This window comes from Corapipo altera, unplaced genomic scaffold (assembly GCF_003945725.1).
Source record: "Corapipo altera isolate COAL_440 unplaced genomic scaffold, ASM394572v1 0, whole genome shotgun sequence".
NCBI lineage: Eukaryota > Metazoa > Chordata > Aves > Passeriformes > Pipridae > Corapipo > Corapipo altera.
Genome location: NW_020884872.1, coordinates 73,982,705 through 74,106,756, shown reverse-complemented (window position 1 = coordinate 74,106,756; position 124,052 = coordinate 73,982,705). Strand labels below are relative to the sequence as shown.

At 38.2% G+C, this 124,052-nt stretch overlaps 1 protein-coding gene across 13 annotated transcripts; it reads left to right on the top strand.

Moving 5' to 3' along the window:
* The first annotated feature begins 26,930 nt into the window (after positions 1-26,930).
* ZMYM2 (zinc finger MYM-type containing 2) lies at positions 26,931-114,423 on the top strand. 13 transcript variants are annotated; one of them, XM_027652884.1, is made up of 26 exons: positions 28,133-28,612; positions 29,628-29,685; positions 48,009-48,124; positions 49,346-49,844; positions 50,109-50,202; positions 54,535-54,820; positions 58,066-58,231; positions 59,063-59,275; positions 71,341-71,491; positions 72,225-72,340; positions 77,639-77,755; positions 78,314-78,464; positions 89,259-89,431; positions 95,384-95,549; positions 96,387-96,421; positions 98,217-98,346; positions 98,519-98,634; positions 99,495-99,666; positions 101,098-101,208; positions 103,109-103,203; positions 104,337-104,505; positions 105,410-105,561; positions 108,907-109,021; positions 110,127-110,378; positions 110,720-110,840; positions 113,428-114,423. In XM_027652884.1, the coding sequence occupies exons 4-26, from the start codon at positions 49,353-49,355 to the stop codon at positions 113,618-113,620; spliced, it is 3,786 nt and encodes a 1,261-aa protein (XP_027508685.1). In that variant the 5' UTR covers positions 28,133-28,612; positions 29,628-29,685; positions 48,009-48,124; positions 49,346-49,352; the 3' UTR covers positions 113,621-114,423. The 13 variants fall into 13 exon arrangements, with proteins under 13 accessions (XP_027508613.1, XP_027508649.1, XP_027508638.1 ...); XM_027652874.1 differs by having other exon boundaries at positions 49,343-49,844; XM_027652812.1 differs by lacking the exon at positions 28,133-28,612 and adding an exon at positions 26,931-27,341 and having other exon boundaries at positions 49,343-50,202.
* Positions 114,424-124,052: the final 9,629 nt, after the last annotated feature.

Sequence of the window (124,052 nt, the reverse complement as noted above, 5' to 3'; positions counted from 1 at the left end):
TACTGGTCTCCACTACTGAGCTTTTCTTGCAAGGTTCAGTTGGCTAAGAATATTAAAAATAGTAGCTGTCATAGCTGTGCCAGTGAGCCTGATGGTATAAACATAGCAGTGTGGAGGAACATTGCTTAATGCAATCTGAAATAGTGATGCATACTTTGTAATCATCTGGAGATGACCTCATTATGTTACTAATCCAGTATTAAGAGTGGTTACGAGTGTCGTGTCAGTGCCATCTGGTGACAAATACTGGAATTATCGCTGGAACTTTAATGGAATAATCCAAGCGAAAATAAAGATGAAAAACCTACAATAATATTATCTTATTGGTCCCAGATGGACAGCACAGTTTGGATTTTCTATTTTTAAACTTGATGAGAAACCCTCCTTTCTCTGTCCTCATTTCTTAATAGTATAATTCAACCACATAGATTTATTGCTTTTACGTGGATTGAAGTGTATATGAATCACGTTTATAAAATCTATAAATCCTAACTTAATATGGTTAGTAGCCACCTAAATGCGTGCCATATTAATAGATTTTTTAATGTGAATTAAGACCAGTATTTCAGAATTAACCGTGTATGTGTAATCAGTATTATTCTTTAAAACAACATTGGTCTCAAGGAAACAAAGACTGAAAATACATGAAAACAGATTTGTCTGTGAAGGCGTACTTGCCAGATGGGCTTTTAAGCTCGACAAAAGTTACCTGACTTTTCCAAAGCTACTTTCTCCACTAATATAACCAAAGCATACAATGCATTCTTTTTTGAATATTTTTCAGCATATTGTCTTTGCCTATTCTGTGCAAGAGTGACAGTTAAATACTAGGGCAAGCAGGAAGTTAAAGCCCTAAAGCATTCCCCAAATATATTCAGCCCTTAATTTATCTCTAAACAATCATTTGATGTGCTGTCAGCACATCAGGCAATAGAGCTTCAACTGAGGATTCAGTAGGATGTGGTAGATGGTCAATGGTTGGGGTTTTTGTTGTCTTTTACTTCAAATCATCTCTCTTACAATCTGTAATGGAATATATTTCTTGCATTTGATTATTTGTATCCTCTCGATTAGCTAAGATATTCTTTAAGTTTTCTTACACGATTCTTCTTTGTGCAGTAATTTCTTCTTTTGATTTTCCTTTCAGGCTGGAACATAAGGCTATTTCTCTGTGAATTGACTCACTCTTCCACAATGCCATTGGGGCTGAAAATGTTCTGAAGAGTGACTATGATCTAGAAAGGTATGAAACATTTTTTGTGGTCTTTATTCTTGCTTTCCAGTTCTAGGATTGGGTTTTGTGTTTGGCAAGGGAAGAAGTTTAAACTGAATTAGGAGTGTGTGAACTCATTTTTCAGTAGTTCATGTAATACTTTAACCTAAACCTCTTTGATCTCACTCATATCTGTCAATGATGCTTACAGCTAGACAAGAAATAGTATTTATAATCTTTGAGCATTTTCTACAGGTCAAAATATTTTACCATCCTGAAAACTCAATAACCTAAAAATTTTACCTAATCAAAAATTATGAAATAATGAACAAGTTTGGTGAATTGAAACATTGTTTTGACACACTTTTTAATATTTAACTTCAATTATTTTTTTTTTTAAAGTTTGTCTGTAGTATAACACACAGGAATTCAGGAACTGGCATAACAGAGAAGCCTCAAGGCCTGTCTCATTCATTGTACTATCTTTGACAGGTAGTGGATACCAAATTTTTTTTGAGAAAAGTGTTGACCTGTCTAGGAAGTAGATGTAAATAGCAGATGTACAGTTTTACTGTTACAAAAAAAAAAAAATCTCAATTATCTCAATGTTGATAAATTAAAATTGATATCAGAAAATTAAGTTTAATCTCATATTATGTAAGATGGCATTAAGTTGTTTTTAACTTGCTATAATTGCTATTTGGTATTTGTTAGTTCAGGTGTATGTCTAAAATTATACCACACATAGATCAGATTTTAACATTTTCTAGCTATTTATTGGCTTTTTAAAACTCTGAGAATCTAGGTTGTACGATGTGGCTATGCCCAGCAGCAGCACTTCCAATGGTCTGTAGAACCTCTGCTCCATTCTTTCCCCTGACATTTCTTATTGTCCCCATTCTATTTCTTACTGCAGGGTTTTTTTAACACGTTACTCTGCTGCTTATACATTGCCACATGTGAACAGAATGGGAGAACTAATCCAGCTAAAAGAATAAAGGGAGAAGGAGAAGAGGAGCAAGTGAAAGGTTATTTAGCAGGCATTGGTAGTTAATAAATGTGGTATTACCATTCCATCCTCATCTCAAACAGCATCTGTTAAAGGCTTCCTTTCACCTGAAGGGAGGGAAGAAACACTCCTTAAAGTACTATCTCCATCCATATTTGGAATTTGGAGATATCCATCTTCATGAGCATGACAAAGAGTCTGTCCCTGTGACACCCTCACTTGAGGAATTTGAGGAGATTTTGCTGAAGTTTAAAATTTTTCTATCTCTATGTCAGCCATCTTTTGTGCAAATCTTGCCAGCTTTCTGGTACATTGCTCATCAAAGTGGACTTGAGCTAAAATAGTAGGCTAAACTCAAGCAAATGAGACAGAAGCACATATTTCTTGCTCCCAGCTCATTTTAGGATTAAGGTAAGATTATCTCATCAAGAAAGGTAGCTCAGCTACCAGGCAGGCAGCTGAGAAATGTAACACACTGAATTATGATAGTAAAATTAACAACAATCTTTTAGCCCAGTGAAAACTTTAATGTAGACCCGCTTTTTTCCCCCAGTGTTGTAGCCTGGTAATAGTCTGGTATAGCCCATTTTATTTCTTTTCAGACCAGAATAAAGAAGTCCACAGGCTCCCCTGTTATTCTCTCAAGCAAGCTTTAATCTCAAAGTAAATGAAAGGGCAGTTTAGCTCATTCAGCAAACAAATACAATAAACTGCTCTACATGCCTGCAAGTCAGGCAGCCTCGCAGTGATAGCACGGTCTCAAAGAAAACCTCTTGCACTTAAAGACAACCCTCCTGTAGCCAGCCAGATTCTATTCCTGTTGGAATCCCATTGAAGCCTAGTAGCAAGGAACTGTTGCCCTGAGTGCTTCCCTGCACCAGTGACTGATTAGTTCCAGGGCAGAATAAGCTGCTCCCACAGGTCCTCGGTGCTACTCACACTGGATGACAGCTACTGCAAGTCACTGGTTAAATCTGTAGTGTAGCAAGGTTGCTTCATTGCACAGCAATGAAGAAATCTGTTAGGAATTGGGCTCTCCCATATAGTAATTTAAGATATAAACAGCACATTTTACTAGCTTCTAGACGAGACAGATGTATAAGCTCCTTTTTGGTTTGGGGTGTGGTTTGTTTTTTTCCCTGGTATGTTTTTTCCTAATATTAAGGACTGTAAAGGGAATTAAACTAGGGTTTCTGGTTGTATGTCAGACCAAACAAAGGCAGATACTTTATGTGAACACATTTGACACATCATCTTGTGTCCCAGGGCCATTTATTTAAGTGACTATTTTCAAAAGCACGTGACAAAAGCTAGAGACTAAAATCAGTGGAAGCCTGAAGTACTTACTACCTGCAAAAATAAGGCCATTTTTTATATAGGTGTCTATAAGGTATACAGACTGCAAAATCTTGATCTTCTTAATATCTCCATTTCCTCACTGGGGAAAATGTTTATTTGCTTCACAAGGGTAATGTAATGTAATATGAATTAACTTTTTAGCACTCTGAATTCTCAAATGAAAGGAACTCTTCAAGTATAAATTCCCAAGATTAGTAGCATATTATCACACACAAAATCCCAGATATCCTATGGCAGGAATGTGAGCAGGACAAATCCCCAAAGCAAGTGATGTTCATTAGGTGTTCCAATTCTGAGAAAAATTGGGACACCGTGGTCATTTCTTTTTATCCAGCAAGGGACCAAATATACTGCTTTGTAAGAACAGGACTGGAAAGAATAAAAAAAAAAATTAAATGTAGATAATACCCCTGCCACAACTCTGCAAATCAGCTCACATGACCACTTGATGCTTCCCAGAAGCATCGTCCACGCAACATATTTTGCCATGTACAATGTACAAAGCAAACTACATGCAAACCTATCAGCCCAGAGTGTTTGCACAGTGGGACACACATGTGCCTGACTCTAGCCAAGGATGTGTGCCTACTGGCTAGGGATGAATGCCTCTATTAGTATATATGGGAAATAGCATGAAATTTGAAAATAACGTGATGATGCAGAAGCACCTGGAACCCAGTGGCATTCCAGGTTCCTAGAATGTCCAAAGTCCTGTGTCCAATTCCTTTGAACATAATTAAACCTGAAACTATTTGGTGGATACTCAGTGGAGAACTGCAACCAGAACCCTTGAGATACTTTTTCTCAAACTAGCCCAATCCTGACACACTGTGCTGAATGTGATGGATGCAGAACACAGTGAGGAGAGTGTCCTCAGATATGTGCACACACTTTCTAAGATGTGTCAGGCATCAATGAAGCCCTAAAATGAAGAGGGAGAATAGACTGGCTGGGGTCCAGCTGTGAAGGGATACTGCTATCCCTGAGCCTGCTATCCCTGGTGAGAGAAGGTTGCTTATAGTAACTCGATAACTTGATGACTTTTACCTGAGCTCTCTGTGTCAAATAATGCATCCTTTCTTGGTATTTCTCATAGATCAAAAGAAATTAGGAAATAATCATCTCCTTGTGTTTATTTTTCCTCTTCCTTTCTCACATGACCAAGTGTAATCTTTATATGATTGGTCCTGGGCTAGGTCACCTAAACCTGGCTGGTGGTCACACTTAGACAAGGTACCATGCATTGTAGCAGAATGTAAATGGTTTTGCACTGGATAGAATTTGAGCACAGGCAAAATTGGTCATAAAGGCAGCTGCAAGACTGAATATCAAATGCTAAGTAGAGACCTGGAGTGCTGTTAGGCAATTTTGAGCCATCAAGGTGCATTCTTTCAGGGACTAAACTGATTAGCTTTGATTAGCTTTGACTTGGTAAGACTGACTAGAGAACAGTTTCCCTATTTTCAGTTAAGAATAGCAGAAGAATCAGGAAGATTATATTTCAATTAAGATAAGGCAAAGGGGACTCTGCTATAATCAGAGAAACAGACCTGATGTTAGGTACACACAACCAAGCATCTGGTGAGTCCAACTGTCACTTTGTTACACTGAAAAATGGCAAAAGGCATCTTTCCAAGCTATACTGTCATATGAGTTACAGGAGAAAGCTACAGATACAGGTCAATAATAGAGATAGAAAGGAAAATAACTGGAGAACAGTGGCATCCAGCCCACCTATCAAGACAGATAAGGCCGAGTCTAGAACACAGATGATAGAGAACCAAATGCAACATAATCTGCCCTTATGTGGAAGGAAGAAGAAAGAAGATGCATGACTGTGAAGTAAGAAAACATCACGGTACCCCCAAAATGCCAGGCAGTGGAAGGATTGTAGAAAAATTTATTTCCAAAGTCAAGAACACTAGACTTAAAGAACATTAATCTTAATGGCATTTCAAACACTGGGCCTGGGGAAAGACATGCCCCCTGTTCTTCTTAGGGCTTTTAACGTCCCTGGCCCCTCCTCTGTGGAGACCTTCAAACATGTCTGCAAAGACTTGTCTTTTTCTCATACCAGGGAGAGTTTTCTCCTGGAATGCAGGAGGAGAAAACACCTAAAACTGTCTCTGGGAAAGTTACCTCTTCCAGGCAGGAAAGTCTTCCTAAGCGAAATAAGCCTTGATCTCCTCATAATAAATCTTATGGAAGGGTCTTCTACTCTTACAGCAACCAGTGTGAGGAACCTGTATGTGTCAACCTGCAGAGCAAGTGCACTGAAAGGATGAAAGTCTTCATTTATCAGCATGGCAATATCACCCTCACTGCTTCCGGTTTCTGCTGCTAATGGGAGATGCCCAAGACAGAGTGCTGGATGATGGGGAGATGGCTGGCCAAAATACCAAAATACATTGAGGGCTGAAGCTATTATCTCTAGCATGGGCTGTAGACGAGTACCCTCTGCTCCAGGAATCAGTGAATGTTCCCATAAAACACCGAAGGATGAACAGTGTTAAAAGAAAAAAATGCTGCAATAAGCACAAAAATTGGCAGTATTGGAGTGGACAGCAGAGTGAGTGGGGAGGAGGAGCTGGGCTACACAAACAGCAAGAGATCTAGCTGCACTTGCAGTAAGTGGCCAGGTTGATTTTGAAGTGGGAATTACTTTCATGCATTTTCATGTGTGTGTTACAAAACATCTGCAATTCTCTCCTTTATTTTACATCTCTATAGCCTTGCATAGCATGGCACATTTTTTATTCTAATCTCATAGCGTTTTTTTTAGAAAATGTGCTACCATGGGTTACCTTTTAAAATACTTATTTAGCACTCATGATCAAACTCCTTGTCTAATTATTACTTTATTTTCCACTATAACTGGAGGTTTATCCACCAGCAGAGGCGGGCACATAAAGTCGCCTGTGAGAAACTCATGAATAATTGATCCCTTCCACAATGCCTTCTCTTCTTCCTGAGATCGCAGGGTGATGTGTTTTGTTCTGCCATTTTCCAGCCCCATGCCATTGTTCCCAATGGATCAAGCTCACAGTCCTGCCACACTGGCAAGCCCAGCCCACCCTCCAGCCACAAAGCCACCACACTCTCCAAATGGAGGTCTGGGAGCGACGGTGGCTTCATTCCCGTTGAAAACTATGAGAACTGGATGCCATTTTTAAAGAGGGCGCTGAACACTGCAGCTTCAACCTCTGCACAGGGTGTGCCTTCGCCTCTGGGAGTATTGGGAAATGGTCATCAACAGAGCACATCCCTGCCTATGATGCTGGAAGGATGCGGTGATAGAGTTCCCAGTGGTTTTCAATAGTGCAGGAGTCTGAACAATCCTCACCTCCATATTAGGGCAAAATTTAGGAATAAGCCTACACATGGCATAGATAACCTTCAATGCAATCAGTTTTAACTTGTAGGCTAAGTAATTGATTTACACAATCCTATAACTGATTTGTACACAAGAAGAGAGCACTGAAATATTAATAAGTATATTCTCTCTCTTATGTGTATAGTAAATAGATGTTCACTCTACACTGATCTATCTGTTTACACCTGGACATGTCAGGACCAAGAGCTGTCTCCCAAGACAGGATCCCCTCTGCCAACAGGACTAAGCATCACTTACCTTGATGGTGACTTGGACGGATTCCCCAATGTGTATTTGCTCTTACAGGACACTTATCCAATGGACAATTCATTTGAAAGATAATAATGTCATTTGTCTGTTTCTTTTTCAATTTATTCCTTTTTATGGACCACACTCACCATATCTTCAGCAGAGGTGTTGCAGTCATCCCTGCCCATCCATTATTGCCTTGTGATACCTGGTATCTCAGTGGCTGGGAGTGTGTTGCTCTGAAAAAATGGTGGTGGACATGTCTGTAAGACTACACATAATATTGGCTATAAATTGATACAATTTAGTAAGGCAGCAGTTGCCAGAATGTCGGCTGAAAAATGCTGGGTTTAATTTAAAACTTTATTGCCAGATTTCACACTTTATACTTAGTAAGAACTGTTTCTTGCCAAGTGAACTTTCAGAAGACCATACTGTGCAAAATGGGTGAAAAAGACACACAAATCTGTGAACATAGATTGCAGTCCATCCAGACAGTGTGATTGTTTAATCTAGAGAAGAGCTGCCTGTGAGAAGCACTGTATTTCCTGTTATAAAACATTATTTGTGGATTTCAAAATCACTCCAGGGAAACCTACCCCAGCATCCTCAGATGCAAATCCTTTTGAGAGTGTGATAAAAGTTTTGGTTAATTAAAGAATTAAAAATACATATTCCATATTCCGGTATGAATCTTTTACTTTTCCTAACAGATACGTTTGAGGATCAGAGGAGCAAACACTACAAAAAGGAAAACTGAGTACATTGGAGAAGTATGGGAAAAGCTCACTTTATACAGAGGAGTGCAGTAAGGCCATCAAAAGGCAACTAATATTCTTTTTCTAAACTTGTGGAAAGACATAGAAATGCAAAACTTGCTCTCCAGGTAACTTAAATTAATAGATAAATGGTACAGAGAGATCAAGCTTGAATGAAGTTTCAGTGAAAAAATACCTTCAGAAATTACAGAGGTCTTATTGATGTGCAAAGTTATTTGATGTAGAATGACAAGAATTACAGTAAAAAGTGGTTTAGAGATCACCACTACATCGTCAGCTAGTTGTGCTACACAGTGAAATAATGGTGAAGGAAGAACATTCATCAACCTGCTTTTTCTTGGAGACTAGAGATGCTGTCAACGTTGACATTTTTATAGGAGCATGTGTTCTGCCTTTCCATTTGTCTCCATTCAGCAGATTTAAAGACCTATATGGAACTGGTCACAAAACTATCCATCTATCTAGAAAGACACTCTGGTGTACATACCTAGTATCCCAAATACCAGTGTTCCAGACAACATGGCTTTCAAAGTTACACATTTCTTCTTAGTTACAATTACCAATCCACTTCTACTCACCTTCCAGATACTGACCGGGAGTAACTGCAAAGTAAAAAGTAACTGTGGTTACTTAATTGACTGTTAAGTGGCAGAATATTACATCTTCATTTACTCAGATGGATCTGGTACATGTCTCCCAGTTTTGTGATTACTTCACTAGAATACATTGTTGCTGACTGTAGATAAATATGCAGTTCAATTGGTTCACTCTTACCTATAGAAACTGTGTACCATTGCAGCTGTAGAACTGTTGCCAGCACAATTAAGCTTTCATCTATATTCTATCTTTAGTCCTGTATTTTTTTTATTAAATTTGTTTGACTTGAAAAGTTGGACAGAGCAGTTTTGAATTCCAGATGATGGAGAAAAAAAAATCCTGCTGCAGCACGGGCATGTGGTTTAAAACTGCTTCAACCTAAAATATTCAAGTTATATAGGACTATAGCCACTACAGTGTGACAGCCAAATACCTTGTAGTACCCAGATCTTAGCATCCGCTACTTCAGAGGGATCTATTTCTATATTACGGGGGTTGGGAGGGGGGTGGGTGTATGAGCTCAGGACTGCATCACCTGACTTCAGCGGTTTTGATCCAATACTGTGGTCCTCAAAGTGGAGAATCACAAGATACCACAAGAATGACAATGGCGTGTTAACGTCAAAGATGAATCACCACCTGTCCAGGGATATGGGGGAGAAGGGGAGAAGGTTGCCCGGAGGTTACCTAGGACTAATTACCATGGTAAAAATTACACACCTGACATGCTAATATCAGATGGCCTCTGTATAATAAACTAGTCACCAACTGGGGCATGTGCAGAAATGCATTGGTCAAGCTGACCAATGAACAAGTTTTGAGCAACTTCCTCTTTGTTGTAACTCATCTGAAAGCCTGCAAACTCTCCAAGAGAGGTGCTACCTTTATGAACTATTGCCTAGCACCTCTTCATGTGCATAATGTCATCAAAGGTCAAAAAGCGGATCTCAGCTCTGTCCGCTCATTGACAATCAAGCAGAGAAAGTGTGTCTTCAGAAACCAACAACTGCATTTAATTTGTATGTTTTGGTTTGGTTTGTAGTGTTGATGAAAGCACCCAAGTAACAATTTCAGTTGCACTGTATAAAGATTATTAACAAGAATGATTCTGAGCTAAAGCACTGTGAAAATTACTTAAATAGGGACAGTTTCAAGTAAAGTTTCTTTCTCACAATAGAATGTGTCACATGGAAAGTCCATTGTTAAATCTCAGGGTGAAGGAGTTTTTTGTGTGTGGTAATTGTACAGTCACATTATAGATCCCCCCAAAATGGTCAGTTTTCTAATGGAAATCTAGAATTACTATATTCTATCCATATTTAAGTTTCTAAATATATAGTTTGATTTGGGGCAACAGTAATTTACAGCTGCCAGTAAGTTCATTAGGAACTGTCAGGCATCACATTTGAAAATCAGTTGCTTATTCAATGTCTATCTTAGTATCTGATTCTTAGCCTAACAAATAACATGACAGAAAATCTACCTGATCTGAATAATGCATTCTAGAGTTTTTCTAGGACATTGAGATTTAACTTTATCTAGGGTAGGATTAAAGCATACATATTATATCCTAGTGCCTGCTGTCTACCTCCTGGAACAATATTGTTTAAAAAAAAAAATCTTGGACTTGTATTTAAAAAGCAAATTTCTGGTCATGTGGTAGTGAATGAAATACTGCAGTCATGAATTATATATGACTGACTGAGGGTGTGTAATCTCCCAGCCTAAATAAGAAAAGTGACCAGAAACTAAAACTTAGTGAAGGAACTCTGAACAGACAAAAGAAGTCACAGATAACTTCTTTCAGACTAAGACACATGCATAGCTTGGCTACAGAGTATTGTCTATGCATACCTGTTCCTGCTCCTCCTGCTTCTCTGAAGGAGATAAGTATTCCTGTAGTCACTTCATTGTTTCTGAGAGGAGTCATCCCCCGAGGGGGATCCCCATTAGGCCTGTCTGGGAGTAGGTAACAGAGTTGGTGCTTAGGCACTTGGTGTGATTCTTGGGGTTGTCCTGTGCAGGGCCAGGAGTTGGACTTCAATGATCCTTGTGGGTTCCTTCCATTTCAGGATATTCCATGATTTTATGATACTGTTCTTGCCAGAGCTGGACTTCAATGATCCTTGTGGGTTCCTTCCATTTCAGGATATTCCATGATTTTATGATACTGTTCTTGCCAGAATAGTGGGGAAGGCAACACCTGCCACCACTACTCCAGCAGAGAACCCACAGCAAAGCTAACTGGAACTCCTTGTCCTGATATACCTTGACTGCTTCAAGGGCCCCAAAAATGTATGGAGAGTGCACTGGGATTTGTCAGACAAGTCTTTTAGGCTGAGAAATTGCTGGTCCCCACTGAAGCATAAGAAGGAGTAAGGAAAATTCTGAGTCTTTGCAGCATAAAAATTTACAGGATGATGAGGATAACTTCAAATAAACAGAATCCCTGAGTGTTCATGGTTAGTACAAGCACTCATGAATCTTCAGTCTTCACCTGATGCTTAGGAGATGAACACCCCCATTCCTCACTTTTCTACTTAAATACTGTTCTAAATGACTGTGTTTAAAGACCTTTAAATCCTAGTACATGATTCAAATTATGATCAAATTGGAGTAACAGATTGTATTGTTTTTCATGGAGCTAGAATACTAACGAGGTAAAACCTGTTGTAAAAGGACACAGATAAGGAAATAAGCAATACTACAGGTAGTGGAGGGACATCTTATGCTGAAGATCTTTGTACAAAGAATAAGGGAAATATGAATGGGTGTCACCACTGTGGGAACTTATTATAGATCAGTAAACCAAATTTGTATCTAATTGTAGACAAATGATCCGGAGAAACTATTTGATAGCAATGTAGATTATTACTTAAGCTTATTATTTGTTGGAAAAAGAACAGAGTGGGACACAGACTGTTCAGTTTGTGAAGACTTTTTGATAAAGCAGGAGAAAGCACCTTGTAGGAAGCTTCTACAAGATACATTTTTAACCAACAGAGGAACTCGTTGAAATGGCAAGTTAGGAGAACACCTAGGAAGAAGAGACTAGAAAACAGGAACTGAGGATCTTTGAGAAAGTAAAAACAAGTATAATTGGACAAACTACCAGTTCCTTAATAACGTACATACAAAAATGTGAACTCTTTTATTGTGTAGGAAAGACAGTAAATGTACAAAGAGACCAATCTGGTTAAACCATGGGTTCTTCTTAAGCAACAAGGAAACACAGAGAAACTGCAAAGCAGGCCAAATTACCAGCGAAGAAATAAAAATATATGGCATAAATATGAAGGCACAAAAATCAGAAAGGCACAAAAAGTATTTAAATACATTAGCAATAGCATGAATATCATGAAAAGAATTAGCCCACTGATCAATACACAAGAAAGTTATCAAGACATCTAATAGTTTAATGCCTTTTTTTCACATCAGCTTCCACCACCCAGGTCAGTTGCAATCAGATGGTAGTAAAAGGCCCATAGTTAAAGGAGTAAGTACTCAGCCAAGAATAAGAAAGTGTAGATAAGAAAAGACTTTGAGTTGTGTGCTCTCAAACTGCCTGAACCTGAGAAACCTCAGTCTAGGATATGGGTAAAGTACTTATTAGCTATCTTTGACAAATCCTAAAAAGTCATTAGAAAAAGGAAAGCATTTAAAATGGGGGAAAGATAAATCTGGGAAATATAAACCAAACAGTCTTTTCCTGTAAAAATGCTGGAACAAACTACTTATAAGAATCAGAAAGAAAAAAGTTACAGCCAACACAAACCAAATCATAGCAAGCTAGTTCAACTGTCTTCTGTGTCTGGTTAATGGGTCTTACAGATGAAGAACTGGTTGATGTTTTGTATACTGACTTAAGTAATGGTTTTGATATTCCTGTATGTAAAAGCCTGATAAATAACCTGGAGATACATGACCAAGATGAAACATCTGTAATGCAAAACTATACTAATAGTGTCGTTATTGACTGTTCTCTGTACAAGTGGGAGAGTAGACAGCATATTAACTGGCGTCCTGCAGGGATAGGGTCCAATATTGTTCATTATTTCAAAAAGTACTTGAGCAGTTAAACAGATAATCCAACCTTGCACAAAAATGGGAGAGATTTTAGCTGTGTTTAGTCAGGATTAGAATTCAAAAAAGTAAATGAGAGAAATCATCTGGAGGAAAAAAAAAGGCTATAACTCAACAGGGAAAAGATGCTACTTTCAGGCAAAAATAATCATATGTAAGATGGAGAACAATGAAGTGCTCAGGTGACTGGTATGCAAAGAACGATGTGAGACTCCTGGTGTATTGCCAAAATACAATGGTGTTACAAAAACCCTAGCTATAGTAGGATGAATAAACAGGAATACAGTCTACAAGACACAGGAAATAAGCACACATTGTATGGCTCTGAAGACTCTTCTGATACAATGCTGTGTTCAATTCATGGCACTGAAAAAAAGTCATGCATCAGCTGGCAAGAGTCCAAAGAAAATCAAAAGAATTACTAGAGCTGCAGAAAGTACAGACTGAAAGAAATTAGGAATATAGTCTGTTTACATTTGTTCTGAAAAAGCAAGAAAAATTCAAATTGGATGTTAGAGAAAACTTTTGAATGTTGAAGGTATTGAAGTGTTGGAATAAAATTCATGAGGTTGTAGAAGTTGTTTAAAAACAAGCTAAAGTTTTAAAGAGCAGTCTGGGAATGTTAAAGATATAATTCATTTTGCATTGGGCTAAAGCAATGGGCTACAAGACTCTTTTAGCCTTATCATTCCATGTCTCCTCCACAGCCTAATTAGTTCTATGAGATTTCAGCCTAGTGAAGCAGAGGATAGGATCAGTCTCTGTCCTAATTACTCCACCTTTCCAAACTGCCTCCAAAATACATTTTTTCCTAATGAAAACTGCTTGCTCTGATGTTTTTAGCTATAACTGTTCAGTCATAATATTTATTTTCAGTATCCTGTACATTAAGGATTAGGACATTCTGGTGAGGTCTTAAGTCCTGCAAACAGTATTGATAGAGTATGCTTCTACAGACAGAAGATTATTATGTGGGTAACTTGAGCTAGCTAGCTTACTACTATGCAGGAATGGGAGCACAGATTGCTTTCTCAAATGGCTGAATGAATCATTTCACTAATCCATTAATGGCAAGAGGGTAAGAGGCTGATGTGTCACTTTGATACCATTTCCTCCAAAAGCAGCTGGAACTCTTCATATGTGAACTGAGCCATTGACACCTATTGTCTGTTCAGGGAATTCTTCTTTGTGGGCCTTATTACTTTCATTATTTACACTTCTTTGCAGAGAATACTGAGGACTATTTCAGACACCTTTTGCACCTAAAACTGCAGTAGTTGAAATGCACAGTAGTTGAAATGGAAGTAATTATTCATCCTCTGATCAGTATCTAAAAAGTCCCAGAATATTTGTCTGATGTTCTAAATAGAGCTGGTATGGCACACTGTCACATGTTGACCCCTTCTGATCACTCAGTGTGCACAGACTGCTGCAGAGTAATTAGCCATTCCCAGAGGTGCAAGACAGTTTCTTTTACATGTATCATGGTCGTGATTCTCCTTGACTTTGTAGTTTCTATTTGCAGAAGACAGATACTAGGCTATGTCTGTAATGATTGTCATTTTTACTACTCACAGTGGTAAATTTCCCGGGAATAACTGTTCTGGTGCTTCCCACTATCTTTGGTATACTCTAAATTATAATTTTAAGCAAATAAAGATGGAGTAAGTTGTTCACTTGAGCAAGTTCTTTTTCTCACTATAATAACATCTGTATTAGCACTAGCACACTTTTGATTTCACATTGCATCTCTTTGTTTCCACAGAATTCCATTTGTGCCATACACAACAGAGGAGCTGCTTCTAGTGAATCTTGATAATCTCACCTGCCATCACCAATGCCAAATGTGTGAGAAGTCCATTATTCTCTTGGTCATTACTTTTCATCTCTGTACCTTTATGACCAAGTGTTTGAAAATATTTGTTTATCTAATTAGACACCTGCCATTCCATATATTCCTTTTTTTTTTTGATTACAGATAAGGGTGAAAGGTCCATGTTGCATTGTTCCTAGCTTCCCTCCCAGTCTCACATTAGCATCCCTGCTGAGGTGGACTCTTTCTGTCATGTGGTGGATAAAAGAGGCCACCTGGATCCAGCTATCACTCAACAAAGGTGCTATCTCCAACCCTGAAAATTAAAATTTGTAGATGTTACCTATAATGTAAGTTGCTTTCCATATCCATACTGGTGTTCCATATCCATACAGGTGATATTTTTCCAGTTCTCAGAACTTCTTGTCAATGCAAACATGGTTGGGTTCTACACAGCTAAGAGCTTTAGATTGGAAAATATAGAAGCCTTCAGTATCATCCTAAGATATTTAAAAATACTGCTTTTCTTGCCTCCAGAGGAAGATGACAAGTGATATTCAAAAATGTACTATGATATTAAATGATCAGTTTAGAGTAAAAAACGTAATGACAACTGGAAACTTCAGCTGAGACCAACTCATTTTTTTTCTCTACTGTATAATGTTTCATTTGAATTTAGCTGTTCTGCTCCTGTGTTAGGTAATGGAGCTGCTTCAATGACTAAAATTCCCAGAAACAAACTTTAACAAATCGTACTATATAGTCAAAATGTCTAAAAACAGCTTTTCATTGATGGAATTAATGTTTTCAGTGGTATTCACAGAATCATAGAACAGGTGCGGTTGGAAGGGACCACGGTGGGTTATCTGGTCCAACCTCCCTGCTCAAGCAGTGTCTTCCTAGAGCACATTGCACAGGGTTGTATCCAGATGGTTCTTGAATATCTCCAGTGTGGGAAACTCCACAACCTCGCTGGACAGCCTGGTCCAGTGCTCAGCCACCTGCATAGTAAAGAAGTTCTTCCTCATATTCAGGTGGAAATATTGCCACATGTCCACAGTAGAACTTCTACTTTGTTTGGTTTTAAACACTTTGCTCTATTCCCTGTAAAACCACACTCAGCTGCATGCAGCTGAGAGCTGCTGTTGTTCACTTGTGCCACTGAGCAATCCAAGTAGCATCAATGTGTTAAAGCTTACATCCTGTTGTCTCCTCCAGTCAGATTGCTCTGAGAGTCACTTTCTGGGCTAATAGCTCTGCAGCTGATCATAGCAAGTCTTGACAAGCAAACAAGTTAGAAGCTGATCATAGAGCTTGCCTCTGTATTTAAAGGAGATCTACCTCATCCATTTCATGAGCACTGGAATTCTTTGCTGTTCTTTGCATTTCAATTGTAATCATGATCCTGATTTTTGCTCTTGAGTTCTTACTGGTATTCTTGAGATCTGCTTTCTGCTCCTGTAGTGTTTCCCCTCCCACTCCAGTAGTGGCGCTTGTTTTAGACCAGATCACCCCAGCTCTCTGCATACACTAGAATTTTCTTTGCTTCCTTTTATCTTTGTCAGTGGACATACACTTGACTGACTACTTAATGTGCTAAATCCTTTTCCAGTTCTGTCCTCCTGAGTTCAACATCTTCTTTGCTTACAGTGAAAACCTGTGGGTTTTGCTGTGGCCTATTTGCATGTTCTATGGCTTGTTGAGAAATAGTAGGTGCAAATATTTTCAGCTATTAATACATATATGGTTTTAAGTGTTTTAATTTCAAATGGTACTTATAACTGCTTTCAGTTTCCATTGGCTTTTGCTAGACTCAGAATAATGCTTCTCAAGGGTATTTTAGGCAAAGAAGGTTGACCTCAAGACAGTATTATTAAACTTGCATATAAATGGAGAACTCTCCAAGCACTTAACTTTTATATTTCTTTCTCTATAATGCAAAATATACCAGATTAGTTCTGCTCCCTAATCAAGCAGTATTGCATTCCTACGTTTAAAAGTCCTGTGCTATGCAGAAAACTTCATAGTGATATTTTTTTCTAAAAAGTTAACTAATTCTCTTTTTCTCTGGAGTATTTTTTAAAATGATGAACATACTTGAATATTTTGCAATCACTTACTATCAAATGGTACATGATTCCTTCATTTTATAGCAAAGAAGAGTAATCATGGTTCCCTGGGCCAATGCCAAACATACAAGAAAACCACTACCTCAGCTGGGACATAACTGGGAATATTCAGTACATCAACTTCTAAGTAATAATTGGAAAGTGAGAACACTAAAACAGGAAAATGCTGCCATTTCTCTACATTTTTCTTTAAATGATCCGTATTTAGTCTGAAATTTAAAAGTCATCAATGCCCAAGAAACACCTGCTTTAGGATTTCTAAAACTGAGGCAATTGGGAGTGGTAGGAATTCTGTGAAGCTTCTGAACCCTCCTCTGAAACAATGAAAGAAAGAAAATTAAAACACTTTTGACTTTTTTACTCCATATACTGAGAAAAGTTTATTACAGAAGTGCATCTCTTACAATATACAAGTGAAAGGTTTGATGTTAATTTAATTTGTACCATCCAAATTCCTGTTTACCTCTCTGCTTCTACCTCTAGTAAAATAGTTTCATTTTAATTCTGAAAGCATCACATTGTATTTATACATCTATTGTGATTATGATATTCCCATCAGTGACAGACAATACAGAACTGCAACAAATTCTGAATGCACTCATTAATCCACACAAAAAATATCTGAATCAGTCCAGTAAAACTATTGTAAAATAGTTATTGTAAAATATCTATCTGAGTTTGCATCTAGATTAATGTGAAGAAAATTAAGCTGCTTGCTGTTTGTTGCTGGAGGAAAATCAAGGTAAGAAATGCAACTTGATTCAGGAGAAATAACTGGTCAACTACTATTAACTGTTCTTCGTAAATAAAACACAAGTTTTTCCTGCTATGCTTATAATAGGATTTAATCACGCTTGAAAAGCTCTCTGAAATATGTAATTGCTACAAACAACAAAACCAACAACACAAAGCTGCTTAGTGGAAAATACAATACCTCTGTTTAGTCAGTGGGTTTCCCAACAACTCTGGATGTTGATTTGTTTCCTCCAGAAGAAAAATTGATAATAAAGTCAGTTATTTCTTGACACAATCCCACCTTTTTCCAAAGAAATAAAAAGATACATATTCTGATGAATATAGAACAATTTAACTTTTCTTTTATAGCAGAAGAACAAGAAAGGGATGATAACTGTTCTCTAGCAGTTCTACATTCTGAATTTCTTTCTCACTGGTTTCTTGATGTGCCATCTACTTATGTATAATCACATCTAAATAAACAGTAACATGAAAATCATCTGTCTTCCTCTGCCAAACTGATTAGACTACATTTACTTTAAGTGTCACAGGATATTTTTCCATTTATCTTCTTAATTCTTGATTCTAGTTAAACTACCTGGGCCCTATTATTGAAATAAGGGTATCCAGGATGGTTTCACTGACAGAAAGCCAGAAAGTGCTATTGTGTCTCCTCTACTGAAAGAATCTAGAATAGACCTTCAGGTGCCTAATCAACACAGAATGACAGACTTCCTCAGAATTAATTCCCATGCAAGTTATATTATAACTTTAAGGGGAAAAAAAAGTGATTAAAACATTTGTAGTCATGAAGAATTCATACCAAAGCTTGATAGGTAGTTCCAATGCAGCCTGTGTCTTTCTTTTGTTCTGTTATGTCTGACCTCCACATTTAGGAGCTCTAGTACTACCAAGCATAAATTTCCCATGGGAGAGATGTTAAATAAAGTTAGGATTTGTACAAAACTAAAGTCATATGAGCTTCTCAGTACAATGGTGTCTCTCACTACAGATTGGCTTTGCTTTCTTCAGACATCCAAAAGCTGGAGATTTAGAATAAGTAAGCACAGAGACTATTGTAAACAGTCAATGGTCACTGCAGTACTGGTCCATAACTTCACCAAGTACAATCATATAACTTTCCTAGTACCTTTTAACATTTTGTTCTAAGGACTATAATGGTTCTCTCGCCTACAAAAACAGTGCTGAAGAATCATATTTCACTGTGATCCAGATAGCACTGGCCAGGATAGAGCACCTGAAAGATGGTAACAAAACTAGAGTCAAATATTCAATTTTTTAAACCAGTAACATGTATCTGTTGACAATTTTCCATTAAATTAAAGATCTACAAACTGCATAGAGTTAGAATTTATGGCATTTGGCATTGTTGTAAAGGTATTTACCATAAACAATACTTCAAGTTCAGATGAAACTTTCTCCTCTAGGTTATCTGGTTGTAAGCTTCCTGTCTCGTGCTACATTAAAGTTCTACCTCTTCCTGAGACTAAGGGGAGACCTCCTCACAGTGCTGATCTCTTCTCTCTGGTGACCAGCCATAGAACTGAAGGAAACAGCATGAAGCTGTGTCAGGGGAGATTTGGGTTGGATATCAGGAAAAGGTTCTTCACCCAGTGGGGAAAAGCTGCTGGAGTACACAAATGTGAGAAGATATACTTGAGGGGACTGAATGATTACAGAGATAAGGAAAGGATGGGAGCTAGAACAAGGTTTCAAAGAGACAGGGGACTAGGATATAAGCCTCAAATGTGCCAGGATGTGCATTCTCAAACTGGAAGTTAGGACATATACAAATTTACTTCAACAAGACAGAATTTCTGATGGTTGTTTTTCTGGATTGCCTTTTAGAAAGTTACCTCCTAAAAGTAATTTGGAAAGTTTTAAGAATACAGAGACTAAAACATGCAAAAATTAGAGAGCACTCAAACTCAGGCTGCTTGTGAAAACTTAATTTAAACTCCTGGAATATATGTATTATGATAGTCGTTTATCTGTGAGATCCCATACTATTTGTACCACAGGCCATTCCTTACTCCATTACACAGGATACCTAGTGTTCAGTGTAAAAAGAAGACACAGAAGACATGCAGTAGCCTGTTGATTGTATGCCCTTTCCTCACTTAGTACAAAAGCTACACAGTGCAGTGACTCAGGCAGATGATTTCAAGAAGAAAAAGTTAGTTATGTTTTTTGGACAGAAGAATGTCTCCTGAGCAACTGGATTCTCTCTTTGTATTATTTCAAGGGATCCTGTGTGAGGCTGAAACTCATTTAATGCAGTTTTGGGAGACGCAATGAGAAATAGGTATTTTTCACTTTCCGGATACCCAGCCTCATGCTCTGGAGACTTCTCAACTGCAAGCAAAGTTGATGTCACACGTGATTACCAAAAGAAGCACTAAATTAAACGCCATAAACTTGACAAACATAGCCACCCAAAACAGGCAGCCAAAACAACACATATTTTTGACATTAATATAATCGTATGTTCTCTTTGTTTAAAATGGGGATAAATGGAGTAAGGTTTGTGAGGCTGTCACATGCTAGTGATAACTGTCAAAAGAACCATAGAATAGTAGAATATGCTGAGTTGGAAGGGACTCAGGAAGATTATCAAGTCCAACTCCTGACTCCACATAGGACAACCTAAAAGTTAAACCATGTATATAAGGGTATTGTCCAAACCCTTCTTGAACACCTACATGTTTGGGACCATGAGCACTTCCCTGGGGAGCTTGTTACAGTGCTTGACCACCCTTTCAGGGAAAAACTTTTTAATATCCGATCTGAACTTATCCCAACACAGCTTTAAGCCATTCCCTTCTGTCCTCTCACCAGACACCAGAGAGATCAGCACCTCCCTCCCTGCTCCCACTCATGTGGACAGCAATGAGGTCAGTACCCCTCACTCCCCTCTGTGCTGAACAAACCCTTCACTGCTCCTCGTAAGTCAAACCCTCTAGTCCCCTTACCATCTTTGTTGCCCTCCTTTGAACACACTGCAATATTTTTATATCATTCTTGTGTTATGGAGTGCAATACTGCAGACAGTACTCAGGGTGAAGCCACACCAGTACAGAGTAGAGTGGGATAATCACTTCCTTTGACCTGTTAGATATCTCATTAAAAAGCCAACTGTTGCATGGCATGTAGGAAATGTTGCATTTCCTAACCTCTAAGCATTTGACTTTGTAAACTTTCTATTGCTTTGATTATTTTTCATGTATAACTTATTTATTTATGATGAGCAAGAATGGTTTAGAACAAAATGAAGAAAAGTTTATAAAAGAAAATTACAGTTTGAGAGTAAGAGCAAGAGATTGAAGGGAAGGTGCCTTAAGGAATGCTAGAAGGTTAAAAGGAAATGACGGACCTTTGAAGGACCACTGAAATAAAGAGAAGACCACAACAGATTCATCATTGGAGGTGGTGGTGCACCAGTGAGGAGACTGAAACTAAGGATCAAGGACTGGTTAATGCAACAAAGAAAGAAGAAAAATTTTGGGTATGTGAAAAAGAGACTGCAGTATGATCACAGATGTTTGAAGAACAAGAATTTTAGTTTTCTGGTCACAAATCAAGGTTCCATTTTGTAGTCTTTCTAAAGGAAGAAATGGTAAGGTCAGTAAGGAGTCTCATCACACAATCTTGTCTTTGTGGAAAGTCGGGTTCGATCCTTCCCATTTGCAAGGCTCTTGTGGCACATATTTTGAGTCAGGGACAGCAACGAAGGGACAGTGCTGTTTAGGATACTCTCCCATTTACTTTATACTCTAACAGAGCCCTGATGGAAAGATCCTCTAGTAAATGTCCTGACTGTGTCCTGCCCTAACTCATTTTTCCAAATGGCCTTTTAGCAAATAAAAGGCAGTGCAATAATCCAATATGAAGGTAGTGGTGATTATGGCACAGTCCTCATCCAACAGGAAAAGACAAGTTGCCTAAAAAAGCATTTTTGTTCATTGCTAGAACAGCCTCAGACACTAAATGAAACTGAAGAAAAATGGCTTTGCTTCAAAAATGAAAAGGTTCACAAAAAAAGACTCTTTTTTCTAATTTTTGCCTGTGAAGTATTTGTCAAAATATTGTCAAAACTATCATCACAGTGATTTGCAGTAAGAGAATCTTATTATGATCTTAAATAATTTGAATTTTAAATTAAATTTGCTACAAGAAATTTATTAAAAATGTTTTTAAAACTGACCAAATTTAAGTGTTATGAAATAAAATTCACTTCACAATTTCATGTTTTTCAAGTTTGGTTTTTTCTCTCAGACAGCTCTAAACAATTCTAGTAACTAAGTAAAAACTACATTGTGGATCTTACTGAGATAAGGTAGAAGCCAGATCACCAGTCAAAACCTACTCATTCCTTTTCATATATGTAGCATCACTTTGATTTATGCAGGCTATCAGTGATGTTTCAAAAATGGGATATACATTATTCCCCTGTACTTCCCACTGCACCCCCTTATCTGGCACTATCACTCATCTGATTGCACATACAGTGAGATCAATGTATTGGTCCAAATGAAAATTGGCCAATTTTTAGCTGCATGAATGCTCATGTCGGCACAGAAAGCTGACACAAATTTATAGCCAGTCAATGAGGAGAGGACAGGACTACTGCAGCTCTATCATGCAGCAACTTGCCTGTGATAAAACCATACACTAAGCCTGTCTTATTCAAGTTCCTCAGTATAAGAAATACCAGGATAATAAAGGAATACCACATGCCAGATTTATTGGAAAGAAACAAAGGTGAAGGTATACTGAAGCTTGCTCTTTCAACACTGCTCTTACAAACGCCATAGGAGATCTTCAACCACTTAAATAGAAAGTTTTTGTTTAAGAAACTAGAAAAGGTTTGATTCAACAAATCCAGTACTTGATTAAGATTTCTTATCAAACAGTTTTTGAGATCTTCTAATGAAAATCTACAAAGAAATTTGATTTAGAAAGAATAGGGAATTTTCTTTATATATACAAATACATACACAGATGCCACTCCAAAGATAGGTTATGGTAAGATGAGAAGCTAGGTTCGTGCAATAACTCCCTCCTGCTGAAATGGAGTCATTCTCTCCTCCTTCAGGCTGCATGCTCTTCTGTGCTGTCTTTGTGGGGGCTTTGGTACCTGGCTGACACATAAGTCACTTCAACTCACTAAGGTGGCAAAAAGCTATTCGCCTTTTCTTTTTACTTAGTTGGTTTAGTAGGTTGGAGAACAAATATTATTAATGGTGGCAGGGCCCCAAATATAGCTGAATGTCGTAGCTGACAGCTTTTCTCAGCAAAATGTCACTAAACCAACATGAAATGATGCTATTTTAGACTGGGAGTTACAGTTTGAGGAGAGTATAGAAAAACTGGTTGTAGAAAATGATCCTAAAGTTAATTTGGGGTAAATTGTATGGAAAGAAAAAAAAAAAAGCTGGTTTATATCTCAACCTCTTGATTTCATAAGGCAAATTTTGGTAAATTAAGACACCTAGTTAACCAAGACAACAGAACTGAAGAGGTCAGAAGTTTGAAATGAAAATCACTTGCTCTTTCTTTGAGGGGCAGGTGCTAACAGAGTTCATAAAATGGATAATTAAGTAGAGAGCTTTCAGGGAAAGAGGGACTGACTAGCAGAAAAACTTTGCTACACATTGCTAAGCACATAGACAAGATGATATTTTCCAGAGCAGAATGAGGGAAATGGTAGCAAGTAGTACCAAACAGGAGAGTGTCAAATTGAATAGTGTCTACTAGTAGATTTCTTTGGGAGTTATTTTTGGGATTGATCTTACTCTTTGGCAAAGAAGAGAAAATAAGCTTATTGGTTCAGCTGGTTTAACAAAACTAGGCAGCATCATCAACACAGCTGCAGTGGGATGTCATATGGAAAAACAACGAATGACCTTGGTGATTGAACTAGTGGAAACAAAACAAACTGCTACAACACAAAATGCAAGGTCAAGCACTTGGAGGCTAAATTTTGCAGTTAATGGAGAACTTCCCCAGTAAATGAGTAGTGTAGAAAAGAACATAGGTACTACTAGAAGAGATGGTGGTTATCTAATGTACTTGTGCAAAAAGGCAGCTGCACACCCAAGACTGCAATATTTCATGGAGATATGGAAATATTGATGTACAGTACAAAGTAGTAATCAGCCTAAAATGGGATGTTATGGGAATTTGAATCCACATTCAGACAGATGTGTTCAGACTGGGGCAGCTAGTAGAACGACCAGTGGAATGAAGGTCTGTTGAGGAAGAAGAGACTAAAAAATCAGTGTTTAGTCAAGCAAAAGGAAGGCTGAGAGGGAATATGATTACCGTCTATAAATATATCAGGGTTAAACACCAGGGAGGGAGAAGAGCTATTTAAGCCAAAGCATGAATATTGGCACAAAACCCAAATGGATTCTTGAATAAATTTAGTCTGGAAATTAGAAGAAGGTTTCTAACCACCAAAACAATGAAGTTCTGGAACAGATTTGCAACAAAAGTAGGGGTTAAACATATCAAACTACCATTAAGATGGAGCTTGAAAAGTTTCTGGAAGGGATTAGATGACACAGTTTCCTGTAATAGCAAGAAAGTGGACTCGGTGACCTAGGCAATCTCTTCTACTTTTAAGATCCTATACTTTGTTTTGCAGTGTCATTTCGTCTCTGTAAAGACAAGAGATTTATCCAACTAAAACCCTCAAATGTTTAAAAATTAATAAAAATTATTTTGCATGTAGATTATGTTGTTTATTTAACCCCCCTGAAAATTATTTCAGAGGAATAATTTTTGGGGTATTACATTATTAGTTTTTACAGTCTTGCAATGTCTTCTGTGGGAAATTGCCCAGTTTAGAACATAAGTTATTATTTACTTTTACCAAACTGAAATATTGGATGTGGCATTTGAAGACATATTATATTATGAAATTAATAGTAATCTTATAGGATAGTGTACATTGTCTCATTATTTGATCTTTTGAAAGATCACTTTTGGTTAAATAAGCTGCAAATTAAACAGCTGAATGCAATCTGCTTATAGATACATATTGATTTGTTTATAAATATCGTGAAATGTATATGTAGTTCAACAACCATAATGAAGACCACAGATAATATTTTGCACAAACCATTTTTTAGTTTTTTAAAATAGTATGGGTTCTGTTATGTACAGTACAAACACACATAAATATATGGTATCATAGAATCATAGAGTGGATTGTGTCGGAAGGGACCTTGAGGACCATCTAGTTCCAACCCCCCTGCCATGGGCAGGGACACATTCAACTAGACCAGCTTGCTTAAAGTTCCATCCGACCTGGCCTTGAACACCACCAGGGATGAGGCATCCACAACGTCCCTGGGCAACCTGTTCCGGTGCCTCACTACCCCCATATAAAGAAATTTTTCCTTAGTATCTTTTCATTAAGAGCTTTAGTCTATAAAGAATAGCTGCTATGCCTAATTAAACCCACAAACTGGAACACTGATAGAGGGGAATATTACACAATAAAACCAAAATGATCAAGGTGTTACCAATCACAGTTGTTTTAAGATTCTACTTTTTTTGGTTGGTTGGTTGGTTGGTTTTGTCTTTTAATCTCTTTTCTATCCACTACTATTTCTTGAAGTTGTGTTGAGCAACCAACTAGTAGACCAGAATTCCATTAAGCCATGACTATGAGAACACATGTTCCATCAACGAATACAGTTTGTGCACATCTTTCTTCTTCGTGATGGCCAAGTAGGATTGAGGCTAAATAGACAAAGAAGTGAGATTAAGGACAAAAAAGAAAGGAAACATTGGCAGAAATTTTAGGGGAAGAGAGTTGAGAAAAGAATAAAATAAAGAGGATAAATCAAACTGTGTAAAGCAGAGATTACAAACTGTGTGGGACAGTATAGAAGCCAACAATGACATGTTTTTTGGGGTCACATACTTTACAAAAGATTGCACTTCATTTTCACTTTCACAGGTGGTGAAAACACACACATTTCTATAAACATAAGCTTTACCTACACTTCAAACACAATTTTTCCCTAGCCAATTTTCAAATCAGTTATAATAAACTGTGTACTGAAGGTTTTCGTGAGCTTCCGCTTTCCAAGTGTTACATGTATGAAGTAGTGATAGACATCTTGTTCAAGTATTTCCTCTTCATTCCTTAGACTCTGTTCTAGACACCTGAACAATTAGGTTGATGCAGTCCAAAACAGTGTTTAGGCAGAAGAAGTCCTTCAGTCAAAGGAAGATGTTTCCTTCTAACTCTGGAACAAATGCCACTATTCTCTATCACAGAGAAATACTGCTGATAGCAGCAGGTAGCCTTAAACTGTGTTCATCCTGTTCTTAGAACATACTATGCATCACTTGAAGGTTGGCTTGGTAATGTTCTTAAGATTTCTGCTCAAACATAGACTCTTCAAAATATATTCAATTACTCCTTCTCAGTTCAAATACCGTTGACCACTTTTTGAGGCAATTTTACTCCATGACAGATAGAAGGATGTCACTCTTTGCTGAACAAATGGTTGGTTCAGCTTTGTTGAATTTATCTACCAGCAGTCAATACATTTGACATTTTTTAGTGAAGTTGCTGACATCAGGCCTGTCCAAGAAAGCAGTGGTATGGAGTCTAAAAATACATAAGTTTGAGGTCTCTGGTGTTCATGAAGAGATTTTGCTGTTTAGTATTTGAGCTAACGCTAACTCTTTCAAACCATAAAAAGAATTGCTCTATATGGATTATTCTTAAAAATAATCAGAATTATACATGGTTTTATAGGTGAAGAGGAATTTACACAGGTGCCTGAACGTTTTTGTTCTTTTTCCTGATGTCAATTGAAAAAACAAAGGAAAAATTTTTTCATTATTTTTGGCTATATTTGAACATACAAATTTAAAAATAGGGTTAGATGTCTACAGGGGTACAAGGGTTCTCTGGACTTATGAAACATTTATATATAAATACATTTCAATACAGTTCCAAAATTGTAAGAAAAAACATTAAAATTTTTTTGAGCTGTATAATCTAAGACATTAATGAAAATCTTCTGTTGCTACATACTAGTCCTAGATAACACCCTTAGGTAATGTCTCTTGCTAGGGCAATGGTAATCCTTTGGTTACTTTTTTAAAATGAGAAAGGTGTCTTTTAATGTGTTATGAATTAGAAAACCACTTGTTTGCCACCATCCATCTCTGATGCGTAAGCCCTCTTGAATTTCTTTCCGAATTTCATCAGAATTTTAACTTAACATGAATGGGATTCAATGTTGAAATTTCAACAGCTGTCTGCTACACACATAGCTAGACAATGTGATGCTGTAGAACAAAATATCAATTTATAGGGCAACTTGGAGGAGACCTTCAAAATGGGTGGTGATACATCTCCATGGTACTTTCTGCCTTGGCAGGGATTGTTAGAGGTGTTTTGCCATCAGCTCACATTCTTTTTAGAAGGCATGAGCAAGGTGCTGCCAGCCCTGAGGTAACTCTCCCCCCTCACACCAAGTAGCCCTTCCCAGCTTCACCTGATGAGTAGTATGTCGTGAAAAAAACCCAACAAAACCCAACCAACCCTGAACAACAAAACCAAATCCACAGTGATTCCCATCAACAATATGTAGTAAGAAAGTAGATGATTTTGGCTTGAGTTGTTGACTGGAGCCTGTGTCTCTGGGTCAGATCATTAGGAAGAAATTAGAGATACTGTTGTGACAATGGAAGACAAAAAAATTTCTGGTCTCTCCTACACATGAAAATTATCAGCCAAACACATCAAGGATGGTGGAGAAAGGAGACAGCCCTTGAGTGACTCCTGCGCAACTCGAGAGGAAGGCTGTCCCGCGGGAGGCTCCGGGTTGGAAATGGCGCCAGCGGCTGAAACCCGGCTCCTCGCGCACACAACAGGCTCTATGTCTCCGGGGGACTCTGCTCCGCGTGGTTGACAAAGATTGATCCCGGCTAGAGGAGTCAGGGCGGGTATCGCGCTCTCTCTCTCCCTCTTCTGGGCACAGGAGGATGGGTAAATGGGCAGAGCGGGACGAGCGCGCCAGACGGGCGGCTGCGCTCTCCCGGTCCTCGAAGGAGCGGGCGCGAGTGCGATGGCCAGCGCGGGGGAAGGAGCCGCGCAGGGAAAGTGCGCATCCTCCATTTTGGCGGAGGGCAGGCGGAGAGTTGGCTCCCCTCGCCTGGCAGGACCGCTCGTCCCCACCCCGTAGCACTGCCTGGGGCACCTGGCTCCTCTTCCCGCGGAGAAGGCGGGCAGAGGCGCTTCAAATGGACGCCCCGCTGCGCCTCGGTTCGAATTGGTCCCAAGCTCCCCGCAGCGGCTTCCGACAAAATGGAGGACGCCACCACTGCCACTGCCACCACCACCACCACCACCAGCAGCTCCTCTAGGACCCATGTCGGCGGCTAACATGGCGCCCTCCCCCGCGGAGAGCGGGGACAGCAGGGCGTTCTCGGGCGAGGAGGCGCTGCTCGGTGGGGCAGGCTGCGGGGCGCGGGCCAGGCGCCCTCCCTGAGAGTCGTGAACTCTCCCTTTTCCCTCTGGGAGCGGTTCCATTACCCATGCTCTGTCCATCATGGATATGGCCCCAGGCTCAACGCCTACTGAGGGAAGGGAAGGAGCGGAGGGGAACCTCTCGTAGGACCATTGCCAGCCCTATGGCTTGGCGGCAGGGCACGGAGCGGGAGAGGCGAACCCGCGCCCCACGGGCGGAACGGTGGTGCCCGCAGGGACCGAGTGCACGGCCGGGACGGGCAGCGCACTATCTCCGCCGGCCGATAGGGCCAGGCGGCTCGGCGACACCCACAACTTCGGCAAGTTGCCGCTGCCCTAGAGCGGCGCGGGGAACGCCAGCGCAGCCCCCTGGCGCGGGTAACGAGCCGGTCTGTGGGCAACGATCCGGGTTCCTCAAACCTGATGGATCAAAGTGGGAAGAACCTCAAGCGTGGCCAGGAGGAAGATTGGCAGTTTATAGGGTCAACCGGCTGCGGGCGGCTCTGATGGATGGGCGGTGCACCCACTCCGCTAGCCCAGCGCCAGAGCCCGCCCTCTGGGAAAGCCAATGCCGGGGCAGGAAGGCGGATCTCGCCGAGCTCGCTTGGCCCGGTTCCTCCGCCCCTTCGCCAGCAGCTGCGCTTCGCCTGGGACTGGACCGAGTTAGAGTTGAGGCGCTGGAGGAGTAGCGCAGAGTGCGTGCGTCCCCGGCGGGGGGGGTCTGTGCCCGCAGGCGGTGGGGAGCCGGGTAAGGCGGGGGCGCGGGGCGCTGCGCCTCACCAGGGCGGGCTGGCGGGGGGCTGGCGGCGCTCAGCTGCCCCCAGGGCGGGGATGGGAGGGCAGCCGCCGTGCCTACCAGCTACCCGGGCGAAGTACCCCGTGTTGCCGCCGCGCCGCCACCTCTGGCGGAGGGGGCGCGAGCGGCACCGGGGGCAACTCCGCCGGTACCCGTCGCGGCACGGAGCGGGGCGGCGGGGGTAAATGGGGAGCGCCCGGGGGCAGCCCCGAGGGGGGGGCCAGGGGCATTTGGGGGAAGGGCCGGGTCTGCTCTAGCGCCTCCTATTTTAACTCTCTCCCTCCCTTCCCCGCCGGGCCCTCGGCTGTTGTTCTGCCCCGGTGCGTCCTCCACCCACCGCCCTCGCCGCCCCCCTGCGGGTGCCTCCCTCCTTCCACTCTCCTGCCCGGCGCGGCGCTCCGCGTCTCCTGCCGCCGCCGCTGCTCCCCTCCCGTATTGTTCGGTTGGGTCCCTCTAATGGCGGACAGGAGGCGGCAGTGCTGCTGGCCGACTGCAGGGGGGCAAACCCGAGACCGGGGGTAACTGCTGCGGGAGCGGGCGGGGGGCGCGGGCGCTCGCCCAGCGCTGGGGCGCTGCCGCTGAGGGCCCCGCGGCCTCCGGGGCGCCGGTTCGGGGCTGCTCCGGCAAGTTCGCAGGTAATTCTCGCTGCTGCCCGCCGTGGGTGCCGCCGCTGCCTCTGCCCCCAGCACTCGCGCGGAGAAGGCCCCGGTGCGGTGGCGCCCGGGGAGGGGGCTCCGTGTCCGCCTTTCCTTGAGCGGGGGCAGGCGGCGTGGGTGTGCCGTGAGGAGTACCCCACCGCCCCCAGGGAGGGCAACGAATTTATTTATTTATTTATTTTAAGGGTTGGGATTAAAGGGAAGTGGTGAGTGATGCAGGCGGTACCTGCCCTGGCCAGGCGAAGGAAACGCTGCTTGGGGGCGCTGCCTGATCTTCCCTGCCCTGTGTTAACCCCGTGTCTTTCCCTTAGGCTCCAGCCCAGTTTGGTGCAGCCTTGGCAGAGACCAACAAGGAGAGGGAGCTCCATTGTGAGTGCTATTTGTGTATCTATTTCTGCCTTTGCTAGCCCTGCTTAGGGAGGGCTTGATCCACATCCCCCTTATTCCCCCGGGGGCAGGGGTGGAAGGAGGTGCCTCCAGGGTTGGATGGGGAAATTCTTGGGTCCAGCAGCTGCTGCCCTGGGGCGAAGCCCCAGTAATGGCTGTGAGGCGGCGCCTCCACGGGGTTGGCGCTGCTGCTGCAGACATCGCTCCTGCAATACCAACTCCGGCAAGCAGACGACGGGCTGCTGCCGCCGCTCACGTTACCCGGCTCAGGAGGGAGGAGGACGAGGGCATATTTCGAGTGCCCTCTAGAGTTCTAGAGCGTTCATGAAAATCCTGACAAGACACCTTCAGCCATCTTGAATTTTTTCCCCCCTGTTTCTCCAATCCCATTCCTGCATAACATCTTGAAGCTAAGAGGCATGAGAGGTATAAAATCACCCCACAATTTGTGAAGTGCACTCCATCGTGTCTCTTTTTTGCATTCAGACTTGTTCTCTACACCCCCAGATTTGCCTGGCTGGTTTTGTTGGGTGCCAGTCACAGTTTGTTCTCTTTGGCAGGGCTTCTGAGCTGTCTGCTTTGCCTCTTCCCCAAAAAGCTGGAGAACGCTGGGGAAACCCACAGTTTCTCAATAAGCGAGCATTTTTGGTGTTTTGTGTGTGTGGGATTTTCAGAGCAGGTTGTGATCTCTGTTGGGTTGGCTAAGGAGAGCCTGGTTGCCAGTCCCTATCAGTAGGACTGGGATGTAATTTGACTCTAGTTTCTGCCCTTTTTAATAATGGGGTTATTTTTTTGCTGCACGGGGGATTCTGAAATTGCAGAGTAGCACAGTGAAGGAGCAAGTAAGGTGGAGGGCGCACCCGAACGGGGACGCGGTGCGCGGGCTGTGCCACTAGAGGCGGCTGTGGGTGGTGCAGCGGCCCTGCAGCTCCGGTGGGGACCTCGCAGCCCGAGAACAAAACAAAAAGGCAGTGCCTGTCTTTCACTCCGACTCCCTTGCTTGGGTACAGCACAGATTCAGGTATTGCAGTCTTTCCCACCATTTGTATCTTGAATTATTTTTTTTCTTTATTTCTTCGCCATTGTATGTGGTAGATTTCCCAGATTTGCAAAGCTTGCAACTTTCTTTGTCACTTTTTGGTGGCTTACACATACAAAGAATGAGTGGTTCGATGCAAAACCTCATTGCTTAGGAGGAAGGTATTAGATCTGGATTTATTCTAAGCATCTAAAATTACCAACCGCATGAAAGACTCCCAAAGAATTTGCATGGCCTGTTATCATTAATAAAGTGGTGTATTCTAAACCTTGACTTCCTACTGTAATATAAAAATTTTAGTGGTAATGTTTTAACTCTTACTATATCCTGGATGTAAGGCTACCATTTAATTTTACTTCTGATTCATTATGCATTCCACTCTAACAGCTATTCTGCTTTTTCTGATGCTTCTTCATGTCAAAAAAAGTTACTTCTGAGAGTGATCAAGGCTAATAATGCTTTGGAAGTAGGGAGGCTGTTGTGTTGGGAGTGAAAAAGGCTTTTGTGTACTGGAGCTAGTTTGAAAATTATTGAAGCTTTGTGTGGCTGCCTATGAAAAGATGAGAATACTGCCAAGAACAGCTGTACAGCTAAGATTCAACAAACCTTACTAAGACTCAATAAACTTCTTGCGCGAAAGTGTCCTAGTAGATGGCACATTGTCCTTCTCCAACTGCGATGATGGTGGTACAGCCTTCTTATGCCATGTGATAGGACCAGACTGTTGTGTGTTGGAACACATTTGGTGCTTAGTGTTGCAAATTCAGCTGTAGGAACCGAACTCCTCAGCCACATGATTAGGTGGTTAAACTAAATAACTTGTTTTAATAAAAGACTGTCTTAATTAGAGCAATAAATTTGCTTTATTATCTACTACATGTGCTTTATATTATTGTTATTAATCCTCTTTGACCCCAAATATATGATTGCATTCTACTGTTGCTTATCCTGGAATAACATGCAAAGAGGAATTTGCATCAGCAGGAATGTAAAAATGCCAGTGAAAAAGGGAAAGCAAGTTTCTTTGTCTTTTGTAGAGCTTGTTCAAATATGCAGAGGTATGTGGGACCAAAACTGGTACAAACTCCTTCAGATTTTTGCTGAGGTTGTTTGGTTGGTTTTGGTTTTTTTTTTTTGGTCCAGAATCATCATGAACAGTCTTGTGTTGTTACAGAAGTTTTCCTTTTGGTTTTGAGGACTAAATACAGAATTACTGAAGTTCAGTCACATTGTTTGAGTTTGCAACCAATTAATACACCCTGCAACAAAAGCAGAAAGAGGAGTTCTGTGAAGAATTTATATCAAGAATTGTTACCAATGGAAAAAATCACTTTTTGTGGAGAACTGTTTCTCTTTTCCATTACAAATAACAATGAATTCAATTTTCCATTACAAATAACAATGAATTCAACCTATCTGTGGAAAAGGATTGAAATGTGAAGTTTAGAAGAGTTCAAAAGACTAGTAAGGTGTTCCCTATGAGAAGTTGGAGGTAATAGTTGCCTCATGAGGCTCTTAAATCCCGGTATGCTGCAGGAGTTCTGTGTCTGCTGACATTGCTACATTTAACTCCATAGTTGAAAGCACTTTCTTTGCAACTTCTTTTTAACTTTGTTTCAGTGATTTAATCTTACTAGGTAACTGTTCTATGTGAATAACTGGGTTTCTGAGAGATTATAGTTCAGAAGAAATTTAGCTTTTCTTCCAGACATGTGGCCTACCCTGTGTGCTGCTGGCAGATATGGCTGGCAATAGATGCTAACTTGATATATGAACAATCTGCTCTATTTGAATGCTAGTATTAACATAGTATTTTGTGCTTCTCAGAGAAATTTTAGGTAGAAGGGAGCAGTGTGAGACTTCTGGAATGCGGTTGAATGGTATGGCTTCTTCAGTTAGCACTTTGACTATATTGATTTTGTGTCATAGTTTTCCAGCTGCACAGTGGCTTCCAGCTCCTCCTGTTTGTTACCAATGCTGTATGTTTTGGTGTAGATGCACTTGAGTTGCGCTATTCATCCTGCCACCTCTTTTGGGAGAGGCCTTAATTTCTGTGGGACCGTTCTTGGGTGTTTCTGTGGTATGTAATGCATCAACAAGCTTTGTGTCTTTGCTCTCATGTGGATCTCCATCCACATGAGCTCACTGAGATGGCTAAGGAGCATTCTTTGCCACTCTGGTAGGCTTGACTGAACATGAGCCAACAGTGTGGCCAGGAAGGCCAGGGGAAGTGTAGATTGGATATTAGGAAAAATTTCTTCATGTAAAGAGTTGTCAAGCATTAGAACAGACAACCCAGGGAAATGGTGGAGTCAGCATCACTGGAGGTAATTAAAAGATGTGTAGATGTGGCACTCGGGGACATGGTTTAGTGGTGAATATGATGGTGCCAGGTTAATGGTTGGATGCAATGATCTTAAATGTCTTTTCCAAGCTAAATGATTCTATGATTTCAATGCCACTTTTTTATACTTAAATTGTTTTGACAATTTGAGTTTTTGTCTTCTGTGAACTTCCAGAATTTTCCAATTTTAAGACAATAACCATATTTATTCTGTGAAACTCAATGCCACTAGAGTTCAATAGGGCACACAGACACACAACAAATTTGATTATATATGCATGGATGAGAACATCAACAATTGCCATAGATGAGATCAGTGACTGTCCTTTAGGTTAGATCATAGGTGTCCACTGAGGTATGTCGTGGATTGGGCATGTCAATGATGAAAGTTGATTTCTTACTCCATTTTACTGTCAGAACAGAATTATTTCAGTCAATGATTGTAATACAGGTGGCAAATTCAGATTTTGCTTGTCCAACATAATCTACAGAGACTAATAATTTTTGTGGTCAGCTGAGAGTTTTCAGTGACATGATTGCCACCAAAGTGTTTTTCAAATTGCTCTGTGTTCAGAGGGCATTTGCACTTTGTAAGTTTGTCCTAATGCTTAAGTGCTTTGTTTTTGTCCATGTTTCTTAAACTTTTTTGGAGCTAGCTTCACCTTAACTTCCTTCTGCCCCTTCCACCATCAGCTATTGGAGAATAACCTGATGGGGGTGGCAGGGATTCATCACAGAGGCAGGATCTCAGAAGCAAGTGTTCAGTGCTCTGAACAGAGTAGCTGCAGTACTGGTTTGAAGCGTACTCGGGCATTACCATTGCTCTAACCGACCATACTGAGTGTCAGTAGTACAAGAGGATTGTGATGGGTTTTTTGTTTGCTTTAAGTTTGTCTGAGATGAGACTACTTAATGATGTTTGCTGTTGTGCAGAAGTGGTGGGTTTAGGTCTCTAAAAAAACAGAGCACATAATATGTTACTTCTTTACCTAAAATAAATGAATTGGGCACTTGTACTTTGAGGGTTTATTAACCTTAATGTACAGTTTCCTTGACCCTTACGAGACTATCAGAATCCTTCGGTTAGCGTCACTGTAACTTCCAAAGCTGTACTACCTAAATTTAGGTACCTAATGCTGTACAGAAGTCTATTGAGGCATGGTCTGTACTCATCAGTTTCAAGACTAACACATGCTAAGCAGGGTGTCCTCTCAGTTCCACCTTTCTCCCTATGTAACATGGTACAAAGTGGTGATTGGGCACACACTGATAGGACAACAGCTGCTTGGATACTTGCACCATAGCTCACTGATGTAACTTCTGGGGGACCAGGAAAGAAAGCAGATCATTGGGAAAAGCGGAAGAGTTTGTATTAGTTTCTACATGCAGTTTCCTCTAATCTTTTGTTGTGAAAGATGGCATTGGAAGAAGATAGCATTCAGTGGATTATGCCGGATTTTAGTATGTGCATGATTTTCTAACTGAGGGCTGTTACGGCTCATAGTCAATCCTAGAAACATGGACCTGTTTGTTTTCCTCCTGCAGACTTCTGTTGGAACTGTATTGGCATCTTGTATTCCTTTAGGCTCTTCTGTGCAATATAACCATACAGAACTTTAAACAAGAGACCACTTGTGATGCAACTGTGCCTTTCTTTCTTTTGCATTTTGTTTTCTTCTCTCCTTGAAAGTTTAACCTTGATGAAAACCTTGCTTCTTTCCAGAGTTCCTTTTCTTTAGATCTGTGTAAGATCCCTCCAGTTTGGTGTTTACCCCTAGTACTACATCAAATTTCTCTAGAAGTTATTTTGTTCATCTCATTCATAAACTCAGCTGTCATCCCTCTATGGATGACCTTCAAGTCTCTCTCTCTTCCAAACTTGTTGCCTTCTATACTAGCTAGATCTCTGTGTGTGCTTTTGACTTCTCTTTGTGGATGTCTGACCTTTAGCTAAGGCTGTTTTTGCAAAGGCAATCCTTCCTTCCCAAAAGGAAAACTCTCTGTTCTCTGTCACTTGTAGACAGCATTGTCATGACGTTTTTGGTTTAAGATCATAATCCAGCCCTTGTTTTAAACTTAGCACACACTACTCTTCTAACAGAATGCAGGTTTTTTCCCATATAGTAAGTGGTCTCTTAACTGTTAATAGACAGTTGTTTGTTAGTTGTGTTAATAAATCACGTGACATACCATGCTTTTGATTTCTTTATTGTGTGGTAACAATTTTTCTTAACAGTTGTGGTAAAAATAATGATCCTGCTCTGTTGATACAGATTCAAAATCCTAAACCAGAATGCTTTCCCAATCCCCTTTTTTGACTGTCTAGTCTTTTTGCATCTTGTATTTTATGGCTGTAAAACTAACAGCTTGGAATTACCTGTGAAGGATACTATCTATCTTTTGTTGTCATTGTTAATGAGATTATAAGTACACTTTAGGAAGTGACATCATGAGCAGTTAAACAATTTCATTCCTTCTCCTGTGGTGCTCCTCATGCTTGGAAAGGTTCTATATGTGCACCCTTACAAACAGTTGCAACGTGTTAATGCAAAAGAAGCTGACTTGAAAACAAAACCAGACCACTACCTTTCCTGTCACCCTGGGACTTAAACATACCATCCTTAGAACAAGAATTAATTCTAACCATTGTTTATGGTGGTGTTTCCTTGTATTCTCATTTTTGTCTCTCTCCATCTGTTGCCCCTTATGTTTAGGTTGTTTGCTCTTTGAACAGTCTTACTCTGTGTTTGCACAGTGGCTAACATAATGTAGTCTATAGCTTTAGCTTCTGAGAGTCTGTGATAAGAGTTGCAATCTATGGGTGTGGTATCAGTGTTTTGTGGGGGTTTTTTTTATATGTTTGGGTTTGTGGATAGGGGAAGAAGACCTACTGTTCTCTTACACCTGAAATAATTTCATCATTCTGTTTGAGCAACAATTGGTCATTAATATACCAATCTGAATATGTTTAAGAATTCTTATTAAGCTGGAAGAATTTCCAGATGTCTTTTGAATTTATAACTAGTATTTCTGTGTGCATGGTTGGGTTTTTGTTTAGTAGTAGTAGTAGTTGTAATTTTGCTTGTGATGGTAGTTACGTTATTTTTGAAAAAAATGTTCATTCAGAAATCAACATGATGTTCTGGTCAGTGGTGCCTCATTAAAGAAGTCAAGTAGTATCTAGAGAGGCCAGGTAAGAAGATCTTTGTAATACATATAATGGAAGAATAATTGCAGTTTAGAAGTGATGGAAAATAGAGAGCACAGCAAAGGTAGGTTGTTTTTTACCAGGTGCAAATGTTGGATATATGTTAATGTTATTGCCATTGTCACTGTGTTTGACCATTATTACGTATATACTTCTATCCAAAGAATTAACAAATAGAAATACTGAGATGGTCTGACTAATATTGTGTATAGTACAGTAGATATGATGTGAACTAAGTCCAACATTTTCTAATAATTGAGAAGAACCATAAATTTTGGAGAGAACCTACAAGAATGACTGAAGAAGGAGTGGAAACCATGATTTCTGTTAATAGACTTCAGAAACTCAGTCTATTCCTCAATTAAAAGATAATTGATTAGGCTGTGACTTAATCCTGGTCTAGGAGAGACTATGCACCCAATAACATATAGGGTGAGCTTTTCCCACCCCCCAGTGTTAAAGGCTTACTTTCTGAGCATCGTTTATTGCCTAAACAGTACAAAATCAGACAGGGAACAGTGTGGTAACCTCTCAGCGGGTACAATAACGAGTAGTTGGAGTAACTTGTCAGGCATCACTTTCTTCTTTTTAGGTGAAAGTTTAAAGAGGATTTGAAAAGCTCCCCTCTAGAAAAGTTTATAATAGATTATTTTTTTTAAAGGCTCAGAATACACTTCTGATTTCTGATTTGGACTCAAAAGACAAAATATTGGCTTAGAAGAAATACTGTATAGTATATTTTTCATGAGTTTAAATTTAAAGTATATATCTTTGGTTGCATGACCATTTAAACCAACCTAACTTAGGTTTGGTGTTGGTCATTGTCGTCTCCTCTTTGTACCAACACTGACCCTTTCTGGCTTTTTAAACAAATTTTTTTTTTTTTTAAACTTTGGAAGTGAATTTAGCTCCATGAATCATTACAATGAAATTTAGAGGTGAAGAACTATGTAGGTGTAGGCCATTTACTCTCTGTTTTTTGTGTTTCAGCCTTCCACCGTGTTAGCTCCCGTGATGGACTTGCTGTTATGACCCATAAACAGCTATGGAGAAAGGCAGAAAGAGTTATGTTGGAGAAAGTGGGAGATAGGAGTGGGAATTCAAAACCAGAGTAGTCCTGTCCTAGACTGGATGTGATTTGCAGCCTTAGCAAGTACAATATGCATCTTACTTAAAAATAAAACTGCCTTTTTACATTTTAAAAATAGTTTGATAACCTGGAGTCTTGATTGCCTAATGTAACTTGCAGCCAGCCAGTGCAGCTGTGAAAACCTATCATACTTGCCTTGCTGATCATATCTATTCTTGCCTTGGATCCCACTTCCCATTAACCTTATACCTCAGCATAGAACTTGAACTGTTTTGTGACTGTTTTTATTTTCTTCCCCTTCCTTTTTTAGTTTGTGGTGATAAGTTTTTCTTTCCTTTGTTGCACTGTAGCTTCATTGACTGTTTACTTGTCCGTAGTCTGCTTGGGTTTCCCTTTTACATATAGCATAATATTCACCTACTCTTTCAAATTCAGTTTTCTGAATCACTAGATGCGTTCAGTAGTAATCACTGCAGGTAAATTGTATTAATGTCCATATCAGGCCCAAAATACTAGGTTGTTAACCAATATTTGATTATTTCTCAGGGCTGAAAAATATTGTTGAGACTATTAGTCGATGTTAGTTATTGTTAAAGGCAAGAAAAATGGTCTACCTACAAACTTCTTCATTTATGAACTCTGTGGCATGACAGTTTTTCCTCTTTCTAAGCACAGGCAAAAGTAAAAAGAAAGTATTTTAGAAGCATTAGTAAAAAAGATTTGTGCCACAGGCACTGAGAAGTGAAGTGCCTCTGGGCATGGCAGTTATCCTGCAAACCTGCTTGTTTCATGGGCTGTACATATATAAATATAGACTGAATACTAGTTTAAAATAAAAATTAAAAAAACCCAACCAAATAAGAAGCAGCACTAATGAATAGCATTAAAAGTCCACATTGACAATTAGAAAAGTGTCCTCATTTCCAAAATGTTTGGAAATGAGATAGAAGGCAGCTTTGACTAGTCTTGTTGGACAGCAAGTTGAACATGAACATTCACTCTTGCAGGGTGAATGCGATCAATTATTGATTATTGAGTTAAGCAAGACTTTAGCCAGCAGTTTAGGGGAAGTGATTGTTCACTACTGTTTGATACTTGGGAAAACCCATCTACAGTGTTTAGTCCAATTTTGGTTAGACCCTGCTCTAGTGAAGATACAGATATAGTGAAGTGAGCTCAGTGTAAGACCACCAACTTAGAGGGCTGGAACACATTACAGAGAAGGAAAAATGAGAGGGATGGGTGTATTCAGTCTAAAGAGAAGGCTGGAGGGGCAGGTTACTGCTGTCTTCAACTAATTAGTAGGAAAATATGGAGCAGAGAAAGCCAGGCTCTTCTCAGCGATGCCTATTGATAGAATGGCACATAATGGGCATAAGTAGCAATAAGGGAAATCCTGAATAGCCACGATAATCAAATATTGGAAAATTCTTATCTCTGGCTGTTTTTTCAGATTTTATTTGTTTATATATGATTGGCTGTACCCCCAATGTCTTGTAACTTGGCAAATTTGAAAGATTGTGTGCTATTTGTATGTATTAGGTGCTCCTGAAATGCTAGCAAAAGCTAGCATAGATTTGAATTCTCAAATAATCTTCATTGCTCCCTGGGGAGCAAGAATAAGGCATGTTTTTGAAATATGTGCTGTGACCCACTGACATTTGTCAGGGTCTGTTTCTCATCTGGCCATTCAGTATTTATGTTTTACCAATTAAATGTTATATTTTTTAAAGTTGAGAAACATCAAATGAGAATTTGACTTCTTTGCATGCTGTATTAATGCCACTTTCTACTATTTATTTTTCAGGATTTTACTTGCCCCTTTCCTGTTTTCATATCTTTAGACTGGTGTTGCTCTACTGCTTCTGTACTCCCTTTCCACTTAGGTTATCTTTCAAGTCTGTTGCTGTGGTCTAGTGTTGCCTATTTTTCTGGAAATAGATATGCCTTTGGATATAGGTAATAGATAAGCATTTAGATATAACTTCCTCTGTGGGTCCTTTATTTCTTTGTCTTCTTTCACCTTTCTATTCCATTTATAATAAGGATATCCTTAAGCAGCATCTTGCTGCTTGAGTATTAGATAAAATTTACTCTCTACTGCATTACACATAATGGTTTTTAAGGCTAGCAATGGTGCTGTGTTCTTGCTGATCAGCATCTTTTCATGATTAAACAGCCATGAAATACATTGAAAGTGTGGGTACAGGGGGAGATGCAAGTCAGTAAGGCTGCCCTAAAACTTATACACTGTCAGTCAACATTATGATTTTTGATTGGTTCTTAATTCCCATGCTAAGTATTGCTTATTCTCTGATGAGTAATCTTGAGAATGATCGGTGCTTGGTTTGGATACCCTTGCACAAAATCAAGTTTGAAATTAACCCTGAACTTTAATTCTGTTAGTGCATACAAGGGAGCATTTCTTAGCACTTGTTTAGTAGGAACACTCAAGGAAGAGGCTGTGTTAAGTAAAGTTATTCAAATGTTCCTGGAAGCATCAACTGGAAACCAACTGTCAGCATTCATATGTAACACTGGTGGCTGCAGTGCAGTTGAGATGCTCAGAAGATACCTGAGTTTGTAAGCTTTAGTTGCGTGTAAATAGTTTCTCTTGTGAATAAAACCAAAATTTACCGACTCAACTGCTTCAAAATATTTCTTTCAATATGTAGATCTTTCCCATTTACTGTTCTTCCTTGCTGTCTCTGCTGGATTACAGGTCTTTGCATATGCTTTTCTATTGAATTCTCTGAAATCTGTGTGACTGTCCTAGTTAGAACAGCTGGGACCAGTTCATCACTGGATGGATGTAACCCAAAACTGTGTATTCTATAGCCTTCCATGCCATTCCCCAGAAACTTATCAATGAACCTTTTACGCATCTGCCCATAAAGCCTGACTCCTCAGGCTATAAACTGGGTGTTAAGAGGCCTGTGAGGATGCTCTTGTCCTCACACCCTTTGTGGAGCTCCCTGCCCTGAGGGAAGTGCTGGGCATTCCTGCCTGAACTGGAGAATATATAATCTTGGAGTCTTGGAACTTTTTTAACCACTCTGGGACCCAGAGGAATACTGCAGATCACCACTCTCGACTGGACTGCAACCACACTTTTTAACCAGACTGCGATCACCACTCTTGACCAGACTGCAACAGCACTCTCACCAACAGGTTTTCCCCTCTCCTTTTACCTTGGACTCAGGCGGGCCAAAAAACACCACTCTGTTCATGCCCCAGGGTGCTGAGTTATACATTTGGGGTTTGTGGGTTAAAACCAATTGTTTGTATAATCGTACTTGTTGTATTATTTTATTAAATTGTTATTCTGATTTATAATCTCTCTTTTGAGTTGAGTTCATTTCCCCTGCAGGTTTACCTTTAAACCAGCACAGTGACAAACACATTTTAGGTGTTACGTAATGACTTTTAGTAAGCTAATTTCTTCAGTCTGTATAACTTCTTTGAAAATCTGAGGAAAGAATGAAATTTGAAGCAGGTCCAAACCTACTGGAAAATAAATTCTGGAGTAGTGTTTCAAGATTAAAGTAATGAGACTTTTGTAATGATGGTACTCAGAATAGATACATTAGATTTGTGAACCTAAACTTGGGTAGGAGCTTTCAGGAACAGGATACTGTGTTCTGGAAAACCAGCAATATAAATACATTGATAGGTTTATGTTAAATGTTATTCAGACTCTTTAATTAACTTGTATAATAGTTTAAGAAAGACCCTTGTTTTATTTTGGTGTTGTGAATACTTACACTTGAGTTTAGCCCGAAGTATGCAAGTATTTGTGTTGAACTCGTGTGAGTCGTGTGTGAAGCTGGCAGATTGATAAAATAGTTGGGTCATTGTGGCATTAACATAATATCTTCAGTTTGCTTAAAGTCTTGCACATTTCAGATACCCTACTGATTATGACAAGTGGATATATATATATGTGTTTTAGAATTCAGTCTGATGTGATTTAGTATTCAGTCCATCACTTCTTGCTTCACTGTCAGTTGGCACATGCGCATTGCAGTGTTTTACACAGTGGTTGCTGTCAGGGTAGTGCAGTTCAGTCTGTGGCTGTCAATTTGTCGGGACTTTGCTGTCTGCTAAAAGCATTTCTGTGCTGAAGTTCAGGGCTTCAGTGGCACCAACTGTAGTGTTCTTGCACAGACATGTTTGTTTTGGGGAACTGACCTGGCTGGAAAGGACTCCAGCAGGAAAGTCTCTGTCAGCTGGATCAACTTTTGTCTGGTTATGTGTGTGGTTGCAGAAACAGCTGTACCATATGATAGCATAAGTAAGCAGAAGTGTTAAAACCTTTGTTAAGAGATGTAAAAGTTAACAGTAAATCAAAGCCACAATGTAGCCAAGGCCTATCTGAGCATAAAATGCTAAGGCTGATGACTAGATATCCCTCAGGAAGGATATAAGGAGGAAAAAAACCACAAATCAAAACAACACCCAACCTCTACCACCCCTCCTCCCCCCCAGCAACTAAAATTACTGCATGTTTGTAGTAAGAATGTTTAAAAATTGTTTTATTGTGTGGTTGCCTGTGGTAAGAGTTTTATGTCTGGTGACCCAAAAGGGCCCTGCAACTGCTTTTTTTCTGATATTTGCAGAGCTAGGAGTCTGTCCATACACAGTATATATCAGTCACTATACCCAAATCGAGACTGGACTGCAGTAGATTTAGATTTTGCTTAAAGCTGGCTTAAATTACAACCCTTTAAAAATGTTGGACTACTTGTGTTATGTTTTTCTAGCACTTTTCAGTTCTTATGTGTGGGTATAGTTGGGCTACTGGTTTGCCTCAGTTGTGGTGAACAAGAGCTACTTCAAGGTGTTTTTAATTGGAGTGGTTTACTTTGCGTTTGGAGTCAACTGTGGCTTATATTCAGTCAGCCACTGGGTTGGTGTTTCGTACCCCAAGAAAGCTGTGATGTATGGATTACATCTGGTTGGGTAGGGAATGAATGTTCAGAGTTGTAGCAAGACATTGCAACATACTATTAAGCTATACAGTTTCCTGATGACTGCTTTACAGATAGTCTTTACTGAGTTTTTAATCATCAGACTTTCAAAAAGTCAAGTGGTAAGAAGTGACTTTCTGTAATAAGGATGGGAACTTCTGGAAGTAGGTGAATTAAGGAATTTAATGATGTTGTGGTCGAAGAAGTGTCAGGGTCAGGAACTGATCATTAGAACTGTGGAGCCTCACAAAACATCAAGATATGTCCAGATTAGTCTCTAACCTCAATATTTTTGCCAAAATGTTGGCACCCATTTTCCCACTGAAGTCAACCTGACAGCCGTAGTCCAAAATTCAGATTTTGGGTAAGTGGGTAGAGCTTCCACGAGGCTAGTGATATTTCTTTTGCATGCATGGAGATTATTCCTCTACTAGGTTATAGTAATAACTGTACTCAATTAATAGTCAATTCAGTAGCTTGTTTGCAACAGTGATGTCTAGGAATCAAAGCTTTTCAGTTATACCCTGATTTTTCTGCAGGTGTGTTCTGGTTTTGAGCTGGCTGGCTAAGAATTGTAGAGTTGCCTTTGGACCACTCTGTTTAAGTCATCAGTGCATTTATTTCATGTTTGCCCAATCCCTGTCTGAACTGGTTGCATTTCTAGCCTCTGTAGCCTTCTACAGCAGTAACTCTCATACTTAAGAAGAAAAGGTTTTCATGCATAATAGATTATTAAAGCCACTAAATTATTTCACAGGGCACCTTTTTGTTCTTACAAGACATTGGGCAACTCTATCTTCTATGTATTTTTTTTTTTATTCTTGCAGATTTAGCATGTTCAGTTGTTTTTCTTTCAATGATAAGTCTTTTCCTTTAGTATAAATTGTGGAACTTGTCTATTTTTCCCTTTCTCTGAAAAGGGACTGACCTGAACACCTCATGATGAGCAAGATGCTGGTGAACTATGTTTTTTATATAATGACAAATATGTTCTGTTTTGTTCATGATTCTTCTTTTATTTTGTTTTTTCTCTTTGGTTGTTGATGATTGAGTACATTTGATTTGAAAGAGTGAGAGAATTGGAACTTGGATCTTAAATTGTTATGTCTGTAGTTGCCCTTTGCTCCCTGTTCATTACCTTGCGTTTATCACTAGTAATTTTGCCTGTGACACTGTTCAAGCATTCAGCACTGTGATATCCTTTTGTAGTTTTTTACAATCAGTTTCTGTTTTCAACTGCTGTGAATAAGTTTGTGTAATTAGGAAGCACTCACATTGGGAGTCACTGTCTCTTTTGGTTGACTTATGTATGTTGACCTATGTAATTTTATTTTGGAACCCTTCTGGTAACTTTTCTTTATTGTGATAACAGCAAACAAGACATGATATTTTTCTCTTTAAATAATTACTAATCCCCCAGAGAACCCTTTCTCAAATCTTTATTATAGATAGTTTCCACTGCAGTCCAGCGAGGACAGTGTTTGAATGCCTTTTGGAAGACTTACGTGGTGTATACTGGTTTAATCAGGGTTGGTATGTGAACCCTTCAAAAGATGTCTGCAGTAATCCTGTGAGGTGTTACCTTTGCTTTGCAAAAGCTATGTTAGTTCCCTTCTCCTTTTTTTTTTAATTTATTCAACTGTAGTTTCTATTAGCTAATCTACTGATGGAAATAGGATTGTAGTCTGGGTAATTGTTTTCATGTTCTGCTTAAGTAATTGATTGCAGATACTGAAATAAAAAATTGCTTCCTGTCTTTAGAAATCTTAAGTGACTGCCACGTGGCCTAGTGATTTGTTCTAAAATCCTCTGGTGTTACCATTTTGTGACATTTTTTTCTCTGGCCTGACCCCTAGAAAGAGAGTTTAAGATATGGTCTTCCCTGATCTTTTCCTTACTGAACATTAATGCAAAGAGTTTATTCTGTGTTTTCTGCAGTGGTCCAGGCTTCTTGAGTATTCTTTAGGAAAATTTTGCTGTTTGTAAAATTGACAAGAATTGGCATTTTAGACAAACTGTTGCTCTGATATAGCTCAGTAGCCTGTCTTTAACCACATCTAGCAAAAGATAAAGAATAAGGCAAATGTATATGAAACTCCCCCCTAGTACAATTCCAGCATCTTTGTAGGTCAGAGACTTCCTGATAGCAGTCTTCATAGTGTTTTTGGGGTCTTTTTAGACTGGTTGTATACTTAATACAGTGAGTTTTTTAAAAGACCTTTGTGCTCTCGAGCTTTTTGTTCTAGCTGCTCCATTTCTGTTCCTTGCGCTTAGGTTGTTCTCCTTCCTGAAGTTAGATGTTGAAGTAATGAGGTTTTTTTATTTTTATTTTTTTTTTTTATTCCCCTGGGAATTTAAATATGGTTTTCAGGAGTGCTGTCTGGGTAATTACATGTTGAACATATGTGAACTATGGCTCAAAGTTAGACTGGGAGTTGTTTTTCCTTCTGTCTTCTGTTCTGTCTTCTAACTGGTTGCAGTTGGCTGTGCTGTAAAAATTTGTCCCCATCGTTCAGTGATGAGTTGGTTTGGGGGTTTGGGGGGTTGGCTTTTTTTTCTCACTTTTTGGATCTGCTGTTTGCCCTCTTCCCCTGGTCTGCACAACAGTAGCTGAAATCTTCAGTTATCACTTTGCTGTCTCGTTCCCATTATCTCACATGTGGTGTCACCACTGAATAGAAGCGACTGATAATACACCATTGATACGCTGTTTCTTCTAGTTTGCATGTGGAATTTAAATGTAGCACAGTACCTGTTGAGGTAAATAATTTAGTTATGATCCTGTGCTTTCCTTGGAGAAAGTAGTGTTCTTTTGCTGGGGCAAATCAGTCCCTTTCTTCTTGTTCCTGTATTTGTATCTTAGTGTAATACTGTCTCCTAAATTTTATTCATCTGTTCACATTTGAAGATGTCTCAGTTATGTATTATCTTGAAAGTAGTCTTCTAGGTTTTCTTTTTTTATTTTTAGACTTACAACCTTTTTATGGAAGCAGTTATACATGCTGGTCCTACTTTGGATGTCTTTTTCAAGTGCTCTATGTTGGTGGAACTGTAGTTTAAACTGGATTTCAGTGATTCCTTTTGATTTTTGTATCCTTGCTCCAAGTGTACCTAACCATGACTGTGCTCTTCTGCCACCTTCATTCCAGGTGTTACTAATGGCACTTGGTAAAGGCATTTAAATTCCAGTTTCTGCTTCTGTTAAAGTGGAGTTGATTTTTTTTTTTTTTAGGTAGTCATACACCCCACCTCAGTTTCTGCAATTCATTATATTAACTGTTATCATTCAACAATGGAGTTCAGACTTGACCTGAGTGTAACCTAGCTGACTGTCTTAAGAGCTGTAGCAGTTGCCATCCTTCTAAACAAGAGCCTGCATTTTGCCTTTTATTTGTTTGAGAAATTAAGCCTTGAATATAGCAGTGGGGTTGTAAATTATTTCAGCATAAAGACTTGTACAGGTGAGTGATGTAGCCTAATTTAAGAGGGACATACAAGGCATAGTTCAGGAAGGGCTGTTGTATATTGGCAGTGCCTCTGTTTCTGTCCAGATGAAATTTTGCTGCCTGTGCAGCAGCAGAAAGCTTTGTGCTTATTCTGCAGCAGTACTGAACATGCATTTTCTGCAGGCCAGGTCTCACTAGTTGGTGGTTTTGTTGGTTTTTGTTTTTTTTTTTTTCCAAAATCTCACCCACTCATCCAGTGATCAGTCTAATCAATCTTACAGGTTCTAATAGTTGTATTTCTGTTGTTAAGCATCTTTTGCAGTTGCCAGTTGTAAGGTGTGAGTTTTTTCCTAGTTTCCCATTCTAAACTTCCTCTTTTTCGCTCTCTAAATCATTCTTTTTTTGGTAGTTTTTAATTTAGAAATTCTGACTGTGACATAGCCTTTGTGGGTTTTGTGTTTCTCTTGCTACTAGCACATTTAGAAGATAAGCTACCTAATTTTGCACATTTTTGGAAAAATAATTCTGATTTTTTGGGTAATTTTGTTGCAGAGGAAGGAACTATTTGCAAGGAAATATATGCAGATTTTGCTTATGATAAATACAGTAACAGTTAAGCACACAAACTTTTTTTTATTTTTGTAATATCTAACAATACAGGTATTTAAAACCTTTCTAAGAGCTTTGTGGAAAAAGAATTAGATTTAGGCAAAAATATACATGTTTTGGATCTTAACTTTGCTACATATTACATGTGTATACTGTAATACAGACCAAGTCTGTCTTTCTGCTAAGGATTTGTAAAAATAGGAATAGCAAATGTTTGAGTCAGGCCTGAAGTATACTCTTGGCATAGTCTCATTTTTTTCTTCACTCCTATCTGTTCAGGTGTATTTAAAACCTTATTAAAAGCTTTATGTGCCTGTGATGCTTTTGTCCTTGTAGAGAAAGAAAATACATGGAATAAACCTGTGAAACTAAGAATTGAATTAATTCTTTTCAACAAAAGCTGAGATGCAGGAAAATCTAACTTTAAATTACTCAGCCCTAGAGGGGAAAAGTAAGATACGTGAAAGAGAATATTGGATTAAATTAATCTTCAGTGTAACTGACTGATTTCCAGGGAGGTACAAGCCAACTGCATTGATAATGCAATTTTTTGTAAGAAAACCTCTTTCATTCCAATTCAATGTTACCTTTATTGCAGTTCAAATGCTATTACATAATGGTATTTGGCTGTAAGGCTAACATAGGAAGGAATTAAAAGGTGGTCGCCTCTCTTTTAGGATTAATCGGGTTCACAGCTTTACTGCCCTCCCTGCTCCTGCTCAGCTAATGGACAAGAGGGCTTGTATAATGTTGTAAATGTGTAGAAGAGTATTTGAGCTTTATTCCTCTGGGCATTTTTACTGTCTGGGGATTTTAAGGGCTGTCCAAACAGTAGATAACTACAGAAGTTGATACTCTCTCTTAAAAATGCTACCAACTCTGGGAAGCCTAATGTCTATTATAAAACCTGGAGAATAAATAGTGACTTGAACATTTTCAGTCTCATCTGAATAATCATTTGTGATAATATAAGCTATGGATACCTGAATTTGTGCTAAGCATCACTGCAGTGCATATGTACAGCTTGAAAATTATTAGCAATGCAAGGTTTATATTGCGTCGTAGGCCAGATTTATAATGTATGTTCTATAATTTTCCTTTTATATCTTAATTTTAGCATAGTATATTGTGCTGCAAGCAGCAAGGATGTTGACCCAATAGAAAGGGAAAGAAATGTAACTGCTCAGATTTTTTATTCTCAATTGCTCAGTTTACTTGAACCATTTATTTCCTTAATATTCTATTAGAGATATACTTCTTAATTCTAGCGTTTGATTACTTAATTGCAGTTATGTCTGTCTGTCTTTTACCAAACATGGTAGTTTTTCTCTCTGTCCATAAAGCATCAAACAAAGGATTCTTAAAGTGTGATGTGAGAGAGTAGAAAATCTCTAACTGTTCTGTTGCTGCTTGACTCACAGCAATAATTGAATAGGCTCATGTTCTCTTTAACTTTGTAGGATGATAGTGCTGAAAGTCAGGTTTTAACTTCAACTATAAATTTAGAAGGAAGTCAGTTTAAGGAACATAGTTGGTAGGTGAGGCTTGAGATGAAGAAACCATTTTGAATAGCTAATATTTGTTTTAACCCTTTTTCAGAACACACTACTTTTGTGAAAGGCAGCAAATTGGTGCAAGAGCAGTTTCCCCACAGGAAATAAAAGCGCTTGGAGCAACTTATTAAGGTAAACAGATTGCAGTGGATTTCTGGATGGGTAAGTATTGATGAGCAGGGCATTTCTTCTTCTTGTATTTGCTTTCCTGCATAAAGATTTTATTAAAAAGCACAGAAAGCTACTTCTAGCCTTTCACAAAAGCTTAGTGATGACACACATCAGTGTATACTCCAAGACATACCCAAATTATAACACAAGTATGTCTGTATTTTTCTTGTTGTATAAATCAAGTACAATTTAACTTACTGATTTTTAATACAGATGGTGTTTAGAGTGATCTCAGGTCCTTTAGCTTCAGTTATATCCAGGTTGACTTTTATAATTTTTTTAATTCATGGTAGAATTGACAGTTATGAAGAACAGATTCCCCAAACTGAGCAATTACTAAAGGCAAACAAAACCCTCCAGGCAAAGTAGCTGTTAGGAAGGAGCCTGAATAAGCATCACTTGCTGTTAAAAGAGAGGAAGTTACTGAAAGTTGCAGTAGAACATGACTTAGTGAGTCAGGGACTTCAAATAAGCTACCAGTAGTAGTGGCTATGAATGAATGGTTGCTATCCACTTTCTGCTGCTCAATAATGTGTCTATTCCTGTCATGTGCAATGGTTTCGTATATCCCTTCCTTGTTCCATTTGTCTTGGGGCTACCTAAGGAGCTTTGGCACTGTGTGGTTGCAGGAAAATCAGTTCAGTTTCAAAGTTGTTAGTATAAAGAAAGATGTTGTCTTTTTTTTTTTTTTTGCTAGGCACTTGGATATGTACTTCAGCCTTTTATCATCTAATTGTATTTATATTGAAACTGTAACATTGCTAATAAGAATGAAATTCAGTAGGAATTCAGATTTTCTTTCTGCATGTCTGACTTTTGATCATGCTTTGCAGTCTAGCAAAAGCAGCGTTAAAGGCTCATTTTGTGCTCATGTGATGTGGGAAAGGGACTGAGATATCAGGATAATGTAATAAATACCATCAAAAATTTTATTTCCTATGTATGTATTGCTAAACATAATGATGTTTAGCTATTGTGTGTGAAATGTTAGTTATGGCAGTATTTTTTTGCTAGTATAGGATTAGAAAATAAGTGAATTCAAAGAAGAGCATAGAAAAACTTTGGTTTTGTCTTTACATTATCTCAGGAAAAATAAAGTAAAAGTTGGAACTATTAATTCTGTAGTTATTTTTAATAACTGTTGTTGAGAAGTTGTATCTTACTCTGAAATTTGATGTGGTTTTTCTTGCTTTGTTTTTCTTCAAACAGCAGATCTGGAATGGACACAAGTCCTCTGGGAGGATTAGACCTGTCTGAATATACTCCTAGTCTGCTAGGGAATACCACCATGGCAGCAGGTCTTGCAAATGTAGGAAATACATTTGGAGGACCACAGAGTTCTTTAGTTTCTAGACCTAATAAATTCCAAAACTCGCCTATAGAAGATGATGATGATGTAGTTTTTATTGAACCTATACAACCTCCGCAAAATTCTACGTCACTGGTGGCAGATCAAAGGAACCCTGCATTTACATCATCCAAAAATGAAGAACTTCAAGGGAATGATTGCAAAATGCTTTCTCCTCCAAAAGACTTAAATTCTCAAAAGGGGAGTATAAGTGAAACTATCATTATAGACGATGAAGAAGACATTGAAACAAATCAAGGACAAGAGAAGAATGCTTCCAGTTTTAATGAACGAAGACTTCCAGAGTGTAAAAATAGAACCAACGAAATGGAATTCTCAGCTTCCAGTTTTTCAAGAAGTAAGGTAAATTCAGGAATAGATAATAGTGGTATAACCACAGAACCAGACTCTGAAATTCAGATTGCTAATGTTACTACATTAGAAACAGGTGCTTTGAGGTCTGTCAGTGACGGTCATTTAGAAAATACTGAAGGGCATGACATGAACTTAATGATTACACATGTAACGTCACTGCAGAATGCCAGCTTGGGAGATGTATCTAACGGACTGCAGTCAAGTAATTTTGGTGTTAATTTGCAAACATACACCCCATCTTTGACTTCACAGACCAAGACTGGTGTAGGACCTTTCAATCCTGGTAGAATGAATGTGGCTGGAGATGTATTTCAAAATGGAGAATCTGTGGCTCATCATAATCCTGGTAAGTTGCAATTTTGAATGTTTCCTTGAAAGCTGAAAATAAATTGTGAAATATTTGATTATAGAATATTTGATTAAAGTGTCACTACTTAGTCTTTTATCCAGTACTAAACAGGCTGCCCAAGGAAGCTTGTTGAGTCTCCATCCCTGGAGGTATTTAAAAAAGGTATAGATCTCATGCTTGGGACATGGTCTAGTGGTGGACTTGGCAGTGCTGGGTTACGGTTGGACTTGATGATCTTAAGTGTGTTTTCCAACCTAAATAATTTTATGATTATATATGTGGTTTAGAAGATTTCTTCAGGTTCAGTGTTAGTCTATTCCTCTTGGCTAAGTACCTCCACTGTATATGAAGCAGCAGGTGTGTAGCAGAAAAACTTCTGTCTAATGCATTAATTTAGAACCTAATGTCCCCAGTAAGCACTGCAGTACATTTGATAGAGTGGTTTTGGTTGGAAGGGACATATAAAGATCACCTAATCCAACCACTCTGCCATGGACAGGGACATCATTCACTGGATGAGGTTGTTTAAAGTCCCATCCAACCTGACTTTGAACACTTTTGAGGGATGGGGCATCCACAGCTTCTCTGGGTAACCCATTCCAGTGTCTTACCATCTTGCCACCTTCATGTAAAAAATTTATTCCACATGTCCAATGTAAACCTACCCTCTTTCAATTTAAAGGCATTGCCTCTTGCCCTGTTACTACAGGGCTTGTTAAAAAGTTTCCATCTTTTTTTATAAGCCCCCTTTATATGTTGAAAGGCTGCAATACGGTCTCCACAGTCTTCTCTTTTCCAGACTGAACAACTCCAAACTCTTTGCCTTTCTTCACAGGAGCAGTGTTCCAGCCTTCTGTCACTTTTTATGTTCCTCCTTTCTACCTGCTTTAACAGGCTCATTTCTATCTTGTACAGGGGACCCCAGAGCTGGATGCAATACTCCAGGTGGGGTCTCACCAGAGCAGAGAAGTGGGACAGAATCACCCTGCAAGCACACTGGTGGCTCACGTCCGGTTTTTCATCTACCAGTGTTCCCAGGTCCTTCTCTGCAGGCCTGCCTTCAATCCATTTAGCCCCCAGTTTGTATTGATATTGAGGCTTACCCTGATGGAGAGGAAAGACCTTGCACTTGGTCTTGTTGAGCTTTATGATGTTCATGTGGGCTCATTCCTCAAGGCTGTCAAGGTCTCTCTGGTGTATCAGCTGCACCACTCAGCTTGGTGTCTGCAGTAAATCTGCTGAGGGTGTGCTTAATCTCACTGTCTGTGCTGTTGATGAAGTTACTAAATAGTATCAGTCCCAGTATGGACCCCAGAGGGACACAGCTTGTTACTGATTTCTACTTGGACATTGAGCCATTAACTGTGATTCTTTGGATGCAGTTATCCAGCCAATTCCTTGTCCGTCAAATCTATATGTCTCTAATTTAGCGCAAGAATGTTGTGGGGGACCACATCAAAGATCTTGGAGAAGTCCAGGTAGATGAACAGAAGTCCATGTAGATGAGTTTCATATGCTTTGGACTGGAACTTAGGTTTTGTTTCTCTCAATAGAGTAGTTTTTGTGCTTCAAAAATGCTTCAGAAACAAAGCCAACACCTAAATTGAGAATGCATTTCAGAATTGCCCTGATCTGAACCAGGTTATTAATGCAAATGTTTTGAGCTGTGTACCTCTGTAAAACTTCAGTACTATGTTCTTCCCCACCTCTGCCCCAAGTTGTAATGACACATTTTTTTCAACTTGTTTAAAAGATGTCATTTTTGCAACATGGCTCTGCGAATAAATGGTACAAATGAGAATAAGGAATAATTTTATAGCAGTTTAGAGCAGGAATGAATAAGAAAGAATGGGAACAACCTGAAAAGCCATTGTAGTAAGAAGTTGAACATGAAACTGTATAGCCTCATAAACTTGGCCAATAAAGTATTGCAGGTAGGAACCTGAAGGATGAAGACATAAGGCAGTGAGGCATGGAAACTCATCAGGAATCAACAAAGGAAGTGTGATACACCTTCTCAGTTCAAGGACATGAAAACCAGATTTTACAGATCTTTGCAGAGAATCTAAAGCGGAGGAGGTAACATGGTTGAGAAGTGAGGTGTGAAAATAAGGCATAATATAAAAATGAATATTTTCTTTTGGTGTGTTTGTGGAAGAAGAAATGCAACAAAATGTCAGGGGTGGCCATTTGAAGCCTTAAGAAACTAAGGAATAATTGAAATAGTCTTAATGAGGTATTAGAAAGTCATGGCGAAAGTTTCAAACCCGAATGAGTCCAGCAAACTCCAGTTTTCATGAGTGGCATTTGAACACTACTGGAATTACAAGCAGATATAACTCTACTGCACATGCTGTGCATTCCTGATAAGAGAGACAATGTGCTTTCATTTGAAATCTGTGAGAAAGGTGGAGAATCCAAAATACTTCGAGGTGTTAAGGTGCTATATATATATATGAAGTAGTAGATGTATAGAAAAGTTTGAAGAGGGCACTCAAGTGAATTTTAACTTTAAGCACTGTGGTAGCTTGTCAGCTTAGTTTGTCAGTAAGGATACTCATGCCTTCCAAAGTAAGCCTCTTTAATGGTTTAAAGAGAAATGTGTTTTGTTTTGTGACCTTTTCCTCTTCCCCTCACCTCTTTATTCCAGCTCTTCTGTTTACCCTCAAGCATTAACAATGGATGAGTTCCTAGCTTGTCTTACATGTGTGAGAATTAGGACATCCTTGACAGCTACAAAGTCACACCAGAAAATTATCTTTTACCTGCTAATGAATGTATGTTGTTTGTTTCACTAACAAGGGTTCTTGGAACTTTGTTCCTAAAATGAATTTTAAAGTAACACATCAGAGTATGTTGTTAATAAAACCTTTGGGGAAAGAAAGGACTTCAGAAAATAATATGAGGAAAGGATGCCTTCTTCTTAATGAACAATTGTGGACTAAGATAATGTTCCTTAAGGAGGTATAGTCAGTTACTGACGTCTGTAGGTTGAGGGTTTTGTTATCTGGAGTCATAGAATTTAAAATCATCTTTCTTATATTTGGGTATTAATACCAGTTGTAATAACAGTCCAGGAATATGCTGAATTACTGCAGTAAGACATTCAAGGCTGTAAGTCCCAAGTGCTGTAACACTATTTGGTATAACAGACATACTGTTGAGAATTTGTGTAAATGTTTTTTGTAATGCAAAATTGTTTTTATTCAGTTTTAATTCATGTTTAAGTAATGTTTTATTATTGGCAGTCTTTAGAAGCTCAACATTCCTAAATTCTGGTGATAATTGTTTTGAATGAAAGCTCAAATTCCAGAGAAAAGTCTAGAAATGAAATTTTATTGGGGGATTTCTTTTTCCGCCAGAACTGTACATTCTGCTCCAAGCCAAGATATGGAGCATGTAACTTAACATATGATCTTTCTAGATGTATTTCTTTTAGAGAAAATGTTTTGCTTACATTCTCGTTCTGCAAGTTACTCATGTAGCAGGTTATGCTACAAAAGTTTGGGCAAAGATGACTTTGTTCCATGGTAACCTGTTTTCCAAAAATACAGATGGAAGACTAGTGCAGTCTGGAACACAGAGTCTTGGATTTATGTATTGCCAGAACTAAAGGAAATAGTTTCTAGGTTCACTGATTTCTACTGAGGAAGACTTGAAACTCATGACCTTTCAAGTTTGCACATTAACTGGTATTCCTTGCATTGAAAAGGTTATTGAGAAAACCACAAACTTTTGCAGGATTCAATGGCATGGATGCAGATCTCAGATGTGGAACCACTATGTTTCACTCTATCTGCAGTATAGTTCTCTGGCTGTAGGCTGGACTAGGAAACGAGTATGGGGAACCCCAGTTCTAGGGTTTGTCTCTAGTTACAGCTTTAGAACAAAGTAACTAATGAAAATTTAAGACTTCACGTTCTTACAAATTTGCAGAGTTTGTCTCAAATATTGGTTTAGACATTCCATGTTCTCTGTTGGTCTCTTTTTATCTTTTAATTGCAGTTGCTAACTGCAACGTTGTTTTTCTGAAGATAAAATTGCCAGTTTGCAAACCCAGTGCAAGTGAATCAAAGTCTGCAAAACTTGTCACTAGATGTAAGATAGGGCCATCCTGGAATTTGTTAATGTTCTGAAGGTTTGTAACAACGGAGAATGGTACCATCAAATGGGATGTTACTTTAAATCTGAATTGAAAACATCTTTCTTCTGTTGTTAGTTCCAACAGAAAAATGATTTTTATGATCATACATCTGTGAATGTTATTCTATAAATGTGTATGTACATGTCTCTTCACTTACATTTTTGTTTGGGTTTTTTGTCTTGAAGATTCTTGGATATCTCAGTCAGCTTCCTTCCCTAGGAATCAGAAGCAACCAGGTGTGGATTCCTTGTCACCTGTAGCATCACTTCCTAAGCAAATTTTCCAGCCTTCTGCCCAGCAACAGCCTTCTAAACAGGTTAAAGTCACATGTGCGAACTGTAAAAAGCCTTTACAAAAGGGACAGACTGCATATCAGCGGAAAGGATCGGCTCACCTTTTTTGTTCTACTACCTGCCTCTCATCATTTTCACACAAACCCACTCCAAAGAAACTTTGTGTTATGTGCAGAAAGTGAGTTTTTTATTTTGTTTCACATTAGCAACTAAATCCAGTAGTACTTGAGATACTCATGCATGTGTGAGAGTTGCTCCATTGATAATATAAAATCTGATTATATAAGTAGTTTATTTAGTGTCACTTCAATGTTGTTTGGAAATGTTGAATTCGCTGTGTCTGCTGTAGCAAAAAAAAAAAAAATGTACCAGCTTTTGAATTCAGAGCATGAGAAATTGTTGCATTAAAAGCCAGTACACTAAAAATAACTGTTGGGGTTTTTTAAGACAAGGTGTCCAGTTATAGTATAACCTGTGACAAAATATACTTCATGTATGAAGTCCTTTATGGAAAAAGTAGACTCTGTGTTATGTGGAAAGCACTCATTTTGATAGATGAAGATACAAAATCAAGAGGCTTTAAAGGGAGGAGAAACTGATAATTGCAAGAAGCTGGAAGAAGCTTGGGAGCTCTTCCAGTCTTGGCAGTATGGTGAGAGGAAAAACCTTATATTTTCCGCCATAAGTGGGGCTACTATGGCAATTTTGTAGCTGGAGAAACCTTAAGTGGGCAGTACAGAGGGAGTGGCAAGCATATCTAGGAGTGGCTTATTCTAGGTTATGGGTCAGGTTTGACTAGTAATTTTTCACTATTTGGTAAACTTAAATTGCCAAAGAGAAGTCTTCTATAACTGTGTAGTGTTTAAGTGTACAAAATAACTGTACTATCTTTTTCTTTCATTGTACTGATTACTGCACTTTCTCATGTTCTCAGTCTGGTACATGCTGTGGTGACCCTGGTTAAAAGACAAATTCTCTCTGAACTAAAGAAGGCTTGCAGTAAAGACTGACTTTGTTAATGTGTGCTTTGGGGAGTGTGGTCTTTGCTCAATCACAGATTTTAAACTAGTGAAAAAGTTTTACTTTGGTGTGCAGTGTGGTGGATTAATGGCTTGTAATCAGATGTAAACTACTGGTTTTTTTTTTCCTTCTTGACACTCAGTAAAAATAAAGTATAGAAAATTGTTGATATCCTGTGTATTCATACCTTAGTACACTAAAAACCTAGAAGATTTAACATGTTGTATATTTTTTAAAATACATGTAAAAACTCAAATTCTCTGAACCCTTTCCTCTACAGGGCTAGTCAAAAGCAATCTGTACTCTTACTGTTGGCATGTTATGTGTTTATACACTATTATTTTTTTAGAAGTAATTTGGTGACTACCATAATCAGCTAACTTTATGATAAAGTTATACTTAATCTGTGTATTGTAAGAGACTACATACAAAACTGCCCCAAATGAAAAGGCTTTATTTTTAAATTATGAGGAATATACTTTATTTCCAGCTTTTTGGGTTATTTAAAATAGTTTTACTGTATTTAATTTCTAGACAACCTCTGTGAAGTCACCTTTGGCAATTTCTGAGGTGATGTTAGTGTTTACTTTTCCAATACTATGCCGTTTTTAGTTAATTACTGTTAAATAGAAGGTAGCATATGCATTAAATTGTTCTCTGTAGTGTGATTTCATTATGAAACTCAGTCTTATTCACCTTTTTTTGCTACCTGGTGGTAGCACTCCAGGTACCATGCCCCATGCTTGCTTCTGTGTTCTTTTCCTACTAAAGAAAACATAATGTTGTCAGATTGCAGTTCAGTGAAGGGTAAGAGGACTTCAGAAAATCCAGGAGATCTCGAACGTAGGTTGCATAGATGATAGTAGTTGTCAGGTCTTTTGGTTATCACATCAGACTTTTGGAGGTTGTGCTTAGATGTATCTTTAAATACTTAGATTTCTTTGAAGTGGAGAAAGTAAAGCCTACGATAAACTTTTTTAAAGAATTATATGGCTGCATCTGAAAAGTCAAAATTCCTAGGTATTTTATTGTAGTCCACTTTTCTAGCACTCTTCTGAACCTTTGTAACTACGTAAGAAGGAAGGTATAGGAATTACCTGGCGTTCTCCTTAGTGTTTATAGTTTTTATTGTCTTGTGTTAGTCTTTGACTTTGCACTGGTCTCCTTTGGTGCAAGTTAATATGTGCTTTGATACAAGTTAATAGCATGTGTAAGTCCTGGTGGAATCCTGCCAGAAGCCGTAAGCTCCTCGGGGGTGGGAGCTCTGCCTTTGTTTTGCAGAACAGGAGAGATAGCACTCCCTAGCACAGATCTTACTTGCTTTCCAGAAAGTAAACCAAAATATGCTGACCTTGATGGAAGAAGGCAGGCTTGCAAGTGTTAATATCCAGGGGCGGTACGATTTTATTTTCAAGGGAGTCTGTCTAGGTTTTTTTCACTCATCTTCATTTTGGGGCTCATAGGTATTGAGTGTCTTGGGCATGTATTTTCCAGCTGGTGATCCAGATGTGCCCAGTCAATTTTTTTATATATTTTTACCAATAGCATTTCCTGTATGTCAATAATAGCGGGTTTTTTTGCTTAGAAGGCAAAAGGGGAAGCTTTTATTTCTTCTCCTTGCTGCTTCTAATGTATGGTATGTGATAGTTTGGGATGGTATAAGTAAGTTTGGTTAGAAGGTTTGTTCAATTCCAAATTAGTTTTATTAATGGTTGGTTTTCTGGTTTAATGCATTAAATTTACACAATTTCATGGGCAACTGCAGGAACTGTTGAGGTGCTGTGGAACTTTAATGGTGGAATTAACTTTTTTAAATTATAAAACTTCAGGATAAGTTTGTGGTAGAGTTTTAAACTTTTTGGTTGTATTTATAAGTTTCAGAAATATGAGAAAAAAACTCTCTCTCTCCTTCTCTCATCTTATCCTGAGATACATACTGGAAATGGTGGAGCTATATAGAAGTAAAGACCATTTATTATTTTTTTACTATGAATCTGAGTTTTTCATATGAAACTTAAGTATGTAACTTTTATGTAAAGTTAGAAAATGGCTTGGTCAAATTTGATGTTAATTTTTTTGTATAAAATTCAGTTTGACACAATTGCATCTAACGGTGCATTAATGTTCTTAGTTCTAGAATAATCTAATGGGGAAAAAATAACCCAAATCCAAAGAAAATAAAATAGGGTTTTGCACAGTAAAGACATACTTGCAGTACTTAGAGTAGTGTAAAAATATTGTTAAACTTAGTGTTCATCCTGTCACTAACAACTGTACACTAAGTAAACTTCTGAAATGTAAGCATTGAAAGGAAGAATGAATCTTATAACATATGAAGTGTTCTTGTTTAAATATATGTATGTATTTATACACAAGCCATGAATTCTTTTTTTTGTCTTTCAGAGATATAACAACAATGAAAGGTACCATAGTTGCTCAAGTAGATTCAAGTGAGTCTTTTCAGGAGTTTTGCAGTACATCATGTTTATCCTTCTATGAAGATAAGCAGAATCCCTCAAAAGGAGCTTTGAATAAATCAAGATGCACTATCTGTGGTAAACTAACTGAGGTCTGATTGACTGTTTTTTTCCTCTTATCTTTCTCAATAATGACATATTCACTTATATTCTGAAATAAGAGAACTGAAGATTTTAAATTTCCTTATTTTCAGTATTTTCATATGCTATGAGATATTAGGATATGTAGGCTTAATATTCATGAAGAGCAACTGAGAGAAGAAAGAATTCCAAGAGGTTAATATTTGATTTTTGTTTCAGAAACTTGAAGTGCCTTTTGCTAATAATCTGTTCTACTAGGCATGGAATCTTGTAATTATAAACCAGATCTCCCAGTAGAAGAATTGCTGTTGGAAAAAAGTCAAGATTTTACTGTATTACCTGCTTCTTTTACTATATCTTTAGAAAGATAATGCAGATGGTTGTAGAAATCTGTAGAATGTGTGTACTTTGGGAATTCTTGTGAACGTGTTTATTTACTCTTGATGCCGTTACCCAGCTCACTATAGTTTAGACTACTGCTTTACACAGCATGTGTGTCTGGCCAGTCTTCATATGCTGTGTTGTTAGCCTGCAAATTGACCATTTTATAAAATTGCATAAATTGACCTGCTGTGATATGCAATGACTACATCCTTCCCCGTGGTCTTTCCTTATAGGCTAAAGAGCAGATGGGTCCAAGATTTTTTTCATAGAACTTTGGAGAGACAACAGAGGCACCCATTCCTGTTTCTAGATTTCATGGTCATTTCAAGCATCTCTGTTCTAAAATAGTGAGCTAGTATAATCTGGTTTTAGTTATTGTACTAGAATGTAAGACTTCTGGCTAGTCTACTAGTTTGTGCTTGTGTGGTGATAGAATAATTTTTATTTTTATTTTTTAGATTCGTCATGAAGTTAGCTTTAAAAATATGACTCATAAGCTGTGCAGTGACCATTGCTTCAATAGATACAGGATGGCAAATGGTTTAATAATGAATTGCTGTGAGCACTGTGGGGAGTATTTGCCCAGTAAAGGAGCTGGAAACAATGTTCTTACTATTGATGGTCAGCAAAAAAGATTCTGCTGTCAGAACTGCGTTGGTGAATACAAGCAGGTAATTACTTCTTTATCTATAAATTATAATTAAATAAACATTAGTACTTCTTAAGTTTATCCTGCTACTAATAACATAGTTTTGCTTCTCATGAGAAAACATAAGTAACAAAGACTTCCAAAAATGAAATTAATGCCAATGAGGGCAAAGTAGCTGCAATGGAACTTTTACTACTGGCTTTTTTTAATGTTACTGTAATAGTGATATCTGATTGTTATTAATGAAAATATAATTGAAATAAAAGTTTCTGTTAATAACTTTTATTTCTTTCTAATGGGTGTATCTGAAGTGTATTAATAGCAAGCAAAACACAGAGGCTTACTGGTCCTTAAGTTCCTTTTTAGATATAAAAGCTCACTTGTATGCAGTTGAAACATTCAAAAATATGCAGAGTATACAGGTTGGACATTGCTGCAAGAAGGCTCTAACTGGTTACACTTTGACTCTGTACTTATACTGTCTAATCTCCACTGTACAGCATAGGATTAAAAAAAATATTGTTACTCTCATCTTTCCATGTGTTAAATTTTCTGCCTTCATTTTCTTTACTTGGTTTGTTTTTAATTTATTCTTTAGATTGTTAAGATAGTAATAATTGTTGTGGTTAAAAATAATTCCAAATCAAGACAAGTGATGCTGATGTCTTTTACATATTACAGAACCAGTTTAGCTCTGAAGCATCTTGCTAATGGTGGCTGGACGGTTTAAATGTTAACCACAGCATTTACAGTATAATAGGATAGCTCTGAAATATTAAATATTTCTGGGGAGGATACGCCATTGGGGTATTCTAGTTTTTTTTGTTTGGGTTCTTTTGCTTGGCATGTTCTGCTCTGAGTTTATAGGGGTAGTGTTCTCAAATATCACAGTACTGTTTTACTTGCAAGAAATTTCTGTTTCTGATTTTGAAAATCAAACCTGAATATGTGAGTGGCCCCAGTGCTGCACATTGCATGGGGTTCTTTCTTCATCTCTTTCCATTTTTAAGAAACCAGTGGTCCAAGAGAAGAAGAGGCATCACAGTGCTGAATATTGTAAGGTTCTTTAATGTTGCCTCATGTATTTGTATTTTCTCACTGGACATTCAGTTCTGATGCTTTTGGGGATGGCTGTTCTTGTGTATATGCTATGCGTAAAGAGCAAATCTGGAAATGGTGTAACTGGAAACATAACATAAGCATTATTCTTTTGTCACAGCTATGCCAAAAGGGACAGGATAGGTTTCCAAGATATTAAAAACATAACCATGCCCAGAAGCCATGGAAAGACTTGAAGAAATATTGAATACTGTATCTTGAAGAAACAAAAAGGCCTGAGATTAACTTTGAACTTGAGACATTCCCACACAACCAATATAACATACACTGCATGTGGAATATGAAGTGAACATGGAATTTTGAGAGGATGAATGATAAATTTATACTTAACTCTTAGAATGTACTCTATTTGTTCAGATATTGTTGTATTTTCTGTTTAGATATGTATTAGAGAATGAGAAGGATATGGGTAGCAAGTTGTATGTTCTGGTTTGATTTGGGGAGGAAGAGCAGTTTGCAGTACCAAGAACCTTCACAAGTAGTGTCGAGTATTGTGCATTATTGTGAGGATCCTTAGGAGAACCTTTAAAATCAAGACATTTTGGTGTATTCTGACAAGCAGATTTTATGCAAGCAGGTTCTTAATTCCTTTGTTGAAATATTTGGTACTGTGCAAGTGTAATAGGCTGTGAGAAGCTTTATTTGAGTGCTCATGTGCATCTGGTTTGGAATGGTGATTAAGTGTAATTCTTAACTGGTAGGTTTCAAATATTTCTGGAGTGTGAAGGGTTTGGAGTATTTTTGATATAAAGAGAAACTCTTAAGGGAAAATCCTGTCTGACCAACCTAGTGGCTTTTTGTGATGGAGTACCCCATCTTTCCTGTAAGTTCCCTTCAGGTACTGGAAGGCCACAATTAGATCACCTCGAAGCCTTCTCTTTTCCAGACTGAACAATCACAATTCCCTCAGCCTTTTCTTGTAGGAGAGGTGCTTCAACCCTCTGATCAACTTGTTGGCCCTCCTCTTTGGTTACTGCAACAGGTTGATGTATTTCCTATGCTGGAGACACCAGAGCTAAACACAGAACTCCAGGTGGAGTCTCATCAGAGCAGAGTAGAGGGGCAGAATCCCCTCCTGCTGGCCATGCTGCTTTTGATGCAGCCCAGGATACAACTGGCTTTCTGGGCTGCAAGTGCACACTGCTGGCTCATGTCCAGCGTCTTATCCACCAGCCCCCCCCAAGTCCTTCTCCCCAGGGCTGCTCTCGATCTGTTCATCCTCCAGCCTGTATTGATGCTGGGAGTTGCCCATACCCAGGTGCAGCACCTTGTACTTGGTTTTGTTAAACCTGATGAGATTCCCATGGCCCCACTTCTTGAGCTTGTCCAGGTCCCTCTGGATGGTGTCCTGTCCTTCAAGTTTGTCAACTGGACCACTCAACTTGATGTCATCTGCAGACTTGGTGAGGGTGCACTCAATCCCTTTGTCTATGTCATTAATGAAGATATTAAATAACACTGGTCCCAGTATGGATCCCTGAGGACACCACTCTTCACTGATGTCCAGTGGGACTCTGAGCCATTGACTGTGACTGTCCAACCAATTCCTAATCCACTTAACAGTCCACCCATAGAATCCATCACTCGCCAATTTAGAGAGAAGGATGTTGTGGGGGACCATGTTAGCAGCTTTACAGAAGTCCAGATAAATGACATCTGTAGCCCTTCCCTAAAGGGCAAGACTATTTGCAAGAACATCCAATGACAGTGCAAAGGGTAATGGGTTTAAACTGAAAGAGAGTAGGTTAGATTAGATGTTGGGAGAAAATTCTTTACTATGGTGGAGGTGAGACACTGGCACAGGTGTTCAAGGCTAGGTTGGATGGGCTCTGAGCAACCTGGTCTAGTGAAAAGTGTCCCTGTCCATGACAGGGGTGTTGGAACCAGATGATCTTCAAGGTCCCCTTCCAACCCAAAGCATTCTATGTTGCTCAAAAATTAGGAGTTTTAGTGTATGCTGTAGGTGTCCAAAGTTACTCAGGACACAATTATTTGGGAATATTTAGTTGTCTAGCAGGATTTATTTTGATTTGAACTTTTATTTGCATTGAGGTTTTTTGAATTGAATGTGTTCAAGGAATTCTGTTTTTAGAAAAGAAATTTCGACTTCAGAAAATGTCACTGACAACCCACTGGGCCACAATTAGTAAATTGTAGGTTGTTTTGTTCAATTGTAACAATATTTTCTTCTGCTTTTAAAGGAGAACTGGTGAAGGAGAGAGTTCGGGAGAGTCATTTCATACTGAAATAAACTTAATGAAATCAATAATATAGAAAAAGTTGTGTTATCATTTGATTACAGCGTTGTGTTGTACAAGTAATTATTGTCTGTCACTTAACAGTTTTAGCAAATGTTTTCTTACAAAAAGAGTTGTAAAATAAATAGGTCATACTGGTATGGGCTTTGTATTAAGCAGTTTATATTGTAAATGTCATACACCTATCAATATTGCTATACCTTTGTAGTAGTAATAAATGAAAACTCATTGTACCTATCTATCTACTTAATCCCAATTTTTTTAATAAATATTACACTGATTTGAACAATTAATTTTCAATAATTTATCATGGACATTTTTTTCTTCTTGGAATGAAAAATTTGAAATTATGGGTAATAAAAATTACTGTGGCTCTCAGAATGACAAGTAGTTGGATTACAGCAAGTAACACATTTGCTACAAAGGGTTTCTTTCCTCTGCTTTATACTGTTGGTGGGAGGAAGAAACAGTGTTATTCCTGGGACGGAGAACAGGTTTTTTCTAAAGTGTCTTAAGTCTCCTTTAGAGCTGATGGATGCACTTAGCTTCCTATGTACCAGTTTCAGAACTTGCTTTAAAACTGAGACACACCTAATCTTTAATATTGTATCGTGTGTTTTACTTTTCTGAGAGGTGATGGCTGTTCTTTCTTTCCTAAAACTCAAAGTGATTACTGAGCTTAGGTGTCTTTCATATAAAAAAGTTATGAAATATAAATAAATAATCTCTGTAAGAATAAAAAAAATTAATAAGCGTAACCTAATTAATGCTCACTGTAGTTATATGCAAGAGCATATTAGTTTCTCGATGACAACAGCCATTTGTGAAGACAGCGAAATGCAAGTCAAGCTTTTTTTAAAAAGAGAAAATAATGATAAAATCATTCCTTGAAAAGTTAAGTAACTGTAACAATTTGAATAAAATGTCACAACAGAACTCTTTTTGGAAGTGGTTATATTTTTTTTAAACCTGAAGATGACAACTACTGCAAAGTTGTAAACTTTAACTGTTGCACTGAGGTTAAAACTCTTTACATGCAGAGGGGCAAGAGGAACTTAAAGAATGACACTAAACAAAACCAAAAAACCAACCAACCAAAAAAAAAACCCAAAAAAACACTTGAAGAGAATGAGATTACATCTGTAAAGGAGGTCACTAAAATTGTCCATGTAATTGTGCAAATGCTGAAATATTTTATTTCTTTGCGTAGGCATTCCATAGCATTAAAAGGAAAATGTAACCATTTTAAAAATTACTGTAGTGATTCATTTGAAAATTAGTATCTATGCAACAAATTAGAACTGACCTCAAATATGCCTGCCATAAGTACATATTAACCACAAGTACCCTGGTTGTTTCAGTGTTTCTTTTTTGTCTCTCCAAAATTAGTCAACTTCCTTTTCAAGGAAGTTTCCATGTTGTGTTGTGATTTGCTGGATTTGGATACATACTTGATGGCCTTGTTCTAGGGAACAAGTGCAATTCTGTGACTCAGTTTGTGCAACCAACCATGCCTTTCAAATTTCAGCTGTTCAACTAAGCTAAAGCTGAGTCTATGTCAATTTAAAATATACTTTGCTTCCTGACCTGATCAGTCCACAGTGCTCTTGATTCTACCATGAAAGCATGTAATGCCTTCATTGCTAGTTTTAGGTGTTTCTTTGCTTTTTCTGCTGTTTCCGTAACTAGAATTCTTGTTAGAATATTATCTGGGATTTGCTTTCTTTGGGTGCTTTTTGGAAGTGATGGTCTTCATCTACTGTCAAAAAGGGGGGGAAGGAGCTCTAACAATTTATTCATAGGTTTTTTAATAGCTCTGGACTGAAGTGACTACTAGATGAATGCAAGCCAAATGAGTGTTTTACTAGTTGGAAAGGCTGCTTGCAGTATCTTTTTATCTAGTAAAAATTTTTCTTCCATACTGACTGAAAGTACATTTGATTGACTTCCTTGATTACATGAACACTTGCTATTAAATGTGCTTTGAGACTAACCAGGCTATGCCATCCCTTGAAGCTATTCGCTTACAAGCAATAAAAAACCCCCACCCTAGGCAGTTGTGCTTCCTTATTCTGCTCCTTGCCAAGCAACTGCTTTTGTGAAACTCTCTTAAAACTCATTTTATCTGTTTTATTTCTGTGCAGGGGTTTAAGAGCCTTCATTGTATACAACAATGTGCGTATCGTTTCTGCAGCATACAGTTCATTGCTTATGCAGAGTTTGTTCTTAGTCTCATACAGTGTATTGTTATCTACTGGTTTAAATACCACCAAATGCAGTGATAGAATGTCTTGTCACTTAGTACTTTAATGGAAGCATCTAGGGTTTTCAACTTTGTCTTGTCCCATGCAGTGTCTGTTCTTTTTCTTTGCTTTTTTGCTACTAAAACAGAACTGTCCTTCCTGTCCTCCTTTTATTTTCATAGTACAATTAACTACAAAATTGACTGCTTCTTGCTGTTGTTACTGTTTTATCAACTCTCGTTTCCAAGTGTCTGTTTCAAGAGTAAATACTCTGACAAAGTCAGTAATTATGAGAGTTGAACAGCCCCTTTACATTGAAATATTAGAAATATGGACTTTTATTTCCTCCCCCCCCCCCCCCCTATTTCTGGTCACTCTTAAAGAGAAATTCTGTGGTTTCAGCCAGTACAAACTATGGTTTAACAGTGGAATCTCTTCCTCATATGGTAAACCACTTTTGTTTGCTTCAGGTAATACTTAGTTTGGTATTAAGTAATCTCTGATAATACTGTTGTCTAATACTATGTACACTTTTACAAATGGAGATAGTTAGATGCTTTTTACCCTCTGCCATGGTTAAAAGACAAAATCTTTATCAACCATGGAACAATTATTTCCCCTTTCTTCCTGCTTAGTCGTGTGGGGATTTTTTCTGAGACCTCTTGGTATCTATGACTCCAAGTTTCTTGCATCTCTGATGCAGATCATATCCTTCTAGAAACTATCCTGTTCTACCTTTTCTTCTACTGTTTATTTGCTTCTGTTTTCTGGAAACTCCTCCTTACTTTCATTTATTGGACTATCTGACATTTATTTTGGAGTTTGATCTTTTTTCTTAATAGGATGTATGCAACAGCTTACATGTTCCTTTCAGTAAGATGTAATGGAAGATCAAGATTCCTAAAATTTTAGTTGGTTATAATGGCAAGAATATAAATTCCTCAAAAACCCTCTAAGTGAACTTTATTTCAAGGAATTTGGATTTCTGTTGAAACAATTCTTTTAATTCTGGAATATATCCCATCCATCTGGTATGTCTTGTCTTGCATCTTGATAACCACTTTTGTAGTTGTCCATTTGAGTTCGACACTGTCCTAGTGGATGGAATGAATATTTGAAATGTATCTAGATCTACTGACTTGCAAGAGTTTTCATATCACATTATTTTATAATGTGTCTTATCTATCATGAGATACCTTTCATTAAATAGACCTTATTTCTAGAATTAAGCTTCTAAGAGGGTATACAACAAGTCATAAAACAATGAGTGAGTTTAGAATAAAATATAATAAGAGGAGAATATTCAGACTTCTGCATCTACCACGGACTGTGCTTTGGAAGAGGTCAAACATGCAATCGAATCTAGCAAAAATTAGGTCATCTCAAGGCAGAATATAGGTGGAGTACTGAGGGACAGATGTCAGACTACTGTCCATCAATATTCCACTCAAAGAGCACTGACCATTATTGTTTAGAAATTTTGCCTGTGGCTTAACTTAATTTATTTGTAATTGGATACAATTTTCTACGCTCATTTGGTGGTGTTTTTACTTAAATTTTACTTAAAATTACAGTCCTCAAACATGTATATGTTTTCATAGGATGCTGTAGATGTGAATTTACAAGTGGTACCCAGAAGGAAAATACTTGATACTCTCTCTTGTGGCTTGGTTCTGAGTTAATTCCATCTTTGAAGGACACTGACTGCAGGTTTTGTTTATAGTCATTTTTGCTTACTGTTGAAATACCAGTTTAAGCACAAGATAAAGCCAATACTTCATCTGAAATGGAAGATAACTGCCGAGAAAGCACCTTTAGAGAAAAAGATGTGGGTGTCCTGGTGAAGTTGAACACGGTTGTAGCAAAGATAGCCAACTGTGTTCTGGATTGTATCACACAGTGCTTGAAGTCATCTTCTCAACCCTGCCAGTCAAACAGGGTCACCTGGAGCAGGTTGTCCAGGACCACATCCTTTTGAGTATCTCCAAGGATGGAGACTCCACAGCCCATGTGAGCAACCTACTGCTTTATCAGCAAAAGTGTAGCCAACAGGACAAGGGAAGTGATTTTCTTGACCCATGACTCTCATCCGTCTGAGTTTTTGAGACTGCGTCTGGAGTACCATGGCCAATTTTGGATTCCACGGGATGAAGGGCACTGGCATACTGATGCAAGTTCAGTGGAGACCTACCAAGATGTTTAGACAGCTAGAGCATGTGACATAGGAAGACAGCCTTGGGGAGAGCCTGTTTGTTCAGCCTTGGAAGCGTAAAGGGGGATTAGTTATCTGGTGGAAGTAGATAGAAGACGACAAAGTTGAACTCTTCTTAGAGCTGCAGAGCAGAAGAAAGAGAAGCAAGAGACACAACTTGAAAACAAGGGGAAACTTCTTTAGATAGAGAAAAAGCTTTTTCTGTAAGGGTTGTGAAATCCTCCTGAGGGGTTTTGGAATGCTCATCCTTGGAAATACTCAGATTTGACTGGACAAGGTCCCAAGCAACCACCTCTGATCCTGCCTTGAGCAAGAGATTGCACTTGACATCTAGGAGATCCCTTTCAGTCTATTTAATCTTGTGACTTTGTACTCCTGAAACAAAAAAGGAAGCAGAGATTTTTAAAATAGTCTGGAAGTTTTGCAGTTTTAGATCCCTCTTTAATTAATCAGTAATGAAGATTTTGGTATTTTGTTCTGTTTTTCCTCTCTGCCAGTGAAGTTCTTTTTGTCTCCTGCCGTGTAAAATCAACAACATTGAAACAGCATTACATTTTCCTTGGTTTCTTTTCTGAACACCCACTTTTCCTTGAGGATGGTTAAAATACTAAATTAAAAGTGTACTGTAGTAAGAATATGAGAAAGGTGTTCTGGTGCCAGTCAGGGATTGAGACTCCTGTGGTGTGTAAGTGGGCATGCAGGGAAGAGTAAGAACAGGGCAGGTACTTAGGATATTTTCCCCTGAACATTCTCAGCTTCTGACTCTCTAGAGGTCAGGGAATCTCTTGAACTTTATGCAATGTTCCTGTATGCTGTTTTTGGTGAGTCTCTTTAATTACTGCTTGTCCAGTCTCCTTGTGAACACATACAAACAGTTTTTCCATCCATGACTCTCTTTGGTAAGAGGGTCTGCTGACTTGCTGTTTGTTACATGACGAGCTGCCTTCTGTTGTTTGTTTTGAAACTTCTGTTGATATTCATGTGATTTCTTATAGTTGTTAATATTAGAAAAGACACTGAACGGTTGATCCATAGTGCCCTACATCATACCATTTTTGGTTCTGTCATTATCCTCCTGAGTTATCTTGTTTTCAGGCCAAAAATCTTTACCTCATAAGGACATTCTTTGACCTTATGTATTACTATAGTTTTCTTTGGTTTAGGGAATCTTCTATTTGTTTATGCCAGCTAGAAGGGTCCTTTCCATAAAAGGATTCTCAAATGTTACTTTTTCTACAGAAAGGAATTAATACTACAGATTCTTAGAGATGAAAGAGAACAAGTGATGAATATGAGAGTAAAAATATAAGTTACCTGAGAACCTTGAGAAGAGAGAGTCTCATCTGGAAATTTCATAAGAACAGGACAAAAGTCTTGGTTTGTGATAGGGCTATTCAAAAGCATAGGACAGGAGGAAGTCTTTGAGTTAGACTATTAAAAAGCATAAATGTTTGAGATACCTGTGTAATACTGATTGAATACTTTCAAGTATGCTTTAATCTTTTTTAATAATAGTGTTGTACTCTTTGTCTTTAGAATGGTTTTAATATTCAAGCTTGCAAGTTTAGGAATTAAAAATGCAAGAAAAATGTTCAGCTTGAAGGAGATGATGATTACAACATTTTAGGAGCAATAAATTTCAAGAGGTTTTAGGCTTTCTAATTTTCTTTTTTCACCAGTGTCCTATCTTCTTCACTTGTGTAACAGCATGTTTAAACTTCTATAATGCAGGAATGCTTGAACACTCTTCTTAGTTGCTATGACAAGAATAAAATGAGAGATTTGCTATTATGGTTTTGTTTCTACCCACTGATAGGATCTTCTGCATTCTTAACAGGTTTTTTGGAAATTCATGTTCTTATTAATCTTGATAAATTAGATCTGCATTTGCTAGATTATTACTAGATATTCATAAAGATTTTTCTTGTTGCTTTAAGTCTGAAAAAGCTAGGGCGAAATCAGTAAAAATCGGTAAAAAACCAAATTTTGAGGATGTATGAAATTTAGAAGTGATTGACACACTGTTGCACTGTTCTTTATGCGCATCATTAATTGAGATGCTGGTTAGCAAAAGGTATTTCAGCTTTCAAGGAATTTTAGTCAAAATGTGTAGTTTGTTGACACAATGATTTTTTTCCAGTTATGCTCTGATCTACTTAGTGTAAATTAATTTACTAAACTTGTACTTTTATCTTGCCATTTCTTGAAGTCACCATGGCCTCTGTTTGATTTTTCTTTCAGACATGGAACTTGTGCAAGTTTCATTTACCTGTGCATTATTTTCTGATTATATTGCTAAATGCTCTCTGTTAAGTTATTTACCAACATGTTTGCTTCAGTGCTTCTAGATTTACATTTGAGGTTATTCTAGAGATACCAAGGATGTTTGTGCAAGCAGATTTTTTTTTTATAGTGGTTGTCCATTAGGCATGTTCCAAGAAGTCAAGTCCTTTATGAATGTAGCCTCCTGTATTGTTACTGGTAATACTGTGTGCAGTTTTCTTGTTGCCCCTCTTTGTCTATTAGCCTGTCAGAGGAGATGAATGTATATTGTCAGACTATCTCTGACTCATAGAACAGTATAATTGCTGCATTTTGGTTTTGGTACTTAGCGTGAATTTCGTCAATATTTTGGCTCATTAGGAAGATAATTAGGTGCTGGGTAACATGTTTAAAGGTAAAAAATAAGATAGGTAGGAAGGATCATGAAGTTGTATTTTATACTCTGCTCTAGGCAGGAGCTTGATATCTTGACAGATACCCTTTTTTGGAGGAAACCCACAACAAAGGTTTCACCAAAGCAGCATGTGGAAATTTTGCTGGTCTCTGCAAGGTGGTACATCCAGTTTGTGGTACAGGCATGTGTATTTGTATGTTTTTGTCTGCATGCTCTTATTATAGGGAAGATGACATGTTACAGAACTGGCAGTCTGTAAGACTGGATTTAGCTAGTTCTCAGACGTAGGTGGTTAAAGATAGGAAGAGCAAAGATATCCTCTGAAGCTTCTCTTATCTGATCAAAGTGAAGCACCTGTGAAACATGCTTTGCCTTTCCTTCCCCCTTCAGTCCTTGAGAATAGGGAAAGAAGAAGAGGTAATGCCAAAATTTCTCAACAGAAGACAGGAAATCTAAAGTACCTAAGTTATGATAGGGTCTTTTCTAGTGCTCATTAAGGCAACAGCCTGTCTGATAGGAGACTCATCACTATTGAAATGAGGAATTTTCTGTGGTCACTATCAAAAACATGATACTATTTGTATGGGCAGGGAAGGTGTCTAGATATTTTTTTCTGAAACTTGATTTATGGTGCTTGAGATACTTGCCTACCACTGACATGTAATACATGTAGCACATCAGAACTATTGATTTTGTATGTTGACTGCGTCATTAGTATTTCTGCTTGGTGCAGCTTTTCTGTGCTTTTTATAGAACATTTGTTCCATTCTGTGGAAAACTTAATGGACTGACTGCTGTGTTGAGGGATGTCAAAATTGAGTCTGTTACTAGATCACAGTTCGTCATTGACTTCAGTAAGGAACATAGAAACTCTGCAGTGTGTTCCTCCTGCCTGGAGGACTGGAGAGTACTTTCTTTCCAAAGTTTAGGACTATTATTTATTCTTCATAACTTCTTTACTATACGGGTGACCATGCAATGGAGCAGATTGCCCAGAGAGGTTGTGGAGTCTCCCTCACTGGAAATATTCATGAACCATCATGATGCAATCCTGTGCAATGTGCCTTAGGAAGACCCTGCTTGAGCAGGGAGGTTGGACCAAAGGTCACTTCTAACCTTACCCATTCTGTGAATCGTATTTGCCATGCCAGATTCCTATTTCTTTCCTAACAACCGTTGCCCTATGAGAAAGGAGAGAGGAACAGAGTTCTTTCAGACTCTCCACCTCAGCACAACTTGCTGTATTCTCTTATCACAGTTCACAGATGGTGGGATTTGGAATGACATTTTGGTTGGTTTGATTTTTTTGAAGGGGATGTGTGTGTATGTGTGTTTTGTCTTTACACAGAATAGTTTTAGCTGGTTTTTCCCTAGGAGTAAGAGACCCAACCATAGTGCCGAATGCTCTTAAGAGGGTGATTATGAGAGGTAGTTGATTATAGGAAGGGTTTGATGGAAGAGCAGGTTGCAGAAATAAGTTTTCTGTGTTTGTTTTTTCTTTTTTAAGACCATAATTTAAAGTCAAAAGCCAAGCGTAGTTTTAACTAATCCATTGTTTTACTTTGTTTTGTGTTTTAGAAATGTGGCAAATTAACATCTTGTACTGGCTGCAGAGCACAGTGCAGGTTTTTTGACATGACTCAGTGCATAGGACCTAATGGATATATGGAGCCATACTGCTCAACTGTATGCATGAACACACACAAATCAAAATATGCAAAATCACAAAGTAAGTGAAAAGGATGGTGGATTTTCATCACTGCTAAGAGAAGACTTTTTTTTTTAAGTTTGAAGACTGGGGGTGGTTGGTTTTATTTTACACTCAGTCTATGCAGATGTGACTTCATAGGGTTTTTTTAACTTCTTTAAAAACAAAAGAGAAAAAGACCACCTTATGTTGAACACTAGCAAATGGACCCATGGGGGTCATTTTCCCCACCAGCCTTTTTTCTTGGTGTTGAAAACAATTTTCAACTCTCTTAAGGCCTCCTGTGAAAAAATCTGATACATAATGTGCTCTGATGTGTCACAGAATAATAATGTAGTTTTTGTGCTCATGAATTCGTATTCTCTTGTATCTGATCTAACCCCACCCCATTTTTTTTCCTCAACCAAGAGATGGAGAAGGAAGGAAGGAAGTAGTTATCATGCATATTGATATTGTCTAGGTAAAGTTTTTAATCCAGGTGAAAGGAACTGGTAGATAACTCAAAACACATATTCTTCAATATGCAAAGCAGTTATAGATCTCAACCTGAAGTTGAAAATGCTCTAGTGAATTTTATGGAAGGAGGTGCAGTTTCATATTTAATGCTGATCTTTAGTTTTGTGTGACTTCTAGAAGCTGACTGGAAAACAGACAAGTCATAGCTTTTTACATTGAAATAGTGGAAAGGGTAATAGTTTTTTTTTTCACGACTATTTTGTGTTTATTTTGTTTGTAAACTACGTTTTTCTTTTAGGTATGGAAATTATTTGCCACTTTTGTAAACGAAACTCTTTACCTCAATATCAAGCCACAATGCCTGATGGAAAACTGTACAACTTTTGCAGTTCCAGTTGTGTAGCTAAATTTCAGGTTAGCTATTGTGTTAAACCTTTTCCTCCCTAAATATTTGTGTACCTATGTCTGTGTTAAGTAGTTACATATTAAACTAATTTGCTTGTATATGTGTGCTTATGAGTTATAATTAACATAGCAGATAATTCTGGCTCATAGCAATTTCTTTGATTAAAATACTGTTTCATAATGGTAACACTGGCTGCTGTCTTAAACGTATAAAATCAGATAATAACAACCAATTTCTCCTTGATATCATAAGAAAACACAAAGCAATATCACTAATTTTTATCACCTCAGCCTCTTCACAGAGGTGAACCTTGCTAGTTTACATTGAAGATCAACAAATTTAGTCTCTTTTATACTAAATGTGGTAACAGAATTCTCATATTGAATATAGTACTAGTAAAGGTCTGTCATTGGGTAGAGTGACTGTCTCTGAAATGAAAGGTTAGAGCCTAAGACATTTTGTTAATGGGTGAAACTAGCTGTTCAAGTTATGTCCAGAAACTGCAGGGCCAGTGATAGGCACATTGGAAGATGCTGCAATACTTATGAAAATGTCATATTTTCAATATGACTTAAGGTTAAAGCATATGGGAAATGTGTTGTACTGATTCATCTCTAGGTGATCAAAGAATATTTGTAAAGAAAATGTTTCAATTTTTGTCTGTGAAAACAGTTTTCCCAAATCTGCCCTGTATGATTGATAATTGCCTCCTCATGTGTCGTTGAACAGTTACACCCACACACAATTTTCCCATTTGCCATTGAACTTTTCTGTTTTCTGTCAACTGGACAGCAAATCAGTGTTTTAGTTGCTTCCTTAATATATCCTATCCAGGATATCCATCATGTAGCCATGTTCTGTGTTTCCATCCTAACCAATTTGGTAGATGTCTGTCAGTGGAACTGATAAACAGAATAGCTGCAGATTGTTAATATGTCATGACAGATCTGTAATACTTCTTGCAAACTTGTTTAGCATCTGTTTTATTGTACATGATCTTACAATTAATTATGGCCTTGTATTAGGGAGGGGTTCGAAACATACTGAAATTTGAAACCAAGACACCGTTAAAAGCTTAACAAAAACCAATATTTATTACCAAGAGGTGGCCAACAAAACGAACAAACCCAAAAGGGAGAAAGGAGGAGAGAAATAAGCCCCCAACACGACCTCCCCAGTTACCCAGCTGTTGCCCATAAAGTTATCTTACCGACCTAGCATGTCTATAATTACCCATAGCAGAAGCTGCATCCTTGGAGAGTCAGTAAGTTCACAAACCGGCAGGCGTCCCCGCCAAAAGGCAACGTTGTCCTGTGTGAAGTTAGCTCTCTCAAGAAAGCACTATCTGCTTTTTATACAATTAATTGAGTGGCCACAACCTCCCAGGTGTGGTCAGCACCGCCCAGGCCGAGGCCCTCAGTCCCACCTCCCGGTTATGTAAGTGCATCTCTTCTGCGCACGCGTGAGAACTTCGGAAATCCCCTCACGCACGCGCAGTATGTTTTGGGGGTCTTTCTTAATTGAGTCTGGGGGTGAGCCTTCCTCATCCTCCTCCTCAGTCTCTCCTTCAAGCGACCTTGGAGGACAAATAGCCAATCACAGAATACCAATTAAAACAGTTTATACAAGAAACTCTCTTCAAGGACAACTTTCCTGTTTATCGGTCAGTGCTTGTTTTCCCATAACTTGGCAAGGAAAGAGCAAAGCTTTCACAGGTGGCAGGGCCAAACACAGACCAAAAGTATCAGCATAAATTCACCCTGGTACAGGCCTCAAGACCTCTTGGAACAAATAAAATGAGTGAATGCCAAATACAGCCTAAGCTTTTTTGGATTTGCATATAAGTCAGCATTAAACAACATTATTGAATATAACTGCCAGATCAGTTAATGCTGGTTGTGGGTTTCCGGTCTTCCTGAGAGCTTGCTGATGCTTCTGTTGCAGTTTCAGTGCTGCATGTAGATTTCTCCCTTCAATATTGTATTAATTTAATTAGAGCAGGCATACAGTCTGTGACTTCTCAGTAAAGACCAAGAACAGGTAGGTGGTCACTTGGCTTACAGTTGATTTGCTCAGACAGTGCTGTCGGGTTTTAGCTTTTGATAGTTTTTGTATATTCATGTAGAAGAATAAAATGTATTCACCATTAGGTAAGAGTTTAATGTATGAGAACAGCTTCTCTGTTCTGTTCACGTAGTGTTTAGGTGGAAAGGATGGTATATACCACAATGTGAGCATTGGACTGAACGTGTTCCCTTGAGGCTTCTTTTATACCTAAGAGACATGCAAGGCATTAAACCTAAGTTGCAAAAATGTCCAATTTGCTATAGGGTTCCATATTTGTCACTGTTTACTAATGGAGATAACTCTTGTTTTAATTTGCTGTGATCGTATTCATCCCTTTTTCTTATTGTGCCTGTTTTTCCTAGACATTTTTCCTTCAAGGGTTACCCTTCCCAGAATAGAGTAGTTGCTATTGAAGGGCTGTGTCTCTTCCCTTCTGCAAAAATTTTAGTCCTTTTAGTTTACAAATGGGTTGGAATACTTAAATTCACAATTTGTTCACAGTACTTTAGGGTTGATTACAGTTTTATCTTACAAATAACTTTTTGTTTCTAGCCAATTGTTCTCTTTCAGCATTGTGATGGTTGTCTGGAAGTGTTCTTCATTATATACTTTACATCTCTCTTTCTTGGACTCGCATGTGCACACACACAAAAATACTTTTCTAAGTTTGATCATAATAACAATAATTGAGGCTTCCATGCTTAGGCTGGAAGGTCTGTGTGTACATGAGCATGAGGAGAGTGTTCAGTTTCTTCCGTGTTTCCTTTCATGCCCTTGATTTTGCACGTGGAACAGTCCTGGTGGATAGCAGTGTGTAGAAGATTCCTCATACGTGTTTGCTTCTCTCATTCACATTAAGAACAACTTGATTCTTTCAAAGACTTCTTTTTTTTTCTCAACTAGAAAAAAAACTAACCAGTCTGGCAGCCTAATAGCTCTTCCACATGTACACTTAGGTATAGAAATGTTTCCACAATTTGATTTTGTGTTGCTGTGAGCAAGGATAACCCTTCTGCCATGTGTGCTGTGGTGGCAGGGGCAGACCAGAAGCTGTGCTGCTATGGTGGTCTTCTCAGAAGAGTCTTGGGCTGTGCCTGCCTACTGTTCATTAGTAATTTGGCAACTTAAAGCAGTTTGAGTTGGTTGCATTGAAGGCTGAAAAGGGCTTTACAATGATTTTTTGCTTTACTTGGCACTTCCCATGCTCTCGTTGTTCAGGATGGGCTCTCAAAAGAGTGAATGTATCTACATGACTTCAAAGATATCTTTGTTAAAGCACAACATAGATAAAACCTTGCTGTTCAGGGTGACCTGGGAAAGCTTTTAATGAATTTATTATCTTTTTTGCTGTGTTATTCTTTGTGTGTAATAATACTCCCAAATAATTTCTAAAGATACTGTAAATATCTTGTAAGTTAAAAGCAAGGCAAGATGATGAAAATACTGTATGCCATGTCATCTTGATTCATTAAAATATTATATAGAAGCAGTCCTTAATTATAAGCATGATTTCATCTTCATTCCTCCCTCTGTGTTCAGTGTTTCTGTACAAGTTGCCGCGTCTGCTAGTTCTTTACATTTCCTTCATTCCTGAACTGGAGGTGGTGGGTATACTTGGTTTTAGTTTTCAACTGGAGCTCCTAGGATTTCCATGGTGCTTACATGACCCATATGGCAGCCTGTGTTGAGCATGGTGTTTGCTCTGTGAAGAAACCTGGAAATGCAGAAGGGCACAGGTTGGACCTTTGTGGCTCCCATGTTAGTGCAAGTCTTCAGCACCTTATTTAGAGCAGCCAAAGTATAGCAAACCTCACTCAACCACAGGGTCATTTGCTGGATAGAATGGGAAAAGTATGGCAATACTGTGTGTGTGCATCTCTCTTAAAGTTGTTAAGGGCCAGTGGGCTACTGGGATAAAGGTGTCATCTTTTCTTCTGTATGGCATTTGGTTCTCAGGTCCTGCCTGTGGTTAGGAAATGTGCATGACGACTTCATGTCTGCAAACTCCTGACACAGAATTAATGCATCTGCATAAAATGATATTGTTGGTACTGCTAACTAGCACACAGCAGTGCCACCTATGTCAGGGTTTATATCAGTAATAAGTCTTATGGCAGTTTTTTTTTTATTTTTTAGTGTAGGTAAACCCTTACTAACATGAGAGTCTGAAGAAAAGTATCCTGTAGCAGAAATGTTTTGAATTTTCACTGTTACAGGGTGGAGAGGTAGTAAAAAATCTGTCTGAAGAGAACTTGCCTTTAAATATATTTGTCTTGTAGCAAACGGTATGGGAAAGTTTCTTGAGAAGACAGATGTAAGAAATGTTTCCTCTGGATTCTTCAGCTGTCTGTGATTGCTACTGATTCAGATTTTTTCTCTTGAACATGGCATGTGTAATACACCAGTAGTTCTTGCTTGATCAGGGAATGTGCAAAAAGACTGTTCCGTATGCACATAAGACCTACTTGGAAGATACTGGTACTGTATATTCGAGTTCTCTTATCTACTAATTGCTTCAGAAATGCATTAAAGAAATTGCTCAGTTACAGAATTAAATTCTCATACCTGTACATGGAATCTGTAGTATTTTTCTCAATCTTAAAAACCTGGATTGTTTGAATAACTGTATAAAAATTTAATAATTGCATCTTCTTGCCATGGTGATTGAGGCTAGTTAGGACTGTTAAGTTGTTTTCTCTTAATCTAAGTAGATGTGTGGTTTCTCACTGAAAGCCTTTTACTTTAATATTTGTGTTTTCAAGTGGTATGCTTAAGTAAGGTGTTGATAATCTGCCTTGGTGATGTTTGGATTTGAAAATATTTTGTTTTGGATCTTTATCTGAGCTTCTGTGACCAAAATAATGCAAGCTGTGAAGTGTATTTATCTGAAAAGATGTGTTTTGTGATTAACGGGTGTTCAGTTTGTGGAGACTTTTTTCATTTTTATAAAATTTATTTACCCTTAAATAATAGATATTAGAAAGGTAAGGTAAAAGAAACATGAGTTAAAGTAATTATGGTGGAAGCAAAGGTAGAGATTCAAAATTGGAAGACCTAAGATGACAACAGAAAAGGAATTAAGGTAAAAGACTAACCTGCTATGCTTTTGCCATAATGCTCCTGAGTTTATTTATAAATTCCCAAATTCTTGAACACTATAAGCTTAATTAAGAAAATCCACCATTCCAGAAGTAACCTTCTTTTTTAGTGATGTGTGTATATATATTTATGTTTTTCAGACTCTCAGTGTACAGTCTTCAACAAATGGTCAGTTTGTCTCTCCCAGTGATATTCAGTTGAAATGTAATTATTGCAAAAGTTCTTTTTGTTCAAAGCCAGAAGTACTGGAATGGGAGGTAAGGAGTTTTTTGGTATTATTATGACAATGATGAAGTGTTAAAAAGTTTAGACTTTGAGCTCCAGTACAATTTTTCTAGATAGATATTTTATAAGGTATTGAAGCTTAAAAAGTTCAGTTGAAATCTACCTAGTTCTGCAGAATATCATTTAACTTCAGTGTGGATAAAAGCAGAAGTCTTTGTTCCTATATAGTATCTGTGGAATTTAAAGAAAAATGTAATTTCTCAGGTCATCTGTAAGTCTGAAATCTGCTTTCATCTTCAGTTCTTGCACTTCTCTATGAACTGAGAGAAGTATCTGAAGAGGGTATGCTAAGATTGATTGGCATATTTTCCGTTCAGTATTTTCACGTGAAATAAAGAGTATTTGTAGCACTCACTATTAGCTTAATTGGAATTTGTTAATTTTTAGCATTAGAAGTCATTGTCTGTTTGCACTTCTGTTTACTTTGCAAGTTGTGTCTTAATGGCAACTATTATTTAAAGTTGCACTATCCAGATCTTAAGATTTTATCCATTAACCCCATTCATGATGCTTTGCAACTTTGCATTTAGAACAAAGTGTATCAGTTCTGCAGCAGAGCATGTTCTGATGATTATAAGAAACTGCACTGCATAGTTACATACTGTGAATACTGTCAAGAAGAGAAAACGCTGCATGAGACGGTGAATTTCTCTGGTATCAAAAGACCCTTTTGTAGTGAAGGTATGTATGTATTTGGTTTTTTCCTAAGGTATTGGTCATTGTAGTTCTACTGTGGTTGACTTACTTTGATAATATTTAATGTTAAAATTTAAGGTACCAACTTATTCTAGTGTATTTGAGGCTAAACCAGAAGTTTCTTCATCATTATTATTAATTGAAGTGCACGTACTTGTTAATTTATCTGAGCTGCCTTTAGAGCTTTTCACCACTTGCTCCAGGTTAAGGAAGAGCGAGTAACGCTCTTGAGTGTGTGTGTGTATAAATACATACACATATGTAGGCACATGCATATCTACATGTGCACAAAAAAATCAATTCTTAAAATTTGTTTAGCAGAGTATATACCAACAGTAACTGCACTGATGAATACCAAACTTTCTCTTTGATTAGTATTTTCAAAATTTAATACAACTGTGGAAGTTCTGTGTTGGCTTAGAAGGGTTATTTAAGCAATAGCTTGAATGATGCCTGTTGATGTGTATTGATTACTGTCACTATAATTTTTTTTACTAATTACTCAAATTTTCAAAAAGCATACAAACTAAAAGGGAACTATATGGGCATAGGATTCTTTAAAGTTGCATTAAAGCATGGTTTTAATAGAAACAGCAAAATAGAGTCTTAACGAGGACCAATCCTTTCCACTTCTGGTGAGCTCTCCTTTGATACTGGTATTTAATCATGATCTTAGAAGTCCTTAGAAATTTAACTGTGGGTTTGGATGACCTATCTCTCAAGAATATGGAGAATATTGTTTTTCTTTAGTTATAATAATAACGCTTTTACTGTCAGTTGATAAACCCTGCTGAAGATCTCTGCTTTCGAGCAGATTAAACAGTAGATGTGCCCATTTACTTGTAGGAGGATCCTGTTAAGCTGGAGAAGGGTGGAGTGCAGGATTGGTGGCAGCCTTCCTTCCGTGCCATTCCCTTATAACTTTGGACTCTGCAATCTTTTGTTTCTAAACAATGGAGTATGGTGACTTAGGTTTTTTTGCTGTGTTCTGGACTGCAAAGTGATAGCTGGAGAGTTAAAAAAGAACGAAGCAAGGCCCAGCTTCACAGTGTATCATTGCAGTGCTCAGCAACATCTAGCTAGAAATTGATTCTATGAGTTAAACAATTCCACAGAATATATTTGAACAAGAGCAAACTACTTTTCTAGAGATTACAGTATATGCTTGTATTACTGTGAATATTAATAACTCCCTCATTTTAAAGCCTGGTGACTGTCACAACAAACTTAGTAAGATTCATAATGCCAGCTATACCATATTACTACTTCTGTATGAGGAGGCTTGAAATAAGTGAGGACTTGTGTTTCCTGTTGGAAGATTTGAGAAAGGAAAGAAATAAAAACAGTCTCTGCTGTGTGAATATAGTTACTAAGTGGGGGGAATCTATTGCCAGATGTCTTAGTGCTAGTCTTGAGTTTTGCAAGTGTTGGACTACCAGCTTAGGAGGAAATACTGTTTTTTTGAGGGTGAATATGTGAAATGTTATCATAAAACCAAATTTTATCAGCTTATTGTGATGGTCTGAACCACTGAGCAATAGAGAGAGAGTAGACAAAAAGCACCATTAAGTAGATTATATCTTGAATAAATATAGCACATATCTGCAAGCTGTAGCTGAGATGATGCATGTGACAAAGAGCTGATGTGTTCCTGATGCAAATAATCTGGTGACCTGGACAGAAATTCCATAGGAGCAACCTAGACCATGTATTTTAAAGGAAAACCAATGATTGTCATCAATGGCTACAGAAATAGTGCGATCTAAGAGTTAACAGTGTTTAGATCTGACATGGGAAGAAGAGCACCAGGACTTCTGGTGGACAGAGTGGAGGTCAACAAGTAGAAGTTCCATCATCAGAGTTGATAGATGCTGCTTCCCCCTTTTCCAGACACCTGCACACCACCAATTTGTCTTCGGTGTCATGGCCTTTTCCCAGACACACGTCCAACTGTTTGTCAAGTAGAAAAACTAGTAGAAGTACCAAATACTTGTTGGATATGGAGGCCATCCTGGTTTTGATATTGCAAAGTGTTCAAGAAACCTCACCAACATAGATTATTTTTTTGAGCATGCAATTATTCTTCACCAGAAGACAATGTATCACAATTTGAGAAGGAATAGCTGAAAGTCACCGAAGTTACTGGCGTTTTTGGAAAAAATTGAACTCTCAAGGGAAAATACTGGGAAATTTCAGGGATGTGTTTATAAAGGGTCCTAGATAAAATCAGCATAAGTAAAGAGGTGTTGAAATTTCTGCTAGTGTACTTATTTGTTCATCTTCAAGCAAAGTGATGGGAAAGCATAAATAATGGCATACATCAATGACAAATATCTCTTGACTGCTTAGAACTGCCTAGCTGGAGTACTAAAGGTGTCATCATTGTTCTGCTCATATTCTTCATACCTGAGGGTTTTTTTTACACCTACATATACGCACATATTTACACACAAGCCCGGCAACCACATTAAAGTCTCTGGGATCAGTACTTCTGTGCACTTTCATTCCAACTCTTGTTTCTTTATATGTTTCTTTTGAGATATTTAAAAGTATTTGCAGGGAGTAGCTGAAACTTCCATTACAGTAAGGTATAATTAGAACTGACCTAGATTTTGTGCTAAAGATGGTTATTAATTCTTTCATGGAGTATAGTATGTTTTTTCTGGTTTTGTTCAAAAGTCGGATGCTTTGTGGAGAATGAACAACCTGAGTGGACTAGTGGAAAGAGTTTAATCTGTTCCCCTGGTGCTGAGGCTTTGGAAATTAAACTGTCTTGGTGTTTTGCCACTGGAATGGTGCATTCCAAAATACCAGTATCTAAATTAAATGAGATTCATATTACGTACACTAAAGAAGATCAAAGTTGCTTGTGGATTTTTATGTATGTATAGTTGCATGAGTGACAACTGAGGATAGGCTGTGAAAGTTTTTAGTCCTGAGGAAATCTTCAAGTTATTGGGGCTTGGGGCTTTTGGGGGTGGGTTTTCTTGTTTGTTTGTTTGTTTTTGTTAATATATATCCCTTCTGAGAGTCTAGGCCAAAAAATCCTTGGCAATCCAGCAATAAAGCTATTTTATGATGAGTATCACCATAATTTTTATTTTACTTGTAGATTTATTTTGCATACAATTCATCTTTTTAGTAGAACTAAGTGTTATGATTTAAATAACACAGGCTTAATAATTTTATAATGCAAATTTTAATAACACTGATTTGTATCCACTAGTCTGCTTCTTGGAAGGAGAAGGTCAATAAGCTACGGAGTAACTCAGTTATCTGATGCTTGGGAATTCCTTTCAAATGGATAATACAGATAAAAGACAGCTATGAAACCAGCAACTATACTGTCATCTTGATAGCCTGCTAATAACTTTCTGGGAATTATGGATTCTGCAAATTAAACCCAGTGTAGACAATTCTGATGTTTCATCTGAGTAGAGATAACCTCTTTTGAAATACTGTCAAACTGGCAAGTAGAAAAAGAAATTTAGAAAATTAAGTGATTATAGAACTGAGAATGTCTAGAATGTCTTTAACCTTCATTTAAAGCATTGTAGATTTTAGAGTGGGATTTTACTGACCACTGCTGCACAGTGAATTGTTCAGTAAAGTACACTATTAAACGATTAGTTGATTAATTTTTAGATTTACATGAAAACATTACAGATAATTGAGATTAGCCTAAACGTGTGTTAAATCTTATACACATGCTTACAGAATAGTGTTTCACAACTAATTAAGATACTACCTGAAATTTATAGCAATTCTTGTTGTTATTAGAAACAGAAAAAAACTGATTTAAAAACTGACATGTGATATGAAGTGTGCTAAGACTAAGTTATAGTTTCTGTGTTTCTCTGGTCAGTGGACCAAGGAAGCTGTGCCAAGCTGCTGTGTTCCCCTAGATGGAGTTGCCATCAAACCTGCTTGAATCACTTTGTTCCTGTTGTTTGGTCTCATTATTTTTAAAGTGAGGGCTACAGAAACTGTTTAAACACATCTTTGTAATAGTTTACATTATCAACTATCTATTTTAGAGGCACTGATACAGCTTTTAAAAATAAATTGGACAGTATTTGGGCTAGCATACAGAAATTTTTGAAGACTGTAGAAAAGCATCCTTTTTTATGCAAAATTTTATGGTATAATTGAAACTTGCTAACTGCATACTGCTTTGCAATAGCTATCAAGCATTGGTAAGTAGTATAGAATGTGGTTATAGGGGGGGAAAGATATTTAGTATATGTAAAATTTCATATCACAGTTAAGTGTTTTGCATAATGAAATCTTCTTTTGCTAGCTCTTGCATTTGTACTTCACAGAGCCATTGCCTCACCTTTCTGCAGCTTTTGACAGAGGCCTCCCATGTTAAAATAACTTGTTCTTGCTGTGGTGCTTTTTCAGTTGTAGCCTACCATGTTAGAGAGTTTGGCTTTGCTCATGACCACTTTTGGCCGTGTCTCTCTTGAGATAAATTCTAACCTAAAATATCAGCTTCCTGGTGGCTCTCTTTGAAGGTTATTTGGTGCTAAGTTGGAATATCCTGGCAAAAGGGTACAAATGAAAAGCAAAACACATCTTAAATACTATAAAATGTATGATCCATAAAAATGCCCTTTGACAATTGCAAGAGTCATGTTGTTACTAGGGGAATATATTCCTTTCCCACAAGTCAGGTTAGTAGAGAAGGGGAAGTCAAACGTGGAGGGATTTTGAGGTGTGTGAGCTATTCTGAGAGAATATGACCTCCTTTGACTGCTGTGGACAGAAGGTACAATGGGACATCCCTGACATCCCCTGGAGCCATGACAGTTTTCGTTAGGGAACTCTGATGGCACAGTGCAGTTGTTCAGACCACATCATCTGATTTAGTAGTCTGGTATTAAATCTTTGAGCTGCAAATGGCTATTTCAAACAAATTTTGTTACTGTAAAGCTCAAATATTCTTTTCTGCTGATAAAAATGAGTAAGGGAAAAGAGACAGGATATTCGAATCTGACAAGTTCCTTATGAAATATTTAACAGGTTCCTTTGCAACAGAAGCACCAAGTGAAGGCTTTTGGCATGCCAAAGGAACACATAGTTCCATGCCTTCCAGGCAAACACACATGAAAGAGCTGGACAGTTGGTTCTTGTGGTATTCTACTTGTGGAAGAGGCTTGTTGTGTAGATGTAGTTTCCAATTAGTGCTTGTTGGATGCATATCTTCTGAAATTACTTGAAATTTTTAACTTGTTAACCTGGGTTTTGGTATTTCTGGTAGTGTTCTTGTAGTTGAAAAATATGCTGTGGAAGAGATTATGTTTATCTTCTTTCTGTCTGTAGAGGGAGAACACTGATACTGTTCAAGTAACATCATTTAAATTTTGAGTACATGTGCTGAATTTTGAGATTTTTTTTTTATTCATGGAGAGCTAATTTTTAACATGGTAGAGAGTATCAAGTGAAATCCTGTGCATTGTTCGACACCAGTAGTCTGTGTTAAATTATCATCCTTTGGTGTTAATTCCACTGTTGTGTCTTTTAAAGAGGTTTGAGGTAGTTCTTTAAGTGAAGAATTGGCTGTTGCAGGTAAGGGGTGTTGCAGTTCAAGGTGCTGAGATTATGAGCACAAGAAGAAAGCTGATAAAGATGCTTCTTATTAATGTGAAAGAATAATCAACCTGGAAAGATTTAAGAACAAGCAAAACATGAATAACTATGTGGGAGTAGGAGAGAGGAGAACAGAAGGAGATAGTATCTAATTATCAGAAAATATTAGGATAAACTGAGGGTGTATAAAAGTTGAATTGAATAATGATAAAAGATTCTTAAGCTACAGGCAAGGAAGGAAGTGGTACACAGCTTCTCTGTTACATAAAGAGGATGGGGTCTACTTTAATAGTAATCCAAGCAGGACCCAAAATTTGAATGCATTGCATTGTTTTCCTAAGGATAATGATGTTTCTTATGAATCCAGAGACAGCGGATGATGGGAATGTGGGTATGGAAGAGGTTGCTATTGCATGCAAATCAATTCAGAGGGAGATACAGCAGAAAAATCTGGGTGGAACATAACTCCAGAAATCTTTAAGGCCTGACTTGTGATGCTACAGTCCTGTAGTTATTCTTCTCTAGATGAAGTTGTTAATGGGTAACAGTGGAAGTTATTACAAGATGAGAGAACAGCAGGTATTGTATGTTACTTGAAGGACAAAGATAGTCTAGTAAGTACAGCCTTTCAGAGGTAAAAAAATCAATTGCTTTTAGGATGGAACAGTTACTCTCTATAAAAGGTATTATTCTCTGTGGTAAAGAGAGACTGGTGTTGAGGACTCAGGAATATTTCTAGTTCAGCATTCCTTTTTCACAGCTGCTTGATGTGGAAATGTACTGAACTTCCTCTAATTCAGGTAGGTGCTGCTAGGTGGAATAGAATCGGGTAGCTTGCTTGCACTGAGTCTGCAGTCAGTCAAGTGAAGCAGGTTTCCTACCATGGGCAACTTTGCAGTGCTGGCAACTCTGCACAGCTGGACCTGGCAGCTCTTGGATCTGCCAAGAGAAAGGAAGCCCTCTTAACATGGAACCTGAGGTAAAGGTTTGGATGAACTGGTTGGGTGTTGTCTTTTTAGTAATCTTCTGTTGCATGTGTTCAGATCCCTATCTTCTCTCCACCATTTATGTGGGGAACCAAAATTCTGGACTGTTGGAAGAGATGGATTTTGTGTTGGGCTTTGCTTGGAAGCCAGAATTCTAATAGTGTAATTAAGGATATGTTACGTTAATTTAGGAGATAAACAGCTACTTTTTTGCTGCTTTAGATTTTGAGTTGGAGATACTTTTTCTGAAAATGCTCATTAGTGGTCTTTCTAAGACAGCTGACTTACAGAGTGGTCTGTTAGAACTTTGATAAAGACCATAAGTGATGTAGTTACAGGCAGATAACCTGTGCTTACACTTTTCTTTGAAAATAAGAGCTGTTTTCTCTCAGTCGCTTTAAAGCACTTAGAGGTTTCCGTCTGGTCACACTGTAACTTGTGTGTTTGGTGTTGAAGCTGAAATCCTGGGGAACTTGGGATTTTACTCATAACTTTTTGTACAAAATGTTGGGGTTGTGTTAATACCCGCCCCAGAAGAGAAGGGTAACTCAGCTTCTTGTTAAAAAATCCCTTGGGGTGGATTAGAGTGAAACAACACTGAATGATCGGTGTTTGTAAATATATATATGTAGGGTTTATTTTAGAACAATTTTGTTTCAAAGGAAAACAGGTATGTAGCCATTTTGGTTGTTACCATCTCTAATAATACAGCAATGTTCAAGCATACAAATAAAACTTAAGGAAATGTATAAGGAAAGGAAGAGAAAGAAAGGATAAAAGTGGTGGAAGGAGTCACCACCTGCTGGATCCAGTGATGAAACTCGGTAGTTGCAGCTTCAGTGTCTTATTTGGTTGAAGTGATGGTCTTGATCCGTAGGGGGTGGGGGAAGGCCCCCTAAACTCAAAGATTTCATGAGCCATTATACTCTGCAAGCTCAGGTGGGAACACCTAGTACTTCCCCTGGGGCGGAGAGTTTTACAGTGATTAGTGTCAGGGGATATGTCATGAGTCTCTGACACCTTCTAAGAAGTTACAGCTGCCTATTATGTCAGCATCAGTCATGGTCCATTATGGTCTATCAACTGAGATGAATAGCCCAGGCTAGGTGTGAAATGTCTTCCGATGCTCCCTGGAGGGATTTTCACAGCAGAGTCATCAGGTAAGGGAGCACACTGGCATGATAAGAAAGATTATTCCACCTCACACAATTTGCCTCTTATCAGCCTCTTCCCTTATCTGGAAATCCATTTTGTTGCTTCAGGTATGCAGGCCCTTCTGCACCTGGGATAGTTGGACTATAGTACCCCCTTATCTTATCTCAGGGTCCTTTCACAGTCCAAATTAGGGGGCATATTGAGGGAGGGGTGGGCTTTGCTGGATGAGCAGCTCTTTTTTTTTAGTTTGCTCCAGTGGACAGAAGTCTTTTGGTGATCTTACAGTGTTTAAGCCATTAACCATTTCAGTCTCTTACAGGTTGTCAGCTGTTTGTTTTAGGCAGTGCTTATACTCATGAACCCCAAGTCCCCAGGGGAGTTAGGCTGTCCAAATCCTCAGGACTTTAGTGTTGATGTTGGAAAGATCAGACAGCCAGTGCTTTTTGTATTACTCATCGGAAACATACTGTAAGTAAAAGCCCACTTCATAGTCATATCCACAAAGCCATCATGGATGCTATTGCTGTGTTGATTCAAGATTTCCCTTGTGCACCATGGAGACCAAGTTGCTGGAGCTCAGAACCTGTTTTGTCAAAGGCAAATACCTTTTTCCATACAAAGAAAGTCTTACTATTCCTGTCAAAACCGTAGCATTATCATAAAAATGTGTATCCTAGGTTGCACAGAGCACCAAGGACCTAGGGAGAGGCGTTTTGTTTTCTCTTTGTCTGAAATGACAAGATCTTGAAGCCAAACCAAATATTCCCTGGCCAGGTAGATTAAGTTGCCTATTACAAAGATGTGAAGAAGTTTCAGACAAATCTGAAGAATTTTGCTTATGATGTTGCAAAAGAAAACCTTTGTACTTCCATTTTAACAGTTGTAACAGTCTACTGTCAAGTTTTATAAAGATGGATTTTCTATCATCTGTAGAGGCCTCTTTCAGCAAGAACCCCTACAATCAGTGACCTATTGAAAAAAAACGCATGTTTTTCAGACATTTAGTCTTAAGGGCTGGAATGTTAGACTTTTTGTTTCCCCTTACTTAGTGTTCACTGCTCATTTTTTTCCATGAGTCACAGAGATGTGGGAGATGTTTGACTGTAGAATGGAAAATTTCTTACCTGATAACTTTTTTTAATATAACAGCAGCAGCATCTTCAATTTACTTCCTTTAGTTTAACAGCCAAGAAAAATGTCAACTTTGTCAATCCTTTTTGTAAACTATTTAGCCAGGTGGACATAGTTTGCCTGATTGGTAGTAGAGGAGTAGCACTAATTTATAGCCTTGAAACGTTTATGCAGCATTGAATGGCTTTTCTAAGACATAGCTGAAGAGGAGGATACATTGTGGTGCTAAACTATCTCTGGTATTGTAAAGAAGCAGAAAAAGTGTAATGTACCATGCAGATACAACAGCAGGAAAAAATACTGGCAAGAAATTTTTCATGCTTTTAATGGATACTTTTAACTAATAGCTTGCACACACTGGTATCTTTAGGATTGTTATTTCCTTCAAAGCAGTATATTTAAAATCCAAATTAGTTTAAAACTGTTATTACCTACCATGTCTTATTTGTGTAATATTCTGTAATTGTCTTGTTTTGAAATTACTAGCAAATTTAATTTGTTAGCAAAACTTGTTGCGTTGCAAGTTAATGTTCCTCAATAACCTTTTGGAAGATGCTGTCTGTTGCAGTTTCCATTTACATTCTCGTGCTTTTAGTGATTTAAAAATAGTATCTCAGTTTCACGCAAATGAATTCAACCCTAATAGACAACAGCACAAGTCACTTAATTGAAATTACTGAATTTTGTATTCTGTATGGCAGAGGAAGTGCGGTATGTACGTTGCACATTGAATTTTGTAATGTACTGGAAGTACAGAAGTCTGCATCTGTTAGACTATACATATGCCCTTGCAGAGTGGGCACTTGGAAGACTTGAGTTCTGGTCTTTGGTGGTCCTGTGATATTTGCGAGATCATAAAAACTGGTGCAGTACCTTAGGTCTGTGTAAATGTTATCTCGTCCCTCCAGTGTTTAATATAGAGAGTTACTTTGTCTTCTCATTCTGTTCTCTTCTATGAAATTAGGACAATTACAGGGGTATATGGTATATGATTTAGGCATCAGCTGAATAGACACTAGATTTGAGGTAGTTTAAATACATTATATTCTCAAAATAGCCTAAGGAATAGCTACAGTATTCATCTTTTAACACATTTAATATGTTAGAATGTCTTTTCCAATTTGCTTGAGGGAGGATCAGATTATGGAAGAATATAGCTGTCATTATGGCAACCTTGAAATTATGACTGCATAACAAATGAAAAAAAACCCCAAACACAAAACAACAACCAACCAACACAACCAGTACCTCCACCCTACCCCAATATGAAAAGAAAAATTAAAACATTAATTGCATATAAGTTCTTCACTAATTTCATGTGTAATCTCCTGTTATTGCATAATTTTTCTCAGTACTGGTCATTACTTACTTTTTAGTCATCTTTTTAGAGAAACTCCTCAGTTCTTAGGTCATCTTGTACATATTAGTGTTCTTAAAAATTAGTGAGTTGTCTTAAGTGATTTGTGGTATTAATGTAAATAAAAGTAGTAATAAAATTAAGTTGATCCATGAAGATAGGTATTTCTTTGGTTGATAGTGTAGTCTGGATATCTAGTATTCTGAGGATGTGCAACTGAGCAATTTAATTCCAAGTCAACGCTTCTGTATGGGTCTTTATGAAAAGAAAATTATGTATTTTTTTTCCTGACTGTTTATTCAGGAATTTGATAAGCAAAGATTCAGCATAGGGTTTTGTTAAAAAAGATGCAGGCATCACAGGAAACCATAGAGTTATGCAGGAAAGATATTCAGGTAAAAATGTCTTGAAATATAGTTTTATTATGCAACCTGAATTTGTCTGAAGCCCCAATTGTTAGCTGTTGTTGTATTCATTTAATTTTCGATATTTAACTCTTAACTGTGATATCTCTCTGTAAAAATTACTTTGTTCCTAATGTTTAAAATCTGTTTCCAGGCTGCAAGCTGCTATATAAACAAGACTTTGCAAGACGGTTAGGACTGAGATGTGTTTCTTGTAATTACTGCTCACAGCTGTGCAAAAAGGGAGCAACTAAGGAACTTGATGGTGTAGTGAGAGATTTCTGCAGTGAAGAGTGCTGTAAAAAATTTCAGGACTGGTACTACAAGGCAAGTAACTCAGAATTTTTGACGAGAGCTCCACAGTTAAAAAAACCAAAAATGCACATGTGAGGATATCTCAAGGACTGTGCAGCAAATATGGATTACTTCAACAAACCATTTGCTATACAATAAGCAAATGTATTAATTTGAGCTTTTGTAGATATAGGAGCAGCATTTCTGTCATCAGATTTTATTAATTCATTTGGCAAGGAAGTCTTGAGTTACAGAAAACCAAGAAATTACTATGTTTGTATTTGTTACTTTACAACTCCAATTTTTTCTCAATTGATACCACATTTTTCTTGTCAAAACTTCTTAAATGTGTATTCAGAATGTTGAAAACACTGTTAGTAGCAGGTGGATACCTTGAGTTGACTGACAATAAACTAGGTTAGCGGAGTTTTTCTTGTTCCTGTTTTTGCCTCCTTTTTTGCCTTTTCCCTCTTCCACAGTTTGAACTGCAGAGGCTTATTCAAAGGGAAAAGCAAGACCAAATGGATTTCTAATAAAAGTTTAAATCAAACAGATGGCATCTATTTCTAAATCTCTGGAAGTTTAACTACCTTGTGAAGCACAACCAGCAAAGAGTTCACATTAAGAGGTTTTGTTTACATTTTTTGAAAGAAAAAAGATGAAAACCTGCAATTAGTACCGTGGATAAAATATTTGATCTCTGTTGTGAACATCCTGGAAAGCTACATTGATAATATCAAAACAAGAACTTCAGTTGTGGATGCAATTGCAAAAAGACAGTACAAAATTCATCACTGTACCAAAACTCTGCACACAGCCTGGAAGGCAATAAAAACTTGAAATGTTAGAGGGCTAGATACAAGTCCTGTAATTCAAGATGATCTACCTACCATAAAAGAACTGAATATGAAGACGTAGCTGATATTTTGGAGTGGCTGGTTCCAGAAATGTTACAGCCAAATGTTGTAAATTCTTTATTTTGAAAAATGTATGTAGGGTACTGTTAGACATTCCTAAAAGAAAATTGCTGAAGACCACATGTTTCTTTTGTCTCCTGTGAAAATAGGGGGAGAAAGCTTGGCTGCAAAGTTCTTAACTAAAATGTTAACTTCGTACAATAAGATTAAATCTATATGCCTTAAAACTTGGGATATGGGGTGAAATTTATCCCTGCATAAAAAGTGCCTTCTGGTGGAGAACTTAATAAATCTTTGGTGTGCTTTAGAATCTTTTGGTGATTCAGCAAACAATATAGTCTGGGAGTGTGCATACCAAACTAGTTTTATGTACATAAGCTTCTATGGAAGCTTGTACTGTGATTCAGCTTTGAGAACCACTTGAAAATTTAGGCTTCGGATAACCCTGATTCATGGGATAAGAATAATTGGCCCATGAAGTCTGCTTAAGAAATGCTTGATGATACAGTATTACTGGAAGGTTAGATATGCTGTTGTGAAAAGGCAATTTAAACAGATTTTCTGGTAACTAGTGACTTTCGATATTTTTGATGATTTTAGGTGTTAAATATTTCTGCTTTTTGAATCTTACACTTGCTAGTGGAACTAGTGTTTCATGATGAAGAATTGTTGATGGTCATTTTTTTCAAGTGCTTCTTAAAGCCTTTACGTAGTTGGGTTTTAGTTATAAAAGGTTGGGATTTATTATATGGGGAAGACATTTAATACTTTTGGGAAATTGTGTCTTTTGCTAAAATTGTCTTTTTTTTTTTTTTTTCTACCTCCTTGCTCGTAACTTCCACCACTTTTATAAAAGTCACTCCAGATATCTTAGATTTGGTAGTGCTTCAATAGCTCATATTCTTACCTAGCCATAAACAGATGATGATCAAAATGTAGGAAGACAGAATAGATAAGGACCACTCCCTGAATTTGTACTTCATTAGCTGTTTTGTCTGTTAGCTTCTTAAAAGAATAGTTACATATGTATGAGCTTTGTCTCATTTATGCAATGTTCAGTGTTATTTTGGAGTTTCAATGACTGTATACATGAAGATAAATAAGTAGTAATAACCTAGTAATGTTTTAACACCATCATTGTGTTCATTAAACAAGTGTTTGTCTCCATCTTCGTCTACTTTTTTTTATGAACACATCTTTCTCATGTAATAATATCTGGAAAATATTGTAATGTTTAGAAATAATCAAGTATTATGGGAGAACTTCCCTGAATGCCAAAATTCTCTTCTAAAAAAGCCAAAAGAAGTTAGCAATGGTAGAAGCACAACAACTGTACCTAGAAGTGTTAGAAGTTAATCAGACTTATCTAGAATTGTCCTTTCAAACTAATATGAAGCATTGAAATATAAAAGAATAATTCAGCCCATATCATCTGTTGGGCAGCAGCTACAGTTACCAGTTGGTGCCAATTTCTGAGAAGTTTCTACTCTATGGTGTCCATGCAGCTCCAAGACAAGAGGTAAAATTGTTGGTATCTTGAGGTTAGCTCCCCAAGTTATTAGACATTCTCCTGTAAACTTGCATGCAATGGTTTAGGTATTAATCTGAAAAATGCCAGGGGAATTTCAGTATAAATGTCTTTAGTAGCCTGATGTTTGATGACCATTTCAATCATTTGATGTTATCCTAGAGCATTGAAAGTACCTTGAAAAAGAGTATACAGTTCTGAGAACAGCACAGAAATCTGTTTCTTTAAACATACATTGAGAAACATTGCTGAAAGCACTACAGCTGAAGTGCACACAGGTCATTCGAGGCTACAGTGGAGAATTGATTAAACTCAGCATGTACAGTGATGACTGTGTATTCAGTGGAGGTCAGATGTCTGCAGCAAAGAGTAAGTAGGAGGTGGGGAGCTACAGTCTGAGGCATAGAAAAATTATTGTGGCTGGTGAGCTCAGATAGCAGTGATTGTCAGCAGTGGTAAAATTTGAAACTGGAGCCAGCATTAATCAAAACAGTAAAGGCAGCAAGATAGCCTTGTGGAGTTTCTCTTATCTGAATTCTGTAGATGGCATCTCGATTTCCAGTAAGTACTCTTTCAGAACAGCTGATCTCCTTTCAGATAATCATTCGCTCTCTGGAAACACCTTTTGCTTCTTATTTATTGCAGTTGAAGTTGTAATAGACAGCTAAGATTAGGCCAAGTTAATACCATTTGAGAACATTTAGGAACAGGTGATGGAAGGATTAAAAATGTAAATAAAAGCCCCACATATGAAAAGTTTGTTCTTTAACCCAAATTTGGGGCAGACATTAGTGCTTTGTACTAATCACCATGCCCATTTGAACATGCTGAAGAAATGGGGAAAGAAATATACCAAAAAGGAGTTACGAGTTGCAAAGGACTTAATATGTAGTTGAAGCATAGGAAGTAGAGATGGGCTTTTTGGAAACAGAGATAGAGCAGACTTTTAGGCAGGTATTTTGGAGAGTCAGTTATAGTGACAGTATTCCAAATGAAAACAAATTGAAAGGGAAAGGAAGGAAAAAGCAGAAAATCATAAAATCATAGAATGTCATGATAACCATTAATTTACTTTCATTAAATGTCATGGTCAGGGCAGTGGGTGAGCAAGAAGGTAGCAGGAAACTTCAGTGTGTGGAAGGGTGTATAATACTGACTGTAAGCATGATTATGGAAATGGTAGAATTATGGTGGAGCAAATGTAGTGATGAGAAGTGAGGCATCACCATAAAGGAATCTCAGGCTTGCTAAGGAGTAATAATTTCCATGTGGAAGCAAACCAAAATTTTTTTTTACCAAATTAACTTGGTAGCAGCTCAGGAGAGACAAAGGCCTAAATAAAAAAGCAAACAAGGAAAGGGAGAAAACAGTTACAGGAATCATAGAATCACAGAAGAGTTTGAGGTTAGGGGACTTTTAAAGGCCTTCTAGTCCAACGCCCCTGCAACAAGCAGAGGCATCTTCAATAAGATTAAGTTGCCCAGAGTCCCATCCAACCTGACCTTGAAAGTTTCTAGGGATGTGCTATCTACAGTCTCTCTGGGCAACCTGTTCCAGCGTTTCACCACCCTCATTCTAAAAAACTTCTGATATCTAATCTAAATTGACCCTCTTTCAATTTAAAACCATTACTCCTTGTCCTATCACAACAGGCCCTGCTGTAGGAAGGCTGTAGTTGCTGGATTTGACAAGATTTGACCAATTTTTCTTTCTTTGAAGGAGAGAAAAAATTGAGCAAAAAGTGGTGCTTTGATAGTCAAGCAGCTTGCAACAGGTCAGAATAGATCGGCTTTTCTGTACGTGGGTCAGCTGTCAATCAGTGTTAGGTGGGCTTGAGATTTAAAATTACAGTGAATTATACATATTTTTTTCCTACTGGTATTTTAGTCTTTTGGTGGCTTTGGAAGATGCATTTACATTAAAGGTGTGAATTCACAGCTTCCCTGAACTGATAAGTCTAGACTATTTTGGCAACACTCTACACTTCGTGTTCTTCCCCACTCCCTTCCAAGAATACAATTTACTTGCTCTTTTGTCCCACTGAGAAGATATCTGCTGCAAAAAGAACTGTGGATCAGCATCAGTGGAAAGTCCAAGTGATAAATGTAACAAATTTGAGGGAGGATGGGGATAATGCAGTGCTATAAGGTCTCTGACTTTGTGTGCCCTGTGGGTACCGAGCACTACTGCTGACACCTGCATAGAGAAGGGGGAGGAGAAATACCTGCTCTTCCAGGGGCACCTGGTGCTTAGTGTGAGGTGATCCTGAAGCTGCAGCTTTAATTACTCCCAATTTAAAGCTGGTTATACTGTTAGAATAAAGTCTCTACATATAATCTTTAAATATTTGAAAATTACAACTGAGAGCTTAGTTTCTTACATTGCCAGAGAATGGTGCCAGACTGTTCAAGTACAGAGAAGGAACTAAACATTTAATTATTTTTTAAATTTGAACTAATTGGCCTGTTCATATGTTTTTGGAGTCACTAAAACTGCAATTGGTCTTTTTGGTTTGTTTTGTTTTTTAGCCATCAGAGCCTTGTGATAACTGCAATGTTGTGTATGATTTTATGTATTAATGTTTTATGTTGCATATTATTATAACTTCCCTCTTCCTCTTCTGGCTATGTTATTAGGTTGACTTACTTTGGATTCCTGAGCATCTATAAAGCTTTTATTTTTTTAAGGTCTGCTTTAGGATGGAGGTTGCAAGCAATACTGAGGCAAGCTGTAGTGCAAACAGTTCTTTGCTTAGTTGAAGATGTGAAACTGGGGTTACCACTGTTCAAATAATAATTTATAGCATGGCAGATTAAATGCGGTGGAATCTATTTTGGAGAAAACCAGTATCTGTCTTGTGATACCTCGTGAAAATACCATGTAGGCTGGTGAAAGAATGTTTGAGTTTCAAGTTAACATACCAACTAGATTTTGGGGAGCCCTCTTTAGTTTGAGAGCAATTGTGGTTTATAAATCAGAGAGAAATTTGGACAAACTAAAGAACTGGAACCTAAAATTGTTGCCAGACTACTAAAATAATGAAAATATAAAACCTATTTACACTAAATGGCTGATTTGATACCTAGAGAAGTGATTCTGTTGGTGACTTACACCCACCAAACTTTGGAGGGGAAGAAAAAACAACTATTTGTCCTCAGTTCAATAGGATCATTAAGGAGTCTGTCACTTTCTGCTCTTGTTTTGCAGAATGCTTCAGTGGAATTAATTAAAATTGATGCATAAAATTAATTTTTTTTTTGCTGACTGTTTAGAAGTGAGGAATTTTTAAAGACTTAGTGAAGAATTAGTAAAACAAAGATTTATTCAGGGTGTTAACCTCCAGCAAACAATGAAGAGTGAAGTAACAGATGTTCCTGTGTTCACAAGTTAGAAGGTAGCATAACTATTGTAGATGAACGAGACTTGACTGTGTAGTGGTAATGAGTCCTCAGTACTCTTAAAAATGTGAACTTTTAAAATGTAGAAGTAATTTTTTTCCAAGGCTTGTTTAAAAATGTCAAACTCTTCCTTTGCATTAAGGCTGTACGGTGTGACTGTTGTAAGTCTCAAGGAACTCTCAAAGAGAAGGTGCAGTGGCGCGGCGAAATGAAGCACTTCTGCGATCAGCACTGTTTGCTCCGATTCTACTGCCAACAAAACGAACCAAATCTGGCAACCCAGAAAGGACCTGAGAACTTACACTATGGTATGTACTGCTTTATGGCTGATAAATGTCGAACAAGATGTTTCCTTTAAATGAAAAATTGAAAGCTGCATGAATTATTTATTTGTTGTGATAAACTGCATTAGGGATTATCGTATTTTATGTTATCATGAGAGGCATCATTGAGCTGTTTTGGGTTAAGTGTAACTTTAGTATTGTATCATTGTGGGAACAGAAAATGTTTTCCTCTTTTCGTTGTGCTCCAGTTTGTCATTATTTGCTCTGTGGAAACACTTCTCAAAATCCCTTTTGGTCGCAGAGAGCAGATAAATGCACTAGGAATGAAAAAAAATAAAAGGAATTAAAAGGAAATAAGTGAAATGGAAATGAAAAGAGAATGGAATAAAAGTATCTAGATAAGAGGAACACACTGCTTTTTTTCCTTTCTGTTGGCAATAGGTACTGTGTAAATTTGCTGATGGACACTCAGTGCAGGTTTCTATGGTATATAGGGCAAGTCAGGCAAAGTTCATATAAATCAGCTTTTAAATTAATGTAATTATGGCGACACAGCTTCTTTGTATAACTGTTTTCATATTTGAACATTTTGGTATTTCCTTTTCTGAAAGAGGCTGTATTCAGACCTGGCTAGAACATTGATTTAGTGTTTGCCTTTGTGTAAGACTCAGTAACAGAGTAGAGAGGTGCCTGTGAAGGAAAAGTCTTGGGTACAGTCCTCACCTGCAATATAGTGCTCATCAGTGCTGTTAATTTATTGTTATATTGATTAGAGATGTTGTCTTGAGTTGCTTACTGAAATTTGCTTTGATTTTGAAGAAGGGGAAAAACAATTCTAAAAATGTTTCCTTATACTTTTAGATCAGGGCTGTCAAACCCCCCGGACAAAAATAACAGTAAGTACATATATTTAACACGCACACACTCATAAATATATATCTATATATAAAAAACATAATTAGATATATTTTAAATGTGAGATCCTGGTGACTTAAGGGGATGCTATTAAAAACCAAAAATTGGTCTCTTTGAATGATAATTTACAGAGTTTTTTAGTCTTCTTCACGTCAGTAGTTAAAATATTCATACTTTGTCTTTTTAATGTCTTCTGGGAAATTACATCATTGGCCATTTGTTTTACGTCTATAATGCATTCAAGAGTTGCTTAAAAGTCAACAAACTGTGTATCTTATTCACATGTTTAGACCAACTGGGTGTATTTATTGAGTATACAAAGGGAAGAGAATTTCACTGGCCAATTAAAATATTAAGATTGTAGCTCAGCTTTGAAAGGCTGAAAATAAGGCTTCAGATCTTAAATTTTATAATTCTCAAGAGCAGAATGCTCTAGGTGGTCAAGGTCTGATTGACTTTGCTGCAGGTGGCAGAGTAGGGAAGCATAACTAACCTTTTGCAGGATTGCTGTCTGGGAGAGTGGGGATCATTAGTGAAGCAGCAGCCTTCATTTTCAGTTTTGGTTTTTGTCAGCTTGTCAAAAGTAGTAATACTGTTTTCAGTTAGCCTAGGGTATTTTGTTTGAAACTTAGGGTTTTTTTGATTTATTTGTCACATGGAAGATCTCAGAACTGCCTATTTTTACCAAGTAAAAAATTGACTCACCTTTTAAATGCAAATAGGCATTAAAGATAAATCTTAAGACTTAAGTGAAAGTTTTTTGATGGTATTATAAATATATTTCTGAAAAACACAGAAAATAAAATTGCTTAGGTAATTAGAGACATCAGACAAACTAAACTGTCATATTTAAAATTTCTGGTATTTTATGTTTAATGATGTTAATTCAGTCCATAAATTTTTAAAGACTATGTCAAAGCTAGGTGTGATACAGTATTGTTTAATATATTTTAGAAAGTGTACACCTGTTAGAGTATGCTACTGCCCTTGGAACTTCACTTTCTTTCCGTATTTAAAAGGACGTGTGGGGATAGTCTTCCTACATATGACTGAATTAAACTGAGAGTTTGTTTCTTAAATCAGGTTCCAAAACAGGTGCTAGGGTACAAAAAACATGTCTGGAACAAGGGGGATTTTTTTACTTCTTGACTGTAAGGATGCAGTTGGAGCATTATAGGATGTTCCCAAGTATTTGTTGTCGCTATTGTAAAGCCAGTAGGGGGAGCTCGAAGTTCATACTTTAGGTACTATAAAATTGTTTCGAGAATTTTTATTCAGAAATACTTTTTTTTTTTTTAATGGGATCTTTGGATTGTAGCATAATTCAAGAATGCTATAGTTTGCTATACTGCTTATAGTGAATTCTTTTTACAGCCAAAATTACTTTTATGTTATGAAAGTGCTTAAATTGCGCTTTCATTTGAACAAGAATGTAAAAAAAAAATCTTTATCTTAAATTTAAAAACAATAATAACAAAAAAAAAAGGAGAGGAAAGAAAAAAAAAGAAAATGAACCAGAATTTGTTATTCATAGTGCTAACCCTGACTGAGTAAAATACAACTAAATGTTACATTCCTGGCAGTGGCACCTCATTTCTAGGAATATAGAATAGCTTGAAATTATGGAATAGGAGTTGGTCCTGTTGTGTTAAGCTTTTGTGAGCTTCCTCTTCAGTATCTGGTTTATGAAAAGTATCAACTGGTACATTAAGTCAAGAACTTCATGTTGGAATCAGTGTGGAACAACAGCGCATTCTCTTATTTGCTTGTCTGCAGGGCTCAGCACCACCACCTTCTCCAACACCTAACAGAGAAATGAAGAACAAGGCAGTTCTTTGCAAGCCTTTGACAATGACGAAAGCCACGTACTGTAAACCTCATATGCAGACAAAATCTTGTCAGACAGGTAACTCCTGAACTGTGCTGGAACTACAAATTTTTTTATTGCAGATTTTTCTTAACTGTTATTTTCTTTGAACATGTTGCAAATGTTCTGGGGGTTTTTTTCCCTAAATGGCAGTTGTAAAATGTATTTAAATACCTGGTAGTGTTCACCTTTTTCTTTTTTCTTTTAACAGAAGATGATTGGAAAAAAGAGTATGTCCCAGTGCCTATTCCTGTACCTGTCTATGTTCCGGTGCCTATGAATATGTATAGTCAAAACGTTCCTGTTCCTACAACAGTTCCTGTTCCTGTAAGTGAGACTTCAACTTCATTTTAAAATTGCATCCATTCACATGCACGCGTGGGACCACTTCATATTGTTGGCTGTTCTTGTTCTGGTCTGTCTAAAGCATTGCAGGATGCTGCAGCACTGTGTATTGAAAAAGCATTAGAATCTGCTGGCGGCACTTAATTTCCTGATTGTTCTTTAGTACCTATCTGTCTGCTTTCAGTGTGAAAATCTAGTGCTGCTGAACTTTTAAGGAACAGTTCTGATTGACACTTTGAGTTTGCTGAATAAGCCTTCAACAGCAACATTTGTTCTAGTAATGAGGAAGCCAAAAAGTTGTGTTCAGGAGGGATGGCAGCATGGGATAAACAAAAGGAAGAAAAGTAAAGGAAAAAATACCAAAACCAGAATTTGTACCAGCAATTGAAAATAACTCTAAGTTTATTTTGTTATCACTTATGTACCTAGTCTCATCCAAATGGTGGAAAAAAACCCCCTGATTTCCTAAAATTCTGTGTTTCACAAACAAGCTATTAAAACAAGATGCTGATTTGTCCGAACTGTTAGTCTGAAGTTAGAATCAGACATGTTTGAAGCTCCAAAGTTCCTTCTGTTCTTTCTTTGACGACCTATATTTTGTCATATTTTTTTTCTTCTGTATTCTTTCCTGCTTTTCCTTCTCTTCTCAATCATTTATATTGAGCTTTTTTAACCTGTCAACACTTTTTGCTGGCTCACATTTGAGTGATTTATTTCTAATCTGTATTAACTCTGTCTTTTAGAAGAGGAGTGTAGAATTTTTTTCTGTCTTGGCTACTGTTGATACTTTGTTGCAGCATTTTTTTCTTTTCTCTATTATCTCTGCCTCCCTGTCTGCACAGGTGCCAGTTCCAGTTTTTTTACCCACTACTCCGGATAGCAGTGAGAAAATCCATGCAGCAATAGAAGAGCTGAGTGGAAAAGTGCCCTCAGATCCTCTGGAAACTGATCTACTGAACTTGTCAGGGATGGTGCCTGAACATGCTGGAAAAGCGGAAGCTTCCGAAGTGACTGGTGAGTTTCCTTGTGAGTTTTTGGCTCATTGGAGTGCTAGGGGATGTGTGTGAATCAAGCGAAGCATTGGGTTCGTGGAGGAAGTTTGAGTACAACAGTGCTGTTGTACTGTGCTGAGATCTTATGTTAAGTTGCCCTGTGGTTTAACCCCAGAGGGCAACTAAGTACCACACAGCCACTCCCTGGTGGGGAGGAGAATTGGGAAAGAAGTAAACTTTGTGAATTAAGAACAGTTTAATAATTGAAACAAAATAAAATATAATAGTACTACTAATACTAATAAGTACAATGAAGAGGGGAGAGAGAGAGAAATAAAACACAAGGAGACTAAGTGATGCACAATACAATTGATCACCAACTGCTGACAGATGCCCATCCTCCCCCAAGCAGCGTTCAGTGATTCCCCAGCCAACTCCCCTTCATATACTGAACATGACATTCTGTGGCATGGGGTGTCACTTTGGACACTTCAGCTCAACTGTTCTAGACATGCTCCCTCTCAGCTTCTTGCACACCTACTCTCTGACAGAACACGTGAAACTGAAAAGTCCTTGAGCAATATTATTCTCATAATAAAAATTTATGTATCCTGTAACTATATTTTCTCAGTCCACATGTCTCTTTGTTCCTCTTTCCTGGCTCTGCCTGCCACAATACTCAAGTCTCTTTTGTATCTTTCCTGGAAAATTTGCCTTAGCTCAAGTGAAATTTTGTGAGTTTCTTTCAAGCTCTTTTAACAGGTGTCTGAAAGAATGTTGATAAATTAATGAACAAAGGCCAGTGGAGCTGCAGTCCCAGGAGGCTTCTTGCTTTCCAAACTATTGCCACTCCCCTACTACAACTGCACATTTCTGGTGGTGCTGCAAAGTTGTCACTTGCAGTTCCTTGCTCTCTTTTGTGAAGTACAGCTAAATGAGTAGATCTATGTCGTCAGAGCTTACTCATTTGCAGAGGACTGAATTTGGAGAAGTCTGTCTTTGCCAGAAGTTGGAAAGAGGTCAAACTTTGTTTCTCCCTGCCCACTTGCCATGTTTGTTAAACAGATACTACAAAAAGAAACTTGAAAATCTCTGTTATGGGAGAATCAGGTTGAAAAATAGATAGTTAGGTTTGTCAAACTTGTTTGAGTTCTGTGACTGGTTGATATGATCCAGATTGATCAGTATTTGATTTTCTATACGTGTGCTTTGCTGACTCATCTTAATGAGGAGGACTAAGGGTTAGTAAGTATCTTTTATGTTTGAAGGAAGTCAGATTGGAGAAGTAAATCTGAGTTCTCAATAACAACAAAATGTAGGATGGTGATGAGCAGGACAAGCAACTTTAGAACCACTTGGCTTCTAAAGTTCTGAATCTGCCCTGTTTACTAATCCATGTATTGGTTAAATAATGAGAGTTTTTCTTTTTCTGGTTTTTTTTTTTTTTTTTTAGCAGGTGTGATAGCTGAATCAAGTGTACTAAACTCAGAAACAGAGTCACAGATAAGCTTGCCTGATATTCCGTATGAGCCAGACCTTGATATTGAAATAGACTTTCCAAGAGGTAATTTTTCTGTGATTTTAATAAATACTGTGACATTGTGTGCATACATTGTACCTTGGTTAATCATCCTTTCAGAGAAACTTTATTTGATTGCAGGATCCACGAGCGACTGTTAGGTAAAACTTTACCATGTTGTTGTAAGACTGGGGACTTCTGAATTAGTTCTTCTATCTTTCTAAATACAGTATTTGATACAATGCAAAAAAAAGGGGAATTTACCTTTCACAGAGAGCTTGGCTACATCATTTGTTTTGAACATGGATTTAGGAAAACTGTTTTGAAGACTCAAGGAGTCAGCTGGCATATGTCTTGGAAAACATAATGAATGCCTTCTTTAGTTGCCAGGTATTTCCATGGTTTAGAGCAGAAGTGACAAAATGGTAAATTTCCCTTGGCACACTGCAGACCACTTGTATTACATTTTAATATCTTGTTAATGTCCATACCTGTATTTAAAAAGGTAGCATTGTTTGAATTTGAAGCAGTGAAATCACTACTTTGAGACCTTTGTTGAAAGAAACTCTTGATTTTATATAGTACATTTTTTATCACTCTACAGAATGCAGGGAACAGTGTCTGTTTCCTTTCACCATGTCCTAATCAATCCAAGATCCAAGAATGCTTCTTTCTGGCTCTAGTTAGTGTCCCTCTTGGCATAGCTTCTCTTGGACATACAACTGATACCTTACCAGGGTAGCTTCTGTATCTAATGTTGACACTCTCCTTTTGTGTTCTACCATAGGTAACCACAGTAGATGCCCAGACTGGGTTTCTCACTTTGCTGTATGTCTGTTTTAAAGAGAAAGCCTGGGGGTTAGTCTGACCTTAATTTTAGGAAGTTTACTAGTCAGATGTGTACTAGATTTTTAACTGTCTTTGTAAGTGAGGCTTGGTACATGAGAAAGGAAAACCAGGGAAGAAAAGAAATAAAGTGGAATAGTAACAGCAGTCTGTAAGAGATATTGATTACACTGAAGTGCTTCTGAGATAATAGTCTTTGTGGTAGCAGGAGAAGGACTGCTTTTTAGTCTAGGGCAGAGTTCATAATTTGGATGTGAGTGCTGTTTCATCCGCACCAGTTTGAGAGGTGTCTTGAGAAGTAAGGTGGTAAAATCAGACTATCAGAAAGGCATTCATTCAATTTTGAGTGAAGACATTGTTTGATGGCTAAATGAGGGATGAACCACCTTCAGTAAAATAAATAAAGATGGAACTTCCAACATTAAATCCATTCATATGTTGTCTCATTCCACTGTGCTGCTTGAAGTAGAGTCCATCACCCTACCCATGAAATGTTAGGTAAATAGTATTTTGACAGATTACCATATATCTGTTTAACGAACTCACTGTAATATCCATCATGAGCTAAACCTCCACCACTTGTATAAATATAGACTAAAACCAGTTTCTCTGAAGGGAGTTTACCTTCTGGTTCTTAATATTTCTAATCAAATATAATGTACTTTATAAAATATAAACCATGAGTAGAAATTATAGAAATACATGAACAGAAGTGCATGTACTAATTTGTGTTTTTTCCAGTCATAGCTGTTCATTCTCACCATAAGTAAAACTTCTTGACACCAAGACAGCCTGAGCAGAAAAAATTATGTAAGAGCCCACTGTAAGAAATGCTACCATGGTGACTTCAGATAATGTTTGAAAGTGCTGAGCATTGTGTCCTCTACAGTTTTTTTAGAAATAAACATTTTGACAGCTTTGTCTTACTTTAAATATAAGAATAGGTCTTTGAATATAAGAATCCAGTCTTTGGTAATCTTTATATTTGTGCTTTTGTGGACTCCTTATGTTAAAGCACACTAATGTAGCTCATTGTTTTTTTCAAAGCAGTATTATTCAGAGGATGTTTAGAAACAAGTTTTTGTTAATGTATTTTCAGCAACTGAGGAGCTTGATACAGAAAATGAGTTTTTATTACCTCCTGTTTTTGGTGAAGAATATGAGGAACAGCCAAGGCCTCGGTCCAAAAAGAAGGTAATTTTGTCATGCTATTAAAAATATCCAAAAAAGCACAAAATTTAAGTTTAATTATCATACCACTCTAAAACATGTTACTGTCTATTAATATCTAATATCATATATTTATGATGTAAATTGATATATTTCAAATAATAAAATTATTTCAGTCCTGTGTCTGTTGCAGATAACTTGGATTTAAGAGGAGTGTGGTTTGTAAATTCTGATCCCATTTTTGCTTCACAGTGGTAGAATTATTGATGTAATGTGCTAGTTTGTACTGTACCTGCTGTACTCTTAGTAATGCTTTTCTACCTTCTACTTTGAACAAAGCTGTCTTGGTTTAATTTGGTAGTAAAATGGAAGAATGCTAGCATTGCCATGGTTTATAATGGGAGCTATAGCATCTTCTGTATAAAAGAGTTTAAAAAAAATTATTTCCTTGTAATTTTCCCAGATTTTATTTTCAGTCAATCTTAGCTTAGACACTGCAAATAAATTACCCATATTCTTTTATTTAGAAGGACACTAACAGGAAATAATTTCCTGTGCCTGACACAAAGCTGAAATGATTTTGTTCCAATAATTGCAGCTTTAAAAAAACCAGCCAACTTCTAGTAAAGCTTTCTAAGAACAAATGTGTCTTTCTAGTATTAAGACTGGATTCTAAACTCTCAGTATTATCCACTGGATGTTATCCACATATGCACTACTCGACATGCTTTAATTTGGGACCAGTGCTGGCTTTTCCATTGATGGGCTCTGTTGAGCCTAAAAGTTGAGCTTTTGGCATAGATTTGTAGCATCTTTAGCTTCTTGTGCATTAACTCAATGAAATCCTATAAATACATCAAATTATTTGGTACATCATATGTTTGTTGCATAATACAATAGAACGAATACAGCAACTCCATTATCAAAAATTACTGTCTCTGTTAGGAACCAGTTTCAAAGGTGAATTAGAAACGTCTCTCAGCTTAAGTAGATGCTGTCCGTAGAAGGATGATCAGCAGAGAAACCATCACCTGGATGAAGTGTGTGTTTCTTTGAATGTTCAGTTTGTACTTTGGCCTACAGCTTGTTGTGCCCAGGTTCTGTGTTACTGCTGTTGGTGACTGCTGGTGGTGTTAACCACTGTGTTTCCACGGCAGGGAGTCAAGAGGAAAGCGGTGTCTGAGTACCAGTCACACGATGACAGCTCTGAAAACTCTGAGTGTAGTTTTCCATTCAAATATGCATATGGTGTGAATGCATGGAAGCACTGGGTAAAGTCTCGATATCTAGATGAAGAGCTTCCAGAACTAGAGGAACTGAAATCAAGTAAGTATTTCCACAAGTCTGGCATCCAGATTCTTATTTGGTAGGGAAAATTGCTCTACTCGTATGATTCTCAGCTGAGATTTTTAATAGAAGTTGTCACATGTCCCTAATGTTCCCACCATGACTGAGATTATTTTATCACAGAGCAGCCAAACTGGTTTTTTTTCTAGTTTTCCCTGTTTGGTTCAAAATGCTGGGTGTCACACTTCTCATGCAATCTAGGACGACACCTTCCTGGATCTTCCCCTTTCTGTGACCATTTTGATTTTTTCGGTTTGCATCCTATTTTTCCTCATATTCTAACCTCAGAATTCACATAATTTCTGGACTTCTAAATTGCAAGGGAGGGACATCCTACTCTTTTTCCTGGAAATTTATCTTCATCTAAGGCTGGCATTACCTGGCTGTGGAACTCTGGCACAAGGTGACTTTCAATCCTGTGGAGCCTTACTGCTCTTTCTGCAACATTCCTCTCTGTGTACATTTATACTGTGACAGAAGAGGGAAATTGCTGCTACTCTTGCTGTTCTTCACCTCCTACAAGCATCTAAGCACCCTTGTGTTATGCTGTTGGATCCTTGGAAACTGCTGTTTCCTCTGAAGGTGCCTCTATACCATTGTCTTCAGCATCTTGGGCTGCTTCTGTATCATCGTCAGCTGTGCATGACAGTACATTTGTTAGTGAGTGTTACTGCATTTGGTTAACTAGACTTTACTCTGATAGCCTTGTTTATTTTAATACAAACCTAACATTTTAACTACTTAGTACATTTTAGTCTTGTTCACTGGTTAGTAGAGAGGACATCAAGCCCGTTTCTCACTTTCCAGCCAAAAAATACCCCATCTCACCCTCACTCTGTGATAATTCTGTTGTATAATGTAGCATTTTTTCTCTATTTTACAGTAAAGTCTGTGAAATTAAAGGAAGATCTATTATCACATACTTCAGCTGAGTTAAACTATGGGTTGACACATTTTGTCAATGAAATTCGAAGGCCAAATGGAGAGAACTATGCACCTGACAGCATCTATTATCTGTGTCTTGGGATTCAGGAGGTTAGTAGAGGCTGTAGAGATGGGAAATTAAGCTGCTGATTTGACTGTAACCCATTTCAGTGGAAGAATGGCAATAACATGGATTTACTGGCTAGGAGCTATTCTTAATATATGGCTATGATCTGGAACACAGGCTGCTCTGTAAATCACATTGTAGAAAGATGTCTGTATAGGAAGCAAGTTTGCAGACTCATCCTGAACACTCAAATACAAATTGGTATATTGTAATAATTTTAATAGTCTTGCTGGCTTAAAGCAGGTAATTAGCAGTGAAAAATTACATAGTTTTTCCAAATGCTGTGCTTCATTTTGTTTGCTAAAGATGTCTAATGTAAAAACAGAATGAAACAAGGCATGATCTGTAAAAGTTTTACTAATTCGGTTACTTAACATATAGTGGAAACAAGCTACTTGAAGTGTCTTTTGGGGAGGGTCTAATTTACTGAATATTGCAGACTGTGGACAGTCAGGATAGAGTGCAGGGAACTGCTATATTGGCTGTCTAACACACAGTAAGATAGAAGAAAGTTAGGTTAGATGTAATGTATGTGAAGGCAATAACATATATCATTAGATAATTAGAAAAGCTATTCCACAGCTTACCTTTTAAGCAGGGGATGTCTTAATTTTTGGTACATAAGGCAAAACACAGATGGAATAAGCAGTGTTCAGAGCTGAGAGCACAGAAGATTTCGTTCAAGACAATAAAAAGTGCATATGATGTGGAAAGCAAGCTGTTCACAGGGCTTGCAGTCCTACTTAAACTGTTCCATACTTGAGGCAGAGGACTTGAATCAAGTAACAAATTTTTTAATTGAAATTTTTTTAAACAATATCTCCACTAATTCTTCTGTGTTGCAAGTATGCAAAATTAGAGTTAATTTATATTTTTACATCATGGTTGAAATTTGACAAACGATCATTCGTTTTAGTCAATGGCTTTTTAGTCAGTATTGCAGCAAGGAGTGTTTCAAATTCAGCTAGCTTTCTGCTTCTGCACTTGCATGATACACTGTCTCTGTATCTTTCTGTTGAATTGAAAATACTTGTGTTAAGCTGATAATACACAGAGTGAGGCATGTGTTTATAAAATGAAACTCAAATTATTGTTGGGGTTTTTTTATCTTTCTCTTTGTCCTTTGACATAGTCTATTTTGTCAGTCATGAAAGCTAGTTATGTGTAAAACTTTTTTTTTCAGCTCTTCAGAACCATAGTTTGTGTGGCACAACACAATTATCATGTGTGGCACATACACAATGCTGGAACACTAGTGGAACAATGTGTGGTCACTTAATTATTGCTTATACTTGTGTCCAGTGTTTAATTCAAGTGATGTTAACAGGCCTGATTAGTTGTCCAAATTGTGCCACTGCTGTTTGGACTGGTAGGAAGACATGCCCTGTTCTGATGAGTTTGCATTTCACAAAGGCAGACAGCAAGTGAGGTACAGAAACGTGAGCATGTGAGCTGTCAAGGGCTGCAGCCATCTTCTGTGTGCTAGTAGCAAATTGTACATATTGTGGTGTGTGTTACCCTTCTGAAGAAACACATTTAAACAAGATAGAGATACACTAAATGCAATGTAGTTGTCACAATGTACAACAAAACTCCATTGCCTTCTGTAATTTTCCTAGTCTTTTTTTCCATCTGACAGTCCCTATGTGGGTACCCCTGAAAGAGAATAAATTGTCTACTACTGCATGAAAGGTACAGGCTTTGAGGAGAGGCTCAGAGGAGATTAAATGATGCCATTTAAGGATGAAGTTGTGCCAAAAATCATCAATGCTTTGCTAATTTAGAGTAAGTTTCTCTTCAAAGGAAGAGAATGTAGGAACCATAGGTTAGTAAAAAAAGTACTTTTCCCCTCCACCAGAATTACTGCACTCACTGTGGCTTAATGCACATGCAGGTTGGAGCTTTTCCTCGTGGGTGTAATGTGGTTTGAGCGTAGGTGAAGTGCCCAGGAGCCTTCAAGACCAAGTTGGTGTTTTTTGATTTTGTGAAATAACTTTTCCTGAAGGAAGCATTGTAAAATCTGTTCCAGGAATCTGGTCCCTGAATCAGATAGTGCAGTCTCTCAGTTCAGGTTCATTTGCAGCTGAAATTGTTCTGTTTTCAGACAGAAGTGGTTCAGTAATGGTTCTCGTAACTCTGAAGTACTGATCCTGAAAAATATCACACTTAAAGGTTGCCGCATGGTCAGGCAGGCATCTAGTAGGGAGGGTTCATCTAGAAAAAGGTGTTAGTATGCTGGTGCTCCTCTGCTGCATCATGGCCTTCATTCTTTGTCCCAGTGTGGATTGGGATTTGGGGTTTGTTTTCTTGGTATGTCTGGTAATGGGGGTGTTTGGGCAAAATTCAGGCTGATGGAGTTGGCAGATGCTTGTCTGAAGGTGCTGTGGGCAGTGATTCAGCCTCTTCTCCTCTGTGGGATTCAGAAGCCCATCCAGCCAGTTCCTTCCTTTTTGCTGCAGTTATAGTAGAGCTCATCCCAGGTGGGAACAGCCTATGCTAATCCTACCCCCCTTAGAGTTAGTAGAGTAGCAGAGCACAGTGTTACAGTGTGAGAATGGAGGTTTGCAGATGCATGTTGAGTGTTATGTTGCAGTCTCCCCTGCTACATGACATTTTTTGTCTGTCACTTTTGTTGTATTCACTAACAGGTTTGTTCATGCAAAGATAACGCTGAAGTGGAAAATTTAAGAAGCCAATCCTCTCTCTTTTAGAAATGTCTCCAGAGAGGGTAATGTCAAATACTGGTATATCCTTCAGCCAGTAATTCTTGGTAAAGCTTTAAAAGTATTTCTGTCTTTAAGGTCAAGAAGGTTAAGATGATAATTAGATTGCAGAATAGGCAGGTGCCTTGCACCATCCTGTCATTTTTCTCGCACTGCTGCATGTCACTATGGAGTGTTTTTTGCTCCACTTTTGTGTTGAAGATGCTTTTGTCACTGTCCAGAGTTCACATTTAAAATGGCCAACTCTTGCTAGGTATGGGGTTTTCTTCTTTGAAGACCTAGGTGGAGGAAAAGATAAATAAGTTGTTTGTGGTTTGTTTTTTTTAATGACTCCCCATTCACTGATACAGTGTTGCACACAGGAAATCTTAGAGAAAAATGTTAGAGTTGTAATAAACTATGATTCATATCCAGTTAGGAATTTACAACATATATTATATTGGAGGTAACTTTTAACTGTTAAATATTGGAAAAGTGGCATAGCTTTATTGTTAGATACTCTTTTTCACTACAATGCTTGCGCATTTATAAAAAAAAGAACCCTGTACCACAGGAGTTGTTCTAATCTGGAATCATAAATGCTGTGTCTCTCTCTCTTTTCTGTAGTATTTATATGGAAGCAATCGAAAAGACAACATATTTATTGATCCAATCTACCAGACGTTTGTCCAGGAATTAAATAAAATCCTTAGAAGTTGGCAACCAAGCATACTTCCAGATGGTAATTTTCTTTTCAGTGATGTATGTTTTTCATCTCTTAATAGTTCTGTATTCTTAAGCACACACACATATATATATGTATATAAAAACATTTTATGCATTGCGATAATAACTGATAAAGAATTATGAAGATATCATCTAAGATTTCAATTAAGACTGTACCTGTTCTTTTTATCTGGTTTCTGGGTAATCCGTGCTACAAGAGTTGATTTTGCCACTGCCTGTTAAAATTGACTATCTGTTTTTAGGAGAGAAAGTTAGAATAAGCTCTTTGTTCTGTAGTTTTTACCTGAGCTAATTTTTTTTTCTTTTGGTCCATTTTTTTCCCAGCAGGAAGCAGACAGGCAGGCACTGGGCTATGTGTTGGTAGGGCTAACAAGTGATGTATTTTAACCTTTCTTGGCTGGATTAGGAGGACTCTCTGATGTGGGTCTTCTGCTCAGGAGGATTATCAGTTCATGGAGAAAGCAAATTTTCCCCAGCAGATAAATGTTAGTGCTGAACTGGAGAATCAACTATTCTTCCATCTTTCTCACAATCCTCTCTTGAGTGAGGGCTTGTCCTTGCCAGATGCTTTCCTCTCTCTTTTTGGTATTGACTTCTCTCTGTATAGCTCTTGAGAGGCTCTGTGTTGGGTCCTTCCTGTAGCCTTTTAATGATCCTTGTCAAGGAGTGCTTTCCATGTGAGATATTCATTAGTAATAAGAAAATAAGAAAGTATGCTATTTGGAGGCCTTACCTGAGCAGAATAAAACTAACTCAAAAACATGCTTTTTATGAGGGAATTAAGATTACCCCTTTAGCATTTATTTTTATGTAATAACATGAGGGAGCTGCATGTCAGCAGTGCTGTTGTAATTAAACAGAAATGTGTTCCCTGTGAAATTACCTATACTGATATTTCCCATTGACTGTCTCAGTGAGTGTCTATGTCTTTAAAAAGAGATGGTTTTGGGGGTATGGACATATAATTAAACATGTTTATTAGAGGCTTCTGTCATGAGCATTTTGTTACATTTCACAGTAAACAGAAACTTGATTTTTTGTACCTGAACAGTTTATGGGCTAATTCATTGTATTTTCTCCAATATTCTTTTTTTTCCAAGGATCAATATTCTCTCGAGTTGAAGAAGATTACCTTTGGAGGATTAAACAGCTAGGATCACATTCACCTGTTGCTCTTCTGAATACTCTGTTCTACTTTAACACTAAATATTTTGGCCTGAAAACTGTGGAGCAGCACTTAAGGCTTTCTTTTGGCACTGTTTTTAGACAGTGGAAAAAAAATCCACTAACAATGGAAAGCAAAGCTTGTCTTCGATATCAAGTGTCTTCCCTGTGCAGAGCTGATAGTGAAGGTACTATAACAGTTGAAAATTAGTATTTCTCTTCTGAGGAATGTCTGGGCATCTTGCCTTGAGCTGGAGCTTTACCTTTGCATAAAGTTTAGCAGCTCTCAGCTCCCAGATCTCTAATCGGAGTGTGTGGTCCATGGAGACTACAGGGTCTCTGCACTAAGTGATCCCCTTGAGCCCACTGGTCTCCCTGTAAAATGCTGTGACTTTGCTGTGGCTGTGGGTGGCATTTCCAGTTTGCAGATATGCACAGTTGTGGTGGGCTGCCTGCACTGGGAAGTTTACTGAAAATTGTAAACTAACTTCAAGTTATATCTTAGATGTTGTTGATTTTCTTCTTAAAGATAAAATTACTACTGGAAAAAGGAAACATGAAGATGATGTACCAGTATTTGAACAAATTGAAAACACGTCTGATCCAGCTAGATGCCCTGTGAAAATGTTTGAGTGCTATCTGTCTAAAAGGTAAGTATGATACAGGGTAGTACAGAAGGGGTCTAGTCTAAACCAGGTACAGAAGGGAACTGTTTTGATGCAACGTGAAATGCGCTCAAGCAAAGGGAATGGATTGAGATCATCTGAAAAATACCTAAATGAAAGTATTGAAATCTCCCATTCTGTATCTGGACAAGATGGACACAAGGTGTGGGAGCAGCGGAGTACTTCAATGTTAATTGTCAAGGACTCCTTCAGAAAATGGCGGTACGATTCAATTTTCTTACCTGTGAACACCAAGTGTCTCTGCAGAGAATTACCAGCAAGGGATCTGGTAGGTTTTGCTACTGAGGGTTTTGTTTGTGAGGTCCCCGTCTCTTCAGTAACAATTGGATTGAGACAATGGGTTTCCTGCATTATAAGTTATCAGGAATCTGAAATGTAGATGCTTTTGAGATACCTAGTGTGAAAACATGTTTGTAGTATTTTGTTCTACAAAAAGTTCTACAGATGGTAACCCAGCATTTAGAAATACCTTGTTTCCTTCCAATCTGCGCAATTAATTGTGCAGGAAGGAAGCAGAAATTAATACATTAAAAAAAAAAAACTTAGGCAACTCCTAAAAGAATTAATTTACTAGCTAATTGTTTTGGAAGCTTGAAAATGGGATTCCCTGGGAAATATGTTCCATTATTTGTAACAGCCATTCAAGTGACTGATTTTAATGTAGATTTAATGTAGCTCTAAGGGAAGTATAGGCAAGTGATACCAAAGAAATAAAGTCACCTTGTATATACAACACAATAAATGAAATGAAGTATGAGACCCAACATGCATTAGGAAACATCATCTTAGTCTTAAAGGTGAAGAAAGCGCTTACACACAGCATCAGCGGAAGTGCAATTATGTTGTGTTATAGAGAGAAACAGTTAAAGAGTAGCTTGTGATCTGTTAATGCAACCACCTGTCTTTCATAAACTCAGTTAATTCTGATTGTTGCAGGAGGATTTAGCCTTCACTGTCTACTGTCATGATTTGGAGAGGATATGTTGTTAAAGAGTTGAAGATGGATTTTTTAACTGAGTTACACAACCACTAGAGGAGAGAGAACACATAATTCTTTTTTTCTTTTAGGAACATCTCAACTTTGGTGAAAAGAATGCACTTAAAGCCATTTGGAGCGTCATTTATGGTGTAGTTTAAAGTCATGGTGTCTTGCACACATTGGTCACCATTGCTAACTAAAGGAGCAGACTCCTTCTCCTGGTTCTGCTCCTAATAACATACAGCTTGCATCTTTGTTGAAATAATTTTAATGAAATAATTAACACTTCAAAAAGTATTGTAAAATTTTAGGCAATGCCAGCTGATTGAAATATACTTGGCAACCAGTGAACAGCTGCAGCTGAAATTTCAGGATGCTTTCATTCAGAGCTATGAACACCATATCATTGTCTCATTAAGTCTCAAGCTGTGCCAGGGGAGGTTAAGGCTGGACGTTAGGAGGAATTTCTTCACAGAAAGAGTGATGTAACATTGGAATTGACTGCCCAGGAGGGTGGTGGAGTCACCATCCCTGGAAGTGTTTAAGGAAAGACTGGATGTGGTAATTAGTGCCATGGTCAAGTTGACACGGTGCTGTTCTGTCATAGCTTGGACTCAATGATCTCAGAGGTGTTTTCCAACCTAATTGATTCTGTGATATCTTGTTCCTATAAAAATAATGGCTTTTCAAGAAAGAAGGAAGGAGGTTCAGATAATACTAGAATATTTTAAACATTCATATTTGATTTATGTGAGAGCAGAATAAGCCAACATTTACCCTAGCAGGTGAAGAGCAATACTTAAAATCTCATCAGCCAGTTTGGGAAGGTGAGCTGGTAAAAAATCTTAAGAAGCACGAAATGGAGTTGACTCCTGAGATCTACAGCATTTGTGAAGGAGGGAGCATGAGTGGGCACTTGCACATACAGAATTGAAAATTCTTTTCTGAGACTTGCCTAAATGGACAAAATGCTAGAATTTCCTTAAAGGAGCCTTTTCTAGTGGCTTAGAGGATGTTTCTGAGCTGGATCGATCTCCATAGTATAGTTGGTAAGGAATTAAGTGATTAAGATTTATAACAACCAACCTTATAAGTAAAATAGGAGGAGGGGGCATTTTAACTTGTTGTATTTCTGAGCATCTCAGAACTACCATCCTTGATTTTTCAAGAGAACCCCAGGCTCTACATTCAGAGATAGCCTTATCAGCCAGTGATTGTGCCAGCAATTACTGATGTCAGTTTTTTGCCTCTTTGCAAATCGTAGAAAGTACTTCCTGGTTTAACAAGTCCCAGATCTGCAGATTTTTGAAAGCTGGAAGAGTCTGTGGTCTCTCGTATGCTTGTGAAGTCCCAGGCATCTGGGACTCTGAGGCTGCTCTAAGGATATGGGATTGACTGGGCTTGGTCCAGACCTGGCCATGGCTCCTTCTATGAGCAAGACTGCATTTCTCCACACTGTAACTTGCCTAGGTGCAGTTAAAGTTTTGTTTGATCAGGATTTTGGAATTGCTGGTGTTCTGTTTTGTCCCGTGAGGCTGTTTTTCTAACCCCCTTTTTTTAACCTCCTTGTAGCCCACAGAATCTGAATCAGAGGACAGACATGTTCTATCTGCAACCAGAGTGTTCTGTCTCCGCGGAGAGTCCCATCTGGTACACTGCCACTTCACTGGACCGCAACACTTTGGAAAATATGCTCGTACGGGTTCTTTTAGTAAAAGATATTTATGATAAAGACAATTATGAACTGGATGAAGACATAGATTAAAACAAGCTTCCAAAAAACTGTCAAGAAAACAAACAGCATTAGATATAGTCATGCTGCTAGACCTTTACTATGGAAAACATTTCAAGTTTACCCTTTGTTTTATGAGTTTTGTAGCAGTGTGTACCCTAACGTGGGTATTACCATGTAAATAGTCTGTGAGTGAAAGTTTCCATTATTCTGTGTAGTGGTTTTAGGATACATAACAAACACATTTCAGATTTTCTTTTTTTATTATTTATTTGATTAGATATGTTTGTAACTTTTTACATTGCAAAATATGAATGAGAATGTGCCATGTGTATTTTTTTTCCCCCTTGTAGTACAAGACATCCATGTTGCACAACTCTGCTGTTGGAAGCTCTCATGAAAGGAGGCTCTTTTAATAGCTTCTTAAACTGGATGGTTGTGTATGGGTAGCACTACTAAAGTTTAGAATTTGCTGTGTCTTTCAGAATTTTTAAATGAATTGTAAACTAATAGGTTTTTTACTTTTTAGTTACTGAAGCCTTATGAGGTTATGTAGAGAGATTCCATCTTATGTACCAAAAACAGACAAAAGAGAATGCTGTCAATATTGGTGTACTGTAATGTGAATCTATTCTGGTGAAAACATTTTTTGTTGCCCTTATTAAAACCCTAGTGTCCTTTCGTTATTTGTGACTCTCTCTCAATTGCCCCTACAAATAAAAAAATATGTATACAAATAAACGAATATAAGCTTAGAGCATGGGGTCATCAAGACATGTATTTTGTAAAAAAGAAAACTAAAACCAAAAACCCCTCAAAAAAAAGGAAGAAAAGAAAAAAAAGTCTGATGACAATGCTATATAATCCTTTTTCATCTTTACTTTTCCAATCATAATTGCCGGTACCTCATATTAATGTAAATTTGTCCTTTGTAGCCTTAGAAAAAGGGGTTCTGTGCTGTATTACATGAAGTAATACGGTACGCTAAATTTTTAACCTTTGTTTGTCCTTGCATTGCTGTATTTAAATACAGGCAATACTTGACTATGGGTGGGAAAATTCTTAATGCCTCCATTCAAAAGCCATATGAGATGTGAAGTTACAGAAAGTCGAAAGATAATTTTTCTTTAAGAAAAGTCCTTTTGTTTGTTTATATCCTCTCGTTGTACTTACTTTGCATAAGTAGTTCTTATTTCCAGATACACATTTAACTGCTCAAGTTTTGTTATTTGCTCTTATTTAACTGATGCGAACAATATGCTGGTTCAAGCAATGGGTTTGCTATTGTACTGAAAAAATGTAGTAGAATGTTCTACTATAAAGTAGTCATAAGTTTAAGTCTCTCCTAAATGGCATTAGCCATCTACTAAAGGAGAAACTTTCTATGTATATATGTTACCACCCGAGCATTTATTTCTTGCAGAGGCTGCATGGCTTTTTCATTTTCCTTAGCTTAGAAGATTACACATAAGGACGCATCTTTCTATACAGAGAAATAAAGCTTCGGTTGCTTTGTTTTGTTAAACAAGTTTATTTAAATTTCTGCTATTCTGGTGTGTCTGTGAGTATGTATTAATTTTAGATATACTGCTATTTCAAATGGAGATGAAGATGTACATGTTTAATTTTTCATTTCTTTCTGTTGGCATTAGCCTTCCTGTGAAATCAAGAAATACTATGCAGCACCAGTGAGTAGATCACTAACAGCTTCAGTGCAGTTCTCCCTCTGTGAGTGAATACTTAGTTCGGTAACACTTGTTTGTTTTTTTTTTTTTCAAACAGCAGCCATAGAATGTGCCCATGATACATAAAAGTGATGAAATCAGGAATTGTAGTCATTGTTTTGATCTGGTGTCCCCAGCTTTTTTAGCACCTGAATTGACCATAAGTTAAATTTTACATATGGGAGTTGTTACTAACTACCTGTGTAAAATGCATCATGTGCGTAACTTGAAATACTTCATTTAAACACACCTTTAAGTGTTTTGATAAATAGCAGTAAGGATCACTTGCAGCCCCTTCTCTACAGTTCACACTTCAGATACTTCAGCAGGGGCTTCAGTTGCTCCCTGATTACAACAGTGTTTAACCACAAATACACTCTTGTAAAACTGCAAACTTTTAACGGGAAGCTGAAAGTTAAGTATGTTTGTTGAGTGTTTTGCCTTAAACAGAGTTTTAAATTCTAGTTCTCAAAATCAGATTAAAACTATTTCTTAATTAGTAACGTCAGTCTTTAGTGTGGCATGTTGAAGAATGTATAGACATTTTCAGCATCATTAGGAAATTAAAAATGCTTCCTAAAGGTTATAAGAAATCACGTTATTGTCCTAAGTTCCTCCCATTTTCTACCCAAGATTCATCTGGGAAAAAATATCCAAGTTAGTTCTTGAAATAGAAGTTTTTACATATAGATCCGTGTTGGAAATATAAAGATGGTTTCCAAGAACAGAACTTTTATTCCAGAAGATGGAGCTATTCCATCATCAGCAATAATGTTTTTCAAGTGGTTCGTGTGTTCAGGTTGAACGTCGTAAGCTGCAAAGATACTGCAGTCAAGTATGCATCATGGTTCAATGTATGCATTTTATTTGAACGGTGATGCAGAATCCAGTACAAGACCTTAGTTCTGAAAAAACAAAGACATGCAATTTTATAATAATTAGGAATTCAGGGCAAATGCTTTTTCTTTGTAAGAACTGTCAGCAGCTGGACTAGAATAAGGTTGGTGCCAAGGAGTTAGATACACATTGCTATACAGGACAATATTTGATGCCTTGTTCTACACAGGCACACAGCTTTCAGGTTATTGATGTGTATCAAAAACCTTTCCTCGCTTTCCCCCTTAAGAGGGTGTGAAGTGGCACCTTGGCTGTTCTGGCTGTCCCTGTGAGCTCTGGCAGAGCTCACCTGAGAGGGGTAGTGTGGGGACTATATTGCTCTTTCCACACAGAGCCCTGCAGATGGTCCTGGCAATGCAGTTCAGTCCAGCAGGGGTTTCCTAATTTCTCCAGTCATGCCAGCATGTGCTCTGCATTTCCTTGGTTTGAGATCAAGTCTTGAACAATTCTCAGGTGAAGTAGTAGCCTTAAGACACTAAGGAAATTAGATAGCAGTAGTAAGCAAATTACATAGAAAATATAGTTCAGTGTGAGAAATAGTGAAAAAATCATGCAATTTTCAGAAAATAAATTTACTTTGTTAGTCATCTTTCTTTTTGTAAGTAATTGTGATCAGTCATTGAGGAAAATGGAGCTTTTTGTAATTAGTGAACTAAGCATAAATTACGACAGTTAATTTTTATTGAACAAAAAACTGTGGTGTAATTTCAATGTGTACAATATTAATTACCTTTAAAGTACTCACAGTGGGATTCTATCATGCAGCAAAATTTTTTCTCTTGGTATCTATGATTCTGCCCCATGAGAGGCTGTGTGAATAGGTGGGGAAAACAGAAGAGGTGGTCCATAAACCTTGCAGTCCCAAAAGGAGGTGGTGTGCGAGATGGAAAAGGCATGGGTGGTGGTAAGCACTCATATCCATTTTCGCTGACCTTTTTTATTATATAGAAGGCTGTTACACTTTCCCGTTTTTGTCTGTTAGTGTTAGAAGTGGCAGTTAAAGATTTTCATTTCCATTTTTTTTAAACATTCACTTTTCAGTTTGTTATGCTCATGGTGTGCATTATGTCATGCGTGTTACATGTAAGACTGAGTATGATGCAGAGTAAGTGGACTGGGAGTTTAAGTTACTGAGATTTAAGAGGGTGTTTGGTCATCATATGTGAAACGAGTCTCTGGATTATAACAGCAAAGGTTAATGATGTTTTGGAAGAATTAAAGATTGAGTTACCTTTTGTTTAGAGTTAGAACTAAGCCACTGGGTTTGTGTGTGTCTCATGAGGGTTGTGAGTGTGGTCACAGCACAGGACACGCTGTCACCCAGGGCTCGGTTAACTGTGGGAATTTCCCATTTCTCAAATGAGAAATAAATCTTTCCTCTGGCAGCTTTTGAATTTGAAGTGTTGAAAGCTGAAAGCCTCAGCACACAAGCCATGGCACAGATGCTTGGAACCAGCACGTAATTGGGCACGTTGCTTCAAAACTTGGGCTGGCGTTAGTGTCTGTGATGCTAATGAGGGATCTCTGTGCACAGCTGCGAGCACGGCAGGCATTTCACAGCTGCACAGAGATGATGTGGGGATTAGTGCCTGCACGTCACGCTACTCCATTGGAGCTGGCAACCACGGGCAAGCGGCTCAGCCTTGGCAGGGCCCCAGCTCGCTGTGGGCACTGGTGGCAGTGCTCCCCCTTTCCTACTCGCAGTCAGGGCAGGACCTGCACCGTGTATGGGGTGTCTGTCATGCTCTTTCCTTTGCTGTCAAGGAGCTCCCATCACTTCAGAGTTCCTTGCTATTGGTCTGTGGTGGTAAATGTGTGACTATAACATGAGCCAAGTTCATGATTCCTCAATATGGCATAATTGCACCTTAACATTACCTTTACAAAAGCCTCCCCTCTCCCTAGCCCAGCTCTTCACCCAGTTCTCCAAGGCAAAATACCAGAATGGATTTGAGCGAGACACTGGTGTAATAAAGAGCATTGGGATGCAGGGGGAGACATGTCATGACCACTATACAAGCTAGTGGTGGGCAAGGGGAGTAAGTAAATTCAGTGGGAGACAGGACAGAGAAGGTTGGCTGTATCCACTTTGAACAACTAATGGGGTTTAAAAAGTTGCAGGGTTAATATGTACTGTGGTGAGGCTTTCTGAGCTTGTGACACCTCTTAACAACTTCACACATAGCCTGGCTTGAAGGTTTTCACCCAGCAACTGCTGTACACCGTTGGTGGATGTGGAAATGAGGTATGTATTTAAAAGGGTTTAGTCTGGCTAGTTTTTATTTTCAGGATATTGGTGTGTTGCTGTTTCCAAATACAGATGTCTGGAAAATACTTCCTCACCCAAGAACTAGTGTCTTTATGGAGTAAAGCCACTGGTATAGCAGTCATGGCACATTTGCAAGTGCATAATTTCAGTAGGGAAGAATGTTGTGTCCCAGGTACCCGTGAGGTATCGTGGCACTTCTAATTGTTTCATCAAATGTTTTTCTATCTCCAGTGTGCTGTTTTCCTTTTATGTGTTTTTTGGGGGGTTGGGGTTGTTTTGTTTGTTTGTTTGTTTGTTTGTTTTTTGTGAATTGAAAGGAGAAAATCTTTGAAGATAACAGAGTTCTTGGAAAAATCCTTCAAGGACACAATCGATCATTTCCTCTGTTGCTGGCAGGAGGATGTGAGAGGTGGCTACTGGCAAAGAGCCATACAGTAGCCCTCTTATTTGTCATAGCTGAGAAAAACTATGGCATGACTGCCCAAACTCTGCTGTTCCCCTCATGAAGCATAGTTTTACCCATGTAAACTCGTGTTGGTGGCAGCCCTGGAAACACTTCTGAGCAGAGCAGTTTTTGCAGATGTTCATAAAAAGCAAATAGAAAAAAAAAATTACAAGATACAGCTCAACTTTGATTTTTTATTCAAGTACTTTTTCAAACTCCAGGGGTGTGAGTATCAATGGGACTCAAACATGATCTGAGTTTTGCTTTCTCTGAAATGTGGCATTTCCTGGAGAAGAGGCTCTTGGTGAGGGCCATTTCTGGCTGCCACCCTGCCTTGGGGACAACATCAAGGTAACAACAAAGCTGCTGTATTCCTTTGTGATGTGAGCGCTGAAAGCTTCCTAGAATTGTTCCTCAAGTTTAAATCTTTATGTTATATTATCTGCCTTGGCCTGAATTGGTGAGAGTTTGACAGAAGAGCAGATACTGAAAATGTGTGTCCCTCTGTTGCCAGGTACCTACAGCTGTGCAGGAGGTGAAGGCTTTGTAAGGCAAATCCCACTCATGTCAAGTAGAAGACAGAGGCTGGGACTTGTGAGGTCTGGAAACAACAAAACCTAGCATTAAACCAAGCTCCTTCAAACTGTGCCTGTTGTTTCCGGGGTTTGAGTCTTTACATTAAAAAAAAAAAAGGCTTTGGTGGCTAAATCTTCCCAAACATGAGCAGGGCGGTTTGGTTTCTCCCAGAAGAACTCCTCAAGGATGGGTCTTTTCCCCAGTACAAGGAGAGTTAGGTTTGTTAGCAACTTTTTCCTTCATTTATTTATTAGCTGATTTATTTATTTAGATAATTGTTCCTGGTTCACAGTCATAGAGGAGGGAAGTGATCAGAGTATTTATTACCTTTGGAAAAAAATGAATACCAAAAATCTTCCCTCCTCATTACATATTAAAGTATTTTTTGTTTGTCTTTTCTCCAGCTCTAGATGTGACACCTACATTAGTATGTAGCAACTCTATTGTGGTAATCAAAAGAATAAATACAGAAAGTGATTTCTATTAACTTAAGAAATAAAGCTTTTTTTATTCCTCTTTCCCCCCCTTCTGATAAATTCTGGCTGGATCAGTGACCTTAGCAGGATTAAAGGTGAAAGTTTTAAAAAATTATAAATAAAAAAAGACAAGCTTTGAAAGAGAACAGGAGGAAGAGCAGTCTTTGGCCTTAATATCAGCTGAGGGAACTTAAAAGGCCATAATTTGAATTCTCTACTGGTGTGTCCATTCAGTTCAAGTTGGTTGGAGGATAGGAGCCCAGGCATCTTTTGTAATGGGCAGGCTTGTTCATGTAAATGTTCTTGTATCTTGGACAGCTCCTGTAGTCAATGTACTTGAAGTGATATTCTTCAAAGACATATCTATAGAATACCTGTGTATGACTTCATCCAGAGAAATGACCACATTGCACTGAAGCAGTGATCTCTGCTGGCCTTCGGGTAAAAAGTATTTCTTCTAATAAAATCCCACCTCATCCCCAGAGGCAATGTCCAATGTGTATTTTGACATTTTTTAAAAAAGTACGCTTGGTCGCAAGAGAGGACATTCTCATTAGTGTCATTGGTGTCTTGTCAAGATATAATGTGATTTCTCCTCCAGCTTCAACTGGAGAATCCCACAAATGAAGAGAGAAGAGGGTTCAGAGCAGCAAGTAGCTCCTCACATCAACTGAACCTCCAGAACCACAGGCAAGCAGTGAGCTAAGTTTCAGTGCATTGCCAGAACAATAGAGAAGCCTGTGAAATTCCTGGGTGGCTCTGCAGTTTAACAAGGGGCCACCTTTCATGCTGCAGTTATTGAACTTTCTAAGAATCAGAGCCTAGCAAAGATGTGAAAAGGATTTTCTGGGAGAAGGACTGTTTGAACTCAGTGAGGGAGGAAGTGAATAACAAGGGATGTCAGTACAAACTGTTGAGCAAAAGAAACAAAAATCAATGAGAAGAGCAATGGCCCCTTCACAGTGTTTTGTTACTCTGCAGAAACCCACTGGAATGAGATCTTGGAGGAGAGGAGCAGTGCTAAGTCTTCTAGGTAGGGGTGGATGTATTTTTACATCACAGAAATAACTTATAGCTTCTTTAAATTTTTTTTTTTTTAAATGTGAGGAAGTGACACTTCTCCCCTGTTTGTATTTTTTAAAGCAAATATTCCACCTCCCTATACTCCTCCAGCAGCACCCTGGGACAGATTTCTGCAGGGTAGAGAGAAACAGGTGAGCAAAAAGGGCCTCAGAAACCAGACCACCTGAGTTGTTTCTGCCTTCCTAAAGGCACAGTCGTTTCCAGCATAGGGAAGAAGGTTCCTGAGTTAAGGGGGAGCTATGTCATGCTGCTGTCATCTTCTGAAATGAAAATTACCAGGAGGAAAAAGATTTCTTGGTGCCACTGTGATCCTCACTGCCACCATGGACTAGACTTGCACCAATGGGCTCTGTATTTGGTCTGGTGGAGAAGGCTGGGAGCTGAGGTGCTGTGCTGCTGGCAGAGTTGGATGTACCTGTACTGGGAAACGCCTTAACAGCCCACTCTAGTGTTTGCTTGCTCCTTTTCCTTCTCACTAATAGAGTAATTCCCATGTCCTATGGGAAAAGGTCCCAATCATTGAAGCAGTGGCAGGTCCACCCCGGTGCCACAGGGTGACCACTGTACCCTGTCTGCAGAGTTCCTGTGGTGGAAGCACAGAAAATGCAGGTATCAGGGAGAGTGCTAGGAAGCCTTTAAGGGCTTGAGTTGCTTTTTCTTCAAAAAGATTTTGAAGATGAGCATTTATAACCTGTCATTTCTAGTCCATGACAATCATTTTGCTGAACTGTTGCTAAAGGAATCAAAATATCCAAGCTTCTTGTTTCAGGAAGATAACTAAGACAGCAGTGAAGGCCTTTGAAACAGCTTTACTGGCTCTGCAAATTGAGAGCATGACTATAGCAAGTCATGGTTTGGACTCTGTAAATAAAGTCCTGTGTTTTCTCCATCTGTAGTTAAGAAAGGTGCTAGAAAAATTGCCAGGGTCAACAGGAGGACCTATCCCAGGATGCCCAGCAAGGTACCTAGTAATTGGGTCTAACTGAAGAAAATCCAGTGTTGTCATCAGGACAATATTTCAACTTCTAAGAAAAACCTTATTTCACTACAACAGGGAGTTCAGACACAGAAAACTAATCTTTTCACAAATCATTTTCAGCCCACAAGCATCTCATACAGAGCCCCTGAGTGAAAGGTGATTTCCTACGGACATGCGAAGCGATAAATATTATTGTGAGGGCACATCTTAGTCAATGGCAGGTGCACGTGATGCACAATAACAAAGATTGATTTCCTCAAAAGGAAGCTTCTGTGGTCAGAGCAAGAAATATGTGACAGGAGGCCACATCAGAAATGGTTATGGCTCTTGACATGTTTCTGGCTAGCACACAGCAGATCTTTCAGATGGAGAACAAGGGCTGTTTTGTCTGTCTCAAGGGTCAAAGCTTGTTGAACATAGTCATGATTGCTTTTTTGCCCACTGCATGCTTCTGGAGATGTTCTGCTGCCCACCAGGCCACCCGCACTCCCTACCTGTTCCTCTTCAGTAGAAATACCAGAGGTGCTGCTGTCTTGCAGCAGTGTATCTTAACCTATACCTCTAAGAGGAATAAGAGGCAGCAGATTTCTTTAGCTGATGTGGCATAAGTGAAAAAATAATCATGTTTATGATGTTTTTAGAAGGAAGCTCTTTAGGCTCATCCCACACTGAACTATGTCTTGTGTGAATAGGATAAAGCCTGGCTAAGGAATGCTGATATTGAAAGAGGAACTCATATTTTTTCCCTGCAGATAATTTGTGACGACATAGGAAAAAAAAAAAAAAGGAAATTCTACATCAGCTGTTTGATGTTTGATGCATGAAACTCAGGAAAATACAAGTGCATCCTTCATCAAGTAAGGAATCTCATTTTAGAGTTGTTTCCATGGTGGTTTGAGCCTGTAGGTACACATCCCTCCCTGGAACTGTGTTGATCAGAAATAGTCTCTGTGAGAAGGCATCTACTCTCTTTTCAGTGGTGTGAACCCAATAGCCAACAAACCAAAGAAATACCTAAACTTTTCCAAATTGCTACACTACTGATTAAAGGCTTATGCAATTTGTACGTGAAACCATTACTGAATATAACACATAAGTGGTGTGCTCAATAGGGAAGAAAGCACAGGTTTCCCCTCCTTTATCAGTGCTTTGAACCCACTTGTGCCCATTTTATGCTTTCTCTGCCTGTCCTAGAGGCTCTGCCTGTTCTATGCCAAAACATTACAGCATAGGCGGATTTTGGGTGGAGCCCAGTCTGCTGGAGAAGGTCCATCCTTGCAGCAGCCCCCTGTGGCCTGAAACCAAATTGACTGGCTAGTGACCACCATCCAAACTGAGGTCCACTTGGATGGACCCTTTAGGACTAGACCAGTTGCTGACTGGTATGTCAGGGATTTTTGCCACTAACCTTACCGCTTGGCATAACCCAGAAAGCCAAAGTGGAAAGGAGGTAGGACAGGAACTGTGAGCACTTTTTCCAGCACAAGATTGCTGCCACAGAGCAGAAACCTGAGCAAGTTTTCTTAACTCCAAGGCTTCACCCTGAGCTTGTGCAGCAAAGGGTCTGAAAAAGGGGTTGCTAGCCAAAACTATTTCACCAAATAGCCTCCCCATTGCAGCTGCCCAGCAGTTTGCAGGGCTGCTCCAGTTTTTTTGCATATGTGCAAAGATGGACATCAGTGAAAAGTGATGCCCCTCAGAGGTCCGTGTTGGGACAACCACAGTTTAATGTCTTCATCAATTATATGGACAGTGGGATTGAATGCACCCTCAGCAAGTTTTCAGATGACACCAAGCTAAGGGGTGTGTTTGACACACCTGAAGGATGGGATGCCATCCAGAGGGACTTGGACAAGAAAAGACATGAGAAGTGGGCCCATAGGAATCTCACGAGGTGAGACCAAATTCAAGGTGCTGCACCTGGGTCAGGGCAATCCCCAGTATCAATACAGACTGGGGGATGAACAGATGGAGAGCAGCCCTGCTGAGAAGGACTTGGAGGTATTTATTGCAGGA

Excerpts from the sequence above, each read along its gene's own strand:
- ZMYM2 (XM_027652812.1), top strand. The coding sequence starts at position 49,353 with ATGGACACAAGTCCTCTGGGAGGATTAGACCTGTCTGAATATACTCCT. Across the intron at positions 105,562-108,906 it reads TGTGTCTTGGGATTCAGGAG|TATTTATATGGAAGCAATCG; the intron begins GTTAGTAGAGGC and ends TCTTTTCTGTAG. Across the intron at positions 110,379-110,719 it reads GTGCAGAGCTGATAGTGAAG|ATAAAATTACTACTGGAAAA; the intron begins GTACTATAACAG and ends TTCTTCTTAAAG.